This window comes from Prionailurus viverrinus, chromosome A3, assembly GCF_022837055.1.
Source record: "Prionailurus viverrinus isolate Anna chromosome A3, UM_Priviv_1.0, whole genome shotgun sequence".
Taxonomy (NCBI): domain Eukaryota; kingdom Metazoa; phylum Chordata; class Mammalia; order Carnivora; family Felidae; genus Prionailurus; species Prionailurus viverrinus.
In genome coordinates this window covers 31594895-31739073 of record NC_062563.1, presented here as the reverse complement: position 1 = coordinate 31739073, position 144179 = coordinate 31594895, and the positions used below count along the sequence as shown (strand labels likewise).

Below are 144179 nucleotides of genomic sequence, written 5' to 3'. Positions count from 1 at the left end.
TCTGTGTCTCCCTCTCTCTCTGCCCCTCCCCCGTTCATGCTCTGTCTCTCTCTGTCTCAAAAATAAATAAACGTTAAAAAAACAAATTTTTTTAAAATAAAAAAAATTAAAAAAAATAAAACCAGAGGATGCCTTGGCGGTGAATGTCTCGGCTCGTGTGTCTGTGAAGGACGAAGGATAAGCTGGCCGTGACAATTACCGTGTACAGCTGTTGAACACCGACACTTTGAAGGCACTTGCAGCCCCAAGCCACTCCCAGGGCTTGGTGCAAATAAACGTGAAAAAGGGTAAAGATAAAACCCAGAGTGGAAAAGAGCAGGTTAGCTCCCAAGGACCGAGAATCAGATTGACTCGGGTTTGCCCTTAGCACCTCGGCTGCAGAAGTCACCGCAGTGATAAAGGTCCTCAGAGGACTGAAGGGAAATAATGGAAACAAATTGAAGCGTTGTACAAATGGCTCGATTCTGGAGCACTTGGTCATTTGCCAATTCTTGATGATTTCCTTGTCTTGTCAGAGAAAGAAATCAATAGCATACTATTATTTGTAGTTTTAAAACCACATCCAAGGGTTACAGTAGGATATGAAGAACACTCTGGAACTGAATCCAGCCAAAGAGTGGATATGAATCCAGTCACGTCTCCCTCCCAGGTGGAAACACTCGACTCTCCAGCCTCTGAATGTGGCACTCTTGTTGACTTTGCGTCCAACAAAGTGCTGAGTGTGGTCTTCTGGGAGAACCCTCCATAATTTCTGTCTCTTTGCAATCCACATACACGGATTCATTTGAGAGAGCGGCCAGATACTGGCTACCATTGCCAGGCTGTGTTGTGAGTTAGGAATGTCTAATTTTAGAAAGACTAAGAAAAGAAATGGAGGAACATGATGGCACAACTCTTCTATTCTTGAGCTTTGATAACAGCACAGAAAATGCCATCTCACGGATACAAAACAATTATTTTCACTTCTTTAAAAGATCCATATGCTTCAGTTGTATTATTTTCAGATTGCATTGAATCGTTTCTTCTTAATTTACCTATTATCAGTGGTCAGTGATCCTTTAGAGTAATGGCATCCAATGAATCATTCACAAGTGACAAAAATGAAAAAACACCTGTCTTCGAGATAAAGCCTAAACTCCCAATGTACCAGGAGGGGAGACTGCCTGTGGTCTGTCCCTTGGCTGCCTCTTCAGGATTATCTGCTTCCTGCCCTACCCTCCAGCCTCGCCAGGTGGCCTATGGTTTCCAGAATGCTGCCCCCTATCTCCACACCCTATGGCCATCAGCATGGATTGTCCTTCCCTCTCCTACCCATTTCCTTCCCTCCCCTAGGCTACCAAATTATTATCCAAAACCAGTGCAGAGTCACCTCTCCTACCTAGTTTGGCTAACAGGCAACACTTGATGATTTTCTTTTCAGAGACATCAATAGCATACTATTATTTGTGTCTTAAAACCACATAGAATACAATAGAATATGAAGAATATTCTAGAACTAAATTCAGAACTGGGCTCTGTCAGCTCTGGGCTGCTGGGTTGGGCAGTGGACATAAGTGGGCAGCAGCAGCCCAGCTTTGGAAAGTCCCCATGAGACCCTAGAATGTGCGCAGAGGCATAATAGACCTCTGGGGGTTCACAGGCACGAGCAGGTCTGCCCTTGGAAGGAACCATAGGAGAAAGAAGATTTTTAATCCTAAATTTCAGGTCTTTCTTGCTTAGAAACAATTTTTAAAAGCAATGCATGCCTGGTCCACGTGGGGTTCTTGAGCCTGGAGTCTACCCAAAGTAGAACCAGCCAGGGTCACAGAACAATATCTGCTCCCTGTTTCCCAGCTGAATCTAAGATGAGTGGTTTGGGAAAGAAGGGGTTGACAAGTGATAGTGACAGTTCCCATGTTCCCTGTGGCTTCCTGGGGGAAGGCACCCGGCACCGAAGAGGAGTGACATCAAGACATGCCCCAAAAGGGCAGTCGAAGGAAGAGCTGGGTACCTTCTGTGGCAAAACTGATTTCAAAGCCAAAGTGAGCTCTCAGACCTGGTGGTCTGCACACAGCAGAGAAGTCCCACCATTAAGCAGAAAGACGCTCCTGGGAAGGAAGGGGGCAAGTTTATTGGGCTCTTCCTACCCCAAGCTCCTGAGAGGCTTATGTCCTGAGACTCCTTGTCGAGTAGTATGAGATCATCTCTGTGAGTTTTGTTCTTGTTCTTGTTTTTGTTTTTGTTTTTTCCTAAATGCAAGTTCAGAAAACCCAGACCATGTTAGAGGATCAAAGTTCACAATTTCAGTTCTAGGGTAAATATCCAAAACATTTTCTCCCATTTTTTTTTCTTGAAACTTTAAACCTACAAGAATTTGAAAGAATAAAACAAGTAACCATCCACATACCCTTTGCCCAGAATCACTGATTGTTATTTTGTCACACTTGCTTGTTTTTTACTGAAACTGACTGAAAGTGAATTGCAGACATCATGACAGTCAAGCAGAGATCTTTAACTATGTGTCTTCTAAGAGCGTGTGCTCTCCCACACCACCACAATACCATAGCTTGCCTTAGAAAGCTAATGTCAATTTAATACTATCAAATACACAGCCCATATGCAAATTTTCCCAGATCTTCCCCCCAAATATCCTTATGGCTCCTTTTTCAACACAGGATTCCTTCTGGGATCACCTGCATTTGCTTTGCATGTCTCTTGAGTCTTCTTTCTTCTAGAACAGTTCTGCTGCGATTTGTCTTCTACACTGTGGACATTTGTGAACTGTCCAAACCTGTTATTTTGCACAATGCGCCTCAGCTGTACTTTGTGGCTTTTTTTCCACATAACAAGATTCAGCTTAGGCATCTGGGGCAGGAATACCCAGTGCATCAGTGCATCACATCATGTCACATGGTGGGGGGTGTTAGGTTTGACCCCTTGGCTAAAGGGATCGCCCTCTAGATAACTCTGTTGTAAAGCTACATTTCCTCCTGTGTAAATAACAGGTAATCTGAGGGCTGGTACTTCAAGGCTGAAGTCTGGAAGGAGGAGAGTATGACTCGAGGTGGAGCGAAACCATGATCCCGTCACGGCTCTGTGAAGGAAGAAAATTAATGCAAAGAACTTTGGGGAGGAAAATTAGAGCTCCCTTTCTGTACACTTCCCTTTCTCTCTCTCTCTCTCTCTCTCTCTCTCTCTGCCTTCCTCCCCACCTCCTTCCCTCCAAGGATCCTTGGAAATGCTGGGAAGAGGAATAATGGAAAACCCCTGGTTTATGGGATGAGGGTTTGAGCCATTCTGCTTTCAAGTTAAAGGAAAAGTTCACCCAGAATGCTGGAAGAATTGGTGACCTGGTGGCACTGAGCGGGCAGGCACCCTGGTGGGTTATTGGCAGTAATGAACCTGATTTGCTCACGGCCTCCTGTATCCAGGCCCTTTGGCAGTGCCCTCTCATGCAGTGCTCTGACCTTCGCCATGTGATTTGCTTTGGCCAATGGGACAACGGCAAACAATGCAAGCAGAGAATGGAAAAGTTCCTGCTCACACCCTGGGACCTGCCCTCTTGCTGCTCTCTTGGAGCCTTGAGATTACTATGTGAGTGAGGCCAGGCTAGCCTGCTGGAGGGTGCGAGACCACATGGTCCAGTCACTCCTGTGACCCCTGCTTGAGCTGGAAAACCAGCAAGTGTATGAATGAAGCCATCCAAGGCCACCCAGCCCACATCCCGCTCACCAACCGACCTCAGATACACGAACCAGCCCAGATGAGATCAGTCAAGTCTGGCCCACATCAGCAGAACTGCCCAGCTGACCCAGAGACTCATGAGAAGTAATGAATATTCTTCTTTTGGGCCACTAGATTTGGGGAGAGTTTGTTATGCAGCAAAAACTAGATGATACACTTGGGAACAACTCTCTAATTTACAAACTGTTTCAAGAGATAAACTGTTACTTATTTTTAAAAATTCAGATCCCTTTTCCCAGATTATAACCTTTTTCAAAACAAAATTAACACTGAATCCTTATCAGGATTCTCAAAAACAAGACAAAACAAAACAAAACAAAAACAACAAACCTCATATGGTTCCAGCAAAGTCTAAATCCAATTGAATTCAAAATCCATATCTGGTGAATTTCCAAACACATACTTATTTTGGTTCAAATAGACATACATATGCATTTGAAGAATACATTGGAACATTCTAAATGTTCTTTAGTTGGGTTGTTAACAGAAGCACACTGCTCAGTAGAAACTCCAAGCCTCAATGAAAGCCAATGAATCCAACCTCAAGGAGTAAATCTGTTGGAAAATGTTTAAAGTAGTAAGAAAATCCCATAGATTGCTCAGGCTTTGCTACATATTAGAATCATCTGGAGAAGCTTTTAAAAAATCCCAGTACTCAGGCCTTACTCCAGACCAGATAAGTCAGAATCTCTGGGAATAAGCCCCAGTATCTTTATTATTTTTTTTTTTTACAGATCCTCAGGTTATTCCAGTGTACAGCCAAGCCTGAGAAACACAGTCACCAATGTGCCTGCTTATTAAGTGTATCAACAGATGTAAGTCATTCGCAGTCTCGGTAATTGAGACGCGAGAATACAGCCCATGAGCTACTCACCAATACACATTCCCCAACACCCTTTACAAAAGCATCAGAAGGCATGTTCATTCATCTCCAATTTCTACTCCTGCCAATTTAATATTCAGGGAGGGCAATGCAAAATGAGTGATCTGATGACCAAATTTCACAATTATCCAATAAAGCCTAATTAAATTTCTTCCTTTCTAGAGTGTCTTCTGAACTCTGGTCAATTACCAAAACACCCCAGAAGGTGTCCAACTATTTGATTAGAGGATTAAGTAATGTAATAATGTTCTCAACAGCCTGCTCCAGTCTGAGGATTCCCTATTCTGTCCCTGCCTGCCTGCCTGGCAGAAAACACTTTTAAATCTATTTTAAAAATTATTCTTGGCTTGCCCTTCTGAGTTCCTTGGCCTCTACATCCTAACAATTTTATGGCTCAACCACGGGACTCCTAAACCGTGTGCACTAAAAGTCATTGCATCTATGTTGTGAATTTCCCATTGGGTCTTCTGTTGCTCAGCGGTTTTGTCCACGTTTTACAACCTGGCCTCCTCCAAGTCCTCTGAAGCTTTTTTTAGCCAACGGTCTCTAAAATGAGCGAAACTGTTGTGCCCCCTAAACCTTTAAAACCTTCCAAGGCACCACCGAAGAGTTGGTTGCCTAAGTCATGTCATGCCTATAGCATAAGACATGTTGTATAATCCAATATTTTCTGGACAAGAAGAAAATACAGCAGGATGATGGGGTTAGAAAACCTTGAGAGACTTCACAAACTCTGGACAGGGCTAATTCAACCAACTATGTCCCAGCTGGTAATCTGACCATCAGCATCTCCTGCCATGATTGACCCACCTAGCCCAGAGGTGGTATTGAAATACTTTGAATCGAATCAAGTCAGGGTCACTCTTGGCATAAAATAGGCAGTAGAATCTGAAGCAGAACACCTAGGAACAGTCCCAAGTCTTAAAAATATTCTAAGGTCAACCATAAATATGTTGATCTCTGTCTACAAGACAAGAAAATGCTTTGTCACTTCACAAAGGCTAACAGAATGACATTTTGAAATGTGTGCTTAGCTGTATCGGGTCCAAAGGGATGGTGAGGAGCTGGGAATGAGCCATCAGTGGCAGTTGGGGTCAAATGAAATTTGGTAATTCTGTGTCACCAGAAGGACAAGGAAGTGAAAAGCCTGAGAGAAGGATGGCCCATCAGGAGACCCTGCTGTGTAGAGAGAAAAGGGGACCAGGGGACTCTGGGCACTGCCTATAGTTTCCTCGGACAGGAGAGAGGAGAGAGTGGGGAGAAAAAACAGATACAGAAGAGACCAGCGGCTTTCCTGAAATACAGATGGGGTTTTATGGCTACTTTGGGAACAAGGTTGACAATTACTAACAGATTTCACAAAACCATGAGCCAGTTTATAGAGGTGGGTTCAAACAGAGTTCAAAAAGGAAAAATCTGATTGCTTTCTCTGAGCCAGGTCTCCTGGCTCCATAGGGGCTGGAGAAGGACTCCAGACCCCATTCATCCTCACTCCCCCTCCCGATAGACACAATCCCTTTCCAGCCCAGGTGCTTCTAAGTTTCTAGAATGAAAACCTCCTTAAGGAGAACTTATATTCTTTCCTTTAATCTGTTTTCAGTGGTAATTCTCAAAATTATCTTATATTTCACTCAGTTATTTGATGGAACAAATTGAGCCTAGGTGATCTCTATTTTCTTAGCTCTATATATTAACACATTCATCAACTTCAATTTAATCATGTCCTCCATACTTACAAAAGTTACAGTTTTTTCACAGAATATGCCAGCACAAAGTACCTCCAGCTCCACTGTAACATGATCTGCCTGAAAGGAGTAGGATGGAAAGTGCTAGAGCTGTTTTTGTGCCTGGGGTGGGAGTAGAGGAAGGAGGGCTCTCTCTCCACCCACGTGTGATTATGCCTGCCTTCATCCCAGCCACAGCTGATCAGACCAAAAGTGGACAAGGATTCCCATGTACTATTGTCTGGGTTGTGCACTGCGCAAGGAACGGGGTGGTTGTGTGCAAATGAAGCCTGATTGTGTGCCCTGGCTCAGGGCTACATCTGCCTGGAAAAATGATGCCTTTCCCAAATAACACAAATGTACCCCATGGGCTAGTGGCCAGCTGGGCAGATGCCTGACCCAAGCTGGGCCACCTATATTCTCTGTCTCTCCTAGGCATGTGGGATTCCTGGGCTTTAAAACTGAGAAGTCAGACAGAGCAGGGTCTGAGACAGAGAGAGAGAAGAACAGAGCAAACACACAGAGAGGAGAGAATGCAGAAAACCAAGCAAAGCCCTCAGAGCGTGGAGACACAAGCCACTGTGATGCCTCTCCAGCTGTGATTCTGGCCCCTGAGAGCTCTGAGCAGGCGTCCCTTACTCAGCATCTGCAATCCAGGTAATTGAGAAGCAAGAAGCGTATGATGTACTCTCTCCTCCAGATTCCCCTCCTTGACATGGGCTGGTTCAAGTGCATTTCTGGTGGTTGCAACCAGTGATGCTTGACTAAGGCAAAGGTCTGGTGAAAGCCCATGTCCTGGGTGCTTGAGATGGACCATCTGAGTCCTATGCTCAGTCAGAATGACTTTCCCTAATGTTTCTACTGATGGGGCCCCCTGACGTAAGGAAGGTTCACCAATGTCTTTAGCTTTCTCCTAGGGCAGACTTTTCACTGACTGGTTAACCATTTGACCACATGGTTCTTAACCAATTGTTTGGCTATTAGAAAACATTTGTGCCAAACTATCTGATTGGTTTCATCCATTCCCCAGTTAGCTTTTCAAAAACATTGAAAATACCAAAAAGAATATTGTCATTTATGTCATACCAAATATCTGGATAACTTTTTGCTTTGGTTTTGTATGCATATTCGTTGTCAGACAAGTAACCCGTGTCTTCCGTGCATCAATTTAAAAATACAGACAGGGGCACCTGGGTGGCTCAGCCAGTTAAGCATCCGACTTCGGCTCAGGTCATGATCTCTCGGTTTGTGAGTTCAAGCCCCGCGTCGGGCTCTGTGCCGACAGCTCAGAGCCTGGAGCCTGCTTTGGATTCTGTGTCTCCCTCTCTCTCTGCCCCTCCCCCATTTGCACTCTGTCCCTCTCTCTCTCAAAAATAAAAAATAAACATTAAAAATTTTTTTTTAAAAATAATAAAGACAAAGTAAAAATGTATTCATAAGTTTACCACCTAGAAACAATCACCATGAGCGTGTTGCAATTTCTGTTTCAGAGATTTTTTTTTTCACGTGTATGAGGCATTTGGATGATAACCAGCTTTCTATTACAAAGCATTGCCTTGTTGGAGGGTGAGCCTGGATTGATGTGACATTTTCATTAATAATAGTTTTTAAAGTAAAGCTGAGAGAGCTTAGGGGGAAAATCATAACTGAAGTAACCTATCTGAGCAGCCATCAGGCGTGGTGAAGGGACTGCTTTGGCATTTGGGGTAGATGCGAAGATGATGGACTGTAGTCCAAATCACAGAAACGGAAAGTAGAAAAAAAGGCGATTGCCAAGGGCTGGGGGGAGGGAGGAGGAATTGGTATTTAATAGGTAGAGAGTTTCAGTTTTAGAAGATAGAAAAGTCAGAGAGATCTGTTGCACAAGGTAAACATACTTAACATCACTGAACTGTATGCTCAAAACTGGTTACAATGGTAAACTTAATATGTTTTTCGCCACAAAAAAAAGATGTACACATTAAAAATGATAGACTATTATTTACTAGTTCTTAGGCTTTTGTCGAAACCAGCCCAAACGCAAAATGACCTCCGCACTGCCTGCAAAGAAAAAGTGACAAATGATACTTGTCTCACCAAGAACTTTCTACTTTCAGAAAAAGTAGCAACAATCATGAATTCAAGGCATAACAGAGAAGCTAGACTCTAGCTCTGGGAAACTCAAAGCCACCAGCCCGGCCTCAGGAAGGTCACAGGCCTGGACCAGCCTCGGAAGGTGCGGGGAAGTGACCGGGAAGATGGTTGACTTCAGAACTCCCTGCAAATCAATATGGAGTGGCGGAGATTGAATTAGCCAGGCTTGAATGTTACAGGAAGGTTGCAGTCTGAACTCTATACCTCTGCGGAGTACAAAGTGAAGGGCATCCTATGGGGTTGGATGCACCAAGGGGAAAGCCATAAATATCAAGGAGGGTCTTTGCCATTAAAAAAAAAAAAAAAAAAAAAAAAAAAAAAAAAGGCAGGAGCAGAGGCGGGGGTGGAAAGGGAATGAGGAGAGAACGTGGGCACCTCCGGGCCTTCAGACACAGACAATGTCAGCAGTGGGCTCACGCCTTCTCTTACGTTCCAAGGTAAGTATAAACATGAGCATTTACAATATCACATGTCAGCTGTCTCTTGTCTGGTTTTTCCCCTCTTTCCCTCACCCCAACCTCATCTCCAATTGCCTCCCGGGGTGTGGGGGGGTCTCAGTTGGGAAGCTAGGTGTCCCCAAATACAGACTTGTGTGTCTGTGGGGGGACTCTTAGCTTCTACCCCCACTTTTGCCTTGGGGAAGCCCTGTGGCCTCTGCTGGTCCTACCCACACCCTAATCCTCACCATTTCTTTTTTTTTTTTTTTGAATGTTTTTATTTAGAGTTGAGAGAGAGAGAGAGAGAGAGAGAGAGAGAGAATGCACATGCCAAGCAGGGGAATGGCAGAGAGAGAGGGAGAGAGAAGATCCAAAGCAGGCTCTGTGCTGATGGCAGAGATCTCACGAACCGTGAGATCATGACCTGAGCTGAAATCAAGAGTCGGATGCTTAACCGACTGAGCCACCCAGGTGCCCCTCCTCTCACTATTTCTTATCAAGAGCCCCTTGTGGGGTTGGGACAGCACTGAGTGGAGGAGAGAGTGCAGCTATCCTAAGATGGGGCTGAAAGCAGGCATGCAGTTCCTCCTAGCACAGCCCCCACCCCCATCTCCCACCTACCATTCCCTCAAAGTCAGGAGCACTGTTCCATGCCCTTGGATGCCTTTGTTCAGAGCCATCTTTTATCTCTTCTGCTGAGAATGTCTGGGATGGGAGCAGAAAGATTTGGGAGCAATAGTCTTCTTTATTCTCGGCCTATGCCAAAGTGATAGCAACGTGAAAAATGTGCCACCAGCTGGACCGCGTGGACTCCTGAGCCTGGGAGCCCGCCCTGCCCCCCACACCTCATAGCTCTCATCCCTATGGAAGCATCTCTGAACTTAAATGCCAATTGCTTTCTATTTAAAAAGAGACCCCCGTGCATGATTCAAACCACTCATGGCGTAGTTTCTCAAAATCTACTTCCCATTCCCTGAACAAGCTATACCTTCATATAAACTGATACCTGTCCCCTTTCCCAGCTCTGCCCCAGCTCAGCTGTGCTCCCAGCTGCACATAAAGCCTTACAATGGCTGGCAAAGTGTGTTACCGAGAGCTGTACTCAAAAATGCGTGTTGATTTGTCCCTGGTCTTCACTTTCTGTTCCTGACTTCTGTGTGGTTTTTTAAGTGGCATTTCCAACCAGTGGAGGTTCAAAAACGTCCATGCTGGAATAAACAGAGGGGAAAAGCTCAAAATTGATTTTTTTTTATTTAAGAAAAAAAAAAGGTATTCGCACAATCTTAGCTGATACAAGAGATTACAAGCAAGAAAGGAAAATGCAGTGGCGCCTGGGTGGCTCAGTTGGTTAAGTGTCCGACTTTTTTTTTTTTAGCAAGAGCAGGGGAGGGGCAGACAGAGAGGGAGACAGAGGATCTGAAGTGGGCCCTGTACTGACAGCGGAGAGCCTGATGTGGTGCTTGAACTCCCGAACTGTGAGCTTGTGACCTGAGCTGAAGTCCGACGCTTAACGAAGCCACCCAGGTGCCCCTAAGCATCCAACTCTTGATTTCAGATCATGATCTCATGGTTTGTGAGTTAGAGGCCCACGTTGGGCTCTGAGCTGACAGTGAGGAGCCTGCTTGAGATTCTCTCTCTCTCTCTCTCTCTCTCTCTCTCTCTGCCCCTCCCCCACTCACAATCTCTATCTCAAAATAAATATATAAATAATAATTTTAAAAAAGAAAGCAAAATGCCATTCTGCTGAGAAGATGCTCGGCTGTTTTGCATCAGATTTCATTAAGGTCCACTTCCTATAGCCAATGATTTCCATCATTTTTTTTTTTATGGGAACCCTGGTAAAGAATAAATACTTGAAAAAAAAAAAACACAGGAAAATCCTATTGTTATGTGGAATGAAAATCTACCTGCATGGGGTCTTGTCATGTGTATTTTGAGAAAGGTCATGACACACACTCCAATTTGAGAGCTGCCTTCAAGGTCAGCCCAGTGTGGGTTGGAATGCTCATAGTCCCTGGAGTCAAGCATGGGTCTGGGGATCTCGTTCATTCTTCTCTGCCTTGTCCAGTTCTTGCTTCCATGCCGTGCTCCCCCTGAGGCAGGCAGGGTTGTCCAGAGCAAGAGTATGTGTGACGAATCCTGACTTCCACCTGTCTCCCTTGCACTATGGAAACCACAGTTCTCAAGTTGGCGCCATGGAAAGAGTCTGGAATTTGGAGGGGCGCCTGGGTGGCTTGGTCGGTTGAGCCTCCGACTTCGGCTCAGGTCATGATCTCACGGTTCATGAGTTCGAGCCCCGTGTTGGGCTCTGTGCTGACAGCTCGGAGCCTGGAGCCTGCTTCGGATTCGGCATCTCCCTCTCTCTCTGCCTTTCCCCCTAACTCATGCTCTCTCTCTCTCTCTCTCTCAAAAATAAATAAACTTTAAAAAAAAAAAAAGGGTCTGGAATTTGGAGCCTGGTTTGAATCAGAACTCCATCACCTACTAGCTGTGTGACCTCTGGAACTTAATCTCTCTGTGTCTATTCTCTCCTGCATGAAAATACCTGAATCTGATAGGGTTCCTTGATAGCAAGTGACAGTATCCAAGTCTGGGTGGGTAAATTAAGCCAAAAAAAGGGGTAATTATTGAGGCAATGGGCTAGCTCAGAGAATCAGAGCAGCTGCTGAAGGGGCAAGGCGGGCAGTCCTGGGATCCAGTGGAGCGAAAGTGGTGGATTGTGTTGTTTGGCCCCATTTCTTCACTCCTCGCTGCATACGTGCCCTTTGCCATTTAACTTCACCGGGCTCTCCCAAAGTAGGTAGGGTGACCAGCTCAGATCTGTGACTCTGGACTCAGCCATGTGACTTGCTTCAGCCAATGGGATGTCAGCCGATTAAACACACACACACACACACACACACACACACACACACACCCGCCCCCCACAAGGAGAGGCTTGAAACGGTTTCATCGGTTGGGACTTGCTTCTTCCTTACTTCTGCCGTCACCATGAGAAGGACACACTCAGACGAACCTGCTGGAGGATGAGAGACAACAACTGGGCCCACCAATAATTACAAACATGCAATACAACATGTTTGCAGTACAAACATGCAATGCAACGCCCATGTGGCAAACGTTGAGTGTTACACACCCACCCCGTCAGTATTTCAGTACATGCTTTCCAACTGACAGCAATGGCCTCTCTTCGCTGGAGGCCTCTCTGACTGCAAGATTCTGCTCTGCCCATCAGCCCTGTGGGCTGAACGGACTAGGGAACTAACACCCCCTCTGGAACAGTTCTCAGTGGACAGCTGCGAGCTCCCTCACCCCCTCTGCTGGTAGAACTCTGGGGTGCGTGTTCCACACTGGATCCCAGCGCTGTCGCCAGCGGAATTAAGTTCCATTTGCCCACAGCAGTAACTTGCGTGGCTTCACACCTTTTTGTTGGCTGCTGTCCCTTCCCTGAGCCACTCTTCTGCTCCCCTAACATCAATTCTTGGGATCACCTCCCCAGAAAACTCTGCCCTCAAATCATTATCTCAGGATCTGCTTTTAGAGGAACCCAAACTCAGCTAGACTACTTTCACCTTGGGGCATGAACCAAAGTCACATTCTTCTTAATATTCAAGTTAAATAACTCAGAGACTTAAGTCACCCATAATGAAAATGGCTCTCCCCCCTCCCCTGACTCCTCCTATAGTGAGCCCAACCATCCCCAGAGTAAGTTTGGTTGGCATTTGAATGTATATAATGAACTCCAGTTAATAGGGATCACTTCTAAGGGGCTAGATTGTGGAGAGGGGACAGAGAAGGCATTTACCTTTTGACTTTCTACATTATGTGAATTTGTTCCACATGTTTGCACCCAAACCCTGCCTTGGGTGACATACCTGAGGAAGGAATTTGTGACCTTTTCTGAGCTCGGGGAGAGACAGCATGCAAGCACCTGAGCCTTTACTTGGAGGGAGAAGCCAAGGAAAAACAAAAATCAACCTCCAAGTATCTCCTTATAAAACTAAACGGTTTCCAAACCCAACCCAATCTGGCTCTTGGTTTGAAAGCCTTCAGTCTTTCTCATAAGGTGCACTGTAGTCCTCTTTTTTTAATGTTTATTTAGTTTTGAGAGAGAGAGTGGGAAAGAGATAGAGAGACAGGGAGACAGAGGATGTCAAGCAGGCTCCACACTGACAGCAGAGAGCCCGATGTGGGGCTTGAACCACAATCCTCAAGATTATGACCTGAGCCGAAGTCAGAGGCTTAATCAACTCAACCACACAGGTGCCCTGTAGCCCTCTTATTCTACTGTCCTTGCAGAGAACAATGGCATTCCCACCAAGGGGACAACATTAACCAAACTTTCTTCTATTGAGTCCATTGATGACCTATTTCTTGCAAGCACTTTGCTCACTCAACTCACCCTTTCCCTAACACTGCCTCCTCCTGAGGGCTCTGAAATATTTCTGACACAGTTCTAAAAGCAATCACAAATTTCTAACCAAAAATCTAGCTTCCATGTAAATTACCATGTTTTTGTGTCTTTCTCCATTGGTAGGGAGCGTGCTGGTGGGCACAGAGCCTGGTACCTTATCTCACTCCCAACTATCGTCTTCCTGGCACTTCCCTGGAAGCAGATGGAAACCAGAGAGAGAAAAATACACTAGCTGGGTCAGGTGAGTCAACCAGGATGTCTTACGGAGCCACTCCTTCCAGAATGCTGTGAAAACCGGGTAGATTGAATGAAAAGTAGAAGCCCTTCGAACCATAAATTATGTCCCACCTTTCCCAACAATAACTCATAGACCTTAATTACACTTACTTAATTTAAAAGTTTACCTGGGGTGCCTGAGTGGCTCAGTTGGTGAAGTGTCCAACTCTTGGTTTGGGCTCAGGTCATGATCTCGTGGTTCATGGGTTTGAGCCCCACGTCGGGGCTCTGTGCTGACAGTGCAGAGCGTGTTTGGGATTCTCTCCCTCTCCCTCTGTCTCTGTCTCTGCTCCTCCTCCACTGGTGTTTTTTTTTTATCTTTCTCTTCCTCTCCCTCAAAATAAATAAATAAACTTTAAAAAATTATAGGGGTGCCTGGGTGTCTCAGTTGGTTAAGCGTCCGACTTCAGCTCAGGTCATGATCTCACACTCCGTGAGTTCGAGCCCCACGTTGAGCTATGTGCTGACAGCTTAGAGCCTGGAGCCTGCTTCAGATTCTGTGTCTCCCCCTCTCTTTGCCCCTCCCCTGCTCATGCTCTCTCTCTCTCTCTGTCTCAAAAGTAAATAAAAACATTTAAAAAAAATTTTTTTTAATTATAAAAGTTTACCTAAAAATGTGTCTACCGTTGATCACAAGGGCACCTTCATAAATGGATTATTAATGACTCGATGAGAGACACAGAAAAATAAACTGAGGTAACTTTCTTGGGGACGGTGTCCCTCCCTATCATACTTTGGATGACTAAGAAGGCACCCTGCATTCAGAACTGAGGTCAAGTGTGAGAGACCGACATTGCTGAGAAATCCTGCTTTTGATTATTGCCTTCTTATGACTTCAACAGATATTTGCTTCTTTTTTTTTTAATTGTTTTTAATGTTTATTTAGTTTTGAGAAAGAGACAGAGTGTGAGCATGGAAGAGGTAGAGAGACAGTGGGAAACACAGAATCCGAAGCAGGCTCCAGGCTCTGAGCTGTCAGCACAGAGCCTGACGTGGGGCTTGAACTCACAAACTGCACGATCATGACCTGAGCTGAAGTCGGTCACTCAACCGACTGACTGAGCCACCCAGGCGCCCCAACAGATATTTGCTTCTTGATTCAGGTACAGCCCGAGGCACTCACTTCTACCAAAGACTGCTTACCTGGAAAGTGCAAAATGGTGAGACCCTTCACGGGCTTCAATGTGACAATATCTACCCAAATTACAAATGCTTCTATGCTTTCACCAATACCACTTTTAGGAATTTATTATCCAATTTATTATCATTTGCACATATACAAAAAGATGTCACATACAAAGTTATTTGCCGAAGCACCGCTAATTTTATATTATAGCATTCTTGTATAGCACAGTATCAGCCAAAAATTGGGAAATAATCCACTTTGCAATTTAACAGGTATAGTTAGAAAATATTAAACCAGCGTGTCTAGAAACAGGGGGAAAACGGAGGGGGACGGGGTGAGAGGGATGCTTCTCACGCATTTTGTATATGTTTTGATTTTTTAATCATATGAATTTGTGTTGATTCAAGAAAATTGTATGATTATGTGGTAGTTCATCAAAGACATTTTTATCACATATTAAGCAAGTGTAGAGAGTTCAGGTTGTTTCCAGTTCCTTGTTACACTAAACAATGTTGCGATCAACATCTTTGTAGTGAAATCTTTAACTGCTCCATTTATTATTTACACAGGAAAAACTAATAAAAACATAATTTCTGCATTAAAGAATGTTAAAATTTCAAGGCTTCTTATATGTATTAACAAATCAAGCTCCTGAAAATCCGTACCCATTTTTTAAAATAGACTTTATTCTCTTGAGCAGATTTAGGTTCACAGCAAAACTTAGCCAGAGGTACAGAGATTTCGCATATAACCCCTGCTCCCACACACGCAGAGCCTCCCCCATGACCAACATCCCACACGAGGGTGGTACATTTGTTGTAATTGATGGACCTACACTGACACGTTATTATCACCCAACAGTCTGTAGCTTACATTAGAATTCACTCCGCTGTTGTATATTCCATGGGTTTGAACAAATGTCGATTGTCCCGTCTCCGCCATCATAGTATCATATAGAGTAGTTTCACTGCCTTAAAAATCCCCCATGCCCCAACTGTTTGTCCTTCTCTTGCCTAACCTCTGACAACCACTGACCCTTTTACTGTCTCCATAGTTTTGCCTTCTCCGGGATGTCGTATAGTTGGAATCACACGGTATGTAGCCTTTTCAGATTGGTTTCTTCCACTTAGTAATATGCACTTACAGTTCTTCTGTGTCTTCTCACGGCTTGATAGAGAGCTCATTTGTTTTTGGCGCTGAAAATTCTGTTATCTGGATGTACTCCAGTTTAGTGATCCATTCAGCTACTGAAGGACATCAAGGTTGCTTCCAAATTTTGGTAATTGTGAATAAAACTGCTACACATGCCCGTGTGCAGGTTTTTGTGGAGACATAAGTTTTAAAACACCAAGCAATGTGATTGCTGTATCTTATGGTAAGGATGTGTTTGGCTTTGTAAAACAAAACAAAACAAAAACAAAACAAAGAAAAAAAAAACAACCAGCAAACCTCCAAAGTGGCCATACCATTTTGCATTTCCACCACAAATAGATCAGAATTCCTGTTGTCCCACATCCTCACCAGCATTTGGTGTTGTCAGTGTTCCAGCCATTGGCTATTCTAGTAAATATGTAGTGGTATCTCACTGCTATTTTAATTTGCATTTCCCTGATGATATATGATATGGAGCATCTTTTCATGTGCTTATTTGCCTACTATATCTCTTGTCATGAGGTGTCAGTGAAGGTCTTTGGCCAATTTTTTAATTGGTTTGTTTGTTTTCTTACTGATGAGTTTTAGGAGTTCTTTGTGTATTTGGGGGTAAAAGTCCTTCATCAGATACGTCTTTTACCCATATTATCTCCCAGTCTGTGGTTTGTCTTTTCATTTCTCTTGACAGTGTCTCTTGCAGAGCATTTATAATTTTAATGAAGCCCAGCTTATTAATTCTTTCTTTAATGGATCTTGCCTTTGTTGTTGTATCTAAAAAGCCATCACGAAATCCAAGGTCATCTAGATTTTCTCCTATGTTATCTTCTAGGCATTTTATAGTTTTTCATTGTACAGTTGAGTCTGTGATCCCTTTTGAGTTAATTTGTGTGACAGCTACAAGGTCTGTGTCTAGATTGATTTTTTCACATGGGGATCTCTAATTGTTCCAGCACCATTTGTTGAAAAGACTGCCTTTTCTCCACCGTACTGCCTTTCCTCCTTTGTCAAAAATCAAAAGACTATATTTATGTGGATCTATTTCTGGGCTCTCTGCTCCCTTCCACTGATCCATTTGTCTATTCTTTCACCCATACCACACTGTCTTGATTACTGTAGCTTTATAGTAAGTCTTGAAGTCGGGTAGTGTTGGTCCTCCAATTGTGTTATTCTCCTTCAATATTGTGTGAGCTATTCTGAATCTTCACACAAATTTTTGTTTTGTTTTGTTAATTTTTATTTTTTTTTTTTAGAGAGAGAGCACGCATACAAGTGGGGGAGGGGCCAAAGGGAGAGAGTGAGAGAGAGAATCTTTTTTTTTTAATGTTTATTTATTTTTAAGAGAGAGAGACAGAGTGTGAGCTGGGGAGGGGCAGAGAGAGAGAGAGGGAGACAGAATCTGAAGCAGGCTCCAGGCTTAGCACTGTCAGCACGGAGCCCGACACGGGTCTCGATCCCATGAAAGGTGAGATCATGACCTGAGCTGAAATCAAGAGTCAGATCCTTAACTGACTGAGCCACCCAGGTGCCCTGATATCAACAAACATTCTAAAGTTTACATGAAAGGGCACCTGGGTGGCTCAGTCAGTCATGATCTCACCTTTCATGGGATGGAGCCCTGAGTCAGGCTCTGTGCTGACAATGCTGAGCCTGCTTGGGATTCTCTCTCTCCCTCTTTCTTTCCTCTATCTTACTCGTGCTCTCTCTCTCTCTCTCTCTCAAAATAAATAAAAAACTTAAAAAAAGAAAAAAATGTTTGTTATCTACAAAATAACTTGCTGGATTTTGATTGTTTTTTTTTAAATCTGTACATCAAATTGGGGAAAACTGACATCTTGACCATATTGAATCTTCCTATCCGTGAACAAGGTAATATCTCTCCATTTATTTAGATTTCTGTCATATAGATCTTGTACATATTTTGTTAGGATTTATACCTAAGTATTTTCCTTTGGGGGCTGCTAGTGTAAATAGTATTGTATTTTCAATTTCAAGTGCCACTTGTTCATTGCTGATATATAGGAAAGCATTTGCCTTTTCTGTATTAACCTTGTATCTTGAAACTTTGCTATAATCACTTATTAGTTCTGGAAAGTTGTTTTTGTTTTTTGTTTGTTTGTTTGTTTGTTTTTTGGTTTTTTTTTGTCAATTCCTTCTGATTTTCTACAAAGACATCATGCCATCTGCAACATAGACCATTTTACTTCTTCCTTCCCAATCCGTATAAGGAATCTTCCCAACCTGCATTAAGAAAACCTAGGAACAGAGTGGTAATGGAAATTGCCTACCATCAGAACCTGGAGGAAGCAAGGTGCAGGGCTCCAGAAACATGGCTCCAGACAGACTGGTGGAGGCCCAAGTGGGATAATCTCTGAAACGCCAAGGAATCTGGCAGTGATGGGTATCGCAAGGCTTTGATGAGGACTTCAGGGTAGGAGATTTGAGCAGGGCAATCTGCCCGGGATCCCCAGCTTCCTCCCCGAGCCTCCATCTCCATCACCACCTACCCACCACTATGCACCTCCAAGTCTCCCCGGCACCAGCACCCCCGGGCACGATGGAATGTACCCCAGCGTCCTCCTAAATGAGCCGCTGTGTAGCGGGAGCGGACGCTGGTGGGGGCTCCTGCCAAAGACCGGACAGCCGGCTCCTGCATGGGCGACCCCGGCGAGGCCCCTCGGCGGGGCACTAAGGGCCCAGAATCCGCACCACCTAACCCCTGCTACTGAGGTCTCATTCACACTTCGGTGCGAAGACGCAGAAGCCTCTTCGAGCGGGCCAACCCGGCGGACTGGGGATCCGTGCCAACGCAGCCAGAACTCCGCGCGCCCGGCGCCCTGGGCACACCAGGTGCAGGAGCCGAAGGCCCACCCGGTGCCTCGGCGCGGGGGCAGGCTGGGGACCCCGGGGCGGAGTCGAGCGCGGGGCGGGGCGGGGCGCACCGGGCAGGGTCCGAGGCGCCTTGCCGAGCTGCAGGGGCGGAGCGCCAACTCCAGCGGGAAGACAGAGACCGCGACGCGCGGGGGAAGCGCGCTGGAGCGAGGAAGAAAGGACACCCCGGAACGCAGCGCCACTGCACGAGGAAGTCGCGGTCCCCCAGGACTGAACCCGGCGGCCAGGGCAGCGGAGCGCGCCGGGAGGAGGCGCCCAGGCAGGTAGGTGCTGAGCTCTGCGCGGTCCGGGGGCTCCCTTGGTGCGGTGGGGGAGCGTCACCCGGGCTGGGGGCGCCGACGCCCACTCCTTTCTCCGGGGGATTCGGGTTGCTTTGCCTCCCGTGCTTCTCGGGAGGCTCCCGGGCTGACTCCAAGTGGAGGAGTTCGTGCCGGGAGAGTCCACCACCCGCCAGGACCGGGCAGGGGACCCGGCGACGGGAAGCCGGGACTGGGGCGCGCGGGCGGCTGGGCTGGCGGGCGAGCGCCAAACTGCAGTGGAGGGCTTGGGCAGGGGGCACCTCGTTGAAAGGGAAGCTGAAGAGGGAAGCATCTCCCGGGTAATTCCCGCTCACCGGGTCCAGCCCCTAACCCCGGTTTTCTTCTGGCCCGGAGGCCTCGCACGCTTCGCCTTTGGAGCCCGAATCTCCGACTCGATTCCCGCCCTTGCTGGGCGGCGCCTCCGGGACCGCGCGGCCGCGCCGGGGCGGGTAAGGGAGGGAAGGGAGAGGGCGCCCGAAGCGGGTTGGTCTGGGGCAGGGGGGTGCGTCCCCCGAAAAATGGGGCCGAGACCTGCGTCACCCGGGCTCACGCCCCCTCATCGCGGAGCGTGGCAGCCGAGAGGACGCGACTCCCGCTTCTCGGTCTCGGGTCGGGCACTGTCTGCGGGGACCCGGGCTTCGCGGGAGAAGGCGAGGCGACCCAGACGGAGGACGCTCCCGGCTGCGGACGCCGTTGGCACTTGAACGTCGTCTGGCGGAAGAGGTTTTCGCCTCGGGTACGCAGCACTCGCACGCGCTGCAGGTTCGGGCGGCCCTGCCACCCTGCGACGGCCGTCCCTGCTGCTTCAGTTCCTGTCCCTCGCTCTCCCCCCTCCTCTGACGGGGCCGGGCCAAACCCGCTCTCCAGTTTGGTCCACTGCTTGCGATCAGCATCCCGCGGCGCCCACACTTGGAGTCGTTTCCAGTTGTGTTAAGCCTGGAAAGGCAGGACACAGCTTGATGGCTGGGGTCTTCTTTCTGCTGGTGTTGGGATCTCGAGTTTCTTGTTTTTGTTTTGTTTTGTTTTTTCCCAAGGCCCTCCGATGCGTTGAACCCGGTGGTGCCCCATCTCCTAAGGGCTCAGTACTTCAGAGACTTTATTTCCCTTTGCCGTGGAGATCTTGAGGCACTGAAAACATAAAGGACTCAGGACAGTTTCAGCCCTCAGGCCCTCCTGGGTCCTCCCTGATATCCCCTTCCCCTTACTCCTGCCCCGCCTTGGGGGCCGTTTTCAGTTAAGCCGGGTCTTGGAGCAGCCACCACCACTTTCAGAGGACAGGGACCTTGGTGACAAGATGTGGTGCTTCCCAGTCACTGGTGATTCTGGGGGAGAACTGGGGCAGGCGGGGGGAAGCTGTCCAAGGAGACAGGGAGCTGATCACAAAAGTGGGAGCAGGGAGGGGAAGCAGACAAAGCGTTTCTTGTTAGATCTGGTTGCCAAAGCACAGAGGAGCAGCAGCAGAATTCTCTCCCACCCACAGCGCCCTTCACCAGCAGAATCCTGGGCGGATCCTCATTCCTGCATCCCACAGACTCCTGTCCAGCCTCCACTGTCCAGGCCCGGTCTAGGCAGCGGGGATTTGGTTTATAGGAAGATCAGTGCTCAGACAGCATAAATCACTGGCCCAGGATGACTCAGCCTGTTCATGTGAAAGTGGATTTGGTGATGTCCATGTCCAAGGTTTGGCCAGGACATAGGGGGCAGTGCCCTGCTTTGGAGGAAAGACCTTGCCGTGTGTCCTGATCTTCCGGCTTCATTGTCCTTGACCAAAAGGTGACACAGCATGGTAGCTGCTGTGGAAGCCTGGGCCAACCGCCTGGAACAAGCTTGTTAAACTTTTTGAAGACCTTGTGGGAGTTGATGGTGGGGAAGAGGAGTGTGACTGGGCAGTCAGACTGGTCCCGGCTCCTGAGAAAAAGACAGACATGCAGGCTCTTTGTGGGTGTCTCTGGAGAGTCTAGTTCATCCTATGCCCAGTACCTCCTGAAGGCCAATGGAGGATTTCCCAGTTTCCAGACCTCATGTCCTCTCTCCCCCAAAGTCTGGGTAATTCTGTCTCAGGGTAGTCACTGGGTCTGGTTGGCCTCCACTTGGGGAGCTCTGGGAGAATATTACCAGGTGTTTTCCTGCGTGTTGCCCACTGACTGTGTCTCCTTCCAGGGTCCAGGATGGCGTGGTGACTCTCCTCAAGGATGTGGGCGGAGTGCTAGGCTCGGCGACTCACGACAGCAGAAGGTCTGGATCCCCAGCTCAGAATTCTCACCACTCCACCTGCAGTCTCCACCATGGCAGCCCAGAATGGAAACACTACTTTCGCACCCAACTTCAGCCCGGCTCAAGACCATACCTCCTCCCTCCCGTTCAACTTCAGTTATGGTGATTACGACCTCCCTCTGGACGAGGACGAGGACATGACCAAGACTCGGACCTTCTTTGCCGCCAAGATCGTCATCGGTGTGGCACTGGCGGGCATCATGCTGGTTTGCGGCGTCGGCAACTTTGTCTTTATTGCTGCCCTCGCCCGCTGTAAGAAGCTGCGCAACCTGACCAACCTGCTCATCGCTAACCTGGCCGTCTCTGACTTCCTGGTGGCCGTCATCTGCTGCCCCTTCGAGATGGACTACTACGTGGTGCGCCAGCTCTCCTGGGAGCACGGCCACGCGCTCTGCGCCTCTGTCAACTACCTGCGTACAGTCTCACTCTACGTCTCCACCAACGCCCTGCTGGCCATCTCTATCGACAGGTGAGGGTGCCGGGCCGGGGTAAAGATGGGGGCTGGGCCAGGCAGCCCCTTTCCTCACTTCAGCCCCGACAGGTTGGCGCCACTGCCGATTCGGAGACTGGCTCATCTATTCGAGGCAAGAGGAGACCTGGTTTCCTCACTTGGGGCTCACGTTCCCCCCCAGATGTGGGCGAGAGGGAGGCTCCTGAGCCCCCCCCCCAGCTCTGGGCCGTGCCTGCAGATACCACGTCTGCCACAGAGTGGGTGCAGGCATGTCACGTGAGCAGCCACAAACACGACCGAACGCAAAAGCAGAAAGTTTAGGCCACGTGAGACTTCACCAGGGCACCTTCCAGTCAGGGTCACGCATACCAAGTTTGTCCTGTAGCCAGTACCCAAGTCAAGACGTGGAACATTTATTTGCATCACCTAGAAAACTCCCTTGTCCCCCTTACCAGTCAGTTCGCACCCCACACAACCACGGCTCTGATCTCACTCATCATCGTTTAATTTTGTCTGTTCTTTAACTTCATAAAAACAGAATCGTACGGTAATGTACCCTTGTTTCTGGTGCCTTTGTTGTAGAGCTGATTTTAAAATAAGATAACCGCCTATTTGTAGAAAAGAGGGAAGGACATCCTTGCCTTTGTTTCCTTGCGTACATCCATGGGCTCATTTGCATACATTTGCATGAGATGTTCTGGAAGTCCTTGCTCTCTTATAAATTTATAAAATCTACAAAATTTCTAGTAGCAGCTTGTGACAAATCTTACACGTGTTTTATTTACGCAAACAGCTGTAGAGCTATAAGCCAGTATCAGGTCACCGGTGGCTCTGTTTGAGGGGGGCAGCTGGTAAAACATCCTCTTGGTCCACGGTGTGCTGAAACTCATTTTTAAATTTTTTTTATTATTTTCTTAAATGTCATTTAAAAATTTTTTTTAATGTTCATTTTTTTTTTTGAGAGAGAGAGAGAGAGAGGGTGCGAGCAAGGGAGGGGCAGAAAGAGAGGGAGATACAGAATCCGAAGCAGGTTCCAGGCTCTGAGCTGTCAGCACAGAGCCCGACACGGCCTCGAACCCACAAACCGCGAGATCATGACCTGAGCTGAAGTCAGATGCTTAACTGACTGAGCCACCCAGAGGCCCCTAAATTCATTTTGATGATGTGTTTTTTAAACATTTTTTTTCCCTTCTGTCTCCTTTGAACTCTTCAGTTTTTTCCTTGCTCTCAGTGCTATTTAGGTTTGTCGTCCCTTTTAATGAGGCAGTTCATTATTTTTCATGATGAAATACACGTAGAGGTCTAAGAGGCATCTTCTTTTTAAAACATAATTCCTGCAGGGTAAACAACTCTGTTATTACAGCTCTCCAACCCTAAAACCAGTGTTTGTAAGATGTAACTGTCCAGCAACTGCACAAAATCCCCGAGGGCAAATGATACAAAGTCAGATTCCTAGCCCCCACCCCCCAGCCCTACTAAATGAGAATCCCTTGGGCTAGGTCCCAGGAATCTGCATTTTTATCCAATTCCCTGAGTGATTCTGATGCCCACTCCGGTGAGAGTTATCCCTGTCCTCATCCCCTTTGACCTATGGAAACCTTTGTCTTTTTAACGTTGGGGGTTTGGGCGACGTAGGAGTCTCTTAGGAAGCAGCCATCCAGTCGTAATACAAAGAGTGGTTCCTTTTTCACCCTGAACCAGCGCTTCCGTCAGCTTCCCAGCTCCAACCACAGCTCTGCCATTCCGCCCATCACCCAGGCATGAAATGTTACCAATCCATTCACCGATAAATGGACACTTGGGCTGTTTCCATAATTTGGTTATTTATTATAAATAATGCTGTAATAAACATAGGGGTGGGTACATATATCCCTTTGAGTTAATAGTTTTTGTATGCTTTGGATTTGCTGGATCATAGGGTAGTTCTATTTTTAACTTTCTGAGGAGCCTCCATACTGTTTTCCACAGTGGCTGCACCAGTTTGCATTCCCACCAATAGTGCAGGAGGTTTCCTTTTTTTCTCCACATCTTTGCCAATGCCTGTCGTATCTTCTATTTTTTATTTTAGCCATTCTGACAGGCGTGAGGTGCTATCTCATTGTGGTTTTGATTTGTATTTCCCTGATGATGAGTGATGTTGAGCATCTGTTCATGTGTCTGTTGACCATCTGGATGTCTTCTTTGGAGAAGTACCTGGTCATGTCTTCTGCCCATTTTTAAGTTGGATTATTTGCTTTGGGAGTGTTGAGTTGTAGAAGTTCTTTATATATTTTGGATACTAGCCCTTTATTGCATATGTCATTTGCAAATATCTTTTCCCATTGTGTAGGCTGCCTTTGAGTTTTGTTGTTGTTGTTCTTGTTTTTAGAGAGGGAGTATGAGCAGGGGAGAGGGGCAGAGGAACAGAGAGAGAGAGAGAGAGAGAGAGAGAGAATCTTAAGCAGGCTCCATGCTCAGCGAGGAGCCCGACTCAGGGCTCAGTCCCATGACCCTGGGATCATGACCTGAGCTGAAATCAAGAGTCAGACACCCAACCGCTCAACTGACTGAGCGACACAGGCACCCTGCCTTTTAGTTTGGTTGATTGTTTCCTTGACCGTACAGAAGCTTTTTATTTTGACGCAGTCTCAATAGTTTATTTTTTGCTTTTGTTTCCCTTGCCTCAGGAGACATATCTAGAAAAAAAGTTGCTACAGCAGATGTCAGAGAAATTACTGCCTGTGCTCTCTTCTAGGATTTTTATAATTTCAGGTCTCACATGTAGGTCTTTAATCCATTTTGAATTCACTTTTGTGTGTGATACAAGAAAGTCATCCAGTTTCTTTCTTTCCCACGCTGTCTTCCACTGGAATGCAGGAAACAGAGCCTGAAATGCCAAGGTGAGGGCTGCTAGGGAAATGGTGATCCAGTAGCCAAGAGGACTCTGGAAACAGAACTAACTCAGGATTTCATCTCTCTCTCTCTTTCTCTCTCTCTCTCTTTCCCTCTCAACCCCCCTCCAATATAGTTCCAGCAAGAAAAGTATCTTGATAACCAATGCCAGAGAGAATTTCTACATTCCTGCTTCTTCTGTCGTGGACTCTTAAATTCTAATATTTTCGAATCCAGTAACAACTTCCTCATTACAAAAGAGATTCCAAAATTCAGAGTTGTCATCAAATAAATCAGAAAGGAGGGGAGCCTGGGTGGCACAGTCGGTTAAGCTCTGACTTTGGCTCAAGTCATGATCTTGCGGTCCGTGAGTTCAAGCCCCGCATCAGGCTCTGTGCTGGCAGCTTGGAGCCTAGAGCCTGCTTCAGATTCTGCGTCTCCTCTCTCTGCCCCTCCCCTGCTCGTACTCTCTCTCTCTCTCTCCCTCAAAATTAAATAAACATTAAAAAAAAGAAGAATTAAAAAGAAAGAAAGAAAGAAAGAAAGAAAGAAAGAAAGAAAGAAAAGCAAGAACACTGGCCTAGGAGTGACTCAGAACATCTGGGTTCCAAGCTGGATAAATCCATTATGCTCCTGGGGCTTAGTTTCTTCATCTGTGAAACAGAAATAATAATAACTTGACTGACAACCTCTCCAGCTTTTTGTCAGGTTCTGAGAAGGTAAACCTACATAAAGCATGTGGGAAGCTATAGTATTTTGTTAAAACTGATCTTTCCCCGTGACTTGTCCATTGGCAAGAGGGACAGCCACAAGGTCTTTGTTACCATCTATCTGCATGGATGCGTGTTTCCTGAGATCAGCACCCTCCTAGAGTCTCTATGAGCTGAAATAACATCTCTCCCAGGTCCTCTGCACATAAATCTCACCCTTCTTCTGGCAGTGGCATTCAGAAATGGCAATAGATAGCCTTTCTGATATTTCCACATAGAACAGGCATGTGTTACCAAGGAGTAAAGTGCACAGGGAAGCCTGTGTCTCTCTCACTGGCCTGTGTCAGGGTTTGTAGGTTTACCTCATTGACTATGAAGTGGCCCCTGTGCTCGCAGAGAAAAGCCCTACTGTCCAGTATCAGTGTCATCACTTTGGGAGTGAGAGTTTGGCCGTCCATCTTTCTTATCGTTTTGCCTTATTTTTCAATTGGTTTTGAACCTGAGTGCTGTTTATTAGGCTGTTACATTGGAAAGCCTGAAACTCCCTGTGCTGCTTTGACATCTTCGAGCCCCACAGGGCCCCCAGGGTCCCTAGCCATGAGGCCCTCTGTTCTCACCAGGTATAGCCCTCTACCCAGCAGGAAAGGCTCTTGACCTGCTAGTCTTGTCTCAGCTGGACCAGCTGCACCCTCATTCCTCAACCTGATGCGTGTCACCTCCCTATCAGGTGGCAAAATTATCCAAACAAGCCGATCACATCCTCTCATGGGAGCCCAGGGTCACTTAATCCTCTTGTCGCTACAAAGCCTGCTGCCCACCACCCCTGCTGGCTCATTCTGTTCCTGTGTGCCACTCCCATGTGGCCCCGCATGCTTGGCAGTGTCCCTCTCTCTGGGCGGTGAGTGTAGGTGACTAGTTAACTGCTCTAGGGCTCATCCGTCCACTGTCAGGTGTTGTGTGTTCACTCACCCCGTTCTCCGTAGGGCAGGGGAATCCTGCCTTCATCAGCGGGTGAATAGGAGGTGGTCAGAATCTCATAAGCTCCATGAAGCGTTCCCAGACTACATCGCTAACATAATGACCATGTCTTCCTTCAAGTTGCTCTTGACCTGTCACTTGGTTATTCTAGTTTCTGTGTGGAAGAAAAGCTCCCGGAGGTCAAGGACTGTGTCTTCTACTCTGTCTCCATTTACACAGGTCAGGCCCACAGCCAGACCAGCAACCTGCTGTGGATTTACCAGGTTGTAGCAGATGCTACTGATAATGCTCTTCTCAGACCCCTTTGCTCCTGTCACGTCTGCGCCCCTGTCCACTCCCACCTGTCAACACCCGCGTTTCTTTGTCCGAAGGCCTCCTCTGGCTCCCCCAACAACGACTTAGGAGAGTTGGTGTATAAATACCCCTGCTCCCTCCCACTCCTGGAGGAACTACACCTGCTCCAAGAGTTCCTCGGCAAGAACCAGCACCAGTGAAACCTTGCTCAATAGCGCAGCCTGTAGTGACCCCACGAAGGGCTCCAACCTCTCCCAGGCAGGGTCGCTCACTGGAACGAGCAGGATAAAGCTCTAACATTGTGTGCCGCTTTGTGGTGTCGAGGCAACTTCACACACCTCATCTGAGCTTGGGTATAAAAGCTCTGTATCAGGAGCCGGGATCCTGGTCCCTGCACCGAGTGAGGTTGGGCAAGTCATTTACTTCTCACATTAGACTCCTTAAATTCCAACCTAAACCCACCCCTACGCTCCTGCTCTGTAATGCAGGATGGTCCCTGGGGGGGAGGGGAGAGGAAAGTCCTAGTGCACTGCCCTGAAAAGGCCCCTACCTCCCTCTGAGCTCCAGAGCCCTTTTTTCACCTCAAAACCATGAGATATTTGGAATAAAGAGTTTTGAAAGTATTAAGTTCTTGGGCAGAATGGCAAGACTGAAAGCCAAGGTGGTGTCAATAGGACTAATAATAATAACAAGAACGCCACATATATTTATTGAACACCTACTACAATGCAAAGCATTTGACAAACATTATCATGTTTAATATTTACAGCAGCCCCACAAGGTAGGTTGTCATTTTATCCCATGTTGCATTTGAGGAAACAAATCTCAGAAGGGCTGAGTGATTCCCTCCAGACCCCAAAGCCACTAAGTGGGAAGAGCTGGGATTTATTCCACCTGTTTGCCCAAAGCCTGTGCTGTTCCCAGTAAACCACTGCACTACTCCAAATGATGTTGCTAAAATAAGATGAAGTCTGCTGAAGCTGGATAATTACATGGGAACTCACTGTGCCATCCTGTTTTTGTGCCTGTTTGGGCTTAGATCGAGACTAATGTTTCCAAGCACATATCATTATTACTGATGGCTTTCCTCCCCCACCAGATATCTCGCCATTGTCCATCCCTTGAAACCACGGATGAATTATCAAACGGCCTCCTTCCTGATTGCTTTGGTCTGGGTGGTGTCCATTCTCATTGCCATCCCATCGGCCTACTTCACAACAGAGACGGTCCTGTTCATCGTCAAAAGCCAGGAGAAGATCTTCTGCGGCCAGATCTGGCCGGTGGACCAGCAGCTCTACTACAAGTCCTACTTCCTGTTCATCTTCGGGGTGGAGTTCGTGGGCCCCGTGCTCACCATGACCCTGTGCTACGCCAGGGTGTCCCGCGAGCTGTGGTTCAAGGCCGTCCCGGGCTTCCAGACAGAGCAGATCCGGAAGCGGTTGCGCTGCCGCAGGAAGACGGTGCTGGTGCTCATGTGCGTCCTCACGGCCTACGTGCTGTGCTGGGCGCCCTTCTATGGCTTCAGCATCGTGCGCGACTTCTTCCCCGCCGTGTTCGTCAAGGAGAAGCACTACCTCACTGCCTTCTACGTGGTCGAGTGCATCGCCATGAGCAACAGCATGATCAACACCGTGTGCTTTGTGACGGTCAAGAACAACACCGTGAAGTACTTCAAGAAGATGCTGCTGCTCCACTGGCGGCCCTCCCATCACGGGAGCAAGTCCAGCGCCGACCTGGAGCTCAAAACCAGCGGCATGCCGGCCACCGAAGAGGTGGACTGTATCAGGCTCAAGTGACCGCCTGGTGCTCCGAGGTGGAAAACCCGAAAGCCAGCACTCCGAGCACAGTCCACCAGTAACCAAGTTCACACAGGCTGCCTGGGAAAAGGGCAACTGTGTTCCCACCTCACTGCCCTCAAGAAGCAGATGCTTCTCAGTCATGGTGGGCGGTAAGACTCAACGCAGCTGACGTGGACTGGACAGCTCCTGTGTGCCGGCCACACCAATGAGATTGGACAAGGCGACAGGAGCTGGCATTTACCAGTTACTGTGTGCAAAAATTAAATAAGAAAAAAATGTCAGAAGCTATTGGAGTCACCAAGCGATGGCCAGTCAGAAGCCTCACATGGTTATTGGCACTCACTCTGCATCTACCTACCCTCATTCTCTATCTCATCAGTTTGCAGGAAAGTCAAAAGGCTATAGAATAAGCCACTTAGACGTGATGGAAATGTAAGGATAAGTTCGTCAGAGTGTGGGGTTTGCAGCCTCTTGGGAAGAAGGTTCATGCCATCACGTTGAACTTTCCCACTCAGCTCCCACTACCTCCCTAAGGATATTCTTCAGGATTCTGGCTGTGAGAAAAGAATTTTTCTCATAACCAGGCCATTGGTTAGCTACAGTGGTGTGATTTCAAAGTAAAGGACCAAAAAAAAATCTCTTTTCCACTGATGCTTGAAAGCTCATCATTCTTTTGGATGAAGACATACAGTCCTGAAACGAGGACGACATCCTGTCCTTGATACATTAGTGTAAAGGATTCAGAGGCTGTAATGTCAGGGAGGAAGGGGACAGAGAAAGGGGTGGAGCTTGCCACTGGCAATGAGCATAATCTATGTTGCTCTTTTACTGAGGTGTAGATCACTTTTCTAGGACAAATCGTCTTTTGAGAACAAAGTGATCTCTACTTGGAACGGAAAGGCCTGGGTTCACGTCTTTAAGATTCATGTGACCTGGATGCTTACTCTGTTTCTTGGTTTTGCTTCAATGAAATAAGGGTGATGAAAATACCTGTACTGTCTACTTTACAGGAGTATTGGGGGAGCCCGCTGACGCCATAGTTTGTGAAAGTGCTTTGTACTATACTAGTGACAAGAATGGCTAAGTGATATTGAACAGTTTGGATAAGAGAATCCCCATTCACTGTGACTTAATGTGAAGAAACACTCCTGCTTTTTCATTCCTGTTCTTTGGACCAGTTTGGACCAGGGACCCCTGAACTCTTCACAGTTCAGCCCATCTACACTGGGGTAAAAAAAAAAAAAAAAAAAAAGGAACACCTGTCCTGGGTTATAATGAGGAAGATTTAACTTCAGAACTTCAATGACTGCCCGCCGCCCCCCACCTCTTCAGAAGCGTTGACGGTCTTCCCTGCATGTTGTCAAGGAGCTTGCCCCAGGGCTGCATAATGTTTGCATTAGTATACATTGGTGATGATTGTGTATATATGTCCTCAATTCTTCCTTGTTCATTTTGAAGCAGAGACTACAAATGGTACCCGGTTTGGGACTGACCCATCCACATTTGGACAACTCCAACTTTTCTGTAGAGAAAGGGTTAATGAGTTGTCTGCTTGTCTTTTAAGTGTTGGTTTGCCCAACAGTGAAGTTTCAACCAACGTTTTCTTCCATCACCACCCAGCAGACTCACCTTCAGCCCAATCACTGTACCTTCATAAAATGCAGACTCACTTTAACATTAGCTTAAGCCAAAAGGTTTGTAAGTTCTAAGTTTACAAAATATACACAATGCGATTTAAAGCAAGCAGCTATTTGGGTTTATCTGCATTTTTACAAATAGAATAATAACTATGCTTTTATTTATTACCCCCATCCAGACCCTTCTCCTAATTAGAAGATTCTTTAAGAGTAGACTGTGCACCAGTTGTGTGTGTCAAAAGAATTCAGCCCTTTTTTCCTTTTTACCTGAAATGGACCATCCTCTTCTCATTGAAATTAACCGAAATAACTTTGTAAATATCGGTGTGTTTGTGATTTTTTTCCAGGGAATGAGTGTTATGTTATCCAATTAAATAATTAATATATGGAATCTTAACCACAATGTTCAAGTGTTTCCCCATATATATATATTTAGATATAAACAAAGTAATAGCCACCTAAACAGTTCAATCATGAAACTGAGAAGAAATTTGTTCAAGGCATATTTAGAACAGTGGCAGCTCAAACCAGCATCCAGCCTCATGTAGGTTACATCCCTCAAGCTTACAGCCCAGGAGTGTTTTCGTGCATGCAGAAACGATTTTGTGCCCGTGTTACCCCTTTGTTTAAAAGTCATCTTGTTTGTGTAATGAAAACCGCTGTTCGCATGGAGACTGTCCATTCATCTAACTGGTGTTAAGGTAATAAAAAATTAATTGCACTTGTGTTCACCCTTTTCTTCTCAAGACTAATTAATGAGGGGCGCCTGGGTGGCTCAGTCGGTTAAGCATCCGACTCTTGATTTCAGCTCAGGTTAAGAGCTCAGGGTCATCAGATCAAGCCCCGAGCCTGCTTAAAGATTCTCTCCCTCTGCCCCTCTCCACCACTCATGCTCTTTCTCTCTAAAATAAAAACAGACTAATTAATGATAAGCTTAAGATACTTTTAATGCACTTAGATATGTAAATGTCTATATATACTATTGTGTATTGAAATTTTAATCTCATTTGACAAAACAGATCCATTTCCTTGGCCAGAACAAGAGAAAATATGGCTTTGTGATGAAGCTATTATTAGAGATTTTTCTTTCAGCATCCAATATCTAAATAAGTTGATTCTCAAATTGAAGAAATCAAAAGGTGGCTTCAAGCGCTCAGGCATAAAACCAATTCCAGACTTATGAGGGAGAATGTGACATGTGGGAGGTGATTAGAAAACTTTAAGAGTTCTGTTTCTAGGGGGAAATGATGGGTTTGAAACATATCTCCTCAATTTAACCATTCTCTCTCCCTTAGGCTCAGAAACACACACACACACACACACACACACACATATCTATAGGGCACTAGAGCAAGAAATGGCCTTTCAAGAGCATATGATTCAACTTATTCCTTTCTTAGGTGAGGAGATCTGAACTCCAGATGAAAAAATGATTTGCTTAAGGATGCGCAGCTAACACTTGGAGCCAAAACATTGCCCCAAGGTCTAACTCTGATCCAGTGAACTGCCCTGAGCCACTGTATTCTGGAGAAGAATCTTCCAAAGAAGATAACCTCCTCTAGGAATGCTTCAAGGGCCATTTAAACTGGCTTCTGACCTACTGGGAGAATCTTAAGTTGCACAAAAGATACCTTCCCTCCCTCTGACAAGCAAAGAGTGCATCCCATCCATGTGACTTCATAATCCAGACTCCAAGATTCCAGAGAAACCAAAGAGCATCATGCCAGGGCCCCTCTAGTGCTCCTATGTTTCTTTCCCCCATGAGAAACATGCCCTCCCTGGGGGAGGTCTGAACACATTGGCCTGAATGTACATGGAGCTATTTGGAAGTGATACTAGAGCATATGGGAAAGCAGATTGTGAGGAGAGGTGACATTGACCCAAAGGACAGCAGGTAGTGGGAAAGGGGGTTTGTTCATATTCAAAGACAAAGCGAGTCTGGGGCCACCCAAAACACAGTATGCAATCCTCAACCAAGTCACTATCAGCTGACCCCAAGCAGTGGTCATTCTTCATGCTTCCCAAGAACCAAATGCCTTCTGGTCACCAGGCCAGCCTCCCTCCAGAGGCATACCAACCAGGCGCACATTGTCCCCTGGGGTTTCTTGCCCAGCTTACTCCTGTGTTCAGAGAGCTCCAAATAAGGGACAGTTTTTCCAAGAGATTAAACCTGTGTGAGAAAAAAAAAATGTGTCTGGCACTTTCTTCAGATATAACCAACTCGTGGGAGGCAAGGGATTTATTGGAACTTAGAATGAAGAAGTAATCGCTGGACAGGGAAACAAGCAGGAAGGAGGTTTGCCTCCCAGAAGCAGGAAGGTCAGCCCTTGGAACAGAAGGCCGTGTAGGCACAAGGTCCTTGCATCCTTTTGCTGACTCTTATAGTGAATTTCCGCAGATGAGTGTCACAGGCTGAAATGAAAGAGGTAATTCCTGGAAGCTTGGTTAAGTGTTGTTTAATGTTGTTTAATGGTAATCCTAGCTCTGGCTCCAACACAATCTTTTGACTGAACCTGGCTTCAGGGACGGTCCACTGTGTGTAAAAAAAGGGCCTTCTACCCACTCATCCAGTCTCTATGATGCTGCGGAGGAACAGAGCTGATGGAGGTGCAAGCCCGGGTCCCAAGGTGACTCTTGAGATGATATACAAAATGGAGACACTGTAAACACAAAAGTGGAAGGAATTCAGAAGATAGTTTCCTTCCAGCCATGGGATCAAAGAAGGTTCGGGGTGGTGGGGTAGTCCAGAGCCCTGGACGATGGTGGGGAGAAGGCATCCCAGGCAAAGGGGACAGAATGACCAAAGATGGAGAAGAGGGGAAATGAGACGAAATACACATGGAATGATGAATTGTTTGATTTGCACAAAGCACGCAGATGTCTAAAGGGAGAACAGACTCAGGCAGCAGGCTGAAGAGCAGGATAAAGAAAGCGGCCAGGGAGTGGCCAGGATGGACTGAAAGAGCCTGGGAGGCGCAATCATACAGAATCAGGTTCAGACAGTAATTCCTGCTTAACCATGTACATTGGGAAGATACCTGACCCCTTAGCTGGGCCTTAGTTCCTCTTGTATTAAATGGGAGTAGTGATAGTACATACATCATAGGATTATACGTGGTATAACTATATATCTTAGAAAAATGCCTAGTACATCATAAGCAGTCAAAAAATATTATCTGTTATGTTTATAATGACTAATTATAGAAACAGAATTTCTTCTAGAGGAATCCAAAACATTGTGTCATGTATAATGGATATAATGTTTGGGGATTATCAAATCAGAGTATTTTTATTTTCTGTGATTTCAAGTCTGTAGTTATCTTGGACTCCCACCCATACCAGGCCAGCTCAAATCACAGGAGCTTTGCCATAATGTTGAGAATGCCCTTTCCACCATTAAGCCTGAGCCAGGAAGTTTAATGACTCTCAGGAAGGAGACTATGATGTAGGGGAAGTCCTTCCCATAGAGGAAGAAAAAAACAAGGACCACTCCTTCCAGTCCCTATGATGTTGGGAAAGAAAGAAAAAAGAGTTAATTGAACACAGAGGTATTTGTCCTTGCTTTTTCCTTTATGGGCTAAATCTAGGTGGTGGCGGTAGGGATGCACTAGAAGCATCTAAGTTATGGGAATGCCTAAGATCAAGAAGTAGGGACACACCAATGAAATGCTTCCCCAAGTTCACTCTTCCTCAAGCTCCTCTAAGAGGAGTCATGCATGTCACCCAGGGAGATTGTGGACCAGCAGTGGAAGGGGCCACCATCTTGGTTCCCAGGTTCTGTGACACAATCTTGACACGTGGAAGCGTGCTTAAACCTCTATATCATCTCACTTCACCATTTAAAGATGGCTAAATCCCCCCACCCTTGCCCCATCTGGAAGTCCTTGATGTAGGAGTGAGATCAGTGGGCAAAGTGAAATGTGAGTTGTTACTGGGGCTCCCTTGTGAATAGCTGTTGGGAAAACAAGGCACCTAACCTCACCCAGGAGTAGTTCAAAAAATAAGTTCTTTCTCCTTGGAGAAAGAGAAGAGAGAGGGAGGGAGGGAGGGAAAAACCAGAAGAGAGAACGCATAGTCCCATGACTTTCCAGCCTGATTCAATAGCCATGCACTAGAAAATGTGAGGGATGAAGAGGTGCTTACTTAATATGCACATGGGGAGAAGGTTTGGAACGAAGAGCTCATCCTTGGCTGTTCTGTGGGACCTGGAATGTCAAAAGCCTTGAACTGCCTTCTGGAGCCCCAAGGGCATTCTCATAGAGGGAGAGAAACACCAGAGAAAGTACTGCCAAGGAGAGAGGGACAGACCCTGGGTGAGGCAAATCCTTTGGGTAGACAATGGAATTTCTAAAAAAGTGAGTGGGAGTCCCAAGATGAGAATAAGAGAGGAGTTGGTGCTCCCTTTTAAAGTAAGAACAAGATGAAAAATGTCTGTTTTCCACTGATTATTGCGGAACTTATTTTTTTAATTTTTTTAAAATGTTTATTCATTTATGAGAGAAAGAAAACAGAGCATGAGCGGGGGAGGAGCAGAGAGAGAGGGAGACAGAGAATCCGAAGCAGGCTCCAGGCTCTGAGCGGTCAGCACAGGCCCTGATGCGGGGTTCGAACTCACTGACCGTGAGATCATGACCTGAGCCGAAGTCGGACACTCAACCGACTGAGCCACCCAGGGGACCCATTGCAGAACTTATTTTTAAAGCCTATTTAGGTAAGCAAAATATAAATACAAGAAGCAAATAAAATTAAAATGAAATATTAGAGTAATTTTGGACAAGAGTTTTTAAATAATAATACTATAAAATTACATGTCGTTAAATTTTTAATGTAACCAATAGTAAAATAATGCCTTGAAAAAATGTAAATGTGAAGTAAAAGAATAAATGGAAGATATAATTTGACTACTACCCAATAGAAATAGTAGTAATAAAAAATATACCCCTAAAATTAAAAAAAAAAATCTGCTTCCATCCCTTCCATTCAACCTGCAGTAGAAGTCAGCACAATAAGACAAGAAAAAATACGTATGCATTATAAAAGGCCATGGCTCTTGTTTGCAGGTAATATACTGTCTACACAGAAAAACCAAAAAAAATCTAATAAAAACACATAGAACTAGTAAAAGTGCACAACAAGGTAGTTGGTTACAAGATTCAGAAACAAAAACCAATACTAAACTTGATAAGTTTATTCCAAAATTCAAGCCAAATCACCTTTTTGAAGGGACTTATTTTACCAGAGACCAGTATTTGGTACAAAGCTATAGTCGTTAAAACATTGAGGTGTTGGGGCGCCTGGGTGGCTCAGTCGGTTGAGCGTCCGACTTCAGCTCAGGTCATGATCTCACGGTCCATGGGTTCGAGCCCTGCGTCGGGCTCTGTGCTGACAGCTCAGAGCCTGGAGCCTGTTTCAGATTCTGTGTCTCCCTCTCTCTCTGCCCCTCCCCTGCTCATGCTCTGTCTCTCTCTGTCTCAAAAATAAATAAACGTTAAAAATTAAAAAAAAAACCAAAACATTGAGGTGTTCAGGGGCATGATAGATAAACAGCCCAATGAAATAGAAGATAAAGCCCCAGATACAGATGCATGTATATCCGGAAGTTTACAAAACATCAAATTGTCTCCAAAATGTGCAAATCAAGACTCAAGAACTAATTTAATCTGTTACAGAGACATAAAGTGAGATTTTACACACTTGACTTTTTTTACTGAAACTTTACACCTCCAGTCTACTCCTATACTCAGTTGTGGAGGTGCTGAAGGAGATAAAGGCACAGAACAGAAAAGGGAAATGTATTCTGCACCCCCCTTCAGGCCCGTGTGAATGGCTGGGAGAATGGTGTCCAGGCCTTCCTGGGTCACCTGCAGCAAAGTGAGAAGAGGTGGGAATGAAACCATGATGCTCAGCTTACTTCCGGGTAGATTCCTCATGAAGGACTGAAGAGCAACTCCCCTACACGAGGCCAGGAGGCTGGGAGGCTTGTCCATGGGTGACTCTACCCGAGTCTACTCAGTATCATATATTACCAACAGAATTCCTCTACCATACATAACACACCAACTCACTTCCTAAACAGACTGTGATCTCCCTTCCTGGCACCGGAAAGAGTTGCCCACTTTTATAATAATGCTTTCCTTCTCCCGCTAACATCACTAAAGGGAAAGCCAAAGCTACATAATCATGAGCTATGATTCTGCCACCATTTATCACCATGTAAAACAGAAAGTGTGGGCTTCTGTCTTATGTGTCCTTTTCTACCTGTCCTTTCCTGCCTGTCTCATCCCTACTCAGACTCCTCTAAGACCATGAGAGTAACCCTTAACCTCCCCATTTTCATCCTTATTACCTACGCCAGTTTCTCTGGTGGAACGGTCTCATGGTTCTCAGCCTGCTGCCTGGTTCTGGGCTTATGCCCAGCTCTGGGCTTCCCATCCCATTGGGACTGAGCCTTATTGGACGCAGAAGGATTTCCCAGAGTGAACTAAGTCCCCAATCTCCACTGCCCAAGATCCCTGCCTCTTTCCCCCCACAAGAGAATGTCTCCTCAGTTTCAGCACCAGCACAGGCCAGGAACAATAACCTATAATTAAGAACCATGTGACCCACTTTGTTCAATTCCTGGGTCCTGTCTCACATGCCCCAAGTTTATTCCACCTCCTCCCCTCTAACCTGCATCACTGCTGCCTCAGAAAATCAATCCCACACAAATTGGGACACTTGGTGCCTTTACTCTTTCTCCATGGGGCCAGTCAGATGGTTCAAAGGAGAAGAAGATTTTAATGGAGGGGCTATTTATAAAAAAGAATCCAGCTGGCATGTGAACCCAAAAACTGCCACCCCTAGGGTCAGTCTCCAAGCATAAAGCAGAGCAGAGCAGAAAATGAATCTAGGGTGGACAAACAGCACAAGCATCCTTCCTGTCATGGTGGGTCCTTCATTTCCCCTGTGGCCATGAGAGTTTCAGCTCTATCATGTGGGCTCTTCTGGTCTCTAGAGAGGGGAGTTTCTCCGAACTCCTTCATGAGGTGTCCACCTGGTATTTGCCAAGGAGTTACGGCTCCCACGATGCTACTGCAGCTACTCAGCTATGAGTGAGGCCATCTCTTTGACTTCCCAGGAGTGGCACCACGGATGTCTGGTACCTCTCCGATGCCAGGAGCTACTGAAAATTTACAGACAGATGACAGGGAGGGCATGGCTCCCACGAGAGAGTTCCCAGGGGAAAAGCAGGCAGGCGGGACAGAAGCAAAAGTGAGGAAGAACACAGGACTTCAAAGCTCAAGCCAGGATCCTTTGGTCCGATCCCTTGGGACATTTGAGGGCGACAGTCCCTTCTCTCCTGCCAGGGGCTGCCCAACAAGCAGCGGAGTAGCTCAGGCAGCCTGACAGGAAGGGCTATGGACCATGTAGCAATGCCCTTTCCAAGTTCACACCCTCTGCTCTGTCCAGACCAGGCACAGATTCCCAGCCCCCACTCACACACAGTTGTCCTTTTCTAACTTAGTGTGCATTTTCCTGCATCTCGTATTCCCAGCTCCTTCCTCTCCTTTCTTTCTAGGTTTATTTATGTCATCCCATCACTTTGTGTTGTCACCTAGTCCCAGTTCCATGTTCTTTGCCAGGTTTTAGTGACTTTAAAAAAAATCTGGTTGCCATAACAACACTTGCAAATTCACGGGCTGGCTGCATTATTTAGCAGTTGGTATGTCCCACCTCGGACGACATCCTGGTAAAACAGAGGGTGTGGGCTTCTGTTTTATGTTAACATTGAGACTCAGGGAGGAGAACCAACACTCTCGCCACTGGCTGGCAGGCACATACACTAGCTCATTTGACTCTTCAACTACCCTGTTAGGTACAAACCAATATTAGTCCCATTTTATAGATGAGGAAACTAAGGCTCGGAGAGGCTGAGCAACTTGTCCCAGGTCATGCTGCTAGTGAGGGTCAGAAGCAGGACAGGAGCCCTGATCTGTTCAGCTCTAAGACACATGTTCTTAACCAATAAACTAAGTCTTCTCTATAAATCACTTCAAAGACCTTGAAGTGATGACACAAACATGAGAGGTTGTGATACAGACCCCCCCCCCCCAGGAGCCCCTGCTCCTAGCAACTTCCTCCTGCCCTAAATGAGAATTCTGCTTCTGGTCCATGGCTGGTTAAAGCTGATGCTCCCCAGGTTCTCCTTCTTCCTGAGAACCTGGAGAGTTAACTAGAATGTCCTCCTGGGGTTCAAACATTGGTTGTCCAGCACCCTGTAATCAGATCAGAATCTGACCCTGAAACTGGAGTTCAGATGCAAGTGGTCCATTACAAAATAAGTTCCCTAATGAATCAGATGATTAATTAATTAAGGAGAACCCAGTAAGAAAATGAGGGAAGCAGTATATGAAAGGAGAAGAAACCAAGGAGGGGACCGTTTCTGGTGGGGCCCCAGGCTCAGCCAGATCCCAAAGGGAGATCTGGAGCATACAGTACACCTTGGGCTTTGTCTACCTTGAGGAGCTGAGCTCTGTACTTCCACACTTGTCCTTGGTTATGAAGGGAGGAGTTGGGGGGAGGGACATGGAACTCCCAGGCCCCTCTAGCTCTTGTCCCCGCCCAAGATGATTTTCCGAATGGCACAGGTACCAGCATTCACAGCCATGGCAACTGGAGCTACACAGGGAGAGCTGGGCAGAAGGACCTCAGGGGACCTGGATGGTACAATGACAGGGTCAATGACACACACCAGCTCCCCTCCTAAAACCAAGAGCCAGTACTGTTCTACTCCAGAGCGACAGCCAGCTCCGCCCTCCTGATGCCATAGCTCCGTCTTCCAGGTGGTTCTGAGAATGTGCTGGTTGGATTTCCAGCCCTAGCATGAGCTTTGTCCAACCCCACTCAGTTAATTCTCTATCTTGCTGAATGTCCACGGTGCAAAGGTGAGGGAAAAGAGCAGCCTTTGGAAGGGAGGCACTTTTCTCTCCATTTACTGCTTTCGTTCCTCTGGCTTACCCACAGATTCTGTATACATCCGCCCCTCGTCTTTACCTTACGTTTCGGAACCAGACTGAATGGATGAATAGCCAGGGCTGTCAAAAGCGGCCTCCCAAATGGAGCTACACGAGCCGTAGGTAGCTGTGGTGGGAACTGGACTCCTGTCGTTGGACCTTTTCAAGCTCAACTCAACAGTCTGCCATTGTGTCTTTGTTCCCTTTTATTCCCGGAACAGAGAAAGGAACTTTCGCTTTCTCCAGGGAGTGAGGAGAGATGAAGGTGAGGTCATTCAGACAGAGTAAATTGAGACAGAAATGGGGCAGGACCTCTCACTGCTCCTCACCACCCCCCCCCCCCACCGTATCTGCCAGTATTGGAGTTGCTTCCACACTACAAAATTGAAAAAGCATGGCTGTTAGCACTTAACAAGCTATTTCCTGCATTACCTAGGGCAGTCTGGGATCTCTCATTCATTCCTCAGCACACACGTACATGCACACACACACGGCTCTGGCTGGGTGCAGAGTGGACAAATGACCAAATGCTCCTGTCCTGGTTGTAAAATCCATGGAAGCCAAATCCATGTGTGATGCATGAGTGGTCCATAGAACCCTCAGCCCTCTTGTTTTCTAGAGAAATCGGGTCCAGAAAGGCACCCTGTCCTATGCAAGGTCACAGAACCTGTTGGGGACAGACCATGATCTAGAACCCAGGTCTCCTGGCCCTGGTGCAAGATGTTCACACTGGGCCAACCCTACTCCTTTCCCTCCATGGGGGCTAGCTGTGGAGAGTCAAGAGCAGAGTCCAGCTGGGCCCAGCCTGCCATGGCTTACTTCAAGGTGAGAATATTTGTAGGGGAAGAGGCTCTTGAAAAGTGAGAAATGAGTCCTTTGGTCTTTCTTGTGGCAGAGAGAGCCCTTCCCAGGTAGGACTGCCAGATTCACAAATTAAAATACAGGGCATCCAGGTAAATTTGAATTTGAGATAAGAATGAATCGTGTTTTGGAAAAAGTATGTTCAAATATTGCAACTCTGTCTATTCCCAAGGTTCGGATGGGGTGGGGGGCAGGAACACCATAACTGCCACCGAGCCTTCCTTGTTTCCTGGGGTGGGGGGGTGGAGGGTGGGCCGCTCAGGCCCTCAGGGCTCTGACTACAGCAAATTTGATCCGTCCCGTTTTCTAGGTTCAGTTCTGGTCTGAGGTCAACAGAGACTAGGAGGCAACTAGAAAAGTTAGAAAATACAGATTCCAGGGGCGCCTGGGTGGCTCAGTTGGTTAAGCATCTGACTTCAGCTCAGGTCATGATCTCACGATTTGCCAAGTTCAAGCCCTGCATCAGGCTCTCTGTTGCCAGAGTGGAGCCTGCCTCGGATCATCTGTCCCCCTCTCTCTGCTCCTGCCCCCAAAATAATTTTTTTAAAAAAAGAAAATACAGATTCCAAAACACCCCAAACTACCTGTTTGATTTTCTGAATTCCTCTGAGAGTGAGAAATAGAAGTGTCATGCCACTCTAAGGGATGTCACCCTAAGAAAGATGCTGAACAGATGACCCTGAAATTAAGCAGAGGGTCTTCACATACTTCTTTTCCTTTAAACATATTTTTAAATGTTTATTTATTTTTAAGAGAGAGAGAGAGAAAGAGCACGAGCAGGGGAGGGGCAGAGAGAGAGGGAGACACAGAATCTGAAGCAGGCTCCAGGCTCTGATCTGTCAGCACAGAGCCTGACATGGGACTCGAACTCATGAACCGCAAGATTATGACCTGAACCACAGTCAGACGCTTAACCGACTAAGTCATCCAGGCACCCCAACCTCATATATTTCTTGAATGAGTGAGTGAATGAATAAATGAATGAGCAAACAAGGGCCAGAGAAGGGTGTCAGGAAGGCCGACATCTGAGAGACAACACTCTAATCTTGAATTGACACCCCTTCTTCTCTCCCAACCCAGGCTTGAGCTATCTATCTTTCAGGGCTCAGTGGGCTCCCCTACTCAAGAGCAAGCAGCTCCTGGACATCAGGGGTCTGGCTCACTCATCCAAGACCCGCATGGCCTATCTCAATGGTAGGCACAAAGTATGAAGCCAATTAAAAGTTGAGTGAATGAATGAATGAATGAATGGCAGATCTGACCACAAGGACCTCACGAGTCCAAGGAACTAGCAGGATTTGGAGTGCACAATGATAGGAATCCATTATCACCAATTCTGAATCCATTCATCTATTCAATATTAAATATCCTGAGCTTGTTGACGTGTAAGCAGGAAATAGCTTCATTTATCCATTTTCCTTCAAAATTGCTCAGTCCCTACCCCTAGAAAACGTCCCAGGCTACTTGACCACTTTCAACAATAAGAACAGCCTCATTTTGATACTGACTCATAGCTTAGCTATTGAAAGCCAAGTCCAGTCCATTCCAAGTCAAAACTCCAGTCTTGTGTACAATTCCAAGCATCAATTCTCCTTGGAGCTCATTCATAAACTGTGGCTCAAGACCCTGTAATGAGGAAGGGCGCTGTCAGCTGTCCTTCCCTTCCTCCACTTTCTTCCTCCAATGAAACAAAGCAGGAGAAGGGGGGATTAGAGAAAATGGACTTTGCTAGTGCTGTTTGTGGTTGTGCCTTGACTGTAAGGGTCTTCTGTATGTGGAAGGCTCTCAGCCTTGCTCCTGGTGGGGTACCCTGGGGAATCCTTTGCAAATATCTTTACACAAGCCTCCATGCTGTATCATTCGCTCATGTGAGCAATGACAATGTACTCTCTGCATAACCTGCATGCCTCCTCCTTTCTGATTCTTGCCCAACCAGTTCATCCCCAAATTTCTTCCTGCTGGAATCCCTTCACCTCTTGGGCAAGATCCCATCAAGTTTGCTTACACCTGGTGACAGTCTATAGTTTCCATTCACCCATCCTTGCTTCTCTAAATGAAGTGTGCTATCTGCCTACTGATGCCTTCACTCCTAGCTCTGTCATCCATCAATGCCAATGAACATTCCACCTTTAGCATGACCTGGTAAGTCACGGACACCAAAATGTTTCACACAAATCCCCTAGTTCCAGATTTGCCCACGAACTCTCACCTCTTTCCTTTCCCATAGCTACACCAAGGTGGATACAGGATTCTGTATCCCAGCAGACCACCAGCAAGGAAGAGGCCAGGTGGGAGAGGGTGAAAGAACCGTGGAAAGTAGAGAGAAGACACCACAGCAGCTCCCACTAGACTGGGCTCTCCTTTCCCCGTGAATCCCCCATAATAATTTCAAATAGAAAGTTTTCATAAACACTAGAGGTAGGAAGGGGTTGATGGCCACTGAATTCATTCTAATATTTTCTAGTAAGTCTAGCATAGGTATGTCTAGTGTCTTTGTAATGTAGGTAAATACATCTTGCATCGTTCATTCTAGTACCTCTCTTTGGGAAGTGAGGGTAACTTTCATCTACTATCCTCACCTTCAGGGATTCACCAAAATTCCATGACTTCAGGAAAAGTCCTTTTATTCATTCATTCATTCATTCATTCATTTATTCATTCATTCATCCACCTGTTTATTAATTCAACACATTGTTAGAGTCCAGTATTGAGTGTGGCAGAGGGAGACTTGACATAGGAACCTAGAAGGAAGATCTCAATGGGAGAGGGCATCTGGTTCCAAGACCACACCAGACCATCAGTAATCGTGGGCTTCAAAAGCAAAAATGAAACAACACAGTATAATCAGTGGCCACATTAATATATGTGAAGTCTGATTCGGGGGAGATACCAACCAGCCTTCCCTCTGAATTCACACACTGAGTATTGGGTTCCATTTGGAACACCACGTTTCCATGAAGGATGTTGACACACTAGACTTGGCTGCCAGAAGTAGCTGCACGGGATGGTGAAGGTCTGACGACTGTACTCTAGGAAGAGGGGGTAGGTGAGCTCACCCCCAAAAAAGGGAAGCCGAAGGGAGAAGTGAAAACAGTAGCTGCCTTCAATATTTGAGTAGTAACCAGGCATGAGGGGAGTAAGCTCAAAGAGTAGAACTACAAACAATGACAGAAGTTCTCCTGGAATACAGATTTGAGTTGTGTATATTAAACCGCTTGCCAATATTCAGAATCACCTAATTATTTGCCCAGTCTGCCAGTGAAGGTATAAACCAAGATCTGATGGACCATCTGTCAGGGAGTTTCTCTCCTGCAATGGTCTTCAGACAGCATTTGTAGAACATGTTAAGATATGGATTCCTGGACCCCGCTCCAAGCTTGAAACCAAAACCTCTAGAGGTGTCTGTTTCGACCAGCTCCACAGGTGATTCCGAAGGACCAGCTGAGAACTGAGAACCAGTGCTCTGCGAGGTGGGGAGCCACACTATGGCCACTGCCAACGCCCAGCTTGGACAGTTTTAGGAAATATTCGATAAGTAAGTCGGAGTGTTCTAACTTAAAATGAGGGACTGGTGTGCCTGGCTGGTTCAGTTGATAGAGCTTGCAACTCTTGATTTCGTGGTTGTGAGTTCAAGCCTTGTGTTTGGCATGAAGCTTACTTTAAGAAGAAATTTGGGGTGTCTGCGTGGCTCAGTTGGTTAAGCACACAACTTTTGATTTCAGCTCAGGTCATTATCTCACGGTTTGTGGGATCAAACCTCATGTCGGGCTCTGTGCTGACAGCACCTGCCCAACCTGCTTGGGATTCTCTCTCTCCCTCTCTCTCTGCCTCTATGCTCCCCCCCCCCAATAAATAAATAAACTTTTTTAAAACTGTTAGATTTCTTTTAAAAAATTAAATTAAAATAATAAAGGACTGAATACACCAATTATCTCCTAACCCTCCCCAAATCCTACCTGAAAAGTAACAAGAATGCTTCTTAAAAGGCATAAACCACACAAATAAAGACACCGGGAGAGGAAATGACATACCACGTTTGGAAGCTGGGCAGCAGTAGGATGTGCGGTAACTGAGTTAGTAGACTTGAGAAAGTAGAATCCACAGTCAATAGTGGGAAAATCCAAGACGTAACCCACTTTGCTCAGCAGAACCCGCAAAAGCTTCAGGCATTATCAGGGGCAGGGTTAAGGGCAATGCTGAACACAGAATGAGGTTGAGCATCTAGTCACAAAGCAAAGACACCCAGATTCTCCTTGGTACCACCCAAAGACTAAAGGATTTTTTCCCCCAGGGAGAACAAAATGGAAACACCAGGCACAACAGAGGGCAGCAAGTACCATACTGAAAACAAAAACACTGGCAAACATATGTTTACATTCTAACTTTACACCCCAACCCTCTTTCTCCACTTATCCCCTGAATTCTGACAACCAGGGTCACATCCCGAGAACTGGGAAGAGAAGTCTTCTTCTCTGGAAATCGGCCTAGCCCAAAGAGGAAAGACCTAAAGATACGGACGTGACGTTTCCCTAACAAAATGGCCCAGTCAGATCACTCTACGGTGAGACCCAAAGATCGACAAGGATCACCCACAAGCACAGACTTCTCATCACTCTCAACAACATGCACTTCAAGGTGAGAAGACAGCCAAACATCTAAGGAAAGCCATGGAGAGGGACAAAAACAACAATTAGAATATATATATATTAGGGGCGCCTGGGTGGCTCAGTCAGTTAAGCGCCCGACTTCAGCTCAGGTCACGATCTCGCGGTCCATGAGTTCGAGCCCTGCGTCGGGCTCTGGGCTGATGGCTCAGAGCCTGGAGCCTGCTTCCGATTCTGTGTCTCCCTCTCTCTCTGCCCCTCCCCCATTCATGCTCTGTCTCTCTCTGTCTCAAAAATAAATAAAAAGTTAAAAAAAAAATTTTTTTAAGAATATATATATTATATGTTATGTTATGTATAATATTATACATAATATATTAAAATATATTCTTTTTTTATTTTTAAAAAAAAATTTTTTTTAACATTTATTTATTTTTGAGACAGAGAGAGACAGAGTATGAACGGGGGAGGGGCAGAGAGAGAGGGAGACACAGAATCGGAAGCAGGCTCCAGGCTCTGAGCCATCAGCCCAGAGCCCGACGCGGGGCTCAAACTCACGGACCGCGAGATCGTGACCTGGCTGAAGTCGGACGCTTAACCGACTGAGCCACCCAGGCGCCCCTAAAATATATTCTTTTATGTATGCAATAGAAATTAAATATATAATATTCTCTATATACATCTATAGCAACATAATATATAATGTCTATGGCAATTCCATTCCTCCTACACGTGTGCACTGGGAGGCATAAATAGAATATTCAAAGCAAAATTGTTTCTAATTTAAAAAGGGGAGGAGGCCAGATACAACCTAAACGTCCATTGGCAGGAGAATGGATCAATAAATTGTGGTTATATTCATAAAGTGGAATACAATATGGCAAAGGTTTTCATTTTGTTGTTATATTTATATTTTGGAATCTACAGCAGGAAAATGATTGGAGCTCAGCTATACATGTCACTGGGCAGATCTCAAAATCAATAGTGACCGAAACAAGTAAGTCACAGAGGGACACATATTTCACCATCTGCAAGACTCCCGATGAATTCCTCTGCCTGGAAGAAATGTAACTTTTCTTTTCTTCTTAATTTTTTTTAATGTTTCATTTATTTTTGAGGGAGAGAGACAGAAAGAGCGAGCAAGCAAGCAGGAGAGGGGCAGAGAGAGGGGGAGACACAGCATCCGAAGCAGGCTCCAGGCTCTGAGCTGTCAGCACAGAGCCCGACACGGGGCTTGAACCCGCAAACCAGCGAGATCATGACCTGAGCCGAAGTCGGACGCTCAACCGATGGAGCCACCCCAGCGTCCCAGAAGTGTAACTTTTCAAGTCTGACTCCACACTTCATGTTGCCATCTGAGGTGGCTTTGGGAAATCTCTCACCACCGACTTCCAGGGCTTCAGCCCATTCGGCCACTAAAGGGAAGAGTTTAGAGAGGGAAGCTCTTAGGCTTAGCTTCTTAAATGAGTACCTGGAGACTGTACATGACAGGCGGAACGTTCAGCTCTGTTCCCAAACACAAATCGGGGGTCTAATCCAGAATTCCACTCTTAGGGTGTTTATTTGTACCGAGTCTTTGATGACGTTAACAGGGCCCCACCCTGGCATGGCCTTTAGATACTGAAAGGCAGGGGACAGTAATTCCCCCCACCTTTCCATCCATTGTGCCTGTGGCCTGTGCCTGGCCCAGACGGCTGTACCTCCCACCCTCACTGCCCCAGACGGGGCTGTGATGCCACATAAGCACTGCCTCATCCCCACCCCTGCCAGCCCCCCAGGAACCCAGATGCACACATTGGGAGAAACATGGGGTGGGTGGTAGGGGTGAGGAGAGCGCATCCTGAATTGACAGAGGTGAAACCTGAAATGACCAAAAATCTTCAAATAACTACATTTGCCTGAAAGCGACTGGATGAAGTTTTACGTATTCAGATGGACAGTGCCGCAGTCTTGCTTTGGCCTTCTCCAGACGCAGACCCGGGGGCCAAGATCTAAGTGTCAGTGGCTTAGGTAGGGGTGGTCTCAGAAAAATACTGGTAGGGGAGAGGGGAAGTGAGACAGCGAAGGGAAGGAGGCCCACAAAGAATGTGTGGCTGAGCAGATTACCGCTGTGGGCAACTGGGGCTCAGCCCGAGAGACATCCGGGGGCCCGCGTACAGCTTCTCTTGGAGTTCTCGCCCGCCGTCGATGGGAACGAGGAAGCTGGTGAAGTCCGCACTCAGGCCGGCCCCTTGGTTCTTCCAGCCCGCGCTGTGCCGCAGGAGCACCCAGAGAACACCCCCAGGGGAAAGGTGCAGCAGGAAGCCGTGGGGTTAGCCTGCGCGGGAACAGGGAACCCTGAGGCGGACGTGGGGGCCATCGACAGCGTCTGCTACAGAGGCTCGAGACGACGGAGTTCATTTTTAGAAAACAAAGGAAATGTCGATGTTGCCCTTTGGAGTTCCGTGGCCTTGAAATACGGTTTCGGGGCCCCATGGAAAATCAACAGACAATGCAGAGTCCCATAGATCTCCAGAGTGGTACATTTGTTACAGTTGATGAACCCGTCTGGACACGTCAGTGCCGCCCAAAGTGCATGGTCTGCATGAGGGTTGGCTCCTGCTGTTGTATATACTCTGTCTTTAGATAAACGTATAATGATGTGTATCCACCACGACAGCATGGTTTCACTGCCCTGAAAATCGTCTGTGTTCTTTTTATTTGCCCCCCCCTTCCCTCCAACCCCTGGCAACTACCGATCCTCTTGCCGTCTCCATAATTTCGCCTTTTCCAGGACGTCACGTAGTTGGAATCCTACAAAACGTAGTCTTTTCAGATTGGCCCCTTTCCCTCGGTAATACGCATTTAGTGTTCCCCTACGTCTTTTCGTGGCTTGATAACCCGTTTCAATAATATTCCGTTGTGTGGGTGGACCACAGCTGAGCCACTTACCTGCTACAGGACCCCTTGGTTGCTTCCACGTTTGGGCAATGAATAGATGAATAGAGCTGCTGTGAACGTCCACATGCCGATTTTTGTATGGACTTAAGTTTTCAACTCCTTAACGCCAAGGAAGGAGCACGGTGGCTGGACCGTGTGGTTAGAGTGTGCTCAGTTTCGGAGGAGACCACCACGCTGTCTTCCAAAGCGGCCACACACACCATTTTACATGCCCGCCAGCAAAGAAATGAGAGGTCCTGTCGCTGCACCCCTTTGCCAGCACATCCTATTGTCGGTGTTTTGGACTTGGGCCATTCTAATAGTTGTGAAATTGTATCTCAATTAATTTCATGATAATTTTAAATGTAATCATTAATGTCATTTAAGATTTAAAAAGGTTTTTTTTTTTTTTTTTTTTGAGAGAGAGAGAGAGAGACAGTGGGGAAAGGCAGAGAGAGGGGAGACAGAGATCTGAAGCGGGCTCTGTGCTGACGGCAGAAAGCTTGACGTGGGCTCGAACTCACGAACAGAGACATCACGACTGAGCTGAAGTCAGAAGCTTCAGTGACTTAGCCACCCAGGTGCCTCTGTAATTTAAGATTTTTAAAAATGCTTCCTGACATTAAATGTCTCCTCCATAAAGAGAGGAGAGAGTTGGCCTCTGTGCTTGAGCCTCTGCATCAGAATGAAATGTAAGAAAGGCACATTAAGCCTGAGGGAGGATGGGAAACGTCCTACCCAGGAAGGGTAGCCTCCTTGAAGAACAGCTGGTTCCACCTTCTGGCCTCATTCCTCCTCTTCCTCTCTTCTGTCTTCCCTCCTCTGACTGCCACTCAGAGGCTAACATTTATAGAACAGTTGCCATACATCAGAATCAACAGATGTGAAGTATCCCGATTATATTCTTATCCCAGAACATTCCAAAACAGTTGATAACAGCTTTAAATAGAAATTTAGTGTATTTTAAGTGGCTCCATAAGGAGACAGTGAAACCGATGCCACGGGGAGAAAGTGCCGTGTAGACAATTTATTTATTTATTTAAAAAAAAAAAAACTGTTTATTTATTTTTGAGAGAGAGAGAGACAGAGTGCAAGTGGGAAAGGGGCAGAGAGAGAGGGAGACACAGAACCCGAAGCAGGCTCCAGGCTCCGAGCTGTTAGCACAGAGCCCGACGCAGGGCTTGAACCCATGGACCGCGAGATCGTGACCTGAGCTGAAGTTGGATGCTTAACTGACTGAGCCATCCAGCACTCCATTGGGTAGACAATTTAGCAACATGATTCCATTCCAGAGTCCTCTGCTTATGGGTGACATAGAGTAATCAAAATTGCATAGGAAGTGTGCAGTGGTAACACAGACATTCGTGTGCTGCCAAGGACGTTTTCCTGATTTGTGATCCTAAAAGCCCAGAGAGTTCACTGACAGGCTGGTGGGGCTAATCCACCAGCTCCCCCAACTGCAGTTGGGTGTGAATATGTACAGTATCAGAAATGGGAGCAAGTTTGGATAAGTTTTCACCTTGGTAACCCTCTCAATTTTAGAAATAATAAGTGTGGGAAAGGACATATACATATGTCCTTATATATGGACATATATATGTATATATATATATATACACACACACACACACACATATATATGTATATGTATATGTCAGGAATATGTATATGTCAGGAACATATACAAGGGAGCGCTGGGTGGCTCAGTCGGTTAAGTGTCCGACTTCGGCTCAGGTCATGATCTCACAGTTCGTGGTTTTGAGCCCCGTGTCGGGCTCTGTGCTGATAGCTCGGAGGCTGGAGCCTGCTTTGGATTCTGTGTCTCCCTCTCTCTCTGTCCCTCCCCTGCTGGCACTCTGTCTGTCTGTCTCTCTCTCTCTCTCTCTCTCTCTCTCTCTCTCAAAAATAAATAAACATGAAAAAAAAAGAACATATACAATGATGTGCATATGCGAGTACACAGACACATATACATACATACGGGGCTCCTTGGCAATGACTTCATTAAAATGGGATCACCTTATGCATACCTTTCTCCATCTGGGTTTTTTCATTCAACAGTACCTTGGGAAGATACCTCCAGGCCATGCGTGTAACTCTGATCGGCTCCTTTTTTTTTTAATTTTATTTTTTATTTTTTAAATGTTATATCCAAATTAGTTAGCATATAGTGAAACAATGATTTCAGGAGTAGGCGCCTTAATGCCCCTTACCCATTTAGCCTATCCCCCCTCCCACAACCCCTCCAGTAACCCTCAGTTTGTTCTCCATATTTATGGGTCTCTTCTTCTGTTTTGTCCCCCTCCCTGTTTTTATATTATTTTTGTCTCCCTTCCCTTATGTTCATCTGTTTTGTCACTTAAAGTCCTCATATGAGTGAAGTCATTTGATTTTTGTCTTTCTCTGACTAATTTCGCTTAGCATAATACCCTCCAGTTCCATTCATGTCATTGCAAATGGCAAGATTTCATTCTTTTTGATTGCTGAGTAATACTCCATTGTATATGTATATACCACATCTTCTTTATCCATTCATCCATCGAGGGACATTTGGGCTCTTTCCATACTTTGGCTATTGTTGATAGTGCTGCTATAAACTGGGGGGGGTGCATGTGTCCCTTCGAAACAGCACAGCTGTATCCCGTGGATAAATGCCTACTAGTGCAATCGCTGGGTGGTAGGGTAGTTCTATTTTTAGTTTTTCAAGGAACCTCCATGCTGTTTTCCAAAGTGGCTGCACCAGCTTGCATTCCCATGATCGGCTCCTTTTAATGACAGCACAATATTCATCAGTGGGACTCTGCCATATTCAAGCATGCCTCCATTTGTGAACATTTTCTGTATCCCCAGTTTCTTCTGGCAATAACCAACAACATTGTGATAAACACCTCTGTTTTGTATGAACTGGTGGTTTTAGTTCATGGAACAGACTTCTAGGAGAGTGTTACTGGGTGAAAGCAGATGTATTTCAGTGAAGTGCATAACTCTTCAGGGCATGACTCAATGAATTTTTAAAGGATAAATACTTTTTAATTGTAATAGATGTTGCCAGATGGCTGTTTATAATGCACATGTCCACAGCAATGAGTGAAAGTGCCTTTTGCCCTCACATCCCTGCCAGTAATGGGTTTTTTTTCCCAGTCCGATGGATACAAAGTGATACTTTTTACCTTAATTTGTATTTCCCTGGCTGCTGGTGAGTTTGAGCATCTTGTCACATGCAAATTGACCATCTAAATTTGCTGCTCTGTGAACCATCTCTTTAAATCATTGTCCATTCTTTTCCGGTGAGTGCTTGATCTTTTCCTCGTGAATTGTAAGACCTCTTTGAATTTTAATGAATATTAATATTAAATATCATTATCGACATTTTTCCCAATCTATCATTTATCCACTAACATTTTCTGTGGTTCCTCCTTTCCATATTAGTCTGTTAACAGCAATTAAGGCGGGGGAGAAGAGGGATGTGGATAAAGATCTGAGAAAGAAGAAGGGAAGGGGCAAGTAAAAAGAAGGAAAAAAGACTGCATTTGAAATAAACTGTACATTTGTGTAAAATTATGTATATGTTTAAATAAATTAAATACAGGGGCGCCTGGGTGGCTCAGTCGGTTGAGTGGCTGACTTCAGCTCAGGTCATGATCTCATACTCCGTGAGTTCAAGCCCCGCGTCAGGCTCTGTGCTAACAGCTCAGAGCCTGGAGCCTGTTTCAGATTCTGTGCCTCCCTCTCTCTCTGCCCCTCCCCTGCTCATGCTCTGTCTCTCTCTGTCTCAAAGATAAATAAAAACATTTTTTAAAAAATTTAAAAAAAGAAATTAAATACAAAGGTAAAAAGACATGAGACTGGTTTTTTGTTTTTTGTTTTTTTTTCCATTTTAGAGAGAGAAAGAGAGAGAGCAAATGAGCATGACTGGGGGAGAGGCAGGTGTGACCCAGGGATCCCTGACCCAGGGATCATGACCTGAGCCAAAATCAAGAGTTGGAAGCTCAATCAACTGAACCACCCACATGCCCCAGAGAGACTGCTTTACTTTTTAATTAAAATTTTTTTATTTGAGATCATTGTGGATTCACATGCAGTTACAAAAAGTTCAATATACCCTTTTATCCTGTTTACCCCAATGAAAATATTTGACAAAACTATAGTAAAATGTCACAAGCAGGGGAGCCTGGGTGGGTCAGTCGCCTAAGTGTCTGACTTCGGCTCAGGTCATGATCTCACGGTTTGTGGGTTTGAGCCCCGCATCAGGCTCTGTGCTGACAGCTCAGAGCCTGGAGCCTGCTTCGGATTCTGTGTCTCCCTCTCTCCCTGCCCCTCCCCGACTCACACTCTGTCTCTCTCTCTCTCAACAATAAATATTTTTTTTAAATGTATCACAACCAAGACATTGACATTGATACAGTCAAGATACAGAACGTTCCCATCACCATAGGATGTTACCCTTTTATTTTTTTTTTAATTTTTTTTTAAATTTATTTTTGAGACAGAGAGAGACAGAGCATGAGCGGGGGAGGGGCAGAGAGAGAGGGAGACACAGAATCGGAAACAGGCTCCAGGCTGTGAGCTGTCAGCACAGAGCCTGACACGGGGCTCGAACCCACAGACTGTGAGGTCACGACCTGAGCCGAAGTCAGATGCTCAACCGACGGAGCCACCCAGGCGCCCCGGATGTTACCCTTTTAGAGTCACACCCGCTCCCCTCCCATCCTTAATCCCTTCCTCGGCCCCTGGCAACCTCTCCATTTCCATAATTTTGTCCTTTCAAGAATGCTACATAAATGGAATTATACAGTATAGGAAGCGGGGTTTACTTCAGGATTGCGGCATTGTCTGGAGATTCCTCCAGATTGTTGCCTCTGCTGCCCCTCGACCCTCAGTATGGAATGCTCAGTAGCATTCCACAACACGGATGCACCTTGGTTAAGGGCATCTGGGCTATTCAATTTTCAGAGTATTACAAAAACAGCTGCCAGGAACATTCATGAGCAGCTTCCTGTGTGAACACGTTTTCATTTCTCCAAGATAAATGCCCAGGAGTGCGATAGCTGGATGCTACAGTAATCGCATAGTTGTCGTAGTTTAAGAAACTACCACACTGTTTTCCAGGACGGCCATACCATTTTACATTCCCGGCAGCAGTGGAGGAACGATCTAATTTTCCTGAATTCTCAGCAGTATTTTGTGCCATCACAAATTATTTTAAGTATTCTGATAGGTGTATAGTGAAATCTCATTGTGGTTTAGGCATAATTTGGGAATAGGGATCCCAGGCTGTCGTTGACTCACGAATCTCCATCAACCCAGCCGGCCTCCCCGCTCTGCCCCGCATTCACAGGGTCCCCCACTCAGGCCAGAGACACACGGAGCTCTATACATCATGGTGGCCAGGAATTGCAGGTGCCTGTCCCGACTCTCCCGGGGACTGGGGCTGGGGAGGGGAGTGCTGTCACCTTTCAACACCTTCTTTCTCCTGCACATGTGGTGATGAGGTGGGTCACACTAGACTTAATTCCAGCCAATAAGAGCTCCTTCAAGATTAAATAAAATGGAAATCCCAAAGACACGTTACACACTTCCCTGCTTCTTAACATTTTATGGAAGACTCAGGATTGCTTTGTGTGCTCATCCATGCCACAAATATTTCTTTTATACAAAACTAAGGTCCTAGTGTGGAGCATAGTATAATTTAATGGTTAAGATTACACTGGAATGCCAAAAGGAAGCCAGTCTGCTTAGGTCGAAAGCCTCAATTCCCGCCTTCCAGTATTTTGCCTTGGACAAAGTACCTAACTTCTCAGGGTCTCCATTTCCCCGTGTCTCATAGGATTGCCACTGGCAGTAAGTTGGGACAATTCTTATGAATTTAGTGCAGTGCATGGCACGTAGTAAGACTCAATAAATGTTAATTATTATGATGACCATTTAAGGCCACTTACTCTAGGCAAAGCATGGCTCTTGTAGATTTACTTAAATCATCTCTCAATTCTCAGAGTGACCCCATGGAGTAAAGGGCAAATTTTCATAGAAGATGGAACTCAATCTTGGGGAGACCCTTCTATGTGCTGGACATTGTGTTAGGTGATGCAAAGAGGAAAAATTAGACACTCTCTCAGCATTGACCAGTTTGTGGAAGAGACAGTAAGAGAACAAAGCAGCAATCATCCGAGTGATGGATGAGTGTGTTTCCAGAGAACCGGTTCCAAACTAAGATTAGCCTGCTTACAGATTGAAAATCAACACTTGCGAGACAAGCAATGGTGGAAAGAGCAGGGTTGCCTTATTCAGGAGGCCGGAAACCTGGGGAGATGCCGGACTGATGTCTCAAAGACCACCTTCCTCATCCAAGGGAAGCTGGAAGGTTTCAAAGGGGAAGGCACAGGGAAAGGGCAGGGAGCTATGTGCAGAAGAAGTAAGTGCCCAGGTTGTTAGTCATATGCGGACATGACCCTGAACAGACTTGCTGGCATCCGTGGCAGCTGTTTTCAAATGTAGTCAGGCCTTATCTTCTGGGAACATTTGGTCCTTCACTCCTCAAGGCCAGTGGGCTGCAAATTGCAAAGTAAGTAAGTTAGTTCTGCTACAGATCAAGGGACTTAGGTTAGCAATCGAGGAGAGCATAAACGTGATGCCGGTTAACCCTCGAGACTGGGTGCAGTGCTGTTGCAGGTGTGGCAGTGAAAACATAGAGCACCAAGTCTTTCGTGGGATCATGGAGCCATGTGTCAACCCATCTATCCCTTCCTCCTCCTGCGATGGCCCCTCATGGCACGTCTCCGGTTTCCACAGACTTGTGTTCCTGTTTCCGGCCCTTCCGTCGCGCCTCATGTCTAGGCGTCTCTCCTGTGACAATATCACAGTGCCTTAATGACTCCGACTCTTTAATAAGTCTTGACAGGCAGTAGAGCAGGACCTCCCCACCACCTTGCCCTTCCTCTGTCGAGAGTGTCTTGACTATGCTTGGTTCTTGACTCTTCCACGCAAATTTTCAAATCAGCTTTTTGGGTTCCAGGATGACTTTATTGGAATTTTGCATGGAATTACATGGTATCCATAGCTCCGTTCTGGGGAAATGGACACATGTGTGGCATTGCATCTTCCTAGTCATAAACATATGCAATTATTTAGATATTCCTTAACATCTTTCAGTAAAATGTCATCGTTTTTCCCATAATAAATCTTGCCTTGACAAATGAAAAAATCTGAGTCTACACGGAAATCCTCCTTAATTTCCAAAATGCTCGCATAGTTAGCACTGATTTTCATTAGTAAATTGGGTGCTGCTAAAGAACTCTCTAGAAGAGCTCTTCAGTCTAAGTTCTCATCAGTGAGGAGCAAAGATGGGGAGGTAACATCGTGCCCAGGAAGTTTTTAATCAGTTAATTTTCTCATCTGCTTTGTTCAAGGGGAAAAGAAAATGCTCACTGCTTAGGCAGTGCTCCAGGACTTAAATAGGTTTTCAAAAGTTATATCCTCTCACTTTTCCAACAGACTGTTACACTCCATGTACTTGGCACCATGCTGGAAACTACTGGGATGCAGGCGGGAAATATATCATACTTGGTCCCTGTCCCCCAAGAATTTACAATGTCCCGAGAGACAACTCACCCCTAAGTTGTTCTAAACTCACAGCCCAGAGCTGCTTCCAGTTTGTTCTTCCCATTTAGCCCAAAGCAAAGTGATGATGATGCTGAAAATATGGTTCTTCTTTATCCCCACCATTTACATTAAAAAAACACTATTGCCATTTGCACCCCCTTTTTCTTATTTTAGAGAGAAAGAGAAGGGGAGAGGGGCAAAGGGGGAGAGACAGAGAGAGAATCTCAAACAGGCTCCAGGCTCAGTGCAGAGCCTGACAAGGGGCTCGATCCCACAACCCTGGGTTTATGACCTGAGCCAAAATCAAGAGCCAGACGCTCCACCGACTAAGCCACCCAGGCGTCCCTGCACCCTTTTTTAAACGGAACTAATGGTTTCCCTTTTCAGTCCACCTCTCCTTCATAGGGAAGGAGCTGAGGGCCTCCTCAATTCACTGATTGAATTTTTTTCTTAGCATGTGTGTTTCTTGTATGATGGCAGATAGTATTTCTATCATACACCTTTATCTCTAATTGGGGAACAAAAGATTTTGCTTGCTGTTAAAGGAACTTTATATCAGCATCTAAGGAGATATCTTTCGGAGGAGGAAGTTTAACAAAGGGGCAGAGAGAACTTGAAATCTAGTGGCCATCTACAGCCCTGAAGAGAGGAAGACTGAAGTTCCTCCATTTGCACTGACGAAATTATAAGCCCAGAGTATGGGGTAAAGGAGAAGAGGCACATGTCCCCCCACTTGCAACTTTGCAAAGGAAAAATAATTTGAGGGGCGCCTGGGTGGCTCACTGGTTAAGCATTCAACTTCAGCTCAGGTCATGATCTCGAAGTTCACAAATTCAAGCCCCGCATAGGGCTCTGTGCTGACAGCTCCGAGCTTGGATCATATTCTATACCTCCTTCTGTCTCTGCCCCTTCCCTGCTCTCTCTCTCTCTCTCTCTCTCTCAAAAATAAATAAAACATTAAAAAAAATAATTTGAAACTATGAGATATGATTAAAGCGACAAAAAGTGTATCACACACACATTTTGTAGGCAGGTAAGTTGTGACACATAAGTTATATTTCCATTCTGCAACAACACAGAAATTGTAAACCTTTCCTCAAGGTAAAAAAGAAAACGGAAGAGCCCTTTGGTATGACTCAGCCACCTACATCATTCAGATTATGCTACCTCTACATCCCGGCACCAGCTTACGTCTTCATGTTGACACGTGTGCAGCTCTCCATTGCCAGGCTCCCACATTTTGTATTTCCCTTCAGTCACTAAATATTTAAGGCATGTTTGGCTGTGGGTTCTTTCTAGCACTGCAATGTCCAATACAGTAGCCATTAGCCATATGTGACCATTTAAATTTTAATTAAACAGGGGGCGCCTGGGTGGCGCAGTCGGTTAAGCTTCCGACTTCAGCCAGGTGACGATCTCGTGGTCCGTGAGTTCCAGCCCCGCGTCAGGCTCTGGGCTGATGGCTCGGAGCCTGGAGCCTGTTTCCGATTCTGTGTCTCCCTCTCTCTCTGCCCTTCCCCCGTTCATGCTCTGTCTCTCTCTGTCCCAAAAATAAATAAAAAACGTTGAAAAAAAATTTAAATTTTAATTAAACAGAACGTTTAAATGCTTATTTTTTCGGGGCGCCTGGGTGGCGCAGTCGGTTAAGCGTCCGACTTCAGCCAGGTCATGATCTCGCGGTCCGTGAGTTCGAGCCCCGCGTCGGGCTCTGGGCTGATGGCTCAGAGCCTGGAGCCTGTTTCCGATTCTGTGTCTCCCTCTCTCTCTGCCCCTCCCCCGTTCATGCTCTGTCTCTCTCTGTCCCAAAAATAAATAAACGTTGAAAAAAAAAAAAAATTAAAAAAAAAAAAAAATGCTTATTTTTTCTTTATTTTGAGAGAGAGAGAGAGAGAGAGAGAGAGGATGAATGGGAGAAAGGCAGAGAGAATCCCAAGCAGGTTCCGTGCCATCAGCGTGGAGCCCAACGTGGGGCTCGATCTCACAAACCATGAGATCGTGATCTGAACCGATCTGAATCGGCCTGAATCAAGGGTCACATACTTAATGAACTGAGTCACCCAGGCACCCCTCAATTAAACAAAATTTTAAATCCAGTTCCTCGGGGGGCGCCTGGATAGCTCAGTTTGTTAAGCATCTAACTCTTGCTGTGAGATGGAGCCCTGCATCAGGCTCTGAGCTGAGGGTAGAGCCTGTTTGGGATTCTCCCTTTTCTCTCTCTCTCTCTCTCCCTCTCCCTCTCTCTCTCTCTCTCTGCCCCTCCCCCACTTGCACATGCATGCACACACTTTCTCTCTCTTTCTCAAAATAAATTAAACAATTCCATTCCTCAGTCACAATAACTACATTTCAAGTGCTCAATAGCTACATATGGCTAGTGGCTACTGTATCAGACAGCATAGATCTAGAACATTCCTTCATTATGGAAAGCTCTATAGTGTTGTTCTTAATAATTGGAAGAGTTTGAAAATCAGATTAAAACCAAACTCATTCTCTTTCCTCCCAGACTCCTCTCCTCTTTTCTCTCTCCCTCCTCTTCTACCACAGCCTATTCTTACATCTGGTTCAGAATTCCTGGAAGAGACTGGACAGAAGTCTCCAGGATTTGTGAATATTAATAAATTCCTGAACTTTCCAGCAATGACCCCAAAGTTGTTATACATCAGTAAAAATACGGGAACTGTAACAAAAAAATTTTTTTTAAAGAATGAACTAAACAGGAAATAAATACTTAATAAATATTTTAGAAATTTAGTAATAGGTCAGGAGCCTGGGTGGTTCAGTTGGTTGAGCGTCAGACTTCAGCTCAGGTCATGATCTCATGGTTCGTGGGTTCAAGCCCAGTATCGGGCTCTCTGCTGTCAGCACAGAGCCTGCTTCAAATCCTGTCTCCCTCTCTCTCGGCCCCTCCCCTGCAGGTGGTCTCTCTCAAAAATAAATAAAAAACATGAAAAAAAAGAAGTGTATTCATAGGCCAATTGTTTATTATAATGAATAGTTCTGATTAAAATATTTATATTAGTGGTACTTTGAATTATACATAACTCAATTCACTTTAATTTTTTTAAATGTTGACTCAACATTTTGTGTAACATAATTTGAAGGTAGGTCTGTTTCTTTTATTTTTTAATTTTTTTTAAGTTTACTTATTTATTTTGAGAGAGTGAGCGAGAGCTGGGTAGGGGCAGAGAGAGAGGGGGGAAGAGAGAGATTCCCAAGCAGGTTCCAGGCTCTGAGCTGTCAGTACACCATCTGATGCAGGGCCCGAACCCATGAACCTTTAGATCATGACCTGAGCCGAAGTCAGACACTTAACTGACTGAGCCATCCAGATGCCCCATAGGTCTGTTTCTTTTAACACTTGCTTTTGATATCTCTTGTAATCGAAAAATATTCCTCATAAGAAGTAAATGTAGTAAGGACATCATTGGGTATGCTCTCCTAAATTGTGATACTTCTTTTTCTCTCTTCCACCAACAATGATGGTGACATGTAGACAGTAAATCACTATGTTCCCTGATGTTTTTGCAGACTAATCAGAGGGTGCCATATTCTCATATATATTAACAAAGTATTTCATTTCAAAACCTACTGAAATACTTCATTTGGAAGATTTTAAACAGCCCAACCATTCTGTTCCCAAGTTTTCCCCCCTATTTTTTATTGTGGTAAAAAACACATAACATAAAATTTACCATGTTAACCATTCTTAAGTATATTATTCAGGAGTATTAAGTTTATTCACATTGTTGTGAATGGATCTCCAGAATTTTTTATCTTGTAGATATGAAACTCTATACTCATTAACTCTTCTTTTCCCCTCTCCCCTACTCCTGGGAATGACCTTTCTACTTTCTGTCTCTGAATTTGACTACTCTAGATACCCCATATACGTAAAATCATGCAGTATTTGTCTTTTATGACTTGCATAAAGTCCTCAAGGTATATCCTCGTTGTAGCATGTGATAGGATTGCTTTCCTTTTTAAAAAAAAATGTTTGTTAATGTTTATTTTTGAGAGAGAGACAGGGAGACAGAATGTGAACGGGGAGGGACAGAGTGAGAGGGAGACACAGGATCCAAAGCAGGCTCCAGGCTCTGAGCTGTCAGAACAGAGCCCGATGTGAGTCTCGAACTCACAAACCGTGAGATCATGGCCTAAGCTGAAGTCAGACGCTTAACCAGCTGAGCCATCCAGGTGTCCCAGGATTTCTTTCCTTCCTAAGACTGAATAATGTGTGTGTGTGTGTGTGTGTGTGTGTGTGTGTGTGTATCTCACATTTTGTTTATCCATTCAATTGTCATTGGATGTTTGGGTTGCTTCTGTCTCTTACTATTGTGAACAATGCTGCTGTGAACATGAGTGTGCAAATATCTCTTCAAGATTCTGATTTCAATTATTCTAGATATATACACTCAGAAATGGGGTTGCTACCTCATATAATAGTTCTGTGTTTAATTTTCTGAGGTATCTCCAGACTGTTCTCCATAGCAGTGGGACTAGCTTACAATCGCACCCACTGTGCACTAGGGTTCTAATTTTTCCACATCCTCACCAACACTTACTATTTTCTAGTGTTGTTTTTCATAGTGGACATCTGAATGGGTGTGAGGTGATACTTCATTGTGGTTTTGATTCACGTTTCTCTGATGATTTGTGATATTGGCATCTTTTAATATGCCTGTTGACCATCTCTATATTATCTTTAGAGAAGTATTTATTCTCAGTTGGGTGATTTGAATTTTTGTTGTTGAGTTGGAAGTGTTCTTTATATATTCTGAATATTAGCCCCTTATCAAGTATATGTTTTGCATATATTTCCTCCCATTCCATAGGCTGCCTTTTCAGTCTGTTGACTGTGTCCTTTGATGCACAAAAGTTTTTAAGGTTGATGTAGTCACATTTGTCTATTTTTGCTTCTGTTGTCTGTGTTTTTGGTGTCATAACCAAGAAATAATTGCCAATCTCATGAGCTTTTCATCTATGTTTTCTTCCAGGAGTTTTACAGTTTTAGGTCTTAAATTTAGATCTTTAATCAATTTTGAGTTAATTTTTGTCTATGGTGTAAGCTAAAGTCCAACTTTATACTTTTACATGTGGATATCCAGTTTTCCCGACACCATTTGTTGCAAAGACTGTCTTTCCCCCATTGAGTGGTCTTGGCATCTTTGTTGAACATCATTTGACCATATACACAAAGGCTTATTTCTTGGCTTTCTATTCTATTCCATTCTTCTATTTGTGTTAATGCCAATACTACACCATTTTGATTATTGTAGCTTTGTAATGTGTTTTGAAATCAAGAAGTGTGAGTCCTCCAACTTTGTTCCTCTTCAAAATTATTTCAGCTATGCTGAGTTTCTTGAGATTCTATATGAATTTAGAATGTATTTTTCTATTTCTATGAGAAATGTCATTGGGATTTTGATAGGGAGTGCACTGAATTTGTAGGTTGCTTTGGGTAGAATTGATATCTTAACAATGTCAAGTCTTCTATCCATGAATACAAGATCTCTTTCCACTTATTCATCTTCTTTAATTTCTTTCAATAAGTTTTATGGGGCACCTGGGTGGCTCAGTTAAGTGTCCAACTCTTGGTTTCAGCTCAGGTCATGATCTCATGGTTTGTGAGCTCGAGCCCTGTGTTGGACTCTGTACTCCAGTGCAGAGTCTGCCTGGGATTCTCTCTCTCCCTTTGTCTCTACCCCTCCCCTGCTCTCTCTCTGTCTAAAAAATAAATAAATTGTAAAAAATAAAAAATGATAATGTGTTGTAGTCTTCAGGATAGGAGGCTTTCACCTCCTTGGTTAAGTTTATTCCTAAGTATTTTCTTTTTATTGCTATTGTAAATGAAATTATTTTCTCAATTTCCTTTTTGGGTTGGTCAGTTGTTTTTCCCTCTATTTTAAAAAGTAAGGCAGGAGGTAGACGACCCACTTGTTTTTCTTTGATCAGTAAAATATAAACTTTCAAAATGTTCTCTCCATATATTTTATTCCAAAAAAATATTTGCTTTCTTTCTCAATGCTGAACCATCATTTTCACCTTGGTGGTAGATGTTTTGTTTTGTTTTGTTTTTTTACTAATTTTGTTTATTATAAAATTTTTATTACGAGCATTTTCAAACATATGGAAAAATAGAAAAAAATAGTGTAGTGACCTCCCATATATGCATTACCTAAACTTAACCATTCTTAACATTTTGCCAGATTTGCTTCCTATTTTTTGCCAAAGCATTTATAATAAATTACAGACATGACATTTTACTTCATAACACTTTCATATTTCTATTTTCTAAAAATAAGGACTTTTCTTCCATAACCCTATACCACTCTACCTAACAAAACGAACAATAATTCTTTCATGTCACCTGGTACCCGATCCGTATTCAGATCTCTCCAATTGTTGCCATAACGTCTTTTGCAGCTGGTCCATCTGAGCCAAGATCCACACAAGGACCACACATTGCATTTGGTTAGTAGGTCTCTCAAGTCCCTCTTAATCCAAAGACAGCTGGACAGCACTAGATTCAGGAATGTGTCTGGACAAGGCTGTTAGTCTGGAGAAGCAAAGGGGACACAGAAGGCTGTGTTCATGGCGGAGGGTATTGGGACCTATAATAATATTTCATATCATAAACTCCAAGAGTGATGAAGTGCCTCTGGCTCCAGTGCAAAATTATGGAAGTCTGGAGCCAAAGAGGCTTCCAGAAGGTCTGTTGGAATCCTTACTTGATCAGATTCTGTCATCTGACAATGTGTATCTCTGGGAGAAGATTTCGTGCACAATTTTACTTCTCTGTATGGCTCAGTTAATGTTTCTAATCTCTTTGCAGTGAATTCTGACGACACCAACTTCCTTCCCCATCCACGAGATAAGCGAGTCTTGCTGATTTACTCTTGTCCTTCTGCCAGTCTGACCCTCCACCATCACTTGTCAATTCCATTGATAGTTATTTGTCTTCCCAGAATAGGCTCCCAAATTTGAAACACTCGCCTTGTTTTAGAGGAAAACTGTGTAACTTACTTTTAAATTAGATGCCCTTTAACAAACATTGCCACCAGATAACCCATGAATTCTCGTGTGGTCTAATGATTTTTATGCTCATCCTCTTAGAAACTTCCTTATTCAGCAAGCTATGTCAGTGGAGCACTTCTGATTTCCACCTCTTTGCTGCAATACCTAGCCTCTGAAACAATGGTGGATGTGTTTTTTATGGGATGTTCAAGACCCTCACACCAAAATCCTTTCTGATCCCTTCTTAAAACAAAGCAGACGATCCTTGCTGGCTACAGGTTTTTTGGGCTTTCCTTTTCATCAAACACTGGTTTAATTCAAAAAATCATTACTGCTGAGACTCTCTGTCTAGTTCATCTTTTCTTTCATGGCTCATTAAAAACATCTCTTGCGTTTTATTACCGCCAGAACCTAACAAGCACTATATACCCTGGGACACGTTAGGAAGAGCTCTCTGTACTTGTACCAAACTGCACTGCCAACTTCCCACCTGAGTCCTTTGTTTTCACATTCTCCAAATCTCCAGACGCATTTTCTAGGTGTCCTCCATTGATTTTCTGACCAAGGACCGCACCGTAACTTTGTTACCATCTTGTTTTTGTTTATTCTTCCAATCGTTTTTATTCCAGGAGGATGAGACGTTTTACACAAGGGCATGGAGCCTGCCATCTTTACACTCCTAGATGGGAAATATTAAAAGTGATACAAAATATTAAAATTGGCTTTCCACTTGTCGGGAAGTTTCACAATATTTTGTCGAGTTCTGAATCCCGTTGCCCATGATTTCAAAAACAAAGCAATGAAAAAGTGGAGAGCTTTGGATTAGGGCCCACCCTACTCCAGTGTTACTTCATCCTAATTACATCTACAACGACCCTATTTCCAAGTAAGGCCGTCTTCTGAGGTCTCAGGGGTTATGACTTCAACATATTTCGGGGGGGGGGGGCACAATCCAACCCACCACAGAGCTCTAAATAGATGTTAGAGGAATGACTACAGACCCTCCCAGCACTAACAACCTATGTATCTAAAAATGAGATGAACAAGGGGCACCTGGGCGGCTCAGTCAGTTAAGCATCCAACTTCAGCTCTGGTCGCGATCTCATGGTTCATGAGTTTGAGCCCCACATCAGGCTCCATGATGACAGTGTGGAGCCTGCTTGGGATTCTCTCTCTCTCTCCCCCTCTTTCTCTCTGCCCCTCCCCCACTCACGTGCACACATGCTCTCTCCCTCTCTCTCAAAATAAATAAACCAAAAAAAATGAGATGAACGATGGGAAGTGCTGTCCAAGCAAGAAGCGCCACTTGGGAGAGTGATGACTACGCTTTGTGATGGTTGGTGTGGATGATGCCAAGCAGAGATATCATTCTGATCTCTGCCTCTGCCATCAGATCTGGCTTTATTTGGATCTAGCCAGATTGGGTTCTGGCTGCTGTTAAATCAAAATGTGTAATTGCACGTGCTAGCCATAAGAGTGCTCTATTCAGGGATATTTCCTCCCACCTGTAGAAGTGATCGATGTTCCTAATAAGAGTCAAGTGACCCTGCATGGTTAGGGAGTATCTTCGGAATCATCAAAGAACAACTAAATTGCCTTCTGAAGAATGTTCCTGTTAAATGCATTTGAGTGCTTTCTTTGAAATTCAGTCTCAAGATAAGTCCCTTAAAAGCAGAGGTTGAGGAGCGCCTGGATGGCTCAGTTGGTTAAGAGTCTGCCTCTTGGTTTTGGTTCAAGTGTGATCTCACCCTCAGATCGAGCCCTGCGTGAAGTCTGCTTAGGATTCTCTCTCTCTCTCTCTCTCTCTCTCTCTCCTCTCCCCTGCCCCTCCCCTGCTCTCACGCATGCAGGCACTCTCTCTTTCAAAAAATAAAATAAAATAAAATAAAATAAAATAAAATAAAATAAAATAAAATAAAATAAAAAATAAAATAAAACAACAGAGGCTTAGGATTCAGGTGCACATGATTTATTGAGGGTGAATGGAGAAGAGGAATAAGAGAAGCAGGAGGGGGGCAGGGGAAGGAGCTGAGCAGGGATGTGGTCTCAGCTGGAGTCTAGCGTCAGCCCGGTCCACAGAGGGCTCTAGAGTATGAATGCACCACGTGATCAGTCCCACCTTAAGGCAAGGGGACTGGCCTTTTGTGACCCTTATCAGTCGTCATTTGCTGTGGGCTGCCGGGGGGGGGGGGGGGGGGGGGGGGGGGGGGGGGGGGGGTGCGCGCGCGCGCGCGCGCGCGCGCGCGCGCGTAACTTCTCCCAAGGGAGTTCCCAGACAAGGAAAAGTCTGTGCAGAAGGGGGCGACTGTGAGCCACCGTCTGCCAACAGTCGCAGCAAACGAGAGATGGGTACACCGGCTGGTAAAGGCTGTCTGGCATTTCTGTACACTCGGTGATGTGTATATGGGCTACAGTCACTATTGTGGGGCGAACTGTGTTACCACCACCACCACCAAATTCATATGTTGAGGTCCTAGGTTCCAGTACCTCAGAATGGAATTGTATTTGGAGATAGGGTATTTGAAAAAAGTCAGGTTAAATGAGGTCTTTAGGTGGGCCTTAGTCCAATACGACTGGTGTCGTTGTAAGAGGAGATTAGGACCTAGACACTCACGGATGGAAGGCAATGTGAAGACACAGGGAGAGTCTGCAAGCCAAGGACAGAGGCCTCAGGATAATTAAACTCTGTGACGCTTTGACCTTGGACTTCTGGCCTCCAGAACTGTGAAAACATAAATTTCTGTCACTTAAGCCACCCAGTCTGTGGTACTTTGCGATGGCAAACGAATAGTCTTATATGGCAAAAACAGTCACTCATTTATCTTCGCCAGCTCCAAAGGCCAGGATGTTGGATTCGCTTGGAAATCTCCTCTCCCAATCCTGCTAGAAACCCCTGCCATAGTGTTTCATTATCCCCAGTGCCCCGAGGCCACCAATAAAGACAAATTCATCTAACGGCTCTACCTCTGTGGAAACATACTTACATTCAGGCATCTCCTCCGTGTATTTTCCCACACCCATACCAGTGGTTTCTACAGCCAGCAAGCAGGCTTTGTTTTGCTAAAAAATTATAAATGTGAGAGTTCCCGCATTAGGGTGGTTTGAATAACAGTGGGAGAGAAAAGCTATTAGACCAGGCACGCTCTCTGTCTTCTGTTCCCATAACATCTTCACTCTGTAATGGTGTCAGGGGATATTAAAACGTCATTGATAGACAAAGGCTTTATAACAACACCATCTTACCCAAAGACTTATGGGTGGCTGAATTATGATGGAGAAGTTACTCAAATAGCCATCAATCTCTGCTGTGTTGTCTGGGAGAAAACATTTAGTGCTCTGATTTCACCATCTTCTCCTGAAACTTTTTGGTAAGGATTGCTGCCGGCCTGGGTATATGTCACTATTTGGAAATAAAGCTACTTCCTAATTACCTTTTCCATAAGAGGACAATGGCTAAGGAAACTGAAATTCCCACAAAAGCAATTTTGGTTCCTTCCCTCTCCTTTCCCCACACCCTTTAAAGCAAATAACAATGTTGGCTCCCCGGAGTTTCTTCGGTCTTTCTTTCCTCTGTCCATTGACTGGTGGAAATACCGATGAAGAGGTGAAGTGGCAGGCTCGAGGAGGCAGGAAAGAGAGATGCATATCACGGACGAGATCCTTCAATTCTCACTCTACCCTAGAGCTGAGCTTCAGAGCTCTGTTAGGGCCAGTGGCTCAATGACTCTGGCGTTCGGCCCCAGAAGCACCAGCCAGCCTTCTGACCTCTTGGTGCGGTTCATGGGTCCTTGGATGAAGCTGTCTGAGGCAGCTGCCCCCTACTACCCAGATGTAACCTCCAGAGCCACTTAGAATCTTCTCCTGTAACTCGGTGGGGATGGGGGGGGTGGGGATTTTGCTCCCCAGGGGACATGTGACAATGTGTGTAGGCATTACTGGTTGTCACACTGTGGGGATCGGGGGGTTGCTATTAGTATCTAGTGTATAGAGGGCAGGGGTGCTGTTAAATATCCTATAATGCACAGGACATCCCCCCCTCCCCCACCGTCCAACACGCACCTAAAAAACAATTACCTGGACCAAAATGTCAATAATGCTAAGTTTGAGAAACACTGTTCTAACTATTTTTCATCAGAACACCCCCCCCACCCGCTCCAGTCTTTCATCCTGCCTTGACCTACGTCACCCATCTATGCATCTATCATTCAGCCTATAAACATTCACCATGACCCTTGTCTCAGCCTGGAACTGTACCATTTGCTTTCAAACACACATGGAACAGGAATGATAAAGATTTAAACTGTAGATTGGCAGCTAATAAGGGCAATCATTCAGACGGTGATTTTACTTGAAGATATGGAGGAATGTGGCATGTGATAGACGGGCTGGGCCAGTGGGATGGCTGCTCAGCGTGGTGTTGGCAGGGCTCCCTCGTGCACTACAGTCAACTCATGGCCGATGACCTCACTCGCACATCTGCCGGGTGTCTGCCTGTTGGCAGGGACAATAACAGTCTGTTTATCATCCTGCAGTGGGCTCATTCACAGAGCAGTAGTAGTAGGGTTCCCAAGAGCACCATGAAAGGGCAAGCTCCACTGTGCTAGCACATTCCAAGCCTCTGTTTGAAACACAGAGCAAGTCACATGGCCCTGCACCAATTTCCAGGAGTGAAAAATAAACTCCACCTCTTGATGGAAGAAACCAACAAGTCACATCGCCTAGGGGTGTAGATACAAGGAGAGGAAGATCTGGAGCTATTCTGCAATCAGTTTTGCAATGAGAGTGACTCCTTAATCTTTCTTTCTGGTTCCTCTCCATGGCCAGATACTGAATTCTTCCCCTTGGCTTTGGCTAATGACCATTTCTCATTTTCACTTTAGTGAATCCTCACCCCAATCCCATGCGGGTTGGCCAGGCAGGTTCAGTTTTCCTTGTCGCTGTTTTTACTTTATACGTGCAAACCTTGAGTCCCTGCAAGACAGAGTTCTAGCCTAGGTCAAAAGCTAGTAAGTGACAGAAGTAGACCATAATAATGACCATCATGTGTTGACTGACCACCAGATGTCAGGCGATGGACTTTCTTAATCCTCACCATAACTCTTTCACGGATCCTATTTTACAGATGGGCAAAGTGAAGTTCAGAGAAGTTAAGTAATTTGCCCAAAGTCACACAGCACATAGGGTTGAAACTCTAACCTAGGACTTAAATCCAGATTTTTCTGCTGCCAAGTTGTATCTCCATGTAACAGGGTCGTTATAAAAACAGCCTGAGCCCTTGCTGAAGCAGCAGGTAACCTCACCTCTGTAGTAAAACAGGGCAATACTATAGTTAGCTGGGGTCATCTCTGTGCTAAAATCAATTTCCCCACCATCTAAGCTGATACACAGGACAATGAAGAGCTTATAACCACGGTCAACGATGTGGTCTGATGAGACTTCTACAGGATGTCGCTGTTTCTTCATGGTGACAGAGGCCCCATGGGTGAGGAGCCTGTGCTCACTCAGGTCTTTTGACCTTTTTGGGTTTTTTTAAAGTTTATTTATTTATTTTGAGAGAGAGAGAGAGAGAGAGCGTGCACAAGGAATGGGGGAGAGGTAGAAAGAAAGAAGGAGAGAGAGAATCCCAAGCAGGCTCTGCAGTGTCAGCACAGAGCCTGATGCAGGCGGGGTTCAAATCCATGAACCACAAGATCATGACCTGAGCTGAAGTCAAGAGTTAGACGCTTAACCGACTGAGCCACCCAGGTGCCCCTCAGGTCTACTGACATTTGACCAGCATGCCAGCCCAGGTAAACCCTGTTAGTATGAATGACAGCGCCACACCTGAGGTTGGAAGGCAACCACGAGGTGTAGTTTTGCTCAAACTATCTGCATCAACAGGATCAAAGACAATATTCTTTTTCTTGATATATTTTTCTCTTTGCAAAAAGAATATGGTCAACATAAAACACTGTGAAAACATGCCAATAGTATCTTTCCCCAAATTCCAAACCACCCCTCCTTCCAATGTACCCATTATGAATACAGTCTTGTCTACTCTCCCTGTGGGTCTGTATATGTGATTTATGTGTGTAAGTAACTTACATGTATAATATAAGCATGTGTCTTGTGTATGGGGGTAATTTACAAATGTACCTATAATTTTTATTTGCTCGTGCAATGTATCAAAATGAGGAGTTCCTGTACATTCTGCCTTGTAGTTTGTAATCTGTTGTGAGCACTTACCCCTGTATGTCAATATTCTTTAGAACATGACTATAAGGGCTATGACATGTCATCACACCTTGATCATCTATCTAGCTGGATCCCGGGGTTGGATGTCTAGAGGGACAGACTTATAACCAGTTGAGTTTTGGGATTTGGGGCCCCTTATCATTGAGGCAAAGAGGTCTGGGGTGACCAAATGGAGATGAGGATGAGAAAATAGGCAAAAGCCTCTCTCCACGCCTCCTTCTCCCAGAATCCCACACAGGGTCCCACAGTCCTTGAGTTCATTAGAAATGCCTGGGGGAAGCACAAGTGATAGAAGCACATTACATCTCTCAGGGCTCCGTGAAGCATGATGTTGCATGGGATTGTGGAAGGCATTATTTATTTTCAAATGCACCTTGCCTCCAGGAGGCAGCCCATTCAGTATTTCCAGTGTGTCCATGCTGCTAGTCTAGTTAAGGACTTGGAGGTTAACGTTTGTATGCTAGATATTCAAGAGAAATTATTGGCTCAAGCGTATGCTTGAGGCTGGTTGGCAATTTGAGGCTGTATGCCAATTTTAAAAATAATAATACCCAGAGTCCTCATCGTTCCTCTTTAGAGAGATTCCAGGAAGAAGGAACATTATTTTCTTGTACAATTTGTCTGTATCTCTGCTTGTTATTCATGTGACCAACAGAGACTATGTCTTAACCCTGAACGCTCTGTAAACAAACAGGACTTCCCATCTGTGGCTTTAAGCCTCCTTGGTGTACCTGGACCTCACTTTTTCTCATAGTGCCAGATGTAACGAGGAAAATATATTGTTTTAAACTGCTTGCAGTGTGAGCAACAGTCAACACTCAGAAGTAAGCAAAATGTGCAGGGCGAGACCTCCTCCTTTGTTTAGCCAAGACTCTCGATAGGTAGGGTTACTAGAGGAAGTAAAGATCCCTTGGGCATAGCTTGGGTGAGAGAGATAAGGATAAAGAACAGTTAAATCGCTCTGCATAATAATTTGGGATGTGTCTGCTGGGGCCTGGAGAAAAGGGGTGAGATCATAGAAGGGAAAGTGAGACCAAAGGGGTCCTAGCAATATAGTGGGAGGGAGGGACCCTAGTGGGAGGATGAGGCCAGTACTGCCATCAATCCCAGAGAAAGGGGGACCCATGGAGGCAGCAGGTGCATTGGGTCACTGAGCAGAAGTCAGGGAGCAGCATCTTAGGTGGTTCCCCAGAAGCTGACCTGAGACAGGATTTGAGTGCAAGCAGACAATTAGGGAGGTGATCCCCGAAATGCTGGTAAGGGGAGTAGGGTGAGAGATAAAGGGATGGCAGGAAGTGGCAACAAGCAGGACATCACTCTGGGCAGGTGGGGCTCAGTCTTGCCGGGCAGCTCTGGCAGACAGCACAGAACACACCTGAGTTAGCCCACCGCTGGGGCAAAGGGGCTGGACTGTTTACCAACTCCTCCACATCACCCGCTGATAGGCCCCTCCCCGGGACGCTTACTCCCCAGAATTCCAGCCTCCTCAGTGTGAAGAGGGAAGCCTCGGGCAGGAACGTACAGGGGCTCGCAGTGGAATGCGGTCTACATGTCCTCAAATGGTGAGTGCCAAGAGCTGGCCGGTCACTGGTGAGGTCTGCTGTCGGCAGCCAAGACTGGGACTCACCGGAAGGACTCATGAATTACCCTGCTACTACAGTTTGGTTGAAGGCTGGCCACATGAAGGTAGAAATGACATAAATAAATAAAATTAAAGATCTAATATTCGGGAGCCCCAGGGTCATCCAGTTCAAACCCATTATTTTATAGGCAGCCAGAGCCCAGAGGATTTCAGGGCATCTTTGTTTATACAGCCAGATAGAAGCAGGGGATTAGGAGGGGAAGGCCAAAACATTTAACCTTTCACACGCCTGGGAATCCAGGAAGGAAGTGATCCCAGTGGCCAGGTGAGATGGTTGCTGATAAATTCATAGAACAAACACTGCTAGGTTCCCAATGTTCACATCTAATCTGTATTGCAGGGAACTTACCATGGCCCAGCACTGTTCTAGAAGATTAGGACACAACAGGGAACAAAGGGGCAAAATTTTGGCCCTCAGGAATCTCACCCTTGAGAGGGAGAGATAGACAATAAACAAATAAGTAAAGTATGTATTATGTTGGTGACAAGCATATGGGGAAAAAGTCATGAACGGGGAAGGGGGTTATCTGGGGTGTAAGTGTGTGTGCTGTTAGATGGGTGGCCTGATGAAAACCCACTAAGGAGGAGACATTCATGTAAAGATCTGAAGGAGCCATGTGGACATCTGGGGTAAGGGCAATCCAAAACAGAGGGAACAGTAGGGGCGCCTGGGTGGCTCAGTGGGTTAAGTGACTGACTTTGGCTCAGGTCATGATCTCATGGTTTGTGAGTTCGAGCCCCGCATCAGGCTCTGCACTGAAAGCTAGGCCTGGAGCCTGCTTTGGATTCTATGTCTCCTTCTCTCTCTGTTCCTTCGCCACTCACTGTCTCTCAAAAATAAATAAACATTAAAAAATTTTTAAAAACAAAACAAAACAGAGGGAACAGCAACTGCAAAGGCCCTGAGGTGGGTTGTGCTTTCCCAAGGGGCCAGTGTGGTTGGTACAGATCATAAGGGCTCTGGCTTTTACTGAGTGAGAAGAAAGTTCCTGTAGACTTCTGGGCAGAGGAGGGAGAGGATCTGAGTGGGCTGGATCACTCTGGAAGCTGTGTTGATACTAGAGTGAAGGAAGGGACAGAGAAAGAGAGACCAGTACCAGTTAGGAGGGTGGCTAATCTAGGTATGACATGACAGTGACTCACTCCAAGGTAATAGCAAGGGGCAAGAAGTGATTGTATCAGAAGTGCATCATTTTTAAGGGAAAGTATAAGGAAAATACACATTTGTGCCAGAAGTGATGTCCCAGATATCCATGCCATACAAACCTAAGAGGCCAAGAAGAAGGCCAGACATGGACACTGCCTGTGTGCGGTGTGGGCTTAGAGAGGCGAAGGGTGGCATCCAGTGACTTGGCCAGCACCCCCCTCCTTCCTCCTTGTTCCTTTCCTTATGGCAAAGACCCTCTTTGAACTTTCCCTACTTTCTCCATGGAAGGTCTGTCCCATAAGGGGCCCAAAGGAGGAGTTCGGGCTGCAACTTTCCTATTTCATTATTTAAGGCAACTAACTCACTCTTGTCACCAGATATTGAATTGCAGGGGACTCTGAAGTCAGCATGGTCTTGTTACTGCCACACACCTCCTGAAGCTGGTTAATATTGTGGGCTTTGTGAGGCCCAAACTGGTAGGCTCCTGTGTTTCTTTCTGCCCTTTTTTGGAAAGTGGGGATGAGTGGTTATTTGGTATGTGTTAACGTTTGTTTGTTTAGAGAGCGAGCATGAAGCCCGGGAGAGGTGGGGAGAGAGAGAATCCCAAGCAGGCCGCACACCCATGCAGGGCTCGATCTCACCACCGTGAGATCATGACCTGAGCCAAAATCAAGAGTTGGATGCTTAACCAACTGAGCTACCCAGCCTTCCCTTGCTACTGTTTGGAAGTAAAAGCTGTTCTTAAAGACAGCTGATGTGACTTTCCACTTAACCCTTTTCAAGTTAAATGTCCTCAGAAGGGTCAGTGTGTGTTTGGACTGACGTAGGAAGAAATGTGGCAGCTCCCCGAACTAATTATGACCCGTCTTCATGTCCACACGGAACATCAATACTGTGCCTTCATCATGCCCAACAGTTGACTTAATGACACATCCTGGATATAAATCATTCTTTTCTAAACTCACTTTTCCCGGATAGTACTTCCATTAACGTTGACTCATATGGCAAATTTGTACAAATTAGAACAAGATACATCCTCCAGGCAGGTTGCAGATTCCTTGTGTCCAGATGTATCCGGACTGGATACAACTCCTTACTGGATATTGGAGACTAGGTGAGTGTAGCTGTTGTGCATTTTGGCCCCCCTCACCCAGCACCCTTGTGCAGCAGGGGTCCGCCCTACAGTATCCAGACTGAGCCCACGTGAGCGAGGCCTCCAAACATCGAAGCCAGCTAATTACCTAGGTATTGTATGCATGAATTCCTGGAAAAGATCTGCCATGACCAGCCCATACTTTCTGCCAGTTGCATGGGCTCCATGCAAGCTGGCTATTTTAAAGAACAAAATCGTTGGAGGAAGTATCAAACATGGGTGGAATATTTTGGGATGGAACTATCATGGAAATTATTTTGCTGTTGCTTATAATTTGTTGTGAGGTTCTCCAACTATGGAAGTGCCACAGGCACCCATGGCATCCTTTGTGTTATGCTTGGGAAGACTGTCTGCCTGCCCTCCTGGCCAGGGCTTGAGGTCCAACAGCCAGCTTTTCCCTGAAAGCTGCAGCAGCCAAGGACATCAGTACCCACCCATGTCCCCTTGGCCCTCACCGTCCCCAAGCGTGCAGTGGCTCCCGATAGCAAGTGCTGGAGACTCATCGCCTGAGAGGTCCCTCTGGCTGCAGAAATGTCCTTGGTCCACTGCACCACGGGTACGGTCTGCTGGAGGATTTGATGTCCCCCGAAGCTCTCCTCGACTGGTGACAAAGCAGGTTGGAGGCCCTTCCTCACCTCTTGGGGGTGACAACTCTGAAGAATGTGCTTTTCATAGTGTCACAAGTTCCTGCAGGAGGACTGAGCCCCAGATGCCCCCTGGCAGGAGCTTCTCATTAATACACACCTCTCGATCTGTTCTCCACACCACCCTGCAGGCTTGTCCTGAACGTACTTCCAAACAACCTCCTGGTCTCGGGGTCTGCTCCTGGAGAAGCCCAGTTGCAAAGAGCTGCTTAAAGGACTAAGTACATTGATTCTTCCTTCAGCTCTTCTAATTCTTTCAGACTCCAGTGTAGACGGGGAGTAATTTTCACAGAGGAATGGAACGTACGCAATGACAGTCAAATCAATCCCGCTCAGTGGGCAGAATAAGAACCGCTGTTATTTCTGCAAACCTAAATATGCTGACGCCCGCAAAATGCCAGAAAGAGAGAGGCTGTCAAAACAAAGATAACGGATACGAACGCACCAAAGCAGTCAGCCCTGGCTAGCGCCATCGACTCCCAGGTGAACGCGACTTCACCATGAGAAGTCCCGATTTGGAAAGTGTTTCAGGTGTTTCTCCTAGGAAACATCCTTCACAACCATTACCCAGTTATGTTCCCACTCCCTCGGATCTCTCCCCATCTCCATAACCACCTCTGTCCTACACTAAGTAGTGAGACTCTTACCAGGAAACAGTGGGACCCTGTCCACAATTACGGACAAGCCCATCCTTTCCCTGCTGCACTAACCTTGGTCATAAACCAAGTGGTCATATATGTGCAGGTCTGTTTCCCTGCTCTTAATTCTTTCTGTTTATTCACCAGTTTCTACCTAGGCTGCTAGTTGGTTCGTCTTCATGCAGCAAGTATTTATTCAGGTACAAAAAATTTGCTACAGTTTATTTAGAAAAGGCAGGATGAATGCTTGATTTTGCCCCTTTGTTTATAAGTTTCATTTATTTTTAATTTTTTAAAAAATGTGTTTATTTATGGGGCGCCTGGGTGGCTCAGTCAGTTAAGTGGCCAACTTGGCCTCAGATCATGATCTCAAAGGTTCATGAGTTCAAGCCCCGCATCGGGCTCTGTGCTGACGGCTCAGAGCCTGGAGCCTGCTTCAGATTCTGTGTCTCCCTCTCTCTCTGCCCCTCTCTCACACTCTCTCTCTCTCTCAAAAATAAATAAACATTAAAAAAATGTTTTTAAATGTTTTTATTTATTTTTGAGAAAGAGGGAGACAGAGCGCAAGCAGGGGAGAGGCAGACAGAGAGGGAGATGCAGAACCCAAAGCAGGCTGCAGGCTCTGAGCTGTCAGCACAGAGCCCGATGCGGGACTCGAACTCATGAATCGTGAGATCATAATCTGTGCCGAAGTCAGACGCTTAACCGATTGAGCCACCCAGGCACCACTGTTTATAAGTTTTAGAAATAGTTTTAATTTACCAGCATCCTTCAGTGGTGATCCATTGACTTTAAGTATCATCCAGAATTCATGTATTTAAACCTAATTGATACATTTCAGTCAACTGCAGTTATTAATCCCAACCGATGTTCAGAATGTCCTATCTTTGGGAGCCTCTTCTTGTTGAGTCATTTGGACGTGGCCCTATTGTTTTGTATAGCTTCCTTGCTCTCTAATACATTTGCAGCAATAGGTAATGGGCAGGTAGGGAGCCCTTGGGCAGCTTAAAATCTCACAAGCCTGACTGGGGGCTATGGGGAGTTCCGTGTGAGCAGCCATTTACATACAACAGGTATGTTCGAGAGAGGGTGGCCCAGACCCAACACTAACTCCTCCACTCCCACAGGGTCGTCTCCAGGGTGATATGAAAAGGCCAAGCATACAGATCAGGAAGCAAGGGGGGGGGGGGAGGGAAACACTAAAATAACAATAGTTAATATTTATGAAAACTTACTGTGTGCCAGAAGCTGGTCTAATGTCTCTCCAAGTCCTAACTCATTTAACGCTCATAACGACACCGCGGGGTGGGCACTGTCGTTACCCCCATTTCACAGATGAGGAAACGGAAGCACGGAAAGGTTAAATAACTAGGCGGAAGCTACCAGGTCATATCAGGTCATGCCAGAAAATGATGGAGCCAGGAGACAAAGTCAGGGGCACTCTCCCAACCAAAATGGAAAAGAAGACCAGCACTCCTCCTTTGTGGATCGTTAAGGATTCTGTGGAGGGAGGGTGGGGGGTTGCAGCGCACGTGGGAATCTGCGCAGTCAGCATCCAGTGAGAGTTTTCTACCTAACTGACCTTGGGATGCCCAAGGTAAGTGATCCAGCCGCTAACCTCAGTTCCCCCTGCCTCCCTCCCCAGCAGTGTCCCTCCTAGTCTGTGCACCAGCCTCAGTGTCCGGCCCTGCTCCCGCCTTCCCTGGAGCATGGTGCTAGCTCCTTCCTTCCCCAGCATCCCCCAGAAATTCACTTCTCAGACCAAGGTGGGAATAGCACAAATAAGTTTCTGATGGGGGATTAGGAGGTGCTTTGCACATTTCCTCGAGAATCGCTATTTTGTAGAGGAGGAAGCTGAGTGGTTGAGTGTTTTGTTCAAGCCATGAAGCTAGCGACCTCTGGACCAGATTTCCGCTCAGATCTCTCTCTCACACCACAGCCCTGTGCCTCACTCGTGCCCCACTGCTGCCCTCTGCTGGGCTCATGAGAGCACCTCCCTGATGTGCTGTAACCACGTGTTACCTACGCTTCCAGAACACGGTGTCCAGAGTGATCCCACCTGAGGAGGACGTTGAGGGGTGGGGGGCGGGAACAGGGATGATATTTCTCATTCTCAAAGCCACGGGCAACGCTCCTCAAATCACATCAGTAGAAACTATTATTTTGCTATGAAGAACAGTATTAGGATAATTGGTCACGTTTGAATAAGGTTACATAAAAGGGACATCACGTCTATAATTTTCAAGCAATTTGGAAAAGTGTGTGTGCGGAGAGAGAGAGAAGACTTGGGAAAATGTTAGCATTTGGGGGACTTGGGGGAAGTATGTAGGGAATTCTTTACTATTCTTTCTCTTCTGTTAGTCTGTAATTATTTCAAATAAACTGTACTTTCAGGAAACCACCCACCACAGCTCCCCTGAGAGTAGTCTCTGGCTACTGATGGAGCCTGTAGGAGACTACAAATTTCTGAGCCATGGGGCTCCCTCCTCGGCCCTTCTTCATGACAATAAGCACAACCACCATGGTAGGTCCGGAGTACAGGGACCCTTGAGAGGAGGAAGAAGCTACCTCTTGGGCAGTAGCTACTAGGGGTCTTCACTTCCCACAGGACCCCATGTGCAGCCCTACTAAGGCACACGCGAATTTGTCACTGTAGGCAACAAGGGGAGACCCTCAAAAAGGATAAGCCTGTGTGTGTCCGGATACCGGTCAGCATAGTGAAGGGGCCAGAAGGCATTTCTCGTGAGGTAGAATGAAGGGCATAAGATGGGGCGCTTGGGAAGAGTAGAGCTGGGTGACAAGGAAAGGAGCTACCTGGGGGCACATAGGGAACACTATGGATCTCTGTCCAGCAAAATAGAAGCAGACTCAGTCTGTGAGATGTGAGAAGACACTATGAGCACTGAGTGGAGGTGCTGGGAGGCACAGGTCACTCTACACCGGGGCCATGGTGCAGAATGCCATCCAATGATTAATCCAGAAAGCTCACCTCAGGGCACCCTGGGGTGCCCACTGGGGACGCTCCCCCAAGAGGGTGCTGACCACCTACAGGGGGAGGGGTGTCTGAGAGGGGAAGGACTCACTGCAGGGAGTTCCAACCACTGCTTTTCAACCTTGGCCATACATTGGAATCACCCGGGAATTTCTTTAAACCACCCATGCCTGAGTCCCACCCCCAGAGATTCTGATGTAATTGGTCCAAGGTGCTGCCTGGGCATTGAGTTTTTGTTTTTTTGTTTTTTAAGTTCTGCAGGTGATTCTAATGTGCAGGCAAGCTTGAGAATCACTGGCTTAGAAGGCACTACCTTCCAAGGCTCTTTGAATCTCAGAGAAATCAGGACCACATGAACAAGATCAGAGGGCCCATCTTTGCTGTAGGAATAACAGCTTCAATCACCTCAAAGAGAAATCAGAATGAACCCTGAACCTAGTCTCTGATGGATGTGCACCTGAGCCTGAAAATGCGCTTAGGTGTCTTGTTAAAGTTGAGAAGAGACATTAAGGGAAGGGCGGCATGGTTTTATTGCATTTGAGAGCAACCTGGGTTTGGGTTGATTTTGGAACTGGTACTGTCTTCTGGCAAATATGGGGAAGTAATGGCTTGTGGTTATGTCACCGTGAGGCCATCAGTCCATTCTCTGGGGCTTTCTACTCCAACTGCCAGTCCTCTGAACATCCAAATACGGAAGTCACTCTGGCTTTGTTTCCCTCTGCCACCTTCCCCCGGGAGACCAAAAAGGTAATGGCACCCTTCCTTCTCAAGGAAGGGGCACCCAAGCCTACAAAATTCTGGCCCCCTTCTCCAGAAGGAAGTTAGCAGCCACGGCTGCTGTGGCTTTTGGGTGGGAATGGGGCCACCTGAAGACAAACTCCATCCAGGCCTTTGTCCCGTCCCAACAGCTGGATGGTCTGAGGCTCCCTGAGAAAGGAAACACTGTCTCATTGAAGGGATGAGGGGAGAGGCCCTAGGTGAAAAGTGGATCCCCAAGTCCAGAACAACGAACAGAGGGCTTAGTTTTGGACTTCAACTCTTCCCCATCAATGGTCTCATCCTGGCTCCTGGCGCAGAATATTATCTACATCTTGGCCACCCCCCTGGACTGGACAACCCCACATGGGTATTTCACAGGCACATCAGTCCTATTGTGTCCAAAACCAAACGCCTGATCTTCCCTCCCTGCTCCACCCCCACCCCAAATCTGTTCTCCCTCAGCCTTCTTTAGCCCCCCAAAATGGCAGCACCATCCTTCTGGTTGCCCAGGCCAACAGCATCATAGCCACCCTTCACTCCTCTCTTCTCTCCCATGCCACATAGAATCCTTCAGTCCCACCACACCACCCACGCTGAGCCACCGTCTCCTGCCTGGACTGCCACTGGGTCCCCCTCTCTGGTCGTCCTCCTTCCAACCCCTCTGAAATCTGTTCTCAGCACAGCAGCTGAATGACTTTGAAAACATCCGATCAGGTTACTCCTTGGCTCCAAGCCCTCCAACAACTTCTCATCTCTCACAGAGTAAAAGCCCGTGGCCTTGGCCTCCATAATTACCCCCTATCTCTGGGACCTCATTTCCCACAACCGCCCCCTCCCCATTCACCCTGCTCCACCCCCACTGCAGCTCCTCGAGGACGTGTTGCTGTGCACCTGCCCAAACACGCCCCCCACACCCTTCAGTGCGTCCAGTTGCCCAAACATCCCTTTGATAGCAAGGTCTTCCCGAGGGCCCTATTTAAAGCTGTAATCTCTCCCCACCAGCCCTCCCCTCTCCTGGCTATGTTTTCTCCAACTAACATACCACCTTTTCCAGGTGTCTGCCACCCACTCCTAAAATGAACTCCACAAGGACAGGGACTTTGTTGGCTCTGTGGCTGCATCCCCAGTGTCCGGACGGGCCAACCACAGAGCAGAGATCCCATGAGCGTGTGCTGAATGCGTGGAGATCATCAAGACCAGAGCACAGGGGCTCTGAGGTCGAAGGACACCAGGTGCAGACAACTGCAGGGGGTGTCATGGGGGATGGGCCCTGATACCACTGACTGGGGACCTCCTCAGAGCAAGCAGAAGGACCTCGTGGGCCTGGATGACAAGAGCCTTCAGCACATGGACTGGGGACCGGGGGCCCCACCATTTCTCCAGCACCACATGAGCCTTGGCTCCCAGTACAACAGGGGGGCAGGTAGCCAGGGAAAACAACCAACGCTGGGCTTCTCATGAACCTTGGAAACCCACAGCTTGCAGTGAGATTTTGTTGGATTAAGAAAAGTAAGTAAATACGGGCTATTTTGCACCTTGACTATTGGGCAGCAATTCCTACCAGAAGATCCCCACTGAGGGTCCCTGTGGGCAAGAAAATCAGAGGCCCCTTGCAAAATGCAAACACTGATGGTCCCTCCCGCAGGGCCGAGGTGCTAGCCTGGGGGTGGGGGGCGCTGGCCCACACGCTCCCAGGGCTACAGACTCGGGGTGTCCTCCACCCTCCCACCAGGCCCACAGTCTTGCTGAGACAGCAGAATCTTAGGGTGGGACGGTAAGTAGGGGTTAGGCAGGCAGGCAGGGGGAGCCGGGGGAGGAGGAAGAGAAATCTGGCAGAGGATACAGCATGGAGGCAAGGAGGTGAGTGCCTGGGACAAAGCGGGGACGTGCACGGAGCACGGTTAGGAGAGAGCAGAGCCCAGGTGTGGGGTCAGAGGGCATGGCCTTGGGAACACACCAACAAGCCTCAACTTGAACCTAAGGCCGCAGGAAAGCACCCACCTGAGAAAGCTTGTCCCTGCTGGAGTGGGCTGGTAGAGCCTGCCTGGTGGAGGTGGCCAGACCGCAGGAAGCTGGCTGGCAGGCAGGGTGAAGGCAGGATGGGCAGCTGTGGTTACTGAAAACAGAACACTAGTTACCGGCTGGGGAACAGAACACTGGACTGGGGCAGGTGTGGGAAAGGGGCCAGGGTCTGGGTTTGGTCGTGCAAAGTCCACATGAAGGGGCCTCAGAGCCCGTGTGGGCTAGCGATGTGGACTTGGGAATCGTGGAGATGAGTGTGGTAATGGGAGCCGTGGGAGTGGGGGAGAATACCCAGGACGGAGTTCAGTTGGAGGGGAAGAGGGCCTGGGGCAGAATGCCACCATCTGAGGGACGGGCGGAAGAAGGTACTCAGAAAAGTGGCTGAGGAGGGGCGCCTGGGTGGCTCTGTTGGTTAGGCGACTGACTCTTGGTTTCGGCTGTCATAACCCCCACAGTTCATGGGATCAGGCCCCGCGTTGGGCTCTGCGCCGACAAGCCCGTTTGGGATTCTCTCTCTCCTTCTCTTTTTGCCTCTCCCCTGTTCACTGTTTCTCTCTCGAAATAAACATACATTAAAAAAAAAAAAAAAAGGTGGCATGGAGGAGAAGCTGAGGAAGCCCGAGGAAAGCCAGGAGAGCAGGTTGTGAAGGCCAAGGGCAGAGTGTCTCTAGAAGCAGGCAGTTGTTGGCAGCATCCTGGGAAGGGACGCTGGTTCCACACAACCAGCGCCCCCCCCAAGCTCGAGCCAAGTGCGTCCGCCCCTGCTGCACCCCTGGTCTTCAACAGGCACTCCTCCCCCAACAGAAACCACAAGTGACACAGAATTTAATAGATGTTTATTTGTGTAACAGGAACACTCAGGTATATAAATAAGGTAAATACTTCCCAATGGACAATACGTCATGTTGTGGAACCGTGCTGGAAAAGAATCTACGCGTATTGTTCAACAGGGATCAGACAGCGCGCGGAGAAAGGTCAGCGGTGGCTAACACACATGGACTGTGAACCACTAAGTTGGGTAAAGGGCACGGCGGCAGCACATGGGCTCACACCTATTGGGGGAGGCCCTAGGACTGTCAGGTGGGCTCCACACACGCCCAAGAGCTGCTCCAAGGTCACCCGTGTTTGAGGTCAAGAAAACCGAATGTCAATACCCTGTATATCCATGCAAGAATACCAAATCTCACCCACACAAGAGGAGGAGCAGAGAAAGTGACCCTGAGGGGGCAGGGTATATACCGGCTAACCTCTGCATGGCTCAGACACAGGCAGTGATAGGCAACATGTGACTGCCTGGCACTCCCCAAGGGAGGCACCTTCTGTTTGGGGGAACTTTACCCTTAAACAGATCCTCAGAATAGACAGAATTGAGGAGGAGGCCCACAGCTGTGCCCAACTCACCCAACGGCACAGGGTTCCCAGGGCTTCAACAGAGGGGACTCTTTTCTCTACCACTTTGATCTTCCCCTCCTCTCCTGGAAAGTATAAACACCAATAAAAATTAAAATTTTGTATCAGCATCAGCTCCAGAAGGTAGTCCACAATCCATGAGCTTTGCCTCTCCCCGGATGGGCTTCTGAGCCCTGTTCCTGACCCCTGCACCCACAAAACACACAGCCGGCCTCTGTCAGTCTGCCCTCAGCTGCAGGACTCCTGGCCTCTCCTTGGCTCCTGTGGTCTCTCGGCTGTCCTCTGGCTGGACAACAGCAGCTCTCTGTGTCCTGTCCCTCACCTGTTCTCTTGGCTCCAAGTCCTCTGGTTTTATTGGCCCTGATGTCTGCTCAGCTCTTCCCCTTTCTAACCAGTCCCCAGGCACCCAGCTAGTGTGACTTAAGGCAGGAACACGGTGCTCTGTGTATGGAGGATTTAAACGAAACAGCACACGAAGGGCGTCTTTTAAGAACAGGTATGCACGTTCTGCCTGCTAGAACTCCCTTCCTATTCTGGCGTTTCTAGGCACAAAGGTGGCAAGCCCAGTACGTGAACCTAATGGAGGTGAGAAATAGACGTGTTCCAGGAGCCAAGGGCAAAGACAGCGATGCGGACGGTATCAGACACAATTTCACCCGGAACAGAACCACCAGGGGACTAAGCCCAGCTAAGCCGTCTGAGCACTACGTATAGGTAAAGTCCCCAGGAGGCTGTAAGGAGCTAGGCCCTGCCTAATGCCTGGAGACCAACACAGAGGCATCTTCAGCCTAATGTCCAGAGGGCCCTTCTCCCCAGTTTAGACCCCACTTCTCTACAGAAAAAAGCAGCCTGGGTCCATCCAATGCAACAATGAGGGAGGAAGTGCCAGGTCTGGCAAACACAGGTCCGGGAGGGCATGAGGGCAAGCCAGGATCAGCCTGTCACAGCAGCTGCTTACTAAACACTTCCACAACCTTGTTCTCCTGATTCCTGTCATAATCACTCCTTCTTTGGGTAACTGAAGGGGAGAGGCCATTATTTAAATACAATGGGCCTTTGAGTCTGGTCTCCATTCCCCACCAACACCCAGGAAACAGACAAAGGTCAATTGGTAGTCCTGTTACCATCATTCCCTTGGCTCGAGAATTTCACGGATCCTTGGACAACAAGATTCCTTCAAAGCAAAGAACTCTTCACACGGGCCCTTCCCAAGTCCCCATCTCCATTTGGGAAACTAAGCGGAGGAAGTATTTTTCACACAATCCAGTGCCCCTTTCCCCTTCATTCATCACACACCCATTTGATCCTTCAACCTAGATTCTAGCTAACCTAGACTCCAGCAGAAACATCCCACACCATCTATCCTCAAGAGGTCACCTGCTTCTAGCCCATTAATACTTTTAAGAAAGCATGAAACATGAGCCTCCTAACTGGCTATATTGTGAGGGTGTGGGCAGCATTTTTAGGCTTTCCACTGGTCCCATAATCACAGATTTCTCTTTTCCCCACTCTTCTTGGCCCCGGAGAGGTCCATCCATACCGAAAACAGCTGTAGGCCCCTGAGCTGTGTGCAAAGAGCACACAGAGGAAAATGAGCAGAGGAAAACGGGGTCCAGAGTTACAGACCCTCACGTCTCATGGAGTGGAGGTGCCATCAGCAAGAGGTAAGGGCCTTCTTCTCCATGGAAAGTCTAGACCAGGGGCAGCAGGAAATGGGCAAGACCTCAAGGAAACCATTCCAATTAAGAGGGGAGAATCCCTGACTATCCTCTTGTCCTCTTTCCTTTTGTCAGGCTGATCTTCTAAATGCAGTATGAAGCACCTAGAGGCTGTAGGTGGGCATTAAGGATGGACTGCTTCTCTCAAAATCTTCTCGACGGTGAACTCTGGGGCTGTGTGCAGGGCAAGTGACAGTGTAGTATGGAAGGACCCAGTCTCTCGCATTACAACAACTTGGGTTCAAATAACTCACTTGAGTTCAACAAAAATAACTACCATTTATTGAGCGCTTACTATGTGCCAGGCACGGTGCTCAACGCTTACATGCATTATCTCATAAAATTCTCACAACCATCCTGCGAAGGTGGTACCACTATCAGACCCCGGCAGGTTGGAGTTACACACGGTAACCTGCCCAAACCTAGGGCTATTTGAGCCCAAAGGCCATCTTCCTAACCACAGAGATCAGCCTGTCATGGTCTCTCAGTCTCTTTATCTACAAAATGGGAATAATCCCTAATCAATAGTTGTTTTCTGGATCAAAAGGAATAATGTCTGTAAACCCTTAGCACTATGCCTGGCACATATTAAGCACTATCAGTGTTCTTGCAATTATTAGTAATAAACATACCACTGGTATCTTGTTGGCTCAAGAATAAAATGGAGCCTCAGCAGACAGGCATTCGGTGGAGAGGACAAGGGATGGGTCAGGGTTTTCAAATGGCCCATAGGTTTGAAATCCACTGACTATAAATTCCTGGATGCCACATTTCTGCCCCCTATTCTCATAAATCACCCACATGTTCTACAAACCCCAATACTTCAGCATCCAAAGTATACTCCCCAAACTGCCCTCACGGCTGTGATCTCTTCGCCCTCGAAAACATCATGAACATACAAACAGGGGAAAGTCTTAATCAAGAGGCAAGAATAGCCTCTACCCACCTGGGAGCCCAGGTAAATATGGTCATTGCTGGTCACCCTGAGAGGGGGAGGGTGGCAGGGCGGAGCCAGGAGGAACAGAAAGACGGGCCACTCTCCAATGGTACAAGCAGTCAGCAGCCGTGACTCCGTTCCTGAGAAGGGGCCACCTCCTGCAGGGATGTGAGTGAGCAGAGTCCAGGACCAAGAGGAGATGGGCCCAGAAGAGACCTTTCACTCACCACCACTTGGTCCAAACTGCAGCACCCTCTGTAGATTAGGCCATCAGGCCCTCTCTCAACAAGGGAAACCACGTCAGGCAGTGGGAGTGGCAAATCTCTTCAAAAACTGGAAACTGGTCAACTGGAGATCGATCCAGGGAAAGGGAAGTTTGTTTTCACCAAGACAAGGACAGAATAACGAGACTGCCCAAGAATCAGCCCCTCTCTGCAGGGAGTGGGAGGTCTGTTCTAGCTGCTGTCACAGCCCCTGCTGCAGACAAGCACAGTGAGTGGGTCCACGCTTATTTTCTTGTGATGTGTCTAGACAGCCGCCTGGACATCCTCCTCTAGCCTTTCCCCCCCACCCTGACTTTGGAGGAACAGGAACCCTGGGACCAGGTGAAACCAAACCCCTCCCCACTCCACCCTTACCCAGCACATCATCACAATGCGCAAGCAAGGTGGGCACACAGACTGCTACTCCGAAAGACTGACAGTGCCTAAGATATGATGAGCACAGGAAGAGGTTCCAGCAAGGATGGGTCACATCTGGCAGAGAAACAAAAATCTACTTGCCTAGAAACTGACCTAGGGCAGGCTCCTTATGGAGCAAGGCCATTGTTAATTTTCCAAGCAGTGCCGCTCTTTGCCCTGAGCCATTCACATCCTCCCCTGCCCACTGCCATCAACATCCAGGGTGCTTCTGAGCCTGCTGGGACCTCATGGACACACTGAAGATCTGAATTCAAGGATCCATTCGGATCAGCCTCTGGCCAACTCAGCAACTCGCTTAGACTCAAATCACAGGGTCTGTTTAATCGCCTTTAAAATATATCATAAAGGAAGATTCCAAAAATATGAATCAAGTTACAGGAGAAGAAGCCCAGTGGGGAAAAATAAATACCATAAGAGTGACTTCAAAGTCCACCTGGGCAAAGTTAAATGTTACATTTCACCCCTTCTACAAGTAAAACAGACACTAATTTCGAACATACACTGTAGAATTAGAAACCCAGAAAACACTATGGAAAACACTAAGAGTAATATGTTTTAAATATGATTACACAATAGCTACTAGTATGCTCAGAACATGAAACAGGCAAATAATAATAAACATAAACAGGACCCAGGCTGCCGTGGACTTTCCCCGTGCTGAGGGCAGTTAGGTGTGCCAGCTCGTAAAGGGGAAAGACCCAGGTGTCCCGTGAGCGGTCACAAGTAGGGCTCACAGGGAGGCGGCTCAGGCCCGGCCCTCTGCAGATTCGCCCTGCTCTCCTTGACAGCGTGTCCGTCAGCTCCCTGGGGAAGCTCCAACTTGGTGCACAGGCTGACCTCCTCGGCTTGAGGAACGAATATTCCAGAATTCTTGGAATTTCAGGCACACCTACACCACTTTCACAAAAGTAAGTGGAACTAGGGCTGATTCCTGTCCTGGCAAGCTGGAGTGAGGTCTGCCTCTGCCCCACGACCCTGGGGAAGCACTCCACGTGCTCTTGCCCTCAGCGTCCTCACAGGCAAGGCGCTCAGGACTCTTGCCTGAGGCCCCTCAGGAGGCTGCTGTGAGAACCTATAAGATTCAGAGCAGAAAACAAAAATCTTGGGGCACCCGGGCGGTTCAGTCGGTTGAGCATCTGACTTTGGCTCAGGTTGTGATCTCATGGTTTGTGAGTTTGAGCCCTGCATCAGGCTCTGTGCTGACACCTCAGAGCCTGGAGCCTGCTTTGGATTCTGTCTCCCTCTCTCTCTCTGCCCCTCCCCTGCTCATGCTCTGTTTCTCTCTTTCTCGCTCTCAAAATTAAATAAACATTAAAAAAGAAGAAAGAAAGAAAGAAAGAAAGAAAGAAAGAAAGAAAGAAAAGAAAAGAAAAGAAAAGAAAAATCTTGACATCAGGACTGCATGATATTTATGAAGCAAAACAAGTGGGAAACACATCCACACACGAAGTGAGAAACTGAAGTCACAAGGGAGAGCATACAGTTTCAGCCACATTTTATTTCTCACACAAAAAATGGATCTGAAGCAAGTTATACCATTCATTAAGAATGCACAGGTATATGTTAAAATAGTCTTTTGAATCTCATCTGTACAGTGAAATATCTTCAATAAATGGGAGAAAGAAAAACACTGTGCATATATATAGATATAGATAAATAGACACGAGGTGGTGTCGCTTTCCCAGCTACTAGGCTAGGAAGCTCCTCTTATTTGACCTGAAAGCATGTGGGGAAATCAGAAGATAAAACCCGAGCTGACCCTCTGGGCTTCTTGCTGAGAGCTCTCATGAGCACCCAGCTTCAGCTTCCTGGGACGCCAGGACCTTCCCCACTTGGTGACCACTTCCACAAAGGAATGTGCCAGTCACCTCAATCCCAAAGACGGCCTTATTCAGGAGTTGCTGGGCCCCAGCCACCAAGCACCCCGCCATATGCCCACAATAAGGTAACAGAGACAACCCCTTCTGTCTCTGGTCTCAGGAACCAAGGTCATTCTTCAATGTGAAAACTAGACTTGTTACTAATTACCTCCACTAAGATTTGTGGGTGAGATACTGACTCATCTCAAGGACCAGCATTTAGAAATGGCCTGAAAGCTGTTGCTTTTTGGGTGCCCAGGACATCACTCGATACCCATAAGTAGCCTCTGGTGACAAGAACTTGCTCAGCCGGAAATCACAGAATACTGGACTTAGGAGAGAGCTCCGAAAACGAGGCCCCGGAGAGTGCTATGTCCTGCCCAGGGTCACAGAGCCACAACAGAAACCCCAAGCAAAAACACATTTTGTTTTTAAGGGGGCCTTGGATCTGAAAAAGAAAAGCCATGTGCTGAAACAGAAGTACACGCTCAGAAGAAAAAGTCACGTAGTGACTGAGAGCTGTAATGTTGAGGGAGGCCTGCCCTGTGCTGCACATGGCAGCCATCTGGGCGGACTGTGAGCTTTCAGGGAAGCAGGAGGGCTGATTTAAACAGAAACAGAATGAACTGGCCGCAGACCAAGGTGCTGAAGCGGGTCTCTGCACTGCATTTGGCAATGAGAACAGCCGTGGCACAGAATAAGCAAACACATTTGGGCACCAAGTTCTCTCTCCCATTCTCCCCTGCTTGCTGTCCTGACAAAGAACTTGTCTTCCCAAAGTCAACCTCACTCCTATAATCAGGCAGGGGAAAAAAAAATAAATCACAGTTTAAAAGGAAAAAGGTCCCTCGACGAAATACACACTACATTTAAACTGGTCACATTATATTAAAAAAAAAAAAAATGTGCACTGAATCTTCAGAAGAGTCAAACCTCTAATCGGATTAGGTTTCCAGAGCTGTAAGCAGGATTCTGTGGTTTCAGTGGAGAAGTCATGGTACAACTGAAATCACTGCAAGGGATAAGTGATTTTTAAACCACACACACACACAGATACACACTTGCCTTAAGAGGAGTATATACACAACACAGCAGCTACGTGGGTGGTCGGTCAGGCTAAGGGTGCGTGAACAAGAAGCCCCCTGCTCCCTAACAGGAAAGCCCCCAGAAAGGATTCAGCAGCAACAAGTCTACAGCCCAAACGTGAACAGCATCGTCCCTGAACAGACACAGTTAGTCGGAGCCACCAGAGCCTACAGCCTGTGGGAGGGCTCGGTTACAGTCCATTCTACTGCGTACACTTGAGATATTACAGTGTATTTTTTCAGACTATTATAAATAATTTCTCGTGCTTTCTGGAAAAAAAAAAAATCAAACGAAGCCTTCTTTCATTCAGTCTGTGATGAAGTTAAGGTGAACCCTTCTCGTAAAGCACAGCTCAGGCTCCCCAGGGCTTCGTGGGCAGAATGCTCCTCTGATTAATAAGCTTGTGTCCCTCCAGCCTACAGAAGGCAACCGTCCTGTCACTCCAGCGCAGGTGTTCTCAGGAGGCCCGTGTGAAAGCTCTTGGGGAGCAAAGGCATCCAAGCTGTGCACCTCTTCCCTGCTGGGGGGCAGCTACAAGGCAGGCAGGGGGTCCTCTGAACCGGTCAGACACAGACGAACGTCTCCACTCTCTGATGGAGCACCGAAACAGAAGCTCTGGCTTGGGAGCTAGAAGTACCCAGCAGACCCACCCCAGGTGGGCACAACACTGCCTTCCAGGTTAAAACTTTTGTATAAAAGACCCAAATGGTCTTACCCCTGTGACTTCTTTCCAACTCAAAGCTATGGTTTACCCACAACCCAAATCATAAGCACATAGACTGTATATATACAGATTGTTTTTAAATCCCACAAATAAAAAACACTCTACAAAAAAAACAAAAAAAAAAAACCAAAAAAAAAACAAAAACAAAACACCAGTGAGTTGAAGCCTTGTCATAGTCTGAGACACACCAGTGGGGCTTGCCTTGGGGCCCTGCCCCTCGCTCTGCTCACTCTTGCTCTCTCGGCCCTGGGGCCCCTACTCATCCTCCGTGCCGGCTGTCAGCATCCCCTTGTCAGCCAGGTGAGATCTGAGGGTGTTGAAGATGTGCAGTTGTTGATCTGGACGCAAGGTCAGGAACTGCTGAATCAGCTTGCTTGGGTTCGGGCCCCTGGAGGAGAACGTGAGGAAACAGCTCTGAGTGGGGGGACTCAGCAGCTTCTAGGGCCTGACTATCCAAATAGCTGCTATTCCCTGTGGATTCTCTACTCTTGGAGGGCAGGGGGCCTCAAAGAATCCATTAAGAGCAGCAACTGAAAACTGCATTCATATTTGGGATGCTTTTCACTTCAACTGAGGTGTAGCTAAAATCCCAGATGTTCACCACACTCAAAAATCCAACAACTGGCTTCAGATGGAAAGGCATCGTACCTGATAAAACTGGCAATGTACACGTTGACAAAGGTGGCCATCAGATACTGGCAGTCAAAGCGATCCATGATGCCGCCATGGCCGGGAATGGTATTGGCAAAGTCCTGTTAGAGGCAGGGGAAGGACTGGTAAGCCTGGGCTAGGCCAAGATCAAACCCTGCCCTATGGTCCCACCTCAGTGTCCAGCTACTATCCTGAGTAGCTGAGGGCAACAGAAAGTAAGAAGTATGGACCCAAATGCTGAGGGTATAATACCACACAATCATATTATAAAATGTTTCTTTTGAAGAAAGATACAAGGTATATTAACAAATAAACTGAAAATCCAACTACAGTTGACTCTTGAACAACAGGGGTCTGAACTACAAGGGTCCACTTAAACGTCATTTTCTTCAGTAAATATAGTACAGGAATATAAATGTATTCTCTCTTCCTTATGATTTTCTTAATCACATTTTCTTTTCTCTGGCTTGCTTTATTGTACGAATACAGCATATAATACATATAACATACAAAATAGGTGTGAATCAACCAATAATTCTTCTGGTCAACAGTCACATGTGAGTTTTCTAGTACATGGGAGGATGCAGTAGGGGGGAATGTCAGTGCCTCTAACCCCTGCATTATTCAAGGGTCAAAACTATACTGAATTTTCTTGGAAAGCAATGTATTTTTATTTAACCTACCTAAATCTCATGCACGAGTGAAGGAAAGCACACATTAACAGTCAGGGTTTATAGCCTGGAATTTTGAAGGGGGCAGTGGTTGATGGGGTGGGACAGGAGACTGGGCTGGGAGACAGAAGAATAGGGAAGACGATTTTCCTACTTTGATTTTAAAGGCTCGTTTGAATCCACTTGCAAAGAATCCTCCAAAGGGGCCGATGAGCGAGGCAAAAGTGGACAGGGCGATGCTGTGGATCTGGAAGGGGTACATCCAGACTGTTGTCTGAGAAGAACAAGGGAAAATCAGTCAAGATGCCTTGTTGACATAAATAACTCTTTATCAAATGAACTATATTTTCCCTCCAAAATCAAAATGAGTAGGAAAAGTGGATTTTATGTTTGTAAATCTCGAATATCTGACTTAATGGAGGACATTAAGCATCATACATTCAGTCTGTTGCAGTATGTTTTGGCTGACGTATGCGGAGAAAGTCCAGCCTTACACAAATTAGGTAGTTGAAAAAAAGGAAGAGTAGGGGCGCCTGGGTGGCTCAGTTGGTTGAGCGTCCAACTTTGGCTCAGGTCATGATGTCACAGTTTGTGAGTTTGAACCCCATGTCAGGCTCTGTGCCAACAGCTCAGAGCCTGGAGCCTGCTTCGGATTCTGTCTCCCTCTCTCTCTGCCCTCCCCCACTCACACTCTGTCTCTCTCTCTCTCTCTCTCTCAAAAATAAAGACATTAAATTTTTTTTTAAATAAGAAAAAAAAAAGGAAAAAAGGAAGAGTATTTTAGCACTGTCTTTCAGATGCTTACGGGTATTCTGCTCTGATACTGCACCAGAACTTGACAAATGGTAGTTTCTTAAAAATTTGTCGAATTTGAGATCCAGGAATGAAATTTTTGTACTCTTAGCATTAAAATCCATTGGTCTGTCTTGAACTTTGAACGGACCTTTTACCCACACGTGACTGCTGTAATACCATGCACTGACTATTTAGGAAATAATAGTTCACTAAGTTATGTAAATCTTCTAAACGTGGACACATTTTGCTATATATAATGTCAAAACATCATTATGTTAAAGTCATCATATGTTAAAATCACTATAAAAATCTTACAAAGAATCACCACAACTCTCATCAGCAAAGCTATGAAGTATTAAGAGCTCTGGTGGAAACCCTATTACACTTTCCAAATTACTAATTTTCACTTGGCAGGTGAATTTTATCGTTGGTAACAATCACCGTTAGGTGTTTTCCTTCGAGTGACAGACTCACTTTCGTCATCTTCAAGGAAAATGTTCGTCAAATACACAGGCCTGAAAAACCATAGCTTGTCGGTACTTTTCAAGTAAAAATGATGTCCCTATAAAACAGCAGCTAGTTCAGCTCATATCTCAAACAGGCGCACGCGTGTTTCCTTTAGGTAAACGCTGTACTTCAGTATTTACCAGAAATCTTTTATGCATCCTTTTCATACACAAGAGTATTAGAAAGATATGTATTCAAGGGTCAGGATTTAATAAAATGAATAGTTTTACTGTTTCATCAAAGACACTCTTCGGAGGAACTCTCTTATTCTCACTGCGTGTGTGTGGCACGAAGAATCCAATGACTCAGTCCAGTTCGGGGCCAGAGCCCCCACTCATACGAACGCACCAGGCGAGTTTACCCATCACTGCTTGTCTACCCTACCATTCACAGCAAATTTCAACAACGTAAACAGGCAAATAATGTCATTATATTGTTATGGAAATAATCGTGACTTCACAGGCCCCCTGAAAGGATCTCAGGGTCCCCCAAGGATCCACAGAGCACAGTTTGAGAACCACTGGTCTAAATGAATAGAAGTGAGATGAAGTGTCTCCTTCTGCTTTCAGCCTGAACTGACCTGAACAATTCTCTGTCCTGGGGCTTGCAGCGTTGTGGAGGGAGGAAGCTAGGTGGTTGTTGTTGCTGTTGTTGTTGTTGCTGTTTTGAGGGAGTGGTCACTATCTAACCAGGGATAGCTTGCCCCATGTGAATGGCACGTACCAAGCCAATGACCGACCGGATCACCTCAGGAATGTTGTACTCCTGCAGACGGAAGAGGTCCGAGGGCTCACAGTCCACAGTGAAGCTGTTGGTGTCATTGTTGTACTCCACGGGGCAGACAAAGCATCTGTACCCGGACATCACATAGGACAGCTGAGGATGAAGAGCAGAGACGGGCAGAGGAGACCAGTCCCAGTCATCCTGCCTGGGTGGCAGACACGGGGCCTGGCTGTGTGCCTCACAGCGCCTAGCCTGCTCGCTGCAAGCTGTGCACTAAATCAAAGGTTCATATTTCCCCACGTGAGTATTTTGCCAGAATCTGGGAAAAATTTTTAAAAGAGGTTCATGGCCTGCTGAGGCTTCACACATACTTACCCCAACATCCAGGCCAAAATCCAGGACAGACCTGAAGGAATCTGGGCAAAGAACTACAAAAAGATTCCCCCCATTCAGGGAAGCTACGGTCCCTTTTTCTCAGCATCTCTTAATTTAATTCAGATGGGAGGCAGGTTGGCAGGGAGTGATATAGTGAGAGACAGCCAGTCCAGAGGAAAAAGGAAGAAGAACAATGAAGTAAGGGAATCAGTACTAGAGGATGGCTGGACACCTCTGAAGAAAGGAGAGAGGCTGGCCTGACGGTCAGAAGCAGGGAATGCTCCAGAAAGGGTGGGAAGATCAACCACCCACAGGCAGGGCACAAATGGGAGAGAACCTTGGCCAGAGTGGCATGGCTCGCCTCACCTCCCACTCTTAGCTGCCAATCACTTGATCTTGAAACATCAAATGCGTGGACAAGAACGCTACCTGCTGAGTGTCACCGTGCCTCGACATGGGGGGAGTACAGGTTCACACGGCCCTGCTCAACTGCCAAGACCCTGTTTAGAATCTGGCAGATAAAGGACAGCTGGATCTGCCCGGGCCACTTCCGGAGCATGCCAGGCTCATGCCCCTTGCAGGGCAAGGTTACCATTCAGTGGGACAGGGTCCTTGGCCTCGGGAGACAAGCTCTCTAGCCCTGGACAAGCTTTGAAGGTGGGCTGAGGTCTCTGTGCCCTCTCCCACCCAGCGGGAAACCACCACCTACCAGAAGGCCAAACACCACTGTAGCAAAGAAGCCCCCAATGAAGCCTTCCCAGGTCTTCTTCGGGGACAGCTACGGACAGAGAGCAAATCTTAACAAAGGTCATTTTGATAAGTGGCTTTGGAACAATGATTACTTGTTTAAAACCTTCCTACTGTTAAAACAAACAAACAGAAAATAAACAAAAAAACCTTCATTCTGTTAACCACCTCCCTTTCTAAAAATAACCCCATGCTTGGTTTCCTTGTTCCCAGCCTGATATCCCTCAGTTTCCTTTCTGTCCCAATTAGTCATTCAAATAATTTAATTATATTATCAAATAGTATACTAATTAAATAACAACACTCAAATTCAGATCAGAGCCCCCAAAGTGTGCCTGTATAGTCTATACAATTATCTTCTCTAGGAACTTGTTCTTCCTTTCTGAATAGTTGTCAAATGTCTTAGTCTGGCTTTTCTCTTAAGACTAAACTGTTGCAAGACTTTCTCCAAGATGACACGAAGACATAGACGCTAGTGAGATTTCTTCTGTGCCAAGCTGATCCTCACCGTTGCCTCACAGTGGTGTTTCGTGTTAGGGTGACCCACTTACCTTAATGAGTGGGGTCCGACCAAAGAAGAAGCCAAACATGTAGGCCATAATGTCATTACAGATGACGCAAGAGATGGGGACAATGAACCTAGGGAATAAACCAAAGTAGCAATCAACTCTCCTAAGATGACAATACCTCAGATGTCTATAAAACACTGCCATTCATCACTTCCGGCACCAAAATAACCCCTAAGTACTTGTTCTCCACTAACTAATAAGTAAAAGAAATTAAATAGCAGACAAGCCATACCTAGTACCTGGCACACAGCAGACATTCAAGTGTTTACTGAACGACTCCCGAGTAAACGGAGGTGGTGTTCTCTAAAATGCCATTTGTTCTTTTTATCCTTACAAAGTAATATAGGCACACAATACTACAAATTTAAACTGTAAGAAAAGAAAGTTTTCCTTGTTTCTCCCATCCCTATCTCCATTCCCCAAAATAACTGCTTTTAATGACTTCTGACTTCCCTTCTTCTAGAGGTCATCTCCATAATTCTATGCAATATGTTTCATAATTTACCTATTTTTTTTTTTTAACTATTTATGACTAGCTCTGATGAGGCCTACATTTCCTAGTGCTCGGCTGAGTGCACAACCACACCCCATATAGCTGGCTACCTTCTCGCCCCCCCTCCCACGAGCCCCACCATGAAACAGGAGGCTGTTCCCACACTTGTAACATCTTTCTGCCCTCCTCACTCTCCACTCTCTGGCCAGCACTTTTTTAAAATTTCCCCTATTTAAATTTCTGAATTTCACATACAGAAATCTCTGACTTCCTGGCCCCTAAACTACAGGCAGTATTTTCTGACTTCCTGTTTGTTAAGGGAGCGTCTGTATCCTCTCAACACCACGCGATATTATTTACTTTGTCGAGGCTTCTAGCACATATTCTCTGCTCAACATATTTTCTACATCTACAATTAAATCTTGTAGTTTGAGTGTGAAAACCAACAACCAGAGATTTTAATATAATTCACTGTAGAACTGAGTGGCACGTTTGGCCCTAAAGATAAGGACTTATCATGAGCCATTCCTCGAAATTACCTGAAACTCTGAAAAGGAAAGATTGTGTGTCTCCCCAGGCCATTGCTATCATTGTTTTAAACGTAATAATGCCTAAGGCTGCCAATTATCTGAGCTAGTCTCTGGTCTAAGCACTTTACATATATTTACTAACTTGGAGGTGGGTACTATTATACCCTCATTCTGAGATCTGGAAACAGACACAGTCTGGGATCTTAACCACAACTCCTCAACACTTCTAATATAAACTAGGATATGCCTTACCTTTTCACTAAGATCATCCAGTTTCCTTAGCCAGCCTGCAGACTTCTATAAATACTGATAGATTTCCTGCTGAAACCACTGCATTTCCAGAGTAATGTCTACTAAGTAACAACTATATCATTCTTTTGACACATTGCCAGATTCTATGTGCTAATAGTTTATTTAACAATGGCTTATCTGTAATCATTAAAGAAATCAGCTTAACATTCTTTCTACCTCCCCATGCCTATTAGCTTTAGTATGAAGGGTTAGATAAAACTCTGAGATTATCATTGGTTATTTTTTTTTCCTTTCAGGTGTGGATTCTTAGGCAATCCAAAATTCTTCTATAGTTATTGATCTTTTCAGGTTTTCTTCTTCATGACTTTTGGTAGCTTCCATTTTGCCATATCATGAAAGTTTCCTTTTGTTTTCAAACCTGTTGCTATACAATTGCATTATCTTTTATTCTTTAAATATCCATGTATAGGGGCACCTGGGTGGCTCAGTTGGTTGAGTGTCTAACTCTTGATTTCGGCTCAGGTCATGATCTCATGATTTGTGGGTTCAAGCCTGGCATTGGGCTCTGTACTGACAGTGTGGAACCTGCTTGGGATTCACTCTCTCTCCCTCTCTCTTTCTCTCTCTCTGCCCCTCCCCTACTCACGTACACTCCATCTCAAAATAAATAAACTTTAAAAAAAGAAAACTTTTAAAAATTAATTAATTAAAAATATCCATATGCTAACAAGCACATGTCTAATGTCTACAACATTAGTTTTGGGGGAACCTGAGTGGCTCCGTCGGTTGAGCATCTGACTTCAGCTCAGGTCATGATCTCACAGCTCATGAATTTGAGCCCCGCATTGGGCTCTGTGCTGGCAGCTTGGAGCCTAGAGCCTGCTTCAGATTCTGTCTCCATCTCTCTCTGCCCTCCCCTGCTTGCACTTGCTCTCTCTCTCTCAAATGTAAATAAACATTAAAAAAAATTTTTTTTTAAATAGAACATTAGTTCTCAAAATATAGATCCTGACCAACAGTATCAGCATCACCTGGGAGTGTATTAGAAATCAAATTCTTAGTACTGAATCTACTGAAGCAGAAACTCAGAAGTGAGGCCCAAGTGATCTGTGCTGTACTCAGCCCGGCAGGGGATTTTGATGTAGCTCAAGGTTGAGAACCCCTGGCTTAGACTGTAAGCGGGGGTTCTCAGCCTACCTGTACATGAGAAAACCCACAAAATAAAAGGGAAAACCTCCCTCACTGACATCACTCACCAGATCATTCCTTCAAACAGGTTGTGGATAACAAGGTGTGACTGGGTTACAACAATCAGTAATGTCACATGCGTCCAGCCAAACTGCAAAAGAAGATATAGATTACATTTTACCTGTATGTTTACCTTGAAAGGAACTTCAAATAACTGCCAGTAACAAATAGAAAACTGCCAGCAACAATAACACAAACACGTAGAAAAAAATGTCTGCTTCTGTACCTGTCTTATTGGAAGTAAAAAGATACAGAACAGGCATTTGGGAGTAACTTTGTCCCCCAGCTACAGTCCCCACCAAAAGTAGAAACCACAGGGCCCACTTAGTGAGCAAGTCTTTCTACGCTCCAAAAGCCTGGGTATGTCTCGTTTTCTCAATAAGTGTTTACTAGGTGCTTGGGACACTCAGTGAGGGGATGTTTTCAAGTTGAGGGAGCGATGTAGCTGGTAGGATATTCGTGAGCATTGCCTGAAGCTTCACCCTGAGCCTTACTTGGAGGCCACCTTCAGGTCCTGGTGGAGAGGTTGCTTGGGGTGTATTAAGTAACAGTGATTGGGTCCAGGTAGAAGCAGAGCCACCTAACTTAAATGGGGACACTCCTTCGTGCTCTAGGTTCTAGATGCAAACACAACAGCCTGCATTCCAGACTGTTGATTTGTCACAGAAAGCATAAAAGGCCTGCCGAGTTTCTGCAGAACTTCCCTTAAGCCAAGAATTCTGACACACATATACATTTTCCTTACCATGTAGAACTGCAGTCGATAATGCTTCTTGACCAGACTCAGTACAAACATGCAGAATCCTAGTTTGAGGAGCAGGAAGAGAAGAAGGGGCAAAATGAATCACACTCTGCATTATCTTTGTCCTACTCATTTCCTTTAGACGCATGAAGTGGTCCTCTGGCCAATCCCCTGGCAGCGGTTGGTTAACCCGGGTACAACTCCAAAGCCTAGGGGGATAATCCTAGTCATTCCAATGACAGCAGGGATAATGGACTCCCTCAAGACAGTCAGAGGAAGGCAATATTTTTAAATCTTGCAGACTACACTCAATTTAGAACACTGCTCACCAGATAGGAATGTTTTGATCCTAGAGCAAGGGTCAACAAACAAAGGTCAAGCCAGCTGCCTGTTTTTACAAATCAAATTTTTTTGGAACACAGTCATGCCCATTTGTTTACATGTCGTCTGGGCTTCTCCTTTCATGCTCAAGGCCAGAACAGAGGAGGTGCAATGAAGACCCTTTGGCCTCCAAAGCCTAAAATATTATCTGGACCTTTAAGAAAAGGTTTGCTGAAGGGAGCCTGGGTGGCTCAGTTGGTTAAGCGTCTGATTTCGGCTCAGGTCATGATCTCACAGCTTGTGGGTTCGAGCCCCGCGTCGGGCTCGGTGCTGACAGCTTGGAGCCTGGAACCTGTTTCAGATTCTGTGTCTCCCTCTCTCTCTCTGCCCCTCCCCCACTCACGCTCACTCGTGTGTGTGTGCGCGCGCGCTCTCTCTCTCTCTCTCTCTCTCTCTCTCTCTCAAAAATAAATAAATATTAAAACAAAATTTTTTTTAAAAAAGAGAAAAAATTTGCTGACTCCTCCTGTCCAAAGTTATAGGTCTGGCTAAGGGAGACCCACCTGGTGTGGAGTCAAGGCCACCCCTGCATCTCTCACACTGACCCAAATGGTGGCAAAACAGTCTACAGCCGCCCTTCCCCCACCTCCTTCAGGAAGGAAAGAGACTTTTACCCACGAGAGTGCTGGGCCCCTCAAACACAGCCCTGCCCAGAAGAAAGCATGTGGCTATTCTAGACCCCTGACCTGGCTCTGTGAGGGCTCACTCTCAGGGTCTGAGGCATGCTCTCTGACTGTGCTCAATCCCAGCAGACCTCTTGGCAGTGGATTTTCTATTTTACAGCCAGGTGTCATTCACAGAGACAAGTATTGCTATAAGCTGATCAAAAATAGATCAGACGGAAATTTAGGTCAGAACAAATTTCTCATGTGCCTCAAACTGGCTTTGAGGGCAACTATGAAAAAACAGGAGCATGAACACTTAACACTCAGATAAGACTGAGGTTAGATGGACACAGTGTTTGACTGTTTGTCAACTTCTAATGTATCTGACTAAACCCTCACAGTACCCCTGCTGTTTTAGCTCCAGATTATGAAAGGGATTCAAAGATTAAGCTCCCAGCTCCTGTGAAGTCACAGAGTCTTTTTAAACCCAGGTCGGTAAAATTTCCACTACACTGCAATGTCCCCCATGCGGCCACGCCCCTAGCGATAGCAGCTTGTTTTTATACCCAACTTCCTGGACAGTTTTTGTTTTGATCGCACTGCAGAATCTCTGCCAACAAGAGAGTCAGGACAGGACCGTGTTATGCTGTCCTCTGACGGAGGCTGGGACACAAGGTCAGATGGCACAGACTGAAGTCCCCACAACTACACAAGGCCCTCGGTCCCATTTCTTAGGCAAGAGCTGCTACAGGGCCCTCAGCTCTGCTGCCCTGAACAGAGTTAACACCATCGAAACTGCGTGAACCAAGAAATTCCCCAACCTCTCCTCCACAGACATACAAACACAAGACAAACACAAGAACTGGTAAACCGCTGAATGCCTACCTATTAGATAGAGAGTAAAGGAAATGAACCGGTGGTATTTACTGAGAATCCGCAAAGGCTCCTCTCTCTGGACCAGAGTGAAGAAATAATCCGTCACGGTTTCACCATAGAAGAAATAATTCACACACAGTAGAAAGTACCTGTAAAGGAAGACAGGTCACTGCTGTGAGGGGCACATGTGTCCGCTCCTTTACAGTGAGGCCGTGAAAAAGTTCCAGGGATCAGAGCGGCAGTCCACCTGCCCCTCGAGACCCTGGTGGCAGCTTGCAGAGGGACAAGCAGACCAGGGTTCCCTGTTTACTGGTGACCCTGTAGGTGAGAAGTTTATCTGGGAATTTGTGGCAGTTTTCACTCCCTCTCCATGTATCACAAATTGGGGGCTCAGTTTTTGCTCTTTTTGTCCGGTTTCCACGCCTAATGTAAGAACACTCAAACCATAACACGACCTTCCAGAGTGTGCCTCAGCCTGCCTCCCCATCCTATTTCCACTCTTCCAGGAACCCTGTGCACCTATCACAATGGTTGACTCTGGCTTTGCCACCCGTCTGCTTTGTTCCTGTCTTTCCCAGCCTGGAATATCCTCTTTGCTTACCCATTTTTTTCACTTGTTGCTCAAATACCATTTTCTTCATAAAACCTTTATATAACCTAACATGTATCTGTCTCCCCCACATTTATTTCCATAGTATATAGTATTTCATCATTTCACTAAGCAATTAATTACGCTCTGTCTCAGAACCTTCCTCCGGCCCCTGGTTGGGCTCTGAGCCTGCTTGGGATTCTCTCTCCTTCTCTCTCTGCCCCTCCCCCACTCGTGTGCACGTGTGTAAGCTCTATCTCAGAATAAATAAAGATTTAAAAAAATATATGCTAGTCTAAAAGTGGGGGTCACTGTGCAAAGTCTGACAGATCCACATACCAAGGCCAACGTGTTCATGGATACAGCCAGTGCGGAAGTTTCCAGATCCCAGGTAACTATTATAAACACTCCTCATAGGCCAACCACATAAAATACCTGGGTCTCAAAGGTACTGTGTGAGCTGGTGGCCATCCCTCCCCGCCCACCCAACCACCATGCCTGTAAATACCCACTACAAAACACTTTTCATCCAAATCTGTGGGGCCCCTGTGGGGCTAGATGGCTTACCAGCTGAGGGTTCTAAACCAGGGCAGGTCATAGGAGTGGTAGACGTTGTAGCCAATAGTGATAATCTCATGGAAACACTTAATCTGAACACACATCACCTGCAAGACACAAAAGAATCCAAATACTTGCTCATTCCCCAGTTCTTACCATCTTTGGAAACAGAAACCCACACACAGGTCATGGGCCTTCAAGAAAAACTATCACATTTAAGAATGTCCGTCCTACAGGCCCTGTAGTGGCTGTAGGGCGCCTGGGTGGCGCCTGGGTGGCTCAGTCAGTTAAGCGTGTGACTTTGGCTCAGGTCATGATCTCGAGGTCTGTGAGTTCGAGCCCTGCGTCAGGCTCTGTGCTGACAGCTCAGAGCCTGGAGCCTGCTTCGGATTCTCTGTCTCCCTCCCTCTCTGCCCGTCCCCCACTCATGCTCTGTCTCTCTGTCAAAAATAAATAAACATTAAAAAAAAAATTTTTTAAAAAAGAATGTCAGTCCTACAGGGACTCCACTCTCCTCCTCACTCTCACTCACACCACAGAACTTGGCAATGTAGTCCTTTATGTCACATAGAGTAGATGCAATAGAAACAAACCCCTGAAGCTTCAATTAACTTTTTATTGTTGCACCTCCCTGGATTCAATCCCTTCCCTTTGACTTTGAATAGGAATACCTGAAAAGCCCCAACTGCTTTGCTCAGCAGTCAGCTGCTAGTCATCTGACCCTGTCCATGACAGTGGGAAGACTGCAAGAGCAGTGCTGTGGACTGGGATTTTTAAATGAAAGTCCTAAGCCCCAGAGTGAGGCCCTAGGAAAACCAGAAACAAACCCGAGAGTCACACAGAGTCATAGCTGGGGTCACAGTTTCATCAAATGGCTGAAATAATATCATCAAATTTTTAAGTGAAGGGAGATCTTTAACCACATACTACTGGCCTATCCCAGTGCCCCTCTGGTTGGCTCCTGACAAGGGAGAAGTCACAGATACTGGAAGGCAGATGTGGTCTGAGGAGCCAGGCCCGCCGCTGATTCCCAGAACCAACCACAAACCCCATACTCAAGATTAAATTAGACAAAATTAAAACAGCATGCAAATGGCACTTACAATGATCATTAAAACCATTGGTCCCAAGTAAATGATGATGAAGAAAAATGCAATCATGGCCAAAGTCAGGATGCCTCTCACCCACCAGTTCTTCCATCTAAGTTAGAGAAGAGAGAAAGGAGAAAACATGTTAGCAGCCCAGAAAGAAGCAAAGCACAAACCCAAGGGGGAGGGCTCTTTCTGGCAGGAGAGGTCAATCCCTTCTAGGAACACCTCCTTCACCTTGACAGAGGTACTAGCCACAGGCTAGCAGAAGCAGGGCTAACCTCACTCCCACCAGACTCAGCAGGTGCTCCACAGCCTACAGAAAAATACACCCAGCTTCTATCTTAACGAAGGAATCAGGCAAAAATCCTGAGGGAAATGTGGTGCCTACTTCTGTATCTACTCGGATGGCTTCTATCCAAAGAAAAAACTGCATATTTATCCTGCAGCACAATCCTACATCACTCTGTCCCCGCATCATTATGGTGATAACAATATTAACCAGTGATTAATAGCTATCACAAATATGCATCTGGCACACTTATAAGGATTTTGCATATATTAATTCATTTAACACTCAACACTACTAGCCTTGACAGTGGAAGAATTGGACAAATCATATAGTTGTGATGTGGTTAAACTGATATCTGAATCCTGGGAGTGTAGCTCTAGAACCCATGCCCTTGACCACAACAGAACCTTTCAAAGAGAGACGTGCATGGGACACACACATAGAAACACTTTTAGATAATGTCTTGGGGTCTTATAGTTTGTGTTTTTAGTCTACACACATAGCTGGTGTTGGAGGACCAGAGTCTCAAGGGACCAACACATTAACCCTGGATTCACTCAAGTTGAGATTTCTTAATTCTTCCAGAAGAATCTCAGGAATGTCCACAATGGATGTGTGGGAGAGGGAAAACTAAACTTGGACCATGAAACTTGGGCTCCTCTGTGGAAAGCAGTCTGCCCATCAGTCACAAAGCCCTTCACATGCTACGTCAGCAATCTTGCCCACCACCACCCCTTTGTTTTTTGGACATCTTATTTTATTTTTTTTCCATCTTATTTTATTTTTTATTTTTTACAGTTTACATTCAAATTAGTTAGCATGTAGTACAACAATTTCAGGAGTAGATTCCTTAGTGCCCCTGACCCATTTAGCCCATCCCCCCCCACAACCCCTCCAGCAACCCTCAGTTTGTTCTCCATATTTATGAGTCTCTTCTGTTTTGTCCCCCTCCCTGTTTTTATATTATTTTTGCTTCCCTTCCCTTTTGTTCATCTGTTTTGTCTCTTAAAATCCTTATATGAGTTAAGTCATATGATTTTTGTCTTTCTCTGACTAATTTTACTTAGCCTAATACCCTCCAGTTCCATCCACGTAGTTGCAAATGGCAAGATTTCATTCTTTTTGATTGCCAAGTAACACTCCATTGTATATATATATATATACCACATCTTCTTTATCCATTCATCCATCGAGGGACATCTGGGCTCTTTCCATACTTTGGCTATTGTCGATAGTGCTGCTATAAATATGGGGGTGCATGTGTCCCTTCGAAACAGCACAGCTGTATCCCTTGGATAAATGCCTAGCAGTGCAATTGCTGGGTTGTAGGGTAGTTCTATTTTAGCTTTTTGAGGACCCTCCATACTGTTTTCCAGAGTGGCTGCGCCAGATTGCATTCCCACCACCACCACCCCTTTGTCCACACTTTCCTCCTCCTTGGACTACTGCACCTCCCAGCCCAGACTGCAGCACCCTTCAAGGGCCAGATGTAGTTGCTGTTAAGCCCTAGATTACACTCAGTGGAGCCCTGAGCAGAAGCAGGGAGACTGTGGCCAATGCAAGTGAACAGGCCCACCCTGCACATTTTAACAGAAGTGGGCTCGTGCCATATGACTGCAGGCTGTCTGAGGGCTCCGGGTCTTCCACGGCATTTGGACCTGATGCGAGGCCCCCATGGGCATCTGCAACATTAAGCCAGGTTACCTTGAAGACAAGTTGGAAAGGGCCCTGTTGAGGACCTCTGGGGTATCGTCTGCAGAGGTGGATAAAGGAACAGCTTCCGCTCGGCTCTCAGTGTCCGATGCAGTCTCTCCATCTACCTTTACTTCTGACTCCGATTCCTACGTGGCAGAAAAACAGATGAAAGGTTAAAAAAAGAAAAAAAATGCCTAGTAGCACGCCGAGAAGTACATGCATATCATAGGAGATCTGTGGGAAAAGACCCCCAACAGGGCTCAGGGACATAGCACAGTCAGGTGACAGAACAGATGGGACTCACAGCGATCCCAACACTGTTCCGGCATGTGCTGAGGTGGCCAGCTCTGCTGGAAGTAAGGCATGCGCCTGCACCACGGGGTGGGGGATGAGTGACAGCCACAACCTGCTCAATTTCCCTTGCCTTACTGGGGGCAGGGGAGGGAACAGTCCAGAACAGGGAGAAAGGGGTTCTTTTGCATCCACAGAAGGCAAACGGGAGTCAGGCCTGAATTTCATCAGGACCTCATTCCTGACCCTGCCCTTAATGCCAGGCTCATTACCTATAAGGGCTTGGCTGCTGGCACCCAGGAAAACATATCCACCTCTGAAAACCCCTCTCCCCCAACACCTGAATCATGCAGGGAACAGTCCCTGCTCTGCCACAACATGCCGTGAACTCTCAGAGCCACCGGAGTGGCCCCAGAACCAGGCTGTCTCAGAGAAAGGCTGGATGCGCAGGCTGTTGCTCCCCGCTGGACTCCCCCAAGTCCACAGTGTTACTTCCAGACTTCACAAGAGCACCCCATGAGGAGGCCAGCCCCAACGAGTGTAGAGGCTGCACAGTATTGCTCACCAGGACGGGCGTGTTGCTGTCTTTTCCCTGTCACCCGGTCCTGGGCATCAGCAGACCCTGCGATGTCACTCACAGAGTTGCCATCCAGGCTCCGGCCAAGTCAGGCAGTCACCCTGCTCGCCAGCCCCTGTGAGGGGACCAGAGCCATGCCAGCAATAGGCTCTCTATCCGAAGTACCAAGGAGCAGGTTGCTCTGAATCCTAGGGACCCTACTGCTACTCAGAGCATTTCTCTCTTACAGAAATTTAGAATCATTGCCGTGAGGAGAGATGGAAGAGAAATCAAATCACTTCGAATTAGACAGAGTCTAACAACACTGCTCTGTATTTGCAGGGCCCTCAACAGTTGTAAGAATGTTTCCCATACCTGCGAACCTCAGAGTTCTGGAAGGAAGGGAAAGGAGACAGGAAGATCCCTACTTACAAATGAAGAAACAGGAGCTCTGAGAAGTCCAATGGCTGGCCCCAAATCCCCTATTAATCCTGGTCTTCTGACTTCTAGGTGTTCATCCCGCTAGACTTCCTTTTACTTAAGTATCTTGGAATCCGTTTTTTTCCTGACACCCGACACTTTATGGGTGAGGAGCCTTGGTTTGGGGATGGGGGAAACTGGGATGGACAAGAATCACCCATCTCAGGGGATTTTCCTGGACAAAAAATTTTTAACTTAAAAAAAAAAAAAAAGACAGCTGGCTTTGGTAAAGGATGTAGAGATGGTCTCCTCAGTAGGATGTGAGGGAAAGAGCCACAGCTTCTGATGACAGGGTCACTGTTCCTTACTCTGCCACAGCTGAGCCTGGTGGCGCTCAGTAAGTCACACTGGTACCTCTGTACTTCAGTGTCCTCACCTTGTAAAAGGGGGCCAGGAAAGGTCCTCCTTGTGAGGGTTCCCTAAAGAGATCCAGCCAAACTCCACCCAGGGCTATGTCCTATTCCACCATCTGAGGTTCCGAAACAGGGCAGTGCCTCCGGGATTACCCCTCTCCAGTTAGACTGAAGACCGAGGCATTCAGAAAAGCTTCCCATTCTTTATGTTAACATTAACACCCACGTCCCAGCAGCAACCATCAATGATACGAAGTAACATCTAGATCTGACCCCCAAGCCCAGGAGCTTCAGCACGTGACCACCTGGGCTCTACCAAGGCCTCCCACAGATGCTCACCAGGAGCATCCGGAAGCCACGGGGACTGAGCTGGAGCCCAGCATGGGAAAGGGCATGTATCCAGGCGCAAGCGCATGTGCAAACACACGTGACCCAGCGCAAGGCTATTTTTAACTTATCCATCCTGTTGTCAAGGAGACTCACAAAGGCTGCTGGTCTCCCCAGGCGAGGAAGGGCAGGAAGGAGCCTAGGCAGATCCTCTGCAGGGGAGGGTAGAGAGACTTGGGTGCCGAGTCTCTCTGGACCTTCCATGCCCTTTTATGAGCATCAGCCCAGCACTGTGTGCTGCAATATAGCCCTGACTCCCCTCCTTCCTTGCTAGAAGGGGTGAGGTGCAGAGAGATACCCTGAGATGGGAAGTAGAACACGAGATAGCTGTTAACTGTCAGGACAAGAAGGGCAAATCCTGTGCAAGGGGCAAGGGCACAACCCAGAAAGACACGGACAGAGAGGGAGCAAGAGAGCCGGCTCTGGGGGTTCCTGAACCCTAGTCCCCATCCCCCCCCACTCCCTGAGGTATAGATGTCACAAGAGAGCAGGCCAAGGGAACAGAAGCTTAAGACAACTTGGAGGTTACAGTGTCTGGCTCCTCCCCACTCAATGGGCAAAAGCCTTTTGCTTGAACTGCTAAGACCACCTCTTTGGCTGCTTATGCCTCTAAGTCAAAGAAGCCCAGTGCTGGTGGTGACTCCCATAGTGGACAGGGAGGCCGAGGAGGCAGGAACCCGGAGCTCGAGTTCTTGCCCAGGAGAAAAGTGGCACATGTTGGACCAAGAGTCAGAGGTGCTGAGAGGTACACTGCCTTGCTCCTCCAGGAGATGGCAAGATAGGCAGATGGAGAGGAAGACTTTCTGCAGGAGGAGGCGGCAGCCAGTCAGGGAGAAGGGGCCCAGGACCTAGCTGCAATGCTCATTACACTCCTCAGATCTCTGGTCTTCCAGTGGAGAGAGGATCCCTTATCCTGAACAACTTGGAATGATCAATGTCGTACCGATGAAAGTCATGAAAACTATAAAGGGACTGAAGAGCAACACCACCCCCACCCCACCCCACAGTATCCTGACCATGGCTTACAGGACAGGAGCACAAGAACCTTAAACACCTAACTCAGGCGACCTGGGTACCCTGCCCGAGGAGGGTAGAGTGGAAAGCACAAGAGCCATCAGGCCGTGCTGGGGCCTGTGTGTGACCAATTACGTGAGCTCAGCACCAGCCTGCCTTGCTTCCTCTTTCTCACCCTCCACTCATCCAATAGGTGGCCCCTCAACTCAAAAATGATCCACTTCCCAAAGCTACCGTGGAAGGGGGTGGCCTGGCACATGGAGGCAGCAGTATATACTAGTGCTCTCTGAAGTGGGTGGGATGTGTGCGACACAATCCACTGAAGCGTGAGAAGAAATATTAGGACTTCCTTCTACCTCCTTTGTATTTTTCTTTCTTGTGCATGCTTTATGATGGACCCAGCAGCACACGTATGTAACTCAGTAAGTCCGTGCAAGATGGCACACGTGGCTAAAACCTCACACACTGTCAGACAAAAGTGTCTCAGCGGCCACAGGCTCGTTTCCCACTGTGCTGAAAAGTGCCTGGATCATAGCAGGCACCCAAAGATTTGTTGACCCAGTGAGCTAATGAAGTCTACTTGACCCACCACAGGCCAAGGCATCCGGACTGGACCGAGAGTGTGAAAGAACCCCCCTGCCTCCCAATGCCCTCACAGCAGGACCAGACTTGCCCAGTCCCATTCTGGCCTTCTCCCTGCAAGGAGGGCAGCAGGGGGAGACCGCTTTGTTGCTTCAGACTGTCTCAGCCCAGCTCCCAGGCGGCCTCTCCTTCCTTTTCAACCCAAGGGCCCAGAACAAAGGCTAAGTGGAGGATAGCCTATCTCTCCAATTTGATCTCAATCAACAGCCATCCTCCACAGTCCCTTAGCCATTCCCCAAGGGGCCTATGATGCTGATGTAAACAGGAAGCAAAAGAATGTTTCAAAAGGAAAGAAAAAAGCTCCCTCTTAGGCCCTTCTGATTCACTTAGACCCTGAAGGGAAAGCAGAAAGTCTGTCTAATGACGGACAGAAGTAATGCCCTGGGTACCAAGGGCTCAGCTAAGACCTGTTGACATTTTTGAAGAAATAGACACTCAAAAGGCTTCCCCTACCAGCCTTCCAGCGCCCACAACTGCTCAAAAGCAACCCCAGCCCTGACCTAAGGCTCAAAACAGCACAGCACAGAACCTTCTTTCAACAAAGGACAAGGCAGTGAGGAGGGCCTGTGGGGAGCTGCGGGGTGGGAGGTGAAGCTCCTTGGGGCGGAGGCCTGGTGTTTCCTGGCCTGGGGAGGGACCAGCACTCAAAAAACGCATTCTCATTGTTATTCTCTAAGTAGACAACACTACCTCTTCCCACTCCCTCCTAATTCCCAGTATTTCCTGAAGGCCTGCCTTGGGCTTACAAAAGCTTACTAGGCAGTGTCCTTTTGAGGCTCCTTTTTGGTGGTCAGTTAGTGTCAGGGCCCACCCTCTGATGTTGCTATTCCTCAAGACTCCACAGTGACACCCACAAGTGGTGATGGTCAGAGCTTGACCAAAAAAAAAAAAAAAAGTGTGGCTGTGGCCAAGCTAAACAGGAGCCCTTGGCATTGTATCGACCAGGCTCCAGGCAGAGGGTAGTCACCCCACCTCATACCCCATTTCTTTACCAGATGCCAACTCAGTTTTGTACCTTGCTAAAGAAAATATATTAATATTCTGTTCACGTTTGCCCATGAGGAGCAAAAAACTAAGGAAAGAAAATAAGTGGTACCATCCACTAGGCCCTTTCTCCTCTCTTTCATTTTCAGAGAAATTTCATTAAAAGGTAGTGCTCAGTGCACTGGCTGGTTATGCTTCCAACAACCCTGCCCTTTCCACTGGCAATGCATTCAGATTCATAAGTTTCATTTACTAGGTGACTCCAAACTCACACAAACTATGTTTTGCACTGCTTTAGATGCAAATCACAAACTTTGCCCTAGAAGAAAGTCATCAGGCTGAGCCTAACTTTTCTGCTAAATATTGGGCTTGCCATCGCTTTCAACCCTGTGGCAGCTGCCAGGGCAATCCACTCCCCCACTTACAGACCCATCCCCAGGAAAGAAACTATCAGAGACAGGTTTATCCTTAATATCAGAGACCTAAGTGTCCCTCTCACTGAGAAAGCCAAGTAGCTGTGTGTGTGTGTGTGTGTGTGTGTGTGTGTGTGTGTGGTGTTAGGAAGAGCAAATATTTCTAGCTTTTTCTAATGTTAATCCTATTTGACAAGTTCAATTGTTTGAACAAAAGGTCGAGAAAGAGAAGTCCTACTCTGCAAGTTCACAATCATCCCCAATATGGCTATCCCCTGTCCTCCAAAAGCCTATCAATAATATGATCTACAGAAAATGCACTCAGCTACTCCAGATGGACTGCTTCACCTAAACTACCTCTACAGGTGACTGCACCCCAGACCAAAGACCTCAGAGAAAGGACATGGAACAACGTGTACGTGGGAGACTCAGCTTTTTAAAACCTGACTCTGGCTATGAACCATTTCACCTCCAGACAACACTTCTTACAAGGAGCTCCAGGGACCTTTGCTGAGAACACATCCCTTGAAGGACAGTCGTTCCCAGGACAGCTGCACACACGCCCAAGTATGCAACATCCCTTTTGCTACGGCCTCCTCTGAGACCTCACAACACTGACCTCTCTCCCTCCCTCTGGAGTCCTCTCCTCCCCCTCATCACAGGCCCTTACTTACAACCAGGTGAGCAGGCTCAACAATAAAAAGCTTTTGACAGCTCATCCACCCAATGCACTCTCTTTCCTAGTTCACAAACGAACCTTTGGCAAGAGCTGCGGACACCCCATCCCCCTCTCTGACCACATGATTCTTCAACCATGGCAAGCCACCTACCTTGCCTGCCCAGCCACTCTGCTGAAGCGCTCTCCCCTCACCAATGACCTAATCACTAAACCCTGCACTCTCTGTCCTCTGCCCAGTCCCTCCCTTCCATCAGCCAAACAAGAGACACACCCCTTCTTTGCTTCCAAGGAGCACATCCTTCCTGTTTCCCAGCTGCCTCTCTAGCCAGGCCTCCTTTAGGCAGTCTTCTCCTTGGCAGCTTCCTCTTCCTGGCTCTTAATTTGGGGGTTCTGCCAGGTTTCTTCTGAGGCTCTCGTTCTTGTACTACCCACTCTCCATGAGTAGCCTCGTTCACTCTGATGCCTCCAACTGCCTCTCCTTGGGCTTCACATTCATTCATCCAAATGTACTAGATGTCTCCCCTTGGATGTCCCCACCACACCTAAAATCCTCCACGTGTCCAAAGCCAAACTACTTCCTTTCTCCTGAATTCTCAAGTGAGAAATGCGACGTTCATCCTTCGTGGCTCCCCCCTCAGCCCCTAGAACTATCTATCACCCAGTCTGTGTGCCAGCTCCAAAAAGGCTTTCTGCTGCATCTACTTCCTGTCGCCTCTGGCACTCCCTTAATTCAAGCCAGTACCATCTCTGCTGAGTACCTGCAGCAGCTCAACTGGCCACCTCACCCTCAGTCTTTAGTCCACTCCTACCTCCCCTCTACTCTTTACGCTGCACCAAGAAAATCTGATCAATGTCGCTCCCTATTGTGAACTCCCTCTGGAGCACCGGTGTAAATGGAGCAATTTCCACTTCCGGTAATCTAAAGGTAGACTGAACTATGGAACAGATCTACACTTTTTTGAGATGGTTGTACCAGCCACTTTGAGATCCGAGTCTTATCCACCCTTCTAGCCTCATTCCTTTCGGCCATTCTGAAGTACAGTCAGCTGTACTTTGTCACCTTTAGGTCTTTTGTTCATTCTGCTCCTACCCAGAGCAGTCTGCAAATCACTTCTATGGACACCTATTTCTCTTCTTTTTGGTCAATTATAACTTAGCCTTTGAATCTCGGCTAAGAGATCCCTTTCTCTCCAAACCTTCCCTAACTGCCTATGTGCCCCAGTGGCCCCCTGTCATTTCTCAAGAGCACACCACACAGCGTGGTCTCCTGTTGACTTCCTCAACACAGTACGCCAACATCTGGCATGGGGCCCACAACAGAGAAGACAGTAAGCAGGTCTTACCACATCTGCATAAGGTGTCAGAGAGGATCTGGGGTTTACTGAATTGGCAAATAGCTGGGTGACTCAGCAACTCATTTCCTGTGCTCTTAACAAGCACTACATGAAGTATCACCGGGTTGTAGCCCCGCTGTCCATCTTCTCTTCTTTCCTAAGACATTGTAACAGAGGCCCTGATTTTTAGCTGGGCTTAGAACCAGGACTACATTTTCCAATTCTGGCCAATGAGTCATTAGCAGTTGTGTGCACTTCTACTATTCTTCCGTCATGCTGGCTAGAATGCAGACAGGCTAGGGGCACCTGCGTGGCTCAGTCGGTCAAACGTCCCACTTCAGCTCAGGTCATGATCTTGCACTGGTGGGTTCGAGCTCCTCATCAGGCTCTGTGCTGACAGCTCGGAGCCTGGAGCCTGCTTCAGATTCTGTGTCTCCCTCAAGTTTTTTTAATTAAATTAAATTAAAAAAAAAAAAAGGTCACCGCTGAACTGCAAGTGACTTTGAGATATCCAGTACCTCAGCAGAGAAAAGCAACACAGCCTCAATTTCTAACACATGAAGTAAATAGCCTCTATGCTGCCAAACTGGATGGACTTTCCAGTATTCATCTTGCTGTACCTCTTGGCAATTTTAAATATTAGATCTAGTTGACCATTTCCTCCTTGAAACATTTCTCTCTTAGCTTCCACGAGCATTACCTTCTGGGTTCTCATTCCATCTGACTGGCTGCTCTTTCTCAGTCTCTGTGCTATTTTCCCTCCACATGACCTCTACATGTTGGACCAATTCTGGTCCAATTCTAGACCCATTACATTCTCTCCCTAAATATTACCATCCACCCCCTTAGCTTTAATTACTAATTCCATGCCAAAGATTCTGACATTTATATTGCCAACCTCAACCCCTCCCCCACTGCCAGACCCAACTATTGTTTCCAAATACTTCATGGCATTTCCACCAAAAAGTTCTCATAAGCATCTCAAACGTAACTACCTGAACAGAACTACAGATGTTGTCCTCAAAACTGTTGATCCTGAGGCCTCACCTTGCTGACAAGTTGATGACACCACAATCTGTATCCTGCATAAGCCAGAAACTTGGGAGTCATGCCTAATTTCTCTCTCCTCAGCCTCCCCCAGTACTGGACACAGCAGTTGGCTCCCTCTGAAAATCCATTCCACTCCTCCTCGATGGCACACAGTAGCCTGTACAAGCTAATTATTTTAATTGCACCCCCCTTTTCACAGTGACAGGTTCCTGAAGAGGCATTTTTACCCCCAGCCTAAGCCATGGCTATTTTTATTAGATTGGGCACTTGGCCTCAGATGGTACAGTCGAATTATAGCTCCAGAATCTGGTAAGAAGACCATGGAGAGCCACTTGAGCTTTCTTTCCCTCCCTAGCCTGAGGAAAAAGGAAATCAGGTGCTACCAGCACTGGCTTGCATCTCCGTAAGAGCCTTGGGATGACCATACACCTGAAAGGCACAGAGAAGCGAGGACAGAGAATGATTTAAGCTAATGAATTTCATGATTATTTGCAACTAAAAGACAATGAACCCAAATCCTGCTGACTCCACAGCCAAAACAGATCTCAAAGCTATCCTTCATATCTCAGCAGTCACTCAGAGCCAGGGATCTTTCTAAGATGCCTATCAGTTTGCGAAAACTAATGAAAGGAAACCTTGTTCACAAGGAAGTCAGGAGGCCAGCAGGAGAAGCTCTCATGCCCTACCACTCCTAGTCAAGGGCAGACCCAATAAGAAGAGACTACTTTGCAAGTCAGCAAGTCAAATCACTACTACTTTACTACCTCAGCAGGAGGAAGAAAGGTTCTCTTCCTCCCCGGCAACAGCCCAGCCAATGAGAAAAAGTCCCAACTCAGTCCATGAAAAGCCACCATATTTTGAATTCCCCGTTTACTCCAATGGCCTTTTTGTTTGTAACAGCCTTCCCACCTTCCCTCCGTCTCCTCTATAAGAGACCATTCCTCTGGTTTGTTCTGTGGACTTGTCTGTGGTTTTGCCAGTAGCTTGCTTATGTCTGACTGCATGTCTCTGTTATTCCCAAGTAAACCCATTTCTACTGGTAAAATGACTTTTATTTTTAATGTTAACATTACTTGGTGGTAAGAAGTGGGATCCAGAAAAGATCCCCCAAAACTCCAAGGCTGGTGGGTAGAAGATGCCGGTACCCACAGAGCCAAAGGGGCTCACTGCTCTCTTGCTCACTCTGGAGTGTGAAGGTAAGTTTTCTCCTAGATTTCAAGTTCCACTTTGTGTCCAAGCTCTCCAGGCTTTATTTGAGATCAGTTTTAAGGCCTGTTTCTTATGAGAATACTCTTAGCCTTCAGTCTGACTCCTTTTCAGAGTCAGACTTCTTGTTGGAACTGTGCTGGCCTCTGGTCTGATTCCTTCTGGAACAAAGCTGTTCCTGTTGAAACTGTGCTTTTAGGAATTTTTTTCTGTGCTCTAGAGAAAAACCTCTAAGAAATGGGATTCCAGTCATCAGAACGCTTTGAGGGTGCCCCCTTTCTGGGACCCCAGTGAGTTTCATATTTAAAAACTATGGTCCCTGCATATGCACATTTATAACCAAATGGACTGACTTAATGAGAAGTAATTTAGGGCACCAATGGCCACTATGAGGAACTTCCAATCTCCCCAAACTTGTTTTTCTTGAATTAAATTAGAAAACTGTGGCTCCCTGGCACAAAAACAGACACTCAGATCAATGGAACAGAATAGAGAACCCAGAAATGGACCCACAAACATATGGCCAACTAATCTTTGACAAAGCAGGAAAGAATATCCAATGGAATAAAGACAGTCTCTTCAGCAAGTGGTGCTGGGAAAACTGGACAGCAACATGCAGAAAAATGAACCTGGACCACTTTCTTATACACAAAAATAAACCCCAAATGGATGAAAGATCTAAAAGTAAGACAGGAAGCTATCAAAATCCTCGAGGAGAAAGCAGGCAAAAACCTCTTTGACCTTGGCCACAGCAACTTCTTACTCAACACATCTCTGGAGACAAGGGAAACAAAAGCAAAAGTGAACTCATCAAGATAAAAAGCTTCTGCACAGCAAAGGAAACAATCAGCAAAACTAAAAGGCCACCGACAGAATGGGAAAAGATCTTTGCAAACGACCTATCAGATAAAGGGTTAGTATCCAAAATCTATAAAGAACCTATCAGACTCAACATGCAAAAAACAAATAATCCAGTGAAGAAATGGGCAAAAGATATGAATAGACACTTCTCCAAGGAAGACATCCAGATGGCCAACTGAAACATGAAAAAATGCTCAACATCACTCATCATCAGGGAAATACAAATCAAAACAACAATGAGATACCAACTCACACCTATCAAAATGCTAACATTAACAACTCAGGCAACAACAGATGTTGGCAAGGATGTGAAGAAAGAGATCTCTTTTGCACTGCTGGTGGGAATGCAAACTGATACAACCACTCTGGAAAACAGTATGGAGGTTCCTCAAAAAATTGAAAATATAACTACCCTACGACCCAGCCATTGCACTACTAGTTATTTATCCAAGAGATACAAGTGTGCTGTTTCAAAGGGGCACATGAACCCCCATGTTTATAGCAGCACTATCAACAATAACCAAAGTATGGAAAGAGCCCAAATGTCCATCGATGGATGAATGGATAAAGAAGATGTGGTGTGTGTGTGTGTGTGTGTGTGTGTGTGTGTGTGTACACATACATATACACACACACACACACATACATATACACACAATGGAATATTACTCGGCAATCAAAAAGAATGAAATCTTGCCATTTGCAACTACGTGGATGGAACTAGAGGGTATTATGCTAAGCGAAATTAGTCAGAGAAAGACAAATATCATATGACTTCACTCCTATGAGGACTTTAAGATACAAAACAGATGAACATAAGGGAAGGGAAGCAAAAGTACTATAAAAACAGGGAGGGGGACAAAACAGAAGAGACTCTTAAATATGAAGAACAGAGGGTTACTGGAGGGGTTGTGGGACGGGGGGTGGGCTAAATGGGTAAGGGGCATTAAGGAATCTACTCCTGAAATCACTGTTGCACTATATGCTAACTTGGATATAAATTAAAAAAAATAAAATAAAATTTAAAAATCTTAAAAAAAAGATATTTAGATATTAAAAAAAGAAGAAAACTGTGGCTCCTGAGAGACAGAACTCAATGGGATGCTTATTTTATTTTATTTTTTTTTTATTTTTAAGTAGGCTTCATACCCAGCACAGAGCCTAACATGAGGCTTGAACTCATGACTCTGAGGTCAAGACTGGAGCTGAGATCAAGAGTGGGATGCTTAACCGACTGAGCTACCCAGGCACCCTGGGATGCCTATTTTATTTGGCATCCCCCAAACATTTTCAAGATTCTTGAGATCCCCAAACATTTTCAAGAGTCTAAGTTTGCCTTTCTGCAAAAACACTATTTCTAAATTAACTGAGGCAACCAAATCATCTAAAGAAGTCAAAATGATTTCTGAGGCTTCTTTTTCTAACTAAATGGACCAACTTAAAAGTAATTTAGAACTTCAATGGCCATCATAGAGAACTTTCAATCTCCCTAAACTTACTTTCTCAAAACTGAATTGGATAGCCATGGCTCTAAAATTGTCAAAACTGAATAGGCTTTTGGGATTTTGAAGCTTCCAAACATTACCAGGAATCCCAAATTGCTGCTCTGCAAAATACAATTTCTAGACTAGTGGAAGAAAGCAAAGGGGGTGGAGGGGAAGGGCTTCTGTGGCTTCCTTTTTCCCTTCCTGTCTTTTGTGTCTCAGGATGTGTCTTGTGTTCAGTCCCTACCTTCTCTATATCACCCCCCTCCCATACTAACCCTTTCACTGAACTTCCCTTTTCCTCTGAACTTCTCCCCACTCTCTCCTTTTCTGAACCTAATAAAACCTGCTTCTTTAAAGTTAGGTCTTCTTGCTTTGGATTCTGTGTTTTCCCCTCGCTGCCCTTCCCATGCTCATACTGTCTCTGTCTCTCTCTCGAAAATAAATAAACATTAAAAAAATTAAAATTTAAAAAACAGGGCACCTGGGTGGCTCAGTTGGTTGAGTGCCTAACTTTGGCTCAGGTCATGATCTTACCCTTGGTGAGTTCAAGCCCTACATGGGGCTCTGTGCTAACAGCTCAGAGCCTGGAGCCTCCTTCGAATTCCGTGTCTTCCCCTCTCTCTGCCCCTCTCTCACTCACACTCTGTCTCTCAAAAATAAACAAACATTAAAAAAGATTAAAATTTAAAGTTAAGTCTTCTGAAGATCTGAATAAACCCCAGATTTCTTATGCTGCCTGGACCAAGGCCAAACTGCAAGCCAGAGTTAGAGTTTCCTAAAGTGACTCAGGACCCACGTTTGCGAGAGAATTTAACATAGTTACTCCAACTTACCACCCTGCTTTCTCAGATTTCTATCAGTCAGGCCATGTGCTTGTTGGTGAGAACCAGGCCTAGTGTGGGATGAAACTAACCCCATGAGAACATCCTAAAGGATTTAGAGAAATAAACCCCTAACTTTTGGCAAGATGCTAGAACAGTCACTGGAAATCTTCACTGGGCAATTACAGTAGCTTTTTCCAAGCCTGCTGATTGAGGAACAAAACTCAGGCTTGCACACGAAAGCCTGATGAACCTATTCATGACCATTATAATCAGCTTGTCTATAAAGAAGATTCTGGTCTTCCTTTAGAGGCTGAATCCACCTGGGTAGTTTAACTCTGTTTACTGAGATCTTTTAAAGGACCAGCATGAAATGGGAAATTGTGTCCACTCCAGAATTAGCTAGCTTGGCAAACCAGCTCTCTCACACGCTAGAGGAGTCACCTCAAAGAATTACCACTAGAGGCGCCTGGGCGGCTCAGTCGGTTAAGCGACCGACTTCAGCTCAGGTCACAATCTCGCGGTCCATGAGTTCGAGCCCCGCGTCGGGCTCTGGGCTGATGGCTCAGAGCCTGGAGCCTGCTTCCAATTCTGTGTCTCCCTCTCTCTCTGCCCCTCCCCCATTCGTGCTCTGTCTTTCTCTGTCTCAAAAATAAATAAACGTTAAAAAAATTAAAAAAAAATAACCACTAATTTTCTCAATTTTCTTTTTTTTAATTTTTTTTTAAATGTTTTTATTTATTTTTGAGACAGAGAGAGACAGAGCATGCGCAGGGGAGGGGCAGAGAGAGAGAGGGAGACAGAGAATCTGAAGCAGGCTCCAGGCTCTGAGCTGTCAGCACAGAGCCCGACGTGGGGCTCAAACTCACGAAGTGTGAGATCATGACCTGAGCTGAAGCTGGATGTTTAACCGACTGAGCCACCCAGGCGCCCCGTCTCAATTTTCTACTCTGGCAAATGAAGGGCCCTAACAGACCAAAACCCCCTGGTTTTCTGCTATCACTGCAAAGGGCCAGGGTACTGGAAAAAAGATCGTTACAGGGGCGCCTGGGTGGCTCAGTCAGTTAAGCGGCCGACTTCGGCTCAGGTCATGATCTTGCAGTCTGTGAGTTCGAGCCCCGCGTCGGGCTCTGGGCTGACAGCTCAGAGCCTGGAGCCTGTTTCGGATTCTGTGTCTCCCTCTCTCTGACCCTCCCCTGTTCATGCTCTGTCTCTCACTGTCTCAAAAATAAATAAAATGTTAAAAAAAAAAATTAAAAAAAAAAAAAAAAAAAGATCGTTACAAACATAAGGATTTCAGAAGCCTTCAGCCCGCTAGCCAGCTTTTCCAATGTCTTCTTAATTCCCAGTGACGGGGCTCTGAGGACCTACAGGGGCTCCTCCCAGTCCTCCCTCTTTTTTTTTTTTCCCCCCCAGTTCTCCCTCTTAATCAGCTTAGAAAAACCACTCTCCAGACTAAGAATGAATCTCTTTGTCTTAGTGGCCCCAGAGCTGCGTTCTCGGGGCTCAACAGCACTGCTATAAAGTAGGTCCTGTCTCACAGCATGAAAACAGTTCAAATAGTGGGGGTCTCTCATAAACCTCAACAGGTCCCTGTCTCTGCACCTGTTCCCGTTTAGGCCCTTTGAGATTCCCATCCTTTTTTCCTTAATTTCTCTACCCCATTCATTTACTAGGCCAAGATTTCTTAGGAAAGTATCATGCCAGAATTTCTCCCAAAAGAAAAATAATTCTAGAATCAAAATCACCACGGGGCACCTATGTGGCTCAGTAGGTTAAGGAACTGACTCTTGATTTCAACTCATGATCTCATGGTTTGTGGGACTGAGCCCCACACTGGGGTCTGCACTGATAGCGTGGAGCCTGCTTCGGTCGGTCTCTCTCTCTGTCTCTCTCTCTCTCTCTCTCTCTCTCTCTCTCTCTCTCCCTCCCCGTCTCTCACCTTCTCACCCTCTCTCTCTTTAAAAATAAATAAACTTAAAAACAAATTGCCAACCAGGTGAATTAGATGACCCTTCAACATCTTTTATTTGCTCCATGCTCCATCTCTAATAAAGGAGTCTGGGGACGCTGAGCACTTATCCCTATTGGACCAGTAGGGATAGATTCCTTTATGGGCAGATTCCTCAACTGATACTGGCAGAATTCACAGTGCACCTCCCATCAATATTCAAACAGATCCCTCAACACCTCTCCCCAAAAGTATATTAAAAAAAGAAACCCTTTGGGGCGCCTGGGTGGCTCGGTCGGTTAAGTGTCTGACTTCGGCTCAGGTCATGATCTCACGGTCCGTGAGTTCGAGCCCCGCGTCGGGCTCTGTGCTGACAGCTCAGAGCCTGGAGCCTGTTTCAGATTCTGTGTCTCCCTCTCTCTCTGCCCCTCCCCCATTCATGCTCTGTCTGTCTCTGTCTCAAAAATAAATAAACGTTAAAAAAAAAAAATATATATATATATAAATAAATAAACAAATAAATAAATAAATAAAAGAAACCCTTTAAGGCATCAAGCCCATAATACAGCACCATGGACTCAGGGCCTTATTATCCCCTGCGCTAGTCCCTGTGATACCCCAATTTTATCTGTCAGAAGACCCAGTAGCCAAGAATGGAGGTTAGTCCAGGACCTCAGAGCAATAAATAACAACATTATCCCTCGGTGCCCTGTTGTTCCTAACCCCCACACACTGACATCTGTTTACACTGAAAGCAAATTCTTTACTATAACTGTTCTATACAGTGCATTTTTAGTCTCCAGTTGATAAGGACAGCCAGTATCTTCTTGTTTTCATTTGGGAAGAACAGTACTATACCTGGACAGTAATGCTCCAGGGTTATACAGATAATCCTTCTTAACTTTTTACAAACCTTAAAAGCTGATTTGGAAGATATAAAATCTTCTGCAGGCTCTGGTTGGTTACAACATGGAGATGATTTGCTTCTCTCCTCCCTTTCTCAAACCTCTTCACAGGAGACAGCATTCACCTGTTCAAACTTTTGGCCTTAGGGGCACCTGGCTGGCTCAGTCGGTGGAGCATGTGGCTCTTGATCTCGGGGTTGTGTCCAAGCCCCACACTAGGTGTAGCAATTACTTAAAAATAATAATATCTTTTAAAAAATACAAAAAAAAAAAAACAAAAAACACTTTGGTCTTAAAGAGACATAAAGACTCTTTTTTTTTTTTTCGGTTTGCTCAAACTCCGGTTCCATTCCAAAACTACATTTTGCATTCAGATGAAACTCCTCATGACAGCTTAACACTGACAGATTACCTTTTGATTTCCGTGAAATTTACAGGAAACTCCTCTAACCAATGCAAATTTTTCATGGCTCGCTGATAGTTTTTATTTATAGGGTGAAAATGGTAAATCCTGTGCTGGGAATGCTAGTGCGACTCCTTCTGAAGCCACTGAAGCAGCACCTTCACCTTTAGCTACTTTAGCCCAAAGGGCAGAGTTATAAGCCCTTACTTGAGCTTATACCTTAGCCCAAGGTAAAACAGTAAATGTTTATATTGATAGTTGCTATGCCTTTGGGGTAACTCGTGACTTTGGAATGTTACGGAAATAACCAGGTGTCCCTACCTGCAATGGGAACAAAATCAAGTATGGTTCCTATGTCCAAAATTTATCAGATGCCATACTTCTGCTGGTTGCTCTGGCTACTGTTAAGATTACTGTGCATTCCAGATTCACTCCCTGAAGGCCAAATTAAACACCTTGCTGGTATTTCCACCAAAAAACACTGTTCTCAAGGAAACTAATGGCCTAACCTCTGTCATGTTCCAAAAGGATGTTCTCCCAAACGATAATTTGGGAAAAGTGACCAGAGATACCCAACAATTGGCCCCAGAGAGGGAAAAACAATATTGGAAATCTAATAATTGTTGGCTCAATACAAAGAGAACCCTGGTTTGGACAAAATAATCATCCATCCCTACCAGCAATTCTCAAATTCCTACTACTTACCACTGTACGTGCCTTAAACCATTAGTCTACTGACAAAATGATCTCATTCAAGAGCCAGTATGTTTTGATAATATTGATAAATATGTTTGGGTCATGGTTTGTATGTTTTTCACTGGACACACAAACTAATCACAGTGATTTCCTGTACTTCTTCTGGAGCCCCAAGGAAGAAGGCATGACTTTGTCCATGGGACTTCCACCTGCTGGGAAATCTTGCAATCATGTGAAGCCTCAAAACAAAAGTAATGTGAAAGACAGCAACCAAGGTTTGGTGACATCTGAGACCCCAGATTAAATTAGACCTGAAGCTAGAATTCCCTTGGTCTTTAAGTTTACATGAGCCAATGGATTCCTTTTTCCATTTTAATCAAATGTGAGCAGCTTCCTGCATTTATAACTAAAACCATCTTAGTTTTCTTCCTCTCCAATCACACCTTTTCTGTTCTTCCTCCCCACACTTCCTAAATGCGGGTTGTATTTCTACACCATATCCTTAATGATCACTCCACTGCCATCAGCCTCTCTTCTATGGACTCATCCTCCATAACACTAGTTGTGTCCCCTCCCCCAAGCTACAGCACTACACTTCAGCCTTCATGTCTGACCAGCACCCCAAACTCAGTAGGTCCAAACTTATCACCTCCTTTCCAACCCACACAAGCTCTTCTGTCTTCCTTCAATACCCTAATCAACCTGAGATGTACTCCATGGGAAGCACATCCTCATCACTGTCTCCAACCCCCTGTTGAAAACTACAGACCCCAAATGGTGTCACTTACACCAAGTTCCAATACCAGAGCTTAGTACCTAATCTAATTGCAGTTTCAACCTCCCCCAGAAATGTAGTCTTAACTGTGCAGTCAGAAGTTCTGGTCAATGGCAGTAAGTATGCCACATGGCCCTCTTCATCCCCCAAATGAAGAAAAGTAATCTGCATGAGAAGACCTTCAGCTTCTCCCCACTTGCCTGGAACAATCCTTTAGCTAGTAACTTTCTCCCCCGCACCCCCTCCCAAAAAAAACCTTCCATTCTATACAACTCCTCAGAGCTCCCCTCTATTTGCTAGATGGGATGCTGCCTGATTCATGAATCATTTAAGAAAAGCCAATTCAGTCTTTAAAATTCACTTAGTTGAACTGTTGTTGTGTAACACCCCCCACCCACCCTTCACCTCATCAGTTCTCAAACCATGTGACCAGGGTCTTCCCTTATTCCCATTCCCACTGCTAGTACCCTTGCTGAAGTCTGCACATCAACCTCTCTCTACTATGCTGGTCTCTCAATTGCTTTCTCCACCAATTCCTCCTTTCTCTAATTTATTCTGCACACACTCCCAGATTAATCTTCATGAAGCACAGTTCTGATCACACCCCGCCTCCACTCATCTTTGCCTAGTGAATTAAAGACCAACTGCCTCCCTTTCTGGGGCCTCCACACTCTGCACACACCACATGCTCCCACCAAACACAACTAACTACACTTTGGCCCTGATTACATCCCACTCTTCCTTCTCTCCCTTGCTCCTTGCCTTTTCTCCTCCCTGCTCATCCCTTAAATCCCATCCTAGAAGCCACCGAGACTCCAGGAAGGTCTTTCCTGATTCTCATCTGTAGTAGGAATTAAAAAAAAATGCTCCCTCCCTCAATATAAATTGACTTCTTAGGAACCTGTGGATATTACCTTACATTGCAGAAGAGTAAATATTCCCTCATATGGCAAACGGCGTGACTGAATTAAGGATCTTGAAAGGAGGTGTATTCTGGCCCCTAAATGCAGTCACTTGTACCCTTATAAGAGGGGGGCAGAGAAAAATCTGAGAGAGGAGGGGCAATGTGGCCAAAAGCCAAGGAATGCCAATAGTCACCAGAAGCAGGGCAGAGGCAAGGCACAGGATCCCCCCTGGATCTGAAAGGGGTACAGGCCGGCCAACACTTTCATTTCAGCCTGCTGGCCTCCAGAAGTGAGAGAATAAACTTCTGTTGTTTCAGATCACCCAGTTCGTGGTAATTTGTTAGAAGAGCCCCAGGAAATAAACAGCCCATCCTTCCCACCAGCTTTACCTCCTACAAATAAAGTTCCCACAGGATGTTACTTACACCTCTCTCACACCATTTGTTGCCCAAGTGTATTTATGTCAAGAGGGAACTTTCCATAATCTGATTTGATTTCGAACTCCTCAAAAATCGGGACTGCACTATTCATCTTTATCTTGAGTGCTCCTTGCCTTGAATTTGGTAAAAGCTACATAAGTGTTTCTTTAAAAACTCACTGAATTTTAATCAAATTCATCAACCTTTATCTATAAAGCCTAGAATCATGGCAGGCCAGCATTTCTCTGGGGAAGACCACCCTAGAGCTACAGCGCTACAAATCCAACTGGTGACTAAAAGGGTTGCATTTTCATCCTTCCCAAAGGTTAAAATGACTGGAAGGCCCCAGGGGGCGCCCATAAAACCCAGGGTGGCAATGAGCTATATTTCCAGACAGTCATAATGTTGCCAGGAATAATGAATAAGTGGGCAGAGTAAAACCTTTTAGAGCCCTGAATGGTTCAGACCTGCCCTACAAAAGGTAGGTCTGTGCACATTTCCCTTGAACAATGGGAAATGCTCCAGGAAGAGTACGAACACATTTGTCCTTTGAGCTGATCGGACTAATTAGTGGAAGGGCCCTTCCAACACTAACACTTCAAAATGCTACCCTCATATTAAAAAAACACCCACTTTGTTCTTCATAACACTACTACCACCTGAAATTATTACACATTTGTCTGCCTCCGCTGGAGCACAAACTCCATGTAGAAGGGACTTTGGGGGGCGCCTGGGGGGCTCAATCGGTTAAGCCTCCGACTTCAGCTCAGGTCACGATCTCATGGTTCATGGGTTCGAGCCTCTCATAGGGCTCTCTGCTCTCAGCACAGAGCCTGCTTCAAATCCTGTCTCCCTCTCTCTCTGCCCTTCCCCCATTCACTCTCCCCCCCAAAAAACAAAAGTTAAAATAAACATTAAAAAAAAAAAAAAAAAGAAGGGACGTTGGTTATTCACTGCTACATCCCCATGGCCTACAACACTGTCTGATATATCTGAGGTCCCCAGTAGTACAGGTTTCTTCAGAAAGGGAGGAAGAGTGGGAAGATGACAAGTTAAGGAACAATTAAACAGTTCTCCGTTTCTGACTCTGTAGGTTAAAACAGCAAGCATAACTTCTCACATAACCAGTTGCTCTGCACGAAATGGTCCTGTCTCACTGTGTTCCCCCAGATTTGCACATTCCCTAAGTAGAAGGAATGGGAAATTTTTAAGAATGTCCTAAGGATGAGGCATCAAACATCCAAGAGAATAAAGGTGGTAGGAGAATGAGAAAAGAATCTCCAGCAGCTACTGACTGCTTTCCTGTCCAGCAATCTTGCAAAAGGGAAATACCTGCTTCCTGCAGCTCGGGCTTCTAGAAGCTAAGCCCCTGTCCAACTTGTTGTTGCCCCAGACAGATGCAACAACCAAGAAAATCACTCACCATCTTTGCAACAGGTGCAGCTGTGGCGGCCACTCCAGTCTCTGCACTGTGGACAGGCTGGCTCTTGTGCCCACCCAATTCTGTCTCAGCTGACAGTTGAGGTTTGATGAATAAACTCTAACACCTCAGTAATCTGGCATTAAGGAGAAATCTGCGAATCCACAGTGAAACTTCTCAATAACCAAAATGTACCTATTTCATCAACAAAAAAATGGCTCTTAATGTTCAGGATTGTAAATCTTCTACCCAAAGATTATTATGCACTTCTGCAAGGAGGACACTTATTTAACAGGGCATCATTCTAGGTTTCCTTCGTTAAAAAAAAAAAAAATTCAGCTGAGTAAATTTTAAAGCTCTCATTGGCTTTTTTGAATGATTCTTGAATAGGGCGGCATCCCTCTAGAAGACAGAAAGGAGCTCTGACAAGCTGTACAAAATGAAAGACTTTTATAGGCAGAAGGGAGTAGGAATAAGGAAGTCACGCTAGGCCCAAGCAGATTGGTTACTGTGAGATCGTTTTCCTTTAGGGGACAACAGGGGTCTATAAGGCAGATTACCTAACTGGTGCTATCAGATGACTTCTGACTGGTTTAAGATTCCATTTCTGCGAGAGCCAAAACTAAGTTTCAGTTTGGTGATGTAATGCTTAGCGAAAGTGACTCCATTTTTGGGCCAGCTATGTTGTTTTCAACACCTGAAATCTCTACTGTTCTTCTGGCTGGGCAGGACTCAGGGGCTAATGAATAAAGATGCCGCCTGCCCCAATAGTACAGACCCCGTGCTTCATGCTTAAGTTTGAATCCCAGAGTATCCTCCCTCATTATCAGGCCACTGGCTAGCTGCAGACCTGTCTTGAGAGTGTTTCCAAGCTGCCTCTCTCCCAGAGAACTCTATCAAGGATGGAGAACTCAGATGGCCCAGGTTCTTAGAACTAGGCCTGACCTGAGAATGGACACAGTGCGTGAGTAATTCACAGCTCAAGAGGGTCCTCAGGCTCAGTGCCCAATCAAGGACTTCTAGGCATGCGCTGTTAGACACCAGCCCCTGCTGCTCTCAGAGCATTTACTCCAAGAGGTCGTGGCTGGGAGCAATAATCTCTCAATCAGAAAGGCTTGAGAATGACAAGACCACATGACACTTAGGCCCTGCAGGTAAGTTTCCTGCAGCCTGAGGGAGACATGGGGTGAGAAGAATTATCTATCTGTAGGCTTCTACACAGAGAGAAGGAAATGCAGGTCAGCACAGTGCTTTGTGGCAGGTGACAGGGAGGAGCTGTCTACACCCAGTCCAACTCATCTGTCATTCCTGCATGCTATCTATACACCAGCAGAGTTTCATTCTATTAGGGGGAGGCAGAGGATGAATGCCATGAGAGCCTCCAAACCACACAACCTCCAAAACAGTGAGCAAATGTATACCATGCATATTCACAAAAACATTTGCGGTACTTAAGAATACTGGAATTCACTAAGGCTACATTAATAATGAATATCAATCCTGTAAACACAAGTAAGAGGGAGTGATAAACTAGACAAAAACAAAAAGGCTGCAACCGACTTTCCAAAGAAACAAGTCTATCTCAAGAAGAGATCTCAGAGGCATGGGGAAAGGGGGAACCAGTATACGCTGTGTGATCTTAGAAGAAATAACGTCACCTTCTGGACCTCAGCTTTTTCACCTATAAGAAAGAAACAATTCTTGTCTCAGGGGTATTGGGGAGATAAAATAAGATAGGTGTTTTTCAGACTGTGGATTGAAACTTACTGGGTCTTAAAATCAGTTCAGTGGATCACAACTAGCAAAAAATAAAATCAAATATGGCGCCAGAAGTCAAGCTACTCCTGAAAGGGGTACATGTCATGTTAACATAATGTGGCACTTCAGTATTAGAAATAAATCCTGACATGCCAATATTTTCTTTTTGCTCTACAACAACTCTAGTCACTACGCTCAACAAATTCTTCCTGCAACCAGAGCCCTGGTTCTCACTGCCTGGCCAGCTGCTAATCTTCACAGCTGACTTAACACCACTCCACCTTCTGACAACCATATGCGCTAGGGACAGCTAAGTCTGACAGCAACCAAGGAGCTTATGACCAAGTCGGCAGGAGAGCTGTGCTCTCAAGCTTTCTTCTCCCAGGGACAGTCAGTTTTGCCTCCCTGCCAGGAACATCATGACAGATCAACATGCCTTTACTGAATCTCATGGGACCTGCACAAATCTAAGACAAGGAGTCCAACTCCAGAGACTTTCTTTACTGATGAGACAGCACCTACCCAGAACTTGAACAATCTCCATAGGAGACTGGAGAAGGAAGGAAGATGAAGAAATGGGGTGCAGGAATAGAGAGGGTGCCACAGAGGAGCTAGGGCTGAGGTGGGCATCAGGGGATGAGGGCTCTATGCCACGTGTGCTTCACATTGCTGTAGCCTCGAGCCTCCTTGCAGCCTGCAGGGCCTGTGCTGAGATGCCCCTGCTTCCAGCATGCAGGCCCCAAGGAACTCTGGGGCCACTGCCCCCACTTCCTCTCTCCAAGACTGTTGCAGAGTGAGGCAAGTACTCTCCCACCCCCATGGGGCCCTGTTGGCCAATGCTGAGACCCTCACAGGTCTTCCTGTGTTAGGGCCAATTTGGCCAAACCATGGAAGAAAATGACTGGGGAGACCAGGAGACCAGGAAGGCAGAATGGCAAAACAAAGTGCATGGAACTCAGATTCAGCCTCCCTGGGTTCAAATTCTCACTTGAATTTCGGGCCTTTTAGCTCATCCTTGTAAAATCGGAGCCGATACTTTTTTTTTTTTAAGTTTATTTATTTATTTTGAGAGAGGGAGAGAGAGTGCGTGTGTGTGAGCAGGGGAGGGGCAGAGAGAGTGGGAGAGAGAGAGTCCCAAGCAGGCTCCACGCTGTCAGTACAGAGCGGGATGCAGGGCTTGATTCCACGAACTGTGAGATCATGACCTGAGCCGAAATCAAGAATCAGACACTTAACCAACTGAGCCACCCAGGCATCCTGCAACCAATACTTATAATCCAGGAAGCCTGCCTTTAGATATACATACAAGTGGCCAGCTGGTCGCTGCATGATCAGTCAGGCCGTATAATAACATCATAGCCCTACTGAACAGCGCCCCCTGGCCCTCAAATACCTGCCAGGTGATCACTGCACCATGTCTATGGAAAACAAATCATCATTGTAAAAAAAAAAAAAATCCTTTAGGAACAATATCACTTTAGCTCTTTCAGCTCCCTTAACTATTAAAAAAAAACCTCTTATAATACGGCCATGCCAACAGAAAAAAATCAGGAGAGACAATTTGCCAAATACAAATAACCTGTATACTTATTTAACCTCACTAATAATCAATGACTTAAAAAAGAAAATGGCCATAGAAGCCATCTTCTCACATCAGGGTGAATAAATAGATAAAGAGAATATTCACTGTGAACGAGGCTTGGAGAAAACCAGTACACTCACATAGGGCTCACACAAATATAAATTAGTACCACCTTTCTGAAAGGCAATTTGGAAAGACGTATTAAGAGCCTTTAAATGATTCACATCTCCTCTGATCTAGCCATTCCTTGATGAGAACTATATCCAAAATGAGTATCTGGAGAAATGTATCATTTACACGAGGATGTGCATCACACCATTATAAGAAGAACCAATTTATATGATCTACTTAACGAAAATAGGGAAAAACACCAAGCAGCCAGAGAAAAAAGATTAGCAGGACGTGATAAAAATGTTAGCAGCAGCTACATTCTGGGTAGTAAAATTAAAGGTAATTTAAATTTTTTAATATTTTCTCATCACCTCACATTTTCCACCAAACAAGTATTGCTTCCATAATTTAAAAAAAAGTACTAAATGGATACATCTAAGCCTCTCAATTCCTCTGTGCTGACATCTCTACTGGCTTCCCCCTAAACTCTCTGGTCTGGCCCTCAAGGCCTTCCCATTGGGACCCCTGACTCATTCTTGGTCCATCTTTCCAGACACATTCCTGCTCCTCCAGCTCAAATGTCACCACCCCACAAGACTTTCCTCCGCCCCCGCCCTGGCAGTGCTGAACACTTCAGAATGATGAGCAAGGCCTAGAATCCCACACGGATGACCATAGGAGGCAACATGAGATTCTTCAAAAGTAACCAAAACAACCAGCCCCCGAGGTCAGCTTCCACAACCACATCACCTATACTGAACTCATCAAAGCTAAGAGAGATCTGTGATGAATGAAGATGGACATCCCAGGCCAAATTTCCCTGGAAAAAAGGGGAGCCCTGAAAAAATCTCAACCCATCCTGGTTTCCCATCCCCTTTTTGGTCCCCTGGACACTAAAAGTCTTTGTTTTCAACTTCAAATAGTGGCTCATTCTCGTACTTTGGACATTTTTTTAAATCTTATTAATACAGTATTTATTTGTCTTTCTTCTGTCAAACCCTGAGCCAACCACTTTCCACAGGCTGCCTGGGGAGGTATAGGAAAAGGAACATACAGGGCAGATGAGACTCAGGAAAAAGATCTATGGGAGGTGGAGACAGCTACTTCACACGGCAAAGGAGGTGAGAAAGCCCACCATCAGGAAAAAGAGCCCCATGGCCTCCAAGAAGGCAAAGCCCAGGACGACACAGAAGAAGAGCTGTTGCTTCAGAGAAGGGTTCCTGACATAACCAACGATGGAAGTACCAAACACTGTCCCAATTCCAGCCCCAGAGCCAGCCACCCCTCCCGCGGCAGCCCCAGCCCCAATGAACTTGGCTGCTGTGTGGACGTCCCTTGAAATGGCACTGGTTTGGAAGCTGTGGCTGGGAATAAGTAAGGCATGGGACTGCCAAAGCTGCTAAGGCTCTCAACTTTCAGTGGTTTTAACACCGCTGCTCAACAGCTGAGAAGTGCTCCTGACAAAGAAGGGGTGGAGACAAACTCTGCCCAGGTGTACATTTTCAGGGGACGAGGGGCTGTGGCAGGAGAGCTGTGCCCAGTGCAGAGAAGACAGAGAGCTCCTATTTTAGATACTTTAAGACCAATGAGAAATGTAAGAGTCGTGTTAGAATGCCAAACCCAACACTCCAGATAATTCTTCCTGAGATCCAGGAAACAGGATGTCTAACCATTTCTCCTAGGACTCAAGCAGGACCCTCAAGCAGAACGATGAGATGCCACCTGTCTGATAAAAAGCCTCTAGGAAAGGCGAATATCTCTGGAAGAAATGGCCCTTTGTCAGAAGTGCTCAAAATAGCTACTCTGCCATGGCGTGTTTTCAGCAGACCACTATGTGAAAACTGAAAATTCTCTGTACAGAGAACTCTATGGAACAGACAGAAGATAGAAATGGCAACTGTTCTGGAAAACTGAGAGTCTGGCTGACATCCCTGTAAGAAAACAAAGCCCATGTGGCTCTTGTTCGCCCAACACTATAGGAGATGACAGACATCAGTCTCAACACGGCACAGAGCAGATTGTAGTGGGAGATTCTATTTAAACTAGCCAGGGAAGAATGTCCTTGGGCTTCTACAACTACCCTCATACTCAAAGTAGGATGGGACACTATACACCTACAGTGGAAGGGAACAGAAAAGATTCATGATTTATGCCTTCGGAGGTAAGCCCCTGGAAAAAACTGGCTACAGACAATCAGAATGCAGGCTGGCTCGTCAGTCCCCCTGAGCCTGCTTACACATGTGACATAATGGTACCCCTTCTCAACTGATTATTTTTCCACCAATGACCTCTTATTTAGAAGACTATTATTATTTTGAAGACTGAACTTATTAGTAACTGATTTATTTCTCCAAAGAAAACTGCCATGTCGCACTAAGACCCTAACCATGGCATGCTTGTTAGGCCCTTCAGGTAGCAAGACAGCCCTGCCAGGATTTTCAGCAATTGACTGTTCCAACATCTAGGGAACATACATTTCCGCTGCATTGGTGGAAAGAGGCTACATGTGCGATAATCATTTTTATCTGAAACCATCTTGTTAAAGCAGCACCACCGCTGGCTATCTTGAACAGGTACAATTTCTTAAGAATTAAGATCATCATTTTAGGGGCACCTGGCTGGCTCAGTCGGTAGAGCATGCAACTCTTGATCTGGGGTCGTGAGGTCAAGCCTCACGTTGAGGATAGAGATAACTTAAAAAAAGAACAAGAAGACTGTCATTTTAGGTAACACTTACTGCTCTGCCCTATAGAGAGATCACAAGATATAAATTAGAGGAGGGGTATGAAACTGAGAGCCTGGTTTTTTTTCTCTACCTTTAGAAAAATGTTGCTGGACATAGTTGGGAACTACTGGGATGCAGGGAGTTTTCTGGATATTACTCTTGTTTGCCAGACATTTATGGACCACTCACCAATAGATCCCCAAGGCCTGTGCCCGGACGGTTCTCCCACTAAGCAGCAGGCAGCTCCTTGTGCTTGATCCCGTGGCCCTTCTTTCCTATTCCCACACCTGTGAAACAGCCCCTCTTTTCTCCTTGCCTGGCTGTCAGTGACTCGGCTGTCTACCACCACCAGAGGAGACCCTGAGCCACCAAAACTGGGCTTTTCTACTCTCTACCTTCGTCTTCCCACAGCTTTGCTTCTTCACTGCTATGTAGAATGCCTGCCAACTTTTCATAGGCATCTTCAGGCCCATGGAAGTGCTCACAGTTCTCCGTTTGTCCCAACATCCATTCTCCTTTCCTTCCATCGTAATAGGAACCCCAAGGTTTAGTCAAGCACACAACCACCAAGAGAGAGCATTTCCCAGCTTCCCTTGCAGCCAGACAAGGACATGTGAGAGTTCTGGCCAATGGGATAGATGCAGAAATAGTGCATTTCCTAGAAAGAGTCCTTACAGGAAAGGACTCTCTCCTTCCCTTCTTCCTCTTGGAATATGAAAGTGATGGCTGCAATTCCAGCAGCCATCCTGTACCAGGGGGTGGAAGTCACCCGACTCATGATGGTAAACAGCAAGATGAGAAGAAACCTGAATCCTTGACACTGTGAAGCTGCTGGAATGCCCACCTCCAGACTTCTTTTGTGTAAGGAAGAAGTGTATCTATACTTCTGTCTTGTTTAAGCCACTATCATTTTTGGTTTTCAGTCACATGTAGCTTAACAGGGCAGCAACTACTTTTTGGTACAGAAGCCAGAGACTTTCTGGTAATGCTTAAAGAAATAGGTTATAAACACACACAGTACTGGTTATTTCATAAGATAATAGAAGCTAATAAATATTATAAGAGTTTAACAAAATCCATTAAATGGGCCACGTATAAAGCTTTTATATTTGTATACATGTATACAAGTTTGCAGTTCAGAAAAATTTAGGCCCCATCACCTTCTGAGATACCATCTTCCATGAAAGGATTCTTGGACCATTGTGGGAAACAATGGTGGCAAGGTAAAACCTTGTCTACTACTCATTCTACTTGATCTACTTGAAAAGCTGTGTTTCTTTTTTCTCAAAAACTTGTTCTTTCAGGATCTGGTAGCACACCTCTCTCCTGACTCTTCCTTGGTCCCCTGCCCAGTCTCATCTCCTCCACCAGCCAACTCCAGTCAAACACAGGCCCTTCCTAGGGTCGCTCGTCAGCTCTTGCCCTTCTTAACGTCAAGAGCAGAAGCCCGGAATTCATAGGTGTCATCAGTCAAGAGCAACCATTTTTATCCTTCGCCCCCAACACAGAACAACAAAGGGTTGCAACAGCCTGCTTCTAATGTAAGATCAACTCAGTCTCTCAAAACTGAAAACTTCCTGTTGGTAAAAGCAGACAGAGCGCATGCCTTTTGACCTCAATATCCCACTGAAATGAATGTCATTAAGCACAGTAAGGAATAAAACCATGGCCTTTTAGGCAGAAATAGTAGGGAACTGGGACCATCCATGGATGTGAGATTTTAACAAATTTCTGGATAACAAAGTAGACTGAAGAACTAAGATGGAGGAAATGAAACAAAGTGTAGACAAGAGTATACACTTCGGAAGGCTGCAGAGAAAGTAGAACCCCTCTGCCCTCCACCACCCTGGAGGGTTCTGGATTGAGATCTGACATATGGGATGGTGGATGGCATTTAGGAGGTCCCACTCCCTAACCGCTCAACCTAAAATGAAGTCTATCGCGCAACAGGCCCCATCTAAGCACAACAGAGTCTCAGACAAATTCCCAGTCTGGAGAGAGGTGAGCCAAGACATTGCTATGTGTCTTCCTCATCCTCTCCTTGTCCAAATGGGAAAACTTATTTGGATTATCCTGCCTCCTTCCTCCTGTCCCAACTGTCCTTGAAGAAGAGAAGGATGGAAGATAACTTTTAGTTCGTAGTCACCAGACCCAGTGAGACCACTGGACATCAAATGGTGACACAGAACTCTGGGCTGCATAGAAGGACTAGCAACTGGATGGGCTTGGTGCCGCCTGCCTTGGGAGGAAGTGAGGTGTTCTGCAGGCCGGAAGAAGAGACTGTATTAAGTAAGCACACCCTGCGAACCCTCCCCAGTTCGTGTTTGCCTGGGAACATAGGCACAGATTGTTAATATGCAAACTTCAAACAATGCACATGATCTTCAACATGAGGTTTTCAGTCAATGTTTATGTAAGAAACAAATGTATATTTATGTCTCAAAAATCCATTTGGCATTTAAAAAAAAAATTTTAATGTTTATTTATTCTTGAGAGAGAGGGAGAGAGAGAGAGAGAGAGTGCACAAGCAGGAGAGGGGCAGAGAGAGAGAGGGAGACACAGAATCCAAAGGAGGCTCCAGGCTCTGAGCTGTCAGCACAGAGCCGAACATGGGGCCCAAACCCACGAACTGCAAGATCATGACCTGAGCTGAAGTAGGAAGCTTAACTGACTGAGCCACCCAGGTGCCCCGATTTTGCATTTTTAACAAAACAATGCATGGGAAAATTTTCAAGTTACATTCCAAATAACACTGGGAGGACGTCAGAATCATTAGATAAATTTCAAGTCATTAGTCAAAATTCAAAAGGAATGTACAGTCTCCAGAATTACTGGAATTTTGAGAGTCACACTGGCAACATATGCTTTGTGAATATATAAGAGGTTTTCCTTTAGAAAAAAAAAATGACATGATGTCTTACAGCATCATACAAAGAAATTTTTAATGTAACAACCAGGAACGTAATGTAGCTACATTCTGTAGTTTTTTCATCCTAAAGCACGGTCCACAAGAAGATGAAAGCTGGCCAGTTTAGGAAGCTCTGCTACAACACCAGGCAAAGGTGAGTGGGTTCCCCAGTTTGACCATCCACCTAATAATGGATCCTGTCATTAGGGTGACCATATAACGTATCCTCCAAACTGGGACACTGGAGGGCAAAGGAGAATGTCACCCACCTCATCTACATCCATTAGCAAAGACTGCTTCAATCCTTCTCTTCCTTGGTGAGTAATAATGCAGTTCATTAAAGCTGCAGTTCTTGATTTTTTTTGCTTTTTTTTAATTCTCAAGACCTCTTTACACTCTTAATTACTGAGGACCTCAATAGTTCTCTATGTAGGTTATATGCATCAATATTTGCCATTATTGGAAATTAAAACAGAAATCCCTAATATACAAGAATACACCAATGTGGCGGTTCCTAAAAATATTAAACACAGAATTACAGTATGATCTGGCAATTCCACTTTGGGGTCTCTGCCCAAAATAACTGAAAGCAGAGATCCCAACAGATACTTGTACACCCATGTTTATGGCAGCATTATTCCCAATTTGGGTGGTTTGCAGGCTGGGGCTACTACCAAGAACACTGCTTTCAATATTCTAGAACTTATCTTTTAGTGAACATTATATACAGATTTCTACCAGGTAATCACCTAGGATCTATCCTAGGTCGTAAGATTTGTGTATAAAATAGGCATTAGTAAGTATCTGCCAAACAGTTTCCCAGAGTAATTGTACCAGTTTATACTATCCCAAACAGTATATGAACTCCACGTATGTGCCGTCCCTTAGTATTTTCAGTCTTCTTAATCCCAGCCATGCTGGTGGGTGTGCAGTGGAAATCTCATTGTGGCTAATGATGTTGGGCACATTTTCATATATTTATTGACCGTCTAAAGAGCCTTTTTAAAACTGAGTTGTCTTTTTTATATGTTCATTTTGTTGAAATTATTTATGTAGATTCTGGATATGAGTCTTGTGTCAAGTATTTTTTTTTTTATAAATATCTTCTCATCTGTAGACTTCCTTTTCATTTAGTTTAATAAACAGAAGTTCTTAATTTTAAGGTAGCTCTATTTATAGATTGTTTCTTTTATAGTTTGTGTTTTCATTAGGGACTTTTAAATATCACTATACCATTATCATGCCTATAAAAATTCATAATTCCTTTATATTAAATCTCCAATATTCAAATTTACACAAAATTTTCAATTCTTTTCTTTTCATAGCAGTTTCATTAAATCAAGATCCAAATGAGGTCCAGAAATCATTAACATGCCTTAAGTCTTTTAATATCATATCTATTGCTCACACACACACCCTTTTTTTAAGTGGGTCAAGATGTCTCTTGCCATGTATTTTTTAAAGTAACCAGGTCATTTGTCCAGTGGTGTTTTTCAACGTGTTCTCCTGTCCTTTGAATTTCCTGTCAACTAGCACTTAGAACTAAAGTCTTGATCAGGCTCAGGTATGATTTTTGGACAAGATTCCTCCAACAGTAGTACTGTGTACTTCCATCAGGAGATCCACAGTGTCTGGCTGTCTCTGTCATGGTAGCAGCATGGATGGTTATGGTCTCATTCTATCAATTCAATGGGGAGTTGAATATATTAATATTCTATAACTCCTTTTCCATTTATTTACCCTATAAAAAGAAACTTTTTTTTAATGCTTATTTATTTTTGAGAGAGAGCACGCGCCAACAGGGAAGGGGCACAGAGAGAGGAAGACAGAATCTGAAGCAGGCTCTAGGCTCTGAGCTGTCAGCACAGAGCCTGACACAGGGCTTCAACTCACAAAGCAATGAGATCATGACCTGAGCCAAGTCGGAGGCTTAACTGAGCCACCGGGGGGAGGGGGGGGGGGGGCTGTAAAGAGAAACTTCTAATCAACTATTTGGTTACTCTAAGGTACAGTTCCTATGGGAGAAGCATGATAATGCCTCAAACCCCATTCTAAGCCCCATTATCCAGATGAGAAAACTGAGGCAAATTATTGGGGGAGCCAAGTTATAAACCAAGCAGTCCAACTAGGAGTCAGTGCTTATAATCACTAGGTTATAATGCCTCTTCTAAGATCAGGAAACAAATAAATACTCCATACGTCTCTGTGGGAGAGGAGAGACCACAGAGATAGACACTCTCATGAAGTTAGGGTGCTACAAATTTACTGCAGGAAGGAAACATATTAATTGTGTCAAAAGCTTAGACAACGTACATCCCTTTTTGAATCAGCAGTTCTAAACATAGAACTTATCTAAGTGCAGAAAGGGTTTTATGCAAGTGCAGAAAGGGTTTTTTGTGTTGTTTTGTTTTAACAAGGGTACTTCCTGCAGCATGCTTACAATAGCAAAAACACTTAAAACAACTTAAGAGCCTGATTGGTTCGATAAGTTAAGGTACAGCCACACAATGAAATGACACATGGCCAAAGAAAGGACACTGGTTCATTGTTTAAAGACTTGAACAATGTTTACGGCATATTCTTAAGTAAAACGGAGTTATAAAACAGTAGTATATATAATACAGGAAGGTGCAATGTGTATAAAAAGAAAGGCTATACACCAAAACACCAACAGTGGTTGGTTATCTCTGAATGGCAGGCTGAAGGTGATTTCTTTTCTTTTTGGTGCTTCTACAATGAATATCTTTTATTTCCATCTGTTTCTTTCATAATGAGAAAAAGTTTGATATATTGTTTACAAAGAACTTAATGAACCTTAACGATGTGGGAAAATGCTTCTGACAGCATAAAAAAGGAAGCTATCAGATCATACATGGTAACTACAATTACAGACATGTGTAGCAACATGCATTTGAACAATGGTTGTTTCTCTGCATTACAGGATTACAGATGGATTTTGTTCTCCTATGTATACATTTCTGTGATTTCTACAATAAATATATGCCTGGTAAAGTATTGAGATGGAGAAGATCCAAAATGGATTTTGAGAAAATAAGATTTAAATAGGTAGAGTGTAGAGAAAGAGCACAATTCAGGGGTTGGAGACAGCAAGAGCCAAGACTGATACCACAGGGTCACCAAGCAAGAGGAGGGACCAGTTAAGAGAGAAGGCTATGAAGGACCAAGTTTAAGAGATCTGAAAAAGGGGCCAAAAAAATTCTTTTTTCCCCTGTAATTTACAGGATGGTTTCAGAGCTGTCAGAGGACAGAAAGGACAGATGGACTAGAACCGACCATGCAAATTCTGAAAGAACGGAGCTCAATTAGAAGGGTTCACAATACTGCTGAACTATGTGAAATACACAAGAGCAACAGGTAAGGAATCTGGGTAACACCTGGGTAGAACCTGTGACCTAGATGCGGTGAGGGAGCAGAGACACTGGGACCAACGGATTTTAAGCTGGAGCAACTCAGAGATAGGATTCTACTTGCACAGGAGACAGAAAGAGGCTCAATGTCTAGAACAAGACAAGTCAGATTTGAGATAGTCACTGATTAAGGGATATGCACTGGGGAATGTCCTCCAAGCCACTGGAACCACCAGGACTAGCAGGACACAGATTGTGGGGAGGAGGCTCTGAGAATCACCCACTGAGGAATCTGGGGTCAATGACAGAGATCCTCTCAACATCAGAGACCCAGGAGCAGAGAGCATTGTCAGGAAATCCTAGTCTCAAGGGCTCTTTCAAAAACACAGTGGAGTCTCCAGAGAAGCCCCAGTCTGGCCCTGTTGTGACACTAATACAAAGGACATCCGACTTTGGAAAGACCTCTCAGGTCCCGCACCAACAGCAGGCATTCAGGAGCCCCACAACCTGGCTTGAGAGGCTGCCTCTGCGGAGAACTGGGTAGGAGCAAAGCTCCAAGTGTACCCTTTGCACCTTTTGAATTCTGAACCATGCACTGTCTAGTCAAAATGACACAATAAGGTCTTGAAAAGGTCACTCAACTGAATGGGCCCTATGCCATCCCCACTGCTGGGGCAAACAGCAGAAGAACAAAGATCAGGGACCAGCAGGGCGAGCTGCCTAGTGGAACCAGCCTACCATCACTGGCACTGCACCACCACGCGACAAGGCTTGGAAGGCAAGAACTCTGCCCAATGTCGGGAACAAATTTGTATTTTTCCAAAAAGACCCTGGCAAAAATACCAGTCAAGAGTCAGGGTCTCTATGTCTCTTTCACAAACCAGAGGCAGTACAGCACATGAAAGGCCATGCTTTCTCAGACCCAGCAGCCTCCAGCACCAGTCAGGAAAGTCAGGGAGGCTGTCAGAGCACAGGGAACAAGAAGCTGTGTGCAGGAGAGTTACTCTGCAAGTCTGCAAACAAGTTCAACATACTCCACCTGGGTGGATCCGAGAACGGATGGAAGGGCGCACAAATCAGAAACACGGTAGCCCCTAGTCTGCAGTTTTGCCTTCCGAGGTCCCAGTTAACCGCAGTCAACCAGGGTCTGGAAGCAGGCGATCCTCCTGAGGTATCGTCAAAAGGTCAACAGTAGCCAACTGCCAAGTCACAGTGCCTACATCATTTACCTCACTGCACCTCATCACGTTGACGTTTTATCATCTCACATTGTCACAAGAAGGGCAAGTACAGAACAGTATTTTGAGAGAAAGAACACATGTAACTTTTATTATAGTACATGGCTATAATTATTCTATTTTAACACTGTTGTTAATCTCTTACTGCACCTAATGTACAAATTAAGCTTTAGCATAGGTATGTACGTATAGTAAAAAACACAGTATATACAGGGTTCGGTGAGATCTGTAGTTGTGGGCATCCACTAGGGTCCTGAAACACGTCCCCTGCAGATGGGGGGGTGGGGGGCTACTGTATTGATGCTCACATTCTTTCAAACAGTTTAAAGGAGGATCATTTGCAACCTTTTGCAACTGTGAAATTAGTTACAAGATTCATTTAGGGGCAAAGTTAGATTTCTCCAAATATTTGGAGCCCAAACCGGTATAAAATCCTGAACATTTTCTTCACGAACACAGACACCAGCCCTCCTCCCTCAGAGACAACAAAGACTGAACACAGCAGACCCTGGATTCAGGGGATGTTCTAAGGAGAAGGTATGTTGAATACTGAGTGACTGATTACTGCTGGAACAGACAGTTCCGATACTATGAGTCATCATCCGGAAAGCAGGCTCATAGACAGCTCAGAGAGAGAAGCCCGCACCATGCCGGGAGCTCCTTCCAAGGATACCCAAATGGCTCCCCCAAAGGATGGGCTTCAAAATCTAGAAATCACCAGTCATCCAGTAACGGGGAAAACTAGGCCTAATCAACTTTTTCTGCCAATTTTTTTCCCTCAGAATCTCCACATTTGAGAATTTTCATACATATATATACATATACACACACACATTGAAAAATGTTGCTATTTTTCTGATTTTTATAGCCACATAAGAAAAACAGGTGATATCTGGGCATGTTTTATATCAAAGCCAATCTGTACTGGAGCTTTTAAAGTCTGTAAATTAAGTCTATACCTGTGAAGGCAGCATATGCAACATGAGAAAAAAACAGAAATTAGAAAACCTTTATACTAGGACCCATTCTGCCTCTAACGAGCAGTGTGCTCTTCAGCAAGTAAACCCCCTGGGATGTGGTATCCTCTTGTATAAAATAATGACCCCTAAGATCCTTCTAGTTCTAATACCCAATGAGAATAATTTAAACTTTTTAAAAGATATAAATTCTTCTAATGAAATATCACAAATGTGTGCAAACACAAAACATTTCAAACAAAATTAGCTATTTTTTTAAATGTTTATTTTTGAAAGAGAGAGACAGAGCGTGAGTGGGGGAGGAGCAGAGAGAGAGAGTGTGAGTGGGGGAGGAGCAGCGAGAGAATCCAAAGCAGGGTCCAGAATCTGAGCTGTCAGCACAGAGCCCGACTTGGGGCTCGAACCCACCAATGGTGAGATCATGACCTGAGCCAAAGTCAGACACTTAACCGACTGAGCCACCCAGGTGCCCCCAAAATTAGCTTTTTGAACAAAAAAAGATTTTAAGTAAATTTCTACACCAAGAGTAGGGCTCAAACTTAACAACTCTGAGATCAAGAGTCACACACTCTACCTACTGAGCCAGCTAAGTGCCTCAAAATTAGCTTTTTAAAAAAATTAATATTGAGTAGTCATAAAATGGGAGGTAATTGAGCTTTTAAAATTACAGTTTGATCAACATAAATAAGAAACTTAAAATGGCAGGTTATATGACAAATCTTGCACCTTCTCTCCCTGTTTAAGAGCCATAGTCGAGGGGCACCTTGGTGGCTTAGTCAGTTAAGTGTCTGACTTCGGCTCAGGTCGTGATCTCACGGCTTGTGAGTTCAAGCCCCGCATTGGGCTCTGTGCTGACAGCTCAGAGCCTGGAACCTGCTTAGGTTCTGTGTCTCCCCTTCCCTCTCTGCCCCTCCCCCACTTGTGCTCTCTGTCTCTCTCAGAAATGAACGTAAAAAAAAACAAAAAAAGAAGAACCATAGTTAAAGTTTACTGATTTTTTTCAATACCAAAGTATTTCTCAATGTTAAAAAAAAAAAAAGTTGAAATACAGCATTTCTCCTACATCTGTAGTTTTATAGCTCTTAAAATAAGATGTTATTTCAGTAGTTCACTCTTAAAAATCAGAAAAACAGGGGAGCCTGCATGCCAGCTAAGCATCTGACTCTTGATTTTGTTCAGGTCACGATCTCACGGTTTGTAGGATCGAGCCCAGTATCAGGAACTGTGCTGACAACGCAGAGCCTGCTTGGGATTCTCTCTCTCTCCCTCTCTCTGACCCTCCTTCCTTCACCCCCACCCCCACTCAAGGGCGCTTGCGTGCTCTCTCGCTCAAAATAAATAAACATTTTTTTAAAAATCAGAAAAACTGGGGCGCCTGGGTGGCGCAGTCGGTTAAGCGTCCGACTTCAGCCAGGTCACGATCTCGCGGTCCGTGAGTTCGAGCCCCGCGTCGGGCTCTGGGCTGACGGCTCAGAGCCTGGAGCCTGTTTCTGATTCTGTGTCTCCCTCTCTCTGACCCTCCCCCGTTCATCTCTGTCTCTCTCTGTCTCAAAAATAAATAAACGTTAAAAAAAAAAAATTTAAAAAAAAATAAAATAAAATAAATAAAAAATAAAATAAAAATCAGAAAAACATTTTTAATTACTAACCACTGTCCTAAAACATATTATAGTTAGTGCAGTAAAGGGAAGATAACTGCATATAGCGATGCTGCTTCTACAGCCTGTGTTTCTGAGCACTGAAAAATTCAGCAAGAAAATGAAGTCAAAAGATAGGTCAAGGAAGGCCAAGCCCTATCTGTAACACTTTCCTTAAAAAGTGATGAATAGGGAAAGACTACTCCAAAAACTCATAACTTGATGATTTAATTATCTTACAAGAGTGGAAGGTGAAGATTATTTTTTCTATAAAACTGTATTTTAGCCAAAGACATTAGCTAACCCATTATCACAATGTGACAATTCCTGCCCTGCCCTACGTAACATGCATATTCATTTAATCCACAGGAATATCCTATGAAGCACATACTAATTTTATCACCCCCATTTTAGGAATGGACAAACTGAGGTGTTTATACAAGTGCCTTGCTCAGAGTTACCCTGCTGTGCTCAAAGTGGCACAGCCCCTTTCCAAATGATGTCACTGTTTCCTCCCCATTCTGGTTTCATCCATCAAAGGAAGCTTTGAAACAAGTAAAGCTCTAATTTAAGTAGCACTCTAGCACCTAAATACAGCAGCCTTCACTCTAACCTTCAAAACAAAGTCTCCTGAAATGTCAACCCAAACATAAATTTTAAGATGCCAATCTTTTGGCCCACGTTTCATCCTTTTCTTTTCTAACCTCCATTGGAAAAACGTGGTTGGGCGGAAAGAGGATCATTCCCAAAGCTTAAATTCCAAGTTTCTTAAATTTGGCAACAATACTGTGCTTTGGGGACTTTAAAATTATAAGCACGGCTCCCAGAGGAAAACATTTCCTTTATTAGCAATTGGCTTTGAAAATTCCATTCTAGGATGCTAAATATAACAAAATACCTTCTGACTTCTAATAAACACATTCTCCAGATTATTTTGAAACTAATGATTGCTTATTTACAAAACAATTTTGCCACAACCGTTAAGCAACTGGAACATTTTAAAGAGCCTTTTAAATTTGTTCCAGTTCTTTTAATGAATTGACCTGGTATTATTTTCTGGATTCTTCTACCATGAAATAAGAAAGTCCTCATTTCACAATTCATTTTTTTTTTAAAGAGATATACTTGTTTTATTACTTCTAATTTTGTTTTAACACAAGAATATCAACAAAGCCAAAGTCACGGAAATAGGTGTTTCAAACTCTGAAATAGAGTAAATATTATTAAAGACTCTACTATATGCATTCATCAAAGGCAAAGAAAACATTTCACGGTTGTTAAACTGTACCTTTATTATTAAAAATACCATACGTGATAGTTCAGAAATACTGAGCGACTGGGTGAGGAGCTGAGTGCCCTGTTCTGGACTAATGGACTACATCAATCAGCTTTTAACTGAATGCAGTAGCCTCTGTGATTTAGGAACAAGCACTTAGTGGAGCTCACCACCCCAGGCATTGTCATTGTGTAAGTGGCTTAAGTGCAGCTGTGAAAATTTAAGGTATCTTTAGCTGGACAGCTCCTCCTGTCCTCCCTACCTAAAAACAAGGAAGGAGAAAGTAATTAAGACTCAACCAGCACTTTTTCTCTGGGAGGTGGACCCAAGGAGTTGGGTGGGGAGGCTAAAAACTTTCACCTCATAATCCCAAGGGTCGTGGGTAGGCGGTTTTGTTTTCACCAGTAAGTACGTCTATTACAAATAGCTTTTCAAAAATTATAGCCCACTGGCTATCATGCCTTCTTTTTATCTCCCTCTCTTCCCACCTTTTAGGCCACAAAGTCCCATTAACATGAGGTCTGATCTCTCACCCTTAAACAGGGCTACACACCTACAAACATTTGAATATTCACCAACTAGTACATGCAGGGTAACACAGAGCTCTTTTAGGCCCAACCAGAACATTTAATAGGAAGATAAAGAGACTTCAAAGTACCGTTTCCCTGCAAGTGACTCCTAAACTTCCGCTGAAGCCCTAAATTTTCTCCAAAATTTGCCCTTGGACGATCCACTGTCAAGAACAAAAAACTTGTTTAACACCCTATTATCTTTCACCCAAAACACTGCTCCTAGTGTAACTGCTCTGTTGACACTGTCACCAAATCTTGTGTTTTCTTCCTCCTTCCTGGCGTCTCCCTAATGCCCCTTTCCTCCAGTTACCATGCAAGCAACATACATAAGTGGGTGCTGTAGGCCTGGGTGTAGGGCAACAGGGATTGGTGGGAACTGCTGTTCCTCAGCTCCAGCCCGTTAATCAGGTGGGAATATGACGGCAGACCCTCCAACTCCCCACACAGGCCCGAAGTTCAGACAGTTGGGAGAAACCTTCTGGTTTTTAAAATAGCACGTCAACCAAAGCAAACATGTGCAGGTCACACACTGACAACCTCCAAGTTAACCAGTGTCTTCGATTCCGGCCCAGGCTCCCTCAGTCCATTCTACACATCACTGGCAGATGAATTTACCAAATACACTGCTCCTGAAGCTTGAAATACTACCGCGAAGTCCCAATCCTTAGGCTGTCATTCCACCTCCACAGAACAAACCACTCTCCACCTTCCTCAGCTCCCCTACACAAATCTTGCACTTCAGTCGGAGGTGTCGACTCCCCTCATCCCTCACCCCCCAACCAGCTGCATCCCCACCAAGATGGCCTCTTTTTACCTTCCTGCTCTAACCCATCAATGCTCACTCTCGAAGGAAGGAAGATATACGGGGAGTATACCTTCCATCACCTGCTGACGACGTGAGTCAAGAGACTTCTCTGCTTAATTGAAAGCCACGGGATTCAACTTTCAAGAAAGGATTTAAATCTCCTAAGAAGCAAAGCCCATGGCCTTGTCTTGATAGCCGCCTCCCTGCCCAAATAACATTTTAAAGGAGAGCAGAGAGCCTCAGACGAACTCAGGGGAGTCTCCTGCCAAAGAAGGCTTTACGGGGTCTTGACGTCTCCACACCAGGAAGGCCTCGGGGAGGTGAGAGAATGGAAGGGGACACCAACCAACCCTGCGAGGCAGGTGGCCGCGCGCAACCTCCCGCGCGCTCCCTCCTGCGCCCGGGAGATGCCACCCCGCAACCAGATCCCGGGGCCCGGACCTTCCGCCCCCTGATGCGCGCTCCGCCGGGGCCCCCACCCAAAGACCCTGGGCGCTACCCAGGCCCGGGGCCGCAGTGGGCCACGACAAAGGGTCAGAGAACCAGACGACCCCCAGCGCGCACCCCCGCCCCGCGAACCTGCGGGGAACGCCGCTGCCCATCCGCGCCCACTCCGACGCCGCCGCTACCTTGCCCTCTGGCGGTGCGTCCGGTTCGCGGACCGCTCTCTGCCTCAGCTCGGTCATGCTTGGAGACCCCGGCGCGACGCCGCAGCAGGCGAGCAGCGCAGCCGCCGGAGCGGGCAGCTCAGTGCGGGCGCGCGCGGACTCCGCTGGGCCGGCCCCGCCCCGCCTGAGCCGCTTGCAGGACCCACCGCAGCCCGGCCGCCCGCCGTGGAACTCTGCCCCGCCCAGTGCTGCCGCCGCCCTTTCACCCAGGCGAAGCACGGTCAGCTTGCTCCACCACCCGCCCGCTAGCTCCTCTCGAGAGGGCGGCCCTGGAGCGATCGCGCACGCGCACAGCCGCCATCACGGCCCCAGAGACCCACCAATGGCGCGAATCCGCCAGGGAGGCGGGGCGGTAGGGGCGGGGCCGAGAGGACCGGAGAGGAGCGGAGAGGCGTGCATTGGACTATCAACGTGAGGAGGCGGGAAAAGGCGTGTGTTTCCGAAGGAGACTAGCCAATGGCAGCTCGGGCCTGACCTTGGTCGGCTGGCGCTGGCGCCCAGGATCCTAAAGGTAAAACTGGTAGCCGGGGGTAGAGGTGGGAGCCTTGAGGTTCTTGTCTGGGTGGTGTTTTGCTGATCTTAGCTTCGCGTCCTCTGTAACCGGGGCGCGTCCCTCACACGTATAAGCAGATACTTGTTAGGCCCTGAGTGGAAAGGCCTGCGGAGCCCACCTGTGTAGGAGAGACTCACGTGATAAGGAAGTGAAACCCAAACTTAAGTCGGCTTTGCCTCTCCAAGCTGTCTCTAGTACTTATTGAGTGTTAATTATGCTAGGCACTGAACTAAGTAATCGCCTTATCTATCTCACTTAATCTGCTTGGAAGTGGATATGATTTTCGTTTTACAGAGTTCTTACACGGCTTTTCAAATTTCTGTCTTCTGGACTGTTGAAAGACCTTTTCTTGGACGGGAATGCTGCCTTCTTCGTTCACAGTGGATCCCCGAAGTACCTGACACATCCTTGGTACTTGAATGGATTTAAAAGTTCTCCTAAAGAAAAATGATTTAACCAAGGTCTCAACAGCTAGAAAGTGCCCACTAGGAATTAGAACATAGATCTATTTGTTACCAAAGTCCACGATAACCATTGTACATACTGCCTGCCTTCGTAAATTCATTCATACCTGTGTGGTTCAAACATTTCTTTCAGCGGTTCCTATTCTCTGCTTTGTAAGTGATGTAAAACAAGTATGAAATGGGATGCCTTCCCATAAATATACTGTAATTTAGCGAGAGAAACTTGCACACGTAGGAGTTGCAATTTCGTATTAGCAATTTTGACCTTAGTTTTGGATGAAGTAGTCAGAATTCTGAGAAAGGCTTGTTTCCTTAATTTGTATAAGTATATTCCCAAGCTCCTGTTAACAGTGCTTGAGAGTGACAGTAAAATAGGCATGGAGGAATACTGAATCCGGGTGTGCTTTTTTTTTTAATATTTATTTTTGAGAGACAGCGTGAGCAGGGGAGAGGCAGAGAGAGACACAGAATCCGAAGCAGGCTCTAGGCTCTGAGCTGTCAGCACAGGACCCAACTCGGGCTCGAGCTCACCAACCACGAGATCATGACCTGAACTGAAGTTGGTCGCTTAACCCACTGAGCCACCCAGGCGCTCCTAGGTGTGCTTTGTTTTCTACCAACAATGTTGCACAAATACTTGGTGGGGTTTTTTTGGGGGGGGGGGGGGAGAAACAGATCACTCCTTTTAAGCCATACTTTATTTATAGAAAGCTTTGCTTGGGGCGCCTGGGTGGCTCAGTCGGTTAAGCATCTGACTTCAGCTCAGGTCATGATTGTCCGACTTCAGCTCAGATCATGATCTCACGGTCCGTGGATTCGAACCCCGCGTCGGGCTCTGTGCTGACAGCTCAGAGCCTGGAGCCTGCTTCGGATTCTGTGTCTCCCTCTCTCTCTGCCCCTCCCCTGCTCATACTCTGTCTCTCTCTGTCTCAAAAAAATAAAATAAAAACATAAAAAAAAAAAAACCTTTGCTTTTGTATTTTGTATTTTATTATAAAAGTAAATAACATACTAATGGTAATTTTAAAGCTCTTTTAATCTGTTGAGGACTGTGTGACCACCATTTTGACCAATGTCAGCGGTTACTTCTTCATCTAAAGACCAGACACGTATTGAGTAAACTAACCAAGGTTTATTACCTAAAGGATGTAGAAGGATGTCAACACAGAGAGCCAACAAGGTCATCCTCTGAGAGAGAAGGTGTTTGTATCCAGATCATTACTGTTAGGGTACTTACATAATTGTGAAAGGTCACAACTGAGAAGTAAGCATCACAGTAGTCCTTCCAGCTCAGCTGTTGCCTTTCAAACCCAGCCTAATATAAAGGAGGCTGGAGAGCTGTGCATACAAATCAGAGTTTCAGAATGGACAGTATGATTACTAGGGTAGTTA

At 45.9% G+C, this 144179-nt stretch overlaps 2 protein-coding genes and 1 pseudogene across 2 annotated transcripts; 1 reads left to right on the top strand and 2 right to left on the bottom strand.

The window, feature by feature from the left end:
- The first annotated feature begins 21341 nt into the window (after positions 1–21341).
- On the top strand, positions 21342–28430 carry PROKR2 (prokineticin receptor 2). The gene is made up of 2 exons (XM_047854272.1): positions 21342–21799; positions 27734–28430. Exons 1-2 carry the CDS (start codon positions 21342–21344, stop codon positions 28428–28430), a joined length of 1155 nt encoding a protein of 384 aa, XP_047710228.1.
- Positions 28431–85537: 57107 nt separating this feature from the next.
- Positions 85538–142018, bottom strand: CDS2 (CDP-diacylglycerol synthase 2). Its single transcript, XM_047853669.1, has 13 exons — positions 141732–142018; positions 102123–102259; positions 100142–100238; positions 99048–99145; positions 97901–98040; positions 96033–96091; positions 95296–95378; positions 92747–92834; positions 92158–92226; positions 91074–91226; positions 89203–89322; positions 88375–88478; positions 85538–88114 (listed from the first exon to the last, which is right to left on the bottom strand). The coding sequence occupies exons 1-13, from the start codon at positions 141786–141788 to the stop codon at positions 87982–87984; spliced, it is 1338 nt and encodes a 445-aa protein (XP_047709625.1). The 5' UTR covers positions 141789–142018; the 3' UTR covers positions 85538–87981.
- LOC125162537 (ATP synthase F(0) complex subunit C2, mitochondrial-like) lies at positions 126702–127120 on the bottom strand (annotated as a pseudogene).
- Positions 142019–144179: the final 2161 nt, after the last annotated feature.

Bases quoted from the DNA above. Each gene is read 5' to 3' on its own strand.
- PROKR2 (XM_047854272.1), top strand. From the start codon at position 21,342: ATGGCAGCCCAGAATGGAAACACTACTTTCGCACCCAACTTCAGCCCG. The intron at 21,800-27,733 runs GTGAGGGTGCCG...CTCCCCCACCAG, and splicing joins CTGGCCATCTCTATCGACAG to ATATCTCGCCATTGTCCATC.
- CDS2 (XM_047853669.1), bottom strand. From the start codon at position 141,788: ATGACCGAGCTGAGGCAGAGAGCGGTCCGCGAACCGGACGCACCGCCA. The intron at 102,260-141,731 runs GTAGCGGCGGCG...TCTGCCACGTAG, and splicing joins ACGCACCGCCAGAGGGCAAG to GAATCGGAGTCAGAAGTAAA. The intron at 95,379-96,032 runs GTAAGGAAAATG...CTTCTTTTGCAG, and splicing joins ATCGACTGCAGTTCTACATG to TTTGGCTGGACGCATGTGAC.